General features: G+C 44.8%; 1 protein-coding gene and 1 pseudogene across 1 annotated transcript; one reads left to right on the top strand and one right to left on the bottom strand.

Annotated features, from left to right (window-relative positions):
- Positions 1-12,986: 12,986 nt before the first annotated feature.
- On the top strand, positions 12,987-75,414 carry LOC141116888 (NACHT, LRR and PYD domains-containing protein 3-like). Its single transcript, XM_073609368.1, has 10 exons — positions 12,987-13,063; positions 14,537-14,712; positions 19,996-20,167; positions 23,398-23,463; positions 35,061-36,771; positions 46,913-47,077; positions 49,861-50,025; positions 61,024-61,188; positions 68,419-68,583; positions 74,762-75,414. Exons 1-10 carry the CDS (start codon positions 13,039-13,041, stop codon positions 74,853-74,855), a joined length of 2,904 nt encoding a protein of 967 aa, XP_073465469.1. The 5' UTR covers positions 12,987-13,038; the 3' UTR covers positions 74,856-75,414.
- LOC141120750 (U2 spliceosomal RNA) lies at positions 67,240-67,324 on the bottom strand (annotated as a pseudogene).
- Positions 75,415-118,346: the final 42,932 nt, after the last annotated feature.

Below are 118,346 nucleotides of genomic sequence, written 5' to 3'. Positions count from 1 at the left end.
GATATGGACGGGGGGTGGTCTGTGCAGCTAAAATTAAAGGTCGTTGACAATGTCGTCCAGCATCCGCCATCCTTAGCTTTCCTGGGAGGGACAGGCTGACCATCTTCCATCCAGGCCAGCCAAAGCTCTGCAATAAGTATGGTGATAAAGGACATCTTGCATCCTCCTGTCCAGTGATGAAGTGCTCTGTGTCAGGGTATAGGACATTTGGCAAAGGACTGTAATATTATCAGGTGCAATCTGTGCAATGCGGTGGGACATCCTTACAGGTAGTGTCCTGAGGCAATGCACAACAATCCTGAGCTCATGAGAGAGTTCTTCCGCCTGGACATGGAGGATGCTCAGAGCTCAGCAGCTGGGGTGCCTGTGAGTCCATCTGAGTCTGTGCCAACACCCAATGTGTCTGTGTCTCCCCAGACTGTGGTGCCCCGTCTGTACCAACACCCAATATGTCTGTGTCTTCCCAGTCTGTGCATTTACCTAGTGTGCCCATGTCTTCTGTAAGTAAGGTATCAGTTGCCGAAAATGTGTCCAATCCTTCTGTGTCTATGTCTTCTAAAATTGCAGAGGCAGCAAGAGGTGCTGAGGCAGGTGCGTCAGGTGTGGTGCCAACCCCCCTCCCCCGACGCTGCAAGGGTTTCTATTGAGGATCGTGGGGTGCAGAGGAGTGGAGAAAATGGTGGAAAGGCTGGCCTGGTGGTAGATAAGGGAAGGGGGAGTGGGGGGTCAGGGGTGAAGGGGAGGATAGGTGTGGGGAGGCTGTTGAGTCTGGATTGTCTAAGGATGATATGGAGTGGTTGGAAGATAGGAGGAGGAGGGGCAAAAGAAGGAAAAAAAGGGGTTCAGTTACCTTAAATCCTAAAGTTCTGCCTTTGGGAAATAAATTTAAGGTCCTGTCTGATGATGATGAGTGGGACTCGTTCAGTTCAGCGTCCTCTATGGATGATGAGTGCCAGGGTGCAACGAAGCGCACTGGTTCTGCAGGAAGAAGGAGTAGTCAGGCTAAGAAACGGTTGCCTCAACTACCCTAATGGCAGTTCCCACTCCGTTAAAAGTGGCAACCATTAATGTTGCCAGCTTAAGATCAGTAAGTGCTCGTCATATGGCCTTATTTTTGCTCAGCGAGTTTGATGCTGATATTTTGTTTTTGCAAGAGACCCATCTGAGTAGTGTGGCCGATAAACATCTGGCAAAGAAGGAGTGGAGACATGGTCCCTCATTTTGGTCTCTTGCGGCCGAGCCTTACAGCGTGGTTGCAGTCCTTTTTTTCTGGTATGGTAACATGCCGGCGGGTAATTGAGGTAGAGATAGGGAGATGCATGGTCTTAGACGTCTCTGTGAAGGGGCAGGACTTGCGCCTGATTAACATCTATGGTCCCCAGACGAAGTGGGACAGGAAATGCCTCTTTACAAAGATTAAGCCTTTTCTTTTTACAGCCCAGCAGGTTATCTTTGGAGGTGATTTCAACACCATTACTAGGTCTAAAGACAGGAGAGGTTTCAGAGATAAGCTGGGCTAGGACACCCTTTTTCTTAATGTGATAGTTAGGGAAGCAGGTCTGGTAGATGCGCGCATTAAGCGCTGCCCAGACAGCACTGGGTTCACTTTTCAGCGAGGTAAAAGTCAGAGTAGGATAGATATGTTTTTTTAAAGGGAGACTCTGCTTTTTCGGCACCTGTGTGTCGGGCAGTAGAGTTTTCTGATCACTGTATTCTATCTGTAACTCTGAATGCCCCAGACATGCCACCTAGGGGAAGGGGTATCTGGAGATTGATTTTGGCCCTCCTGGAAGACGAAAGAGTAAGACAATCCTTTGAGGATTTTTTTCAAGCACAGTTAACGATCCTAGACTTTTGCAACAGCAAGTCAGAATGGTGGGAGCTTGTTAAACAGCGGACTGTTGGGCTTTTCAAGGCCATAGGAAGAAAGAAGCAGCAAGATAAGTATATCACCTACCAGCGTTTGCGGAGGAAACTTGACCGCCTTGTTTCGAATGGAGGAGATTCTGGGGCGATCTCTGAGGTGAAGCTCCTCCTTAGGAGACATCAATATGACCGGCACGCCTCTTTGGTTCAGGAGAGGGATTACGGGAAATACTATTCGCCTGACCCTTACCAGAATTGTAAACAGAGTGTAGCAGTTAAGACGGTCAATGGCCTGAGGGACAGTACGGGCTTTCTGACGAAGTCTAGGTCAGGGATCCTGGAGGTTGTCAGGTCATACTATGCCAATCTCCTGGAAGGAAGGAACCTTGATCGGACAAGGATGTTGGGTTTTTTGGACTCTACACCAGGACTGGAAAGTAATCTTCCTTTGATGAATTTGACAGATGAAATCACTGCAGATGAGGTAATCCAGGCTGTTGATAAACTAGCCATCAAGAAAACACCAGGGCCAGATGGTTTGACAGACAAATTTTATAAATGTTTTAAGATGATCCTGGCTCCCTACCTTGCGGTGATTTTTAATGGCTGTTTGAATGAGGGTTTTCTCCCTCCCTCCATGAGGCAATCTGCAGTGATCCTTCTGTCAAAGGGTAAAGATCCTTCGATGATTGGGAATTGGCGCCCCATTAGCCTTCTTAATGTCGATAGAAAGATACTGGCAAAGATTTTTTTCTGGCAATTATCACCAGTTGCAGGCAGTTTATCCCGCCACCAGCACTGTTTGGTCCAAGGCAGAAGCACTTTCTCAGCGGTGTTAGCTGTCCGGGAGGCCTTGGAGCATTGCAGGGCTGCTGGTTGGGGTAAATATTTGCTGACATTGGATCAGACTTAGGCCTTTGATCGGGTTAATCATGAGTACTTGTGGCTCCTTCTTGACAAATATGGCCTGGAGGGGGGTTTCATTGATTGGCTCAAGATTTTGTAGTGAAGTGAAGAAAATCCTGGATAGCCGCACTCTGGAATGAGGACATCTTTATTGAAGTAAAAAATCCAAAATACAGTCAAATGCAAGGGAAACACAGGGTTATGGATACGCTAACGCGTTTCACATCATCGGATGCTTATTCGTAGCTCAAGATTTTGTACAAAAGGGCTGAAAGCTTTCCTCTGGTTAATGATTGGGTCGGGCAGCCCTTTGCGGTCGGCTTGGGTGTGCGTCAGGGGTGTCCATTGAGTCCTCTGCTATATGTGTTTGCAATCGACCCCTTCATTAGAAGACTAGAGAGTGGACCATTTTGTGGGGTACCTTTGGGCATCGCTGGTGAGCCTCCTTTGAAGGTTGTGGCCTATGCTAATGATGTTTCTGTTTTTGTCTCTGGGACTGCGGAGGCGCAGGAGGTGGTCTCAGTGATGCAGAGGCATCAGGTTCAAAGGTCAACCAGGACAAGTGTGAAGCTTTCTGGATTGGCGTGGAAGGTGAGAGCTTTGTTGTCCTGGATGCAGGCCCGGATTTACTCCCTTTGCCGCCCCAAGGCCGGGTCCTTCATTGCCCCCCCCCTACACACACGCCACCATTCTCATCCTTTATCGATGACTGCTACAATAGATCAGTTAAAAACATATCTCCACACATGAGAACACTGAAAATAACTGGCTTTAATTGTACAGACTGAAAATACTTCAGGGTAAGCGCGCGAGGGGTAAGGATTTTCGGCAGGCAATTTTTCAGGGCAATGGCTGGTGTTAGTGCTTCAATCATCCCCGGCACCATGGTTGGTATGGTGTCAGGATGATTGAAACACATTACTTCTATCATTACATTGTAATGTAAAATGAAATAGTTCAACTCACCATAATGCAGAATCATTGGGAGCCCTGAGCGTGTCACTTGCCACCATCGCTTGTCACTTGCCACGCTGCCTGCCACCAGATGGGGATGTCACTTGCCACGCTGCCACCAGATGGGGATGTCACTTGCCACGCTGCCACCAGATGGGGATGTCACTTGCCACGTTGCCACCAGATGGAGATGTCACTTGCCACGCTGCCACCAGATGGAGATGTCACTTGCCACGCTGCCACCAGATGGAGATGTCACTTGCCACGCTGCCTGCCACCAGATGGAGATGTCACTTGCCACGCTGCCTGCCACCAGATGGAGATGTCACTAGCCACGCTGCCTGCCACCAGATGGAGAGGTCACTTGCCACACTGCCTGCCACCAGATGGAGATGTCACTAGCCATGCTGCCTGCCACCAGATGGAGATGTCACTAGCCACGCTGCCACCAGATGGAGATGTCACTTGCCACACTGCCACCAGATGGAGATGTCACTTGCCATGCTGCCACCAGATGGAGATGTCACTTGCCACGCTGCCACCAGATGTTGATGTCACTTGCTACGCTGCCTGGCTGCCACCAGATGAAGGAGGGCGAATCACGCTACTGCGCATGCGCCGCCCGGCCGAGCGCATACGAGCTTTCCGATGTCAAGGTGGCAAGCTGGAAAGGTTGGCGGCTTTCCTTGAGGGAAAAGGTTGATCTGATCAAGACATACCTGATTCCGATTTTTCTGTATGTCAGTTTTTTGTTTGCGTTTTGCCAGTTTCTTTCTATACCAGGGTCTATAGTTGTTTCTTCCAGCTGTTATGGGGGAACAGAATAAACCTTGTCAAAAGGAATGTGACTTACCTTCCTAGGCGGGAGGGTGGTCTAGGGATGATCAACCCGTTAGTCTTTTTCTCTCTGATATTGTGAAGTACAATTTTGGTAACATGTTGGCAGAGAGACCGCCTGGGTGGGTTGGTATTTTCCAGTCCTGGTTTAGGCCCATTCTGCCTAAAAGGGCCTAATTTGGAGAGAATCCCAATGAAGTTTGGGGATCAGGCTTGGCTGAAGTTTCTTTTCATGAGTGATCGGGGCTGTCCAAGAGTGGAGTGTGGAGGAGTGGTGGAGTCCATGGATCACTTTTTACTTCAGTGCCCTTTTAATATAGAGGTGTACAAGAGAGTGGGGAGGGCTCTGAGTATACCCTTCCTCCCCCAAATGAGTTATGTAGAATGGGTGTATGGGTCATTCCAGACTCGTCGGGATTATGATTTGGAAACACTTTTTTTAGTTAGTCTAGTAGTCCGTTATTTCACGTGGAGTGCACGGTGTCAGGTATCCTTACGGTGTAAAATCCTCCCTGTCGAAGTGGTGATGCAGGACATTCTGGGTGAGGTTGGGAAGATTCATGGTCTTGAGAAAGGCAGGTGGCAGCAGGAGGCCTGGATAAGGGCGTGGAGGAATATCAGGACTCTGTAGCTGCTGCCTGTTGATCTCGGGGTGTGCGGCTTTTCTTTGTATTCTTGATTCACTCCCCTAGATTTTCAAGATCAAATATATTTTTGATAAAAGGCTACATGCATGGTGACGGTGATGTTCCTTAGTCTGGCTCTCCCGTAGGGATTGTGTTGTGCGCAATTTGGTTTGCACCATTTATTATGTTCTTGTTTTGTATAATCATATTCAATTATTTTGTAAATATGTTTTATTTATTTATTATGGTTTTATTGTATATAAGATGTTGTAAGGGATAGTGATAACCTTATAATGGATACAAAACATATGTAGGTCTAGAAGGATGAGAACCCATCATCATAAGCACATCAGGTGTGCAAAGGTAGGGAGATGGCAGAAGCTGTTAGGGGGTGTATCTCTCACACATCTACTATAACTCTATAAATGTACTTAGTTTTGGTTTTGGTTGGAGTAATCCTTTAATCAAAACAGCTTTTACAAGTGGTGAGCTTAACATTTTAGTCTTATTGAAGATATTACTGTATAGTGTGCAAATGAAATTTTCGTGAGACAAAGAAAAATGATTTAGAGTTTCTTTCCAGTTAGTTCATTTTATTAGTGTAGATCTACTTCCATGTTGATTGATATTCTGAAAAATTACAGTGTAGCATCTTAGTATTCTAAAGGTGACATTTTATCCATCAAAAGAGAAAAATTACCGCGCTAACACAAAAACATGTAACACAAGAAAATAGCTGCAGTTCTAAAATTGTGGGAAATTGCACAATCAATAAGATAATAGATAAACATGAACCGCGCTGCAGACAGGTGTAATATAATATAAATATATCCCTAAAGGACCCACATAAATGTCAGAAATAAACACTGAAAACAACCTAAGTGATATAGAAAAGAAATAAAACAATTCCCAACAGTGAAATAAAGTCCAAATATAAAATCCCAATGATGTCCAATAAGGGTGCAATAAAGCTAACAAATCCTTCAGATGACACCATGTGAAAAAATCCACCACCAGGTAAAATAAACGCTTACCAGAGGCAAGCTGTAAAACATCTTGTAAATAGACCAGGTGCACGGTCAGTGATACCATCCTAATACGACTTCACAGTATGGAGAAAGACTGACCAGGATGACCAGGCAGACCAGGATAGCTCCGTCAAGACTCCAGATCGTCCCCTTTGGCTCGGATTAAATCCCAGATCGCACGCTGATTGGACGCTGCCCCTTTCATATAACATTTTAATCACTGTTTAAGCTGGGCGGCTGGAATAAAATATAAAAACAAAAAGTCTGTAGGCGATTGGTTAAGTTCAGCTCTAACTGCGCACTCCCCAGAAGCCCGTCTACTCAGTGGCGTCACTAGGGTTGGTGTCACCCGGTGCCAAAAAAATTGGTGTCACCCCCCTCCACCAACTACCTCAGTACAGACCCCCCCTCCACTAACTACAGACCCCACTCCATCAATATAGCCCCCCTCCCTCAGTACAGACCCCCTTCCATCAATATAGACCCTCCACTAAGTACAGACTCCCCTCCCTCAGTACAGACCCCCTCCATCAGTACAGACCCCCGCTCAGTGCAGACCCCCTTTCCTCAGTATAGACCCCCCACTAAGTACTGACCCCCTCCCTCAGTACAGACCTCCCATCAGTACAGAAACCCTCCCTCAGTACAGAGTCTGCAGACCCCCCTCCATCAGTATCAACCTCCCACCTCAGTGCAGACCGCCCCATCAGTACATACACCCCCCCAGTGCTGACCCCCATCAGTATAGAATCCCCCGTCAGTGCAGACTCCCCCATCAGTATAAAATCCCCCCCTCAGTGCAGAGCCCCCCATTAGTATAGAATCCCCCCTCAGTGCAGACCCCCCATTAGTATAGATTCCCCCCTCAGTGCAGAGCCCCCCATTTGTATAGAATCCCCCTCAGTGCAGAGCCCCCATTAGTATAGACATCCCCCTCAGTGCAGAGCCCCCCATTAGTATAGAATCCCCCTCAGTGCAGAGCCCCCCATTAGTATAGAATCCCCCTCAGTGCAGAGCCCCCCATTTGTATAGAATCCCCCTCAGTGCAGAGCCCCCCATTAGTATAGAATCCCCCAGTGCAGCGCCCCCCATTAGTATAGAATCCCCCTCAGTGCAGCGCCCCCCATTAGTATAGAATCCCCCTCAGTGCAGCGCCCCCCATTAGTATAGAATCCCCCCCAGTGCAGAGCCCCCATTAGTATAGAATCCCCCTCAGTGCAGCGCCCCCCATTAGTATAGAATCCCCCTCAGTGCAGCGCCCCCCATTAGTATAGAATCCCCCTCAGTGCAGAGCCCCCCATTAGTATAGAATCCCCCTCAGTGCAGAGCCCCCATTAGTATAGAATCCCCCTCAGTGCAGAGCCCCCCATTAGTATAGAATCCCCCCAGTGCAGAGCCCCCATTAGTATAGAATCCCCCCAGTGCAGAGCCTCCCATTAGTATAGAATCCCCCCAGTGCAGCGCCCCCCATTAGTATAGAATCCCCCCAGTGCAGCGCCCCCCATTAGTATAGAATCCCCCTCAGTGCAGCGCCCCCCATTAGTATAGAATCCCCCTCAGTGCAGCGCCCCCCATTAGTATAGAATCCCCCTCAGTGCAGCGCCCCCCATTAGTATAGAATCCCCCTCAGTGCAGCGCCCCCCATTAGTATACAATCCCCCTCAGTGCAGAGCCCCCCATTAGTATAGAATCCTCCTCAGTGCAGGGCCCCCCATTTGTATAGAATCCCCCTCTGTGCAGAGCCCCCCATTAGTATAGAATCCCCCCAGTGCAGCGCCCCCCATTAGTATAGAATCCAATCCCCCAGTGCAGCGCCCCCCATTAGTATAGAATCCCCCTGCACATGTCCACCCACATACTGTATGTAATGCATAAAGTTTACAGACCTCAGAACAGCGCGGACAGATGCACACAGCCGTGTGTGTCCCTCGGGCTCCTCCTCCTCCTGTGTGAAGTAAACAGAGAGGAGGGGGAAGCGGCTTCAGTCCGCTGTGCTGAGGGACACAGCACAAGCCGCAGCGGGCAGTGTAGCGGTGTGTGCTGCTACCTACGGGTGTCACCCCTCTGGCGGGTGTCACCCGGTGCGGCCCGCACCCCCCGCACCCACCTAACAACGCCACTGCGTCTACTGTCTGCCTGTGTCATATAAGACTCGAACATCGTGTGTTCGTCCGTTCGCCGAATTACGAACGATATGGGCCGTTCACGCCAAATTCGAGTCACGGCCCATAATTCACTGCGGCATTGCAGTGCATTGCTGGCTGATGATTGGCCAAGCATGCACTATGACCCACATGCTTGGCCAATAACAGCGCCGTCTGTACAGAGAGCCGTAGTTGGCCAAAGCCAGGGTGGCTTTGGCCAATTATGGCTCAGGGAGTTTAGTGCATGCCCCACACTATATAAGGCCTCCTGCACGGCGGCCCTGTGTAGTGTGTTCCGGCGTTGAGAGAGAGATAGACAGAGAGACAGTGTCATTTGATTTAAGTTAGAGTAGGCAGGCGAGTCAGTTAGCTGCACTTACAGTGTATTGTGTATATATAAACAATCTAGGTGTTGTGTGTGTATATATATATATATATATATATATATATATATATATATACACTGTATTCAGTTTAGCTAGATCTGTTCCTGTTATTCTCTTCCTACTACTGACAGGCAGGCAGGTGTTTTTACAGTATTTACAGCTACCTGAAGAAAATTGCTGGTGTTCTTCTGATCCTATTAGTCCTATTAGCTACAGTATTTACAGTTAGTGTAGTGCATCCTCTGCACAGTGTGCACCTAAAGCTACCTGAAGAAAATTTGTGGAGTTCTTCTGATCCTATTAGTACAGTACCGCAGGCAGCTGTAGTATTTAAAAGCTAGTGTAGTGCGTCCTCTGCACAGTGTGTACCTAAAGCTACCTGAAGAAAATTAGTGGTGCTCTTCTGATTTTATTAGTACACTACCGCAGGCAGCTGCAGTATTTACAAGTTAGTGTAGTGCGTCCTCTGCACAGTGTGCACCTAAAGCTACCTGAAGAAAATTAGTGGTGTTCTTCTGATCCTATTAGTACAGTACCTCAGGCAGCTGCAGTATTTACAAGTTAGTGTAGTGCGTCCTCTGCACAGCGTGCACCTAAAGCTACCTGAAGAAAATTGGTGATGTTCTTCTGATCCCATATTAATACCACAGGCAGGCAGCTACAGTATTTACAGTTAGTGTACTGTGTCCTCTGCACAGTGTGCACCTAAAGCTACCTGAATAAAATTGGTGGTGTTCTTCTGATCCTATATTAATACCACAGGCAGGCAGCTACAGTATTTACAGTTGGTGTACTGTGTCCTCTGCACAGTGTGCACCTAAAGCTACCTGAAGACAATTGCTGGTGTTCTCATTCTAATAATACTACAGGCAGGCAGTTGATTCTGCTAGCTGCAGTATTAGTATATACAGTATATATACATCCCAGCTTTGTGCAGCTACATCTCACTGCAGGCCATTAGTATGTCTGGAAGGCCAACAAAGAGAGGCAGACAGTCACAAGCCAATAAAAGAGGGCAAGCAGGCTCTGTGTCTAGAGGCAACAGTGCTGGTCGTGGAGATGGTGCATCCTCATCAGCACGTGGCCGTGGGACACGCTTGTCCTTTTTTTCGGCAGCTGGCCGTGTTGAGCCGCAACATTCGGAAGACTTTGTAGAGTGGATGACCAAGCCGTCCTCATCCTCCTCATCCTCTCTCACCCAGGGTACTTTGCCTGGCAAAGCAGCTGCCAACGCGGCCTCTTCCCTCGGCTCAATGGCATCAGTCACTCCTTCCCTAGCTCCACCATGTCCTCCTGAGGAGTCCCCTGAACTGTTTGACCACAGTGTTGGGTACATGCTCTAGGAGGATGCCCAGCGCTTTGAAGGCTCCGATGATGGTACCCAGCTAGAGTGGGGCAGTAACGTGAGCCCAGAGAGAGGGGGTGCCCAAGAAGGACAGCAATCTGGCAGTCATGTTCCCCCAGCTGCAGCATACTGTCAGCTTTGCTCCAGTGATGAGGAGTGAGGGGATGATGAGGTCACTGACTCCACGTGGGTACGTGGGTGCCTGATAGGAGAGAGGAGGAGGAGGCACATCACCAACGGGGCAGAATGCCCTCCAGGGGCCATGCAGTTCATTGGCAAGCGTACCTAAAAGACCCACACCAAAGAACAAAGAGGACCTCTCCTTGCTCCTCATCAGCTGGGATCTCCAACCCCACTATACCTTCAGTCCTCTCTGAGACCTGCACTGAGAGGAATGAAGGTGTAGAATTAGGTGTGTCACAGTCAAGTACTTGCGGGCAATCTGCTATCGGTACACCGACGTCACATTGTACCAGGCAATTTTCCCTGCCCCAGCTGCTGCACCGCCGAAAGAAGTTCGCTCCCAGCCATCCACATGCCCAGCGGTTGAATGCTAGCTTGGCTAAATTGCTAGCACTTCAACTGCTGCCTTTTCAGTTGGTAGACTCTGCCCCCTTCCGTGAGTTTGTGGAATGTGCGGATCCTCAGTGGCAGGTTCCCAAACGCCACTTTTTCTCACGGAAGGCGATTCCGGCTCCCTACCGGCATGTGGAAGGCAATGTCTTGGCCTCGCTGGACAGGGCGGTCAGCGGCAAGGTGCATATTACCGCTGACTCATGGTCCAGCAGGTATGGACAGGGAAGTTACCTATCTTTCACCGCGCACTGGGTGACTCTTGTGGCAGCTGGGAAGGATGCAGGACAGGGTGCAGTAGTGTTGGAGGTTGTTCCGCCACCACGCCTCCAAAATACTACTAGTGGTGATTCTGCCACACTTCTCTCCTCCACCCCCTCCACTTCTTCTTCCTCCATGGCCTCTTCCTGTGCTGATTTGTCTTCGGAACCAGCGGTGCTCCGTAGGCGTTCAAGGGGCTACGCAAGCACGCAGGCCAAAAGATGCCATGCGGTGCTTGAGCTGGTGTGCTTGGGGGACAGGGGCCACACTGGGGCAGATATTCTGTCAGCTCTGCAGGGGCAGGTTCAGAGGTGGTTGACGCCACACCAGCTTAAGGCAGGTATGGTGGTTTGCGACAATGGCACCAACCTCCTCTCCGCCCTCCGACAGGGACAACTGACCCATGGGCCCTGTTTGGCTCACGCCCTTAACTTGGTGGTGCAGCGGTTCTTGGGCATGTACCCGGGCTTACAGTGCTGGGCTGGCTGACCTCCAAAAGGAATTTAACTTGCCCAAGAACCACCTAATCTGTGACATGCCCACCAGGTGGAACTCAACGTTGGCCATGCTGCAGTGGCTGCACACGCAGTAGAGGGCCATCAATGAGTACCTGTGCAACTATGGCACCAGGACAGGGTCAGAGGAACTTGGTTTTTTTTCCCCATGCCAGTGGGCCATGATCAGGGATGCATGCACTGTCCTGTCACAATTTGAGGAGGCCACGAGGATGGTGAGCAGTGACAGTGCATGCATCAGTGACACTGTCCCCGTTGTCCACCCGTTGGAGCACACGCTGCGTGGAATAATGGACAGGGCACTTGAGGCAGGAAGAGGAGGACTTCCTTAGCTATCAAGGCCCCCTTTATCCAGACAGTGTTTCTGCGTGCCCACCGATCACACAGGAAGAGGAGGAGGAAGAAGAGGAGGATTGTGTCAGCATGGAGGTGGAGCCTGGCACTGCATCAGCAGCAGTCTTTAAGGGATCATTTACTTGTTCATATTATTTTTTTTTTTTTACATTGTCCCTTTAAAAAAAAAAATTCTGATCACTTTTTTGCTGTCACAAGGAATCTAAATATCCCTTGTGACAGTAATAGGTGGTAACAGGTACTCTTTATGAAGGGATCGGGGGTCTAAAAGACCCCAAATCCCTCCTTTGCACCTAAAAATATTCAGAATGCCAAAATCTGCGATTCTGAATACTCTCACTTTTTTTTTAAATCGGTGCCATTGGCAGCTGAGTAAACCAGAAGTGATGTCGCTTCTGGGATTTTACATCAGAGACCCGATCAGAGCCGAATCTGGCTTTTTTTCGGGTCTCAGCCTAGGCGACGGACACGCCGAATGTCCTGGGTCTCCCAGTGGGATAGGAGGCCCAGGAAGAGCGGCGGAAGGTTGTGATGGGGGGGACGTTCCCTCCCACTCCTTTAGGATAACAGCCGAGCGGCTTGTAGCTGCATCAGTTGTTATCACTAAAGAGCTAACCGCCCACTCTAAAAAATGGTACTGGGGTGATGCCTGCAGCTGCAGATAACCCCTTCAAGACATGAACGTAAATTTGCATACGGTCGGCGCGAAGGGGTTAGAACCCTATTTTTGCCAAGTATGATAGGTGTTGGCAGTTATTATATCTGACTAACACACATTTGCTAACTCCACTTTCTAATCTTTACTTGTACTTTGTAACCTTACCTTCTACATAAGTTTCAAAACCATTACTGTGGGCAGAGGTTGTTGTTTGCCTTTAATAAATAAAAGATTTTAAAGAGTTTGGGGGGGCACTTTTGTAGTTGGATTGGGATGATACTACAACATGATCTCTTGCTATTGATGATGTGTATATATAGAGTTTATAAAGTTGTTTCATATATTTTGACTACATCCATGTTCCTACAGAACCCTCTGACTGCTAAGAATATGTAATGTATATTATGATGAAGTAACAGGAGATCCAAAAAAAAATAAATCACAAATTTAATAATATAATATAATAGGCTAATAAATAAAGATTTGTTATATTGTAAAGTCCTATTAATGATGGCGTCGGTGTGTCTAGGTGTGTGGGGCAATGGCCGGATTTCTGCTGTAATATCATTCACAACAACTGACAAGATGAAGTCCCGTCACAGGAAAAGAGGTAGGCAGGAGTCGCCTCTACTGATAATCAGAGATCAATCACTGTTTATTAATTTACTGTATGTGCTCATTTTAGGCAAATATAACTAAGTATATAAAGCACCTAATAATGAATGGATGAATTAATGTCCAATTAAATAATGACAGTTTGTAAAATTAAAAGATAAATTATGGAGTCTGTTTATCAGGGTTTTTACCCAAGGTGCACATATTTACTCAAATTTCACCAATTTTTTTAACAAAATTTTAAGGGAAAGTTGAGGGAGCTTTTATTGTCCTATATTATTATTATTATTATTATTATTATTATTATTATTTATTTTACATATTTTAGATATAGATGTGAATGTGATCAGCATAATGCTAACCTGATTTTCTTAACCTTTCAAGCATTGGAGGAACAGTTGAAATAATTTTAAAGCCTCTGCGTCTCCCTAATAATAATACTGTATCTATAGCTCATGTTACATTAGTGTTATCACTAAGTTGCAGTATAAGAAAAAATATCAGTAAAAGGAATGAGGCATACTTGGCATATTTAACACATAGGGCTGCTCTATACAACGTGTAGCGCTACCCCCGCATGGTCCATCATGATGACTTGGCTGGTAGAGGTAGTCATCACTCTGTGACAGGGACCAGAAGGTATCCCAGACGAGCCCCCACGTGTAGCGCTACCCCCGCAAGGGCCGCTGTAATATATGGGTCTTCTGTCTGTCTATTGGTCAGATGACTCACCCTCACCTGGATCCAAGTAACACCAATACACCATTTAAACTTTTAGCTGGGCTTTATTAGAACTAGCAATAAGCCCTGAAAAGAGATAAACTGATTAACAGAATACCAATATTAAATTCAATGATATAGTGCAACCGCTCAGCAAATTAAAACAGGATTGGTGTTCATTCACTTTAACCGCCAGTGGGAGGCCTTGCCTGAAATGTACTGAACGAGTGGTGAACGAAACTGTCAGTTGCACAATACAAAAATAATGTTTAACAATTACCCAAAAGTGATATTACTGACTATAAAAGCCAATCTAGATCTTGTAGGTTCTAGCTAACCACTGGCCAGTGGGAAGAATTCTATTCACACACACACACAGTCTGCCAACGTTAGGGCCCTTTAAATCCTGTGTTTGAGTACTCAGACTTTTGTGAAGTAATATTTGTAATCCACAGAATGGAAAGGGGTATCTTCGCAAAGTGTCAGAAAGATTAACCCCCCCCCCCTCAAAAAAATTACATGCCAAATGTGGCATGTCAGGGGTCGAGGAGTGCTTAAAGCGGAAGTTCCACTTTTGGGTGGAACTCCACTTGTGTTGGCACATTTTTCTTTGAAAACCTTAACAAAAATAAATATCATTTTAATATTTTGCCTCACCTCTTGTGTTCAGCACTCCCACATGTCAGTTTATTTTGAGTATTAGAAGAGAAAAATTTGAAAGTAATATTTATAAGAGATCTTCTTATAGAAACTTTGGATCCTAAAAAAATCGAGAGGTTCCTCCATCAGCTGGCTGAGTATGAGGACCCATCACTGAGGAGGATATACGAGTATTACAGAGATGATCTGATCTACATCCTGGAGAACTTGGATCCTCATTCTGTCCTGGTAGAACTAAAATCTCGCAAAGTGTTAAACACAGAGGTAAGAAAAATATATTTTTAAATTACCTACAGCAAAATACAGTATACAGTGGAAGCTTGGATTACGAGCATAATCCATTCCAGGAGAATGCTTGTAATCCAAAGCACTCGCATATCAAAATGAGTTTCCCCATAGAAGTCAATGGAAATGAAGATAATTAGTTCCGCATTGACTTTTATTACATGCAATACCGCATGTGGCAGAGGTGGGGGGGCACCGGAGAGTCTCGGAAATACTTGGGGACAGCTCAGCTGAACTCGGAAAGCCTCGGAAACACTTGGGAACGGAGTATTTCCGAGTGTTTACGAGAATTTCCGAGTCATTTCAAGTATTCCCAAACGGCTCCGAACCGTTCCGAGCGTCCCGGTGCCCCCCGCACCTCTGGCCAAATGCAGTACTGCACCCCCAATATGCTTGAATCCTGCTTGTTTTGCGAGACAACACTCGCAAACCGAGTCAGAATTTAAAAAAAAAGTTGCTCGTCTTTCAAAACGCTCGTTAACCGCGTTACTCTTAAACCAAGGTTCCACTGTATATAGATAAGGGCTCATGCACACAGATGTTTGTATTCTCCAGAGTAAACCTCCCAGCATTTTTCTCCTCCCAAGGATCTGTAGGAGGCACATACAGTCAGTCACAGAGGTGTACACAGCCGTACTTGGATAAACACTGATGCTTTTGTTCAGTGGCATTTACCCGTGTATGCTTCTATGATGTGTTTTCTGAACACAAAACGTCCTCATTTGGGGAATATGGCCTACACATGTGTGGGTAAATGGCAATGCAAGTAATCATCTACATTTACCTGAGTGCGGCCACGTAAGCCCTTTACTTCTATGGCTGGCTAAATGACCCACATGTGGCTCCCCGGACACAGTAAAAAAAATATTTTTTTAACATTGGAGGAGATTTACACTTGCAAACCTTTATGTGCATGAGCCCTAAAGGGGAACTCTTCATAAAACTAGTTAGAGTTGAGGCAATCACACTGATCCCCATGTTCCTGATTCTCCAAACTCTGAAAGTTCTCGCCTAAGTGACTCTGGGACCAGTAGCAGTAGATCAAAGGGTATTTCCAGATTGGAGCCCCTGTTTAGTTTTTTTAGTGCAATCCCAAGTTAGAGAGATTTCCCATCCTGGTGACTAGATTTACCAGATAGGAAATAAGGGCAAACCTGTAAGTGGCCTGGTGACAGAATTTCCTTTACTTTCTGTCTGGTGACAGTAAAATCTCTCTAAAGGAGCCCCTGATCATAATAAAAACCTCACAGGAGTTCTAATCCTTCCAAATGTTATCTAACATTTAATATAATGTTTTAGCTGGACATGCAGTTTAGGATGGGCACGGGCGCCGCCCCCTTTCTCCAGCCACCCCCCTCTATGTAGAATGGATTGCATGAATCTATCCATGGCCGCTGCCGACACTGGGCGCGTGAATTCCAGCGGCGGGGGTGTTTTTTTAACCACTTGCTGCCCGCGCTATAGCCGAATGACAGCCACAGCGCGGACCTGAATTTCCGGGAGGCCATCATATGACGGCCTCCCCTTTGTACGCTCCCTGCGCGTGCCCTGCAGGTCGCATGCGGCGCGCGCTGTGATCACCGAGTCACTGAGACTCGGGTGATCACAGATCCGAGTAAGGGGTTGATCCCGGACCCTTATCTCGTGATCAGCTGTCAGCCAAAAAATAAAAACCGCAGAGGTGATCAAATACCACCAAAAGAAAGCTCGATTTGTGGGAACAAAATGATAAAAATGTCATTTGGGTACAAGGTAGCATGACCGCACAATTGTCATTCAAAGTGCATCAGCGCTGAAAGCTGAAAATTGGTCTGGACAGGAGGGGGTTTAAGTGCCCAGTAAGCAAGTGGTTAAGCACCTGACTAGAGCCATAGGCTCTAATAGGCTTCAAAATAGCATTACGCTCGGAGTCCACCCAGATGTTAGAAAAGCAAATGAATACACTGAACCGCCTCTCCGCCAATCAGGTAGCGCGGGTCTGATGCCCGTCACCTGATTGGCTGAAAGGACAGGTGCTATTATTGGTCGCCTAGCAGGAAGCAGGAAGAGATACACGGAGGACACAGCTCGCCGCTGCCTGACCCGCCACCAAGATGGGGTAAGTGCCGGTCAGACAGCGGGCGGGCGGGGGTTACAGTGGCTGCATTTGATGGGGCACAATGGCGGCATTTGATGGGTACAATGGCGGCATTTCATGGGTCACAGTGGCTGCATTTGATGGAGCACAATGCCGGCATTTAATGGGCACAGTGGCTGCATTTGATGGGCACAATGGCGGCATTTGATGGCACAGTGGGGGCATTTGATGGGCACAATGGCGGCATTTTATGGGTCACAGTGGCTGCATTTGATGGGGCACAATGGCAGCATTTGATGGGTACAATGCCGGCATTTCATGGGTCACAGTGGCTGCATTTGATGGGGCCCAATGGCAGCATTTCATGGCCACAGTGGCTGCATTTCATGGGCACAGTGGTGGCATTTCATGGGCACAGTGGCTGCATTTGATGGGCACAGTGGCTGCATTTGATGGGGCACAATGGCTGCATTTGATGGGCACAGTGGCTGCAATTTATGGGGCATAATGGCTGCATTTGATGGGGCACAATGGCTGCATTTGATGGGCACAGTGGCAGCAATTTATGGGGGAATAATGGCTGCATTTGATGGGCACATCGGCAGCATTTGATGGGGCACAATGGCTGCAATTGATGGGCACAGTGGCGGCATTTGATGGGGCACAATGGTTGCATTTGATGGGCACAGTGGCGGCATTTGATGGGGCACAGTGGCGGCATTTGATGGGGCACAATGGCTGCATTTGATGGGCACAGTGGCTGCAATTGATGACACAGTGGCTGCATTTGATGGGCACAGTGGCGGCATTTGATGGGCACATTGGCAGCATTTGATGGGGCACAATGGCTGCAATTGATGGGCACAGTGGCGGCATTTGATGGGGTACAATGGTTGCATTTGATGGGCACAGTGGCGGCATTTGATGGGGCACAATGGCTGCATTTGATGGGCACAGTGGCTGCAATTGATGACACAGTGGCTGCATTTGATGGGCACAGTGAGGCTGAAATTGATGGGGTTTTTTCAGTATTTTTCAGAATTTTTCGGTTTGTTTGCGCCCCCAAAAAATTTGGAGCACCAGCCACCACTGTCTAGTAGTATTCAAAGAATTCACTAAATTATTCAAGAGTTCTGCTAAAAGATTCTCCACAGCTGATGGGAAAGCTGCTGGTGACCAGTGAGGTGACACTTACCCAGCATTCTCTGTGCTCAACCTGTGATGTCACATCACACAAAATTTTAAATCTGTTATGTGTGATCAGCATTACACCCCCTTCATATTAAAGGCTAAAGGTTTTTTTACCTTCATGCATTCTATGCTTGAAGGTAAAAAACCTTATGTGTGCAGCACCCCCCCCCCCCCCTTATACCTACCCGAGCCCCATCTCGATCCAGTATTGTGCACAAGAGCTCCCGGGTCTCTCCCTCCTCATTGGCTGAGACACAGCAGCAGGAGGCTAAGGCTCCCACTGTTGTCAATCACGGTGAGCGGGACTGAACCACGCTCTGTGTGTCTTATGGACACACAGAGGCAGATCAGGAGTGAGCACGCATGATGCCCCCATAGCAGGTGACTTGCTATGGGGCACTCGGCAAGGGGGAGGGGCTAGGATTCCTGCCGGGGGACCCCGAGAAAATGAGGATTGGGGCTGCTCTGTGCAAAACCACTACAGAGCAGGTAAGTAGAACATGTTTGTTATTAAAAAAAACCAAGGGCCTTTAATACCACTTTAACCACTTCAACCCCGGAAGGTTTTACCCCCTTCATGACCAGGCCATTTTTTGCAATACGGCATTGCGTTACTGTAACTGACAACTGCGCGGTCGAGTGACGCTGTACCCAAACAAAACTGATGTGCTTTTTTTCTCACAAATATAATTTTCTTTTGTTGGTATTTGATCACCTCTGCGATTTTTATTTTTTTGCGTTATAAACAAAAAAAGAGCGACAATTTTTCTGCTATAAAACATACCCAATAAAGAAAAAGGGAAAAAAATCAAATATTTTCATCAATTTAGGCCAATATGTATTCTGCTACATATTTTTGGTAAAAAAAAATCCCAATACGTGTATATTGATTGGTTTGCTCAAAAGTTATAGCGTCTTTAAACTATGGGATATTTTTATGGCATTTTTTTTTATTTATTTTTTTTACGAGTAATGACGGCGATCAGCGACTTATAGCGGGACTACGGCATTGCGGCGGACAAATTGGACAATAAGTGACACTTTTTGGGAACCAGTGACACTAATGCCACGTACACACGACCGTTTCTTCCGTTGGAATGAACTCTGACGTTTTTTTCGATGGAGTTCCGACACAGTTCCGCTGAAACGGACTTGCCTACACACGATCACACCAAAGTCCGATCGTTTAGAACGCGATGACGTACGACGGAACTAGAAAAAGGAAGTTCAATAGCCAGTAGCCAATAGCTGCCCTTGCGTCGTTTTTGGTCCGTCGGAATAGCATACAGACAAACGGTTTTCCCGATAGGAATTGATTCCTTCGGAAAGATTTAAAACTTGTTCTATTTCTAGGTCCGTCAGGATTTTCGAAAGAGAAAGTCCGATGAAGCCCACACACGATCGAAATGTCCGATGGAATTATTCTGTTTGACCTTTTCTGCCGGAAAGTCCGGTTGTGTGTACGTGGTAAAATGCAGTGATCAGTGCTAAAAGAAATGCACTGTCACCAGGGGCGATCAAAGGGTTAACTGTGTTCCTAGGGAGTGATTTCTGTGTCGGGGTGGACTGCCTGGAGGAAGACAGACATCTGTGTTCCTGATTATGAGGAACACAAGATCTCTCTCTTCCTGTCTGACAGAACGACGGTCTGCCTTGTTTACATAGGCAGTCCGCCATTCTGCCTCTCTAGCAAAAGTTTAGCGGGTCCCGACAGGCCATCGCGCCCGCCGGACCCGCTTTGTCTAATCACAGCAGGAGTGGGTTGCCAGCGGTGCGCGCCCCAGACCCACAGCTCTGGTAGTGTCTTATTACATCCACAGAATTTGGGTGAGGATGGTGTGTAGAAGCATAGCACTCAGGAACAACTGGCTTAGGACAGGTTTTCCTTTTCTGACTAGAGGATCCAGACCAAGCAGGATCGTTTTTTACTTTGTATGAAGAAACATAAATATCAAAAATAAGATAATTTACCAATAATAAGATCTATTTTCCAGAAATACGAATCAATGGGAAAAGACCCGTCTTCCTTCTCTCACACCTTGTTACAAGATATTCGGGATCAGGGAAGAAAAGCTGTGATTGGACTCTGGGAATGTCTCTGTGAGTTACAGAAATATCATCCTCATCCTAATTTTTTGGCGGTTCTGGATGAGATCACACAAAGAGGTGAGAAGACTTAGTGTTTTCCATCAAAATTGTGATAAAATATTCATTGACATTGTCACAGAGCAGAGGGGGGGGGGCGTGGTCATCAGGTTACGTCAGCGGGTGGCCCCACCCTTGCCTATATAACAGCTGTCGCAGCAAAAAGACAGCAGTAGACAGGAGCCCTCCCATGGAGGCGGAGTTTTTTCGTTTTTTTTTTCTATTTTTCAGGTCTGTCGGGCAGGGTGATTGACAATGGGTGTACATCGCGGGACATTTTTTTTTTTTTAGTAAAGGAATTGTCAAAAACTGTCTTTTGTGGTTTTTACTTTTTGATGCTTTTTATTGGTGAATGGGTAGGGGGAACAGTGTACCCGATACCCATTCACATAGGGGGTAGCCAGGATCTGGACCAGGACCTTAGAGATTCAGATAAACCCCCCACCCGCAGACCCCCCACAACCACCAGGCAAGGGTTGTGGGGATGAGGCCCTTGCCCCCATCAACATGGAGACAAGGTGCTTTGGGGGGGGAACCCAAAGCACCCTCCCCATGTTGAGGGCATGTGGCCTGGTACGGTTCAGGATGAACGAGCCCCCCCCCCCATCCAGTCCTCCAGGCTGCATGCTCGGATAAGGGTCTGGTATGGATTTTGGGGGGGACCCCACGCCAATTTTTAAAAAATGTTGCTGTGGAGTTCCCCTTAAAATCCATACCAGACGTCGCCTATGGAGATTTTTAAGGGTAAAAGTTTGTCGCAAATCCACGAGTGGGCGCAATTTTGAAGCGTGACGTGTTGGGTATCAACTTTCTTGGCGTAACATTATCTTTCACAATATAAAAAAAATTGGGCTAACTTTACTGTGTTCTTATTTTTTAATTCAAAAAAGTGTATTTTTTCCCAAAAAAGTGCACTTGTAAGACCGCTGCGCAAATATGGTGTGACAGAAAGTATTGCAACGACCGCCATTTTATTCTCTAGGGCGTTAGAAAAAAAATGTATAATGTTTGGGGGTTCTGAGTCATTTTCTAGCAACAAATTTCAGAAAGAGGCTTGGTCCTTAAGTGGTTAAAAACTTTTTTTTTTTGCATTGATCCATGTCCCCTGGGGCAGGACCCAGGTCCCCAAACACTTTTTATGGCAATACCATGAATATAAGCCTTTAAAGTGAGGACTTTAGATTTTTTATGTTCGTGTCCCATAGATTTTAATAGGCTTCGCGTGTTCGTACAAATTTTTTGCCTGTTCGCATGTTCTGGTGCGAACCGAACCGGGGGGTGTTCGGCTCATCCCTATCTGTCGCAGATGGCTGGAGGGAGAGCAGGCTTGTACTGTAGGATATACTCCAGACCTTTCTACAGTAACAATTTTATAGTAAATGTCCTTCTCTGTTAATCATGAGACTACATGGAAGAGCAATGTGTTCTGTGATCATCAGCTGAGTGTGAATAAATATGGATTATTAGGTTGGAATCTCACTTGTCAGACACCAAATATTCCAATTGTACTTTCATATTTGAGTTCTGTTTTTAGAGAAGTATAAATGGAAACCATTCCTCTCCACTGTCATTCATTTCCTTCCTCTGTCCTGTCTAGTAGATTCCTCTCCTTCTCTTTTACCAAAAAATCACTATACTGAAATCTGTATTGATTATTGAATAACTCATACTGTATTTCTAATGTCTTCTTTTCTGTGGCATTTAAACCATTTCATCACATTACTTTCCCTAGACCAGTGGCAATTTAATCGGGTAAATGGCTGGAGTCGGCGCTTCAATCATCCCAGGCACCAAGGTTGTTATGGTGTCAGGATGATTGAAGCACATTATTTCTATTATTACATTGTTATATAAAATGAAATTGTTCAACTCACCATAATGTAGAATCAGTGGGAGCCCTGAGTGTGTCATTTGCCACGTCGCCTGCCACCAGATGCGGATTGTCACTTGCCACGTCACCTGCCACATGTTGCGGATTGTCACTTGCCATGTCGTCTGTCACCAGGTGCGGATTGTTACGTCACCTGCCACACATTGCGGATTGACACTTTCCACGTCACCTGCCACATGTTGTGGATTGTCACTTGCCACGTCGCCTGTCACCAGATACAGATTGTCACTTGCTACATCACCTGTCACTTGTTGCGGATTGTCACTTGCCATGTTGCCTGCGCCCAGATGCGGATTGTCACTTGCCACTTCACCTGCGCCCAGATGTGGATTGTCACCTGCCACGTCACCTGCCACATGTTGCGGATTGTCACTTGCCACGTCACCTGCCACATGTTGTGGATTGTCACTTGCCACGTCGCCTGTCACCAGATACAGATTGTCACTTGCTACATCACCTGTCACTTGTTGCAGATTGTCACTTGCCATGTTGCCTGCGCCCAGATGCGGATTGTCACTTGCCACTTCACCTGCGCCCAGATGTGGATTGTCACCTGCCACGTCACCTGCCACATGTTGCGGATTGTCACTTGCCACGTCGCCTGTCACCAGATGCGGATTGTCACAGCACCTGCCACACATTGCGGATTGTCACTTGCTGTGTCACTTTCCTGCTAAGGTGGTCGCTTGCTGTGTCCCAGAGTCAGGCAGCAGATTACCAGTCAGGCAGTAGAGAGATGATGTAATTTCTCTGCTGCCCGCGGCTGCCTGCACAGTGAGGGTGGAACTGCAGGGATGCAGAGCGGGCGGTGAGTCCCTGATTGGCCAGCAGTCCGCTCACACACCGAGCCGCACAGCTGCTCACCCACTCTCTCACCCACCCACTCACCGACCGAGCCGCCCTGCCCACCCACTCACTCTCCCGCATTCTCGGAGGGGGCAATTGCCCCATTGCCCCCCCCCCCCGTATCCGCGCCTGCCCTAGAGCAGCATGCTCTGTCTTCTGAATGTCACCTACTGTATACGCACACATACCAGTTATTGCTGCATTAGGAATTTAGTGTTAGATTACACAGAAGCAACCCTTATGTTTATTTTTGATCAGATATAGAAAACCATGTCTGGCTGCAAACTGAAGTGAAGATGTTATATTTAATAGCATTCAATTTCAAAAGGGCTCATATGGTAATTACACTATATGTCAGCACATCCAGATCGCAGGTCATATGTCTCCAACATAATAAATGTAACATAGATATCAATTTATATTCTGCTATTTAGACATAATTCTAATGTGTAGTTTGGTGGAGGGTAGTTTGTACATGACTCACATCTACATCATCTTATATTCCTCTCTATAGGTGGGGTTCTGATGGATCAGATTCTGCTAGATGAATTTGGACCCTCACTGACTCCGGAGCTAGGAGGTAAATAAAACACACAGTATATCTGATCAAACACAGGACTTTGTGTAAAGCACAGAGATGATGTTGAAATATTTTCACTTTATTTGTACCATCCACCCCTTTGAACACCTAAGTGCCGCTGGCACCTGTTACCACCCCCGACCGAGGAGGAAAGAGTGGAGTTTAGAGCAGCACTCTACAGAGTGAATATCTCTTAAGAAATACCTGAACTATGGACTTTTATCAACCCAACACAATAAAACATGATTTATTATATGCAAAAAGTATATACAGGACATTTCTGAAAAAGACTGGAACATGATCCCCTTTGAAATACTTTTTTATTTATATAAAACTCTAAAAGCATGTGCCATGGCAGGGGCATTGCTAGGTCTACAAAAGATCTGGGGCTAGTGCCCATAGCAGCGTATAAAAGAAAGTCATACGCTTGGGCGGGCATATACATGTGTATATATAGTAATATACGTGTGTGTGTATATATATCCCCAGAGAGCCCCCCCCCTTAAATCAGGGTCCCTAGAGAGCCTCCCTCTTAAATCAGGGTCCTCAGAGAGCCTCTCCCTTAAAATCAGGGTCCCCAGAGAGCCTCCCCTCCCCTTGGGGACCCCTGCAGAGACTCAGGGGTATGTGCCCCAGATTCGGGGCTATAGCCCCAAAAGCCACCCCCTAGCGACGCCACTGTACCATGGTAAAATCAAATGTTCCAGTTGAGTGGGTGCCTTACTTTGAAAAATATAATGTCTATACCATTCAATATTGTATACAAAAATATGTCCACCAAAGCACCAAATTCCACAATATTGCTGTACATAACACTCTATCCTCTAAATAGGACACTTGTTGTAATAATCAATTTCCTAATTCTTCTAATTCGTTATCGATAAAAGAACCATTGTGGATTTAACTCTGCCCATACAAAACCAACAATTCTAAATTAAAATTGACAACATGGATTTAGGGCCCATTCACACTAGTAATTACATGGGAATCGCACAGGAGTGCTGTTCCGTGCAGTGCAATTTCAGCTCATTCATTTTGAATGGGCTGAAATCAGCCCATGCATTCACTACTTTTTCTGTTTCAATTCATTTTTTTATTAATATGTTTGAAGAGAACAAGAAGTAAGTGATCACTTAACAGAGTGGTGAACAGTCCTCGTGTGCTCTGTACATGTAACAAAAGTGGTACATAAATGGGGCGGGGGAGAAACAAAAGAAGAACTTGGCAATCGGAGTTGGCCTTCCACACAGCCCCAAATGGGAACCTGGGCATAAGCACATATAAACACAGAGAGCTCGTATTGAGCTATAGACTTATGCCGCGTACACACATGGTCGGAATTTACGACAACAAATGTTCGATGGGAGCTTGTTGTCGGAAATTCCGACCGTGTGTAGGCTCCATCGGACATTTGCTGTCGGAATTTGAGTTGAAGGAGTTGGAAGCTCTAGATTCCTGGATGATGGTACAAGTCTTCAGTATGTTTACCTTAGTTACCTTAGTTACTTTACCTTAGTTACTTACCATAGAGGCCACTTCTTTCCTAACAAAAATTTGAGGGCTGGTTCTCAAATTTTCCGACAACCAAACTTGTTGTCAGAAATTCCGATTGTGTGTACACAATTCCATTGCCCAAAATTCCATGCATGCTCGGAATCAAGCAGAAGAGCCGCACTGACTATCGAACTTAATTTTTCTTGGCTCGTCGTATGCGTTGTGACGTCACCGTGTTCTTGACGTTTGGAATTTCCGACAACGTTTGTGTGACCGTGTGTATGGAAGATAAGTTTCAGCCAACATCCGTCGGAAATAAATCCATGGATTTTGTTGTCGGAATCTCCGAGCGTGTGTACGCGGCATAAGTATGAGACATCAATAACGCCTTAAACATTGGGAGGTAGCCGTTCAGACAATTATCCAGATAATCAGAATATGAAAACAAGATACATAAGGATCCTGAGATCAGGATCTCACTAAAGCGTTGTCACTGTAAATAGGCCTAAAAATCTAAAAAGCCTTTCCCAAGTGACTACCGCTTTCAGAAAACCTTCCATTACCCAACAACATGACGGTCCCACATTAGGGACTTCTAACCCCCGAATGCAAACATGAGCAACTAAAATAAGAAAAAGGAAAGTCATTGGAGCATGGTGCCAAGGCTAGCATGAATCAGAAGAGCCATAGAAGAAATGAGAAGAGGAGAAAGAAAGAAAAGGTAAGTCCATCGGGGATCCTCCATCAATTATCCATAAAGTCAGTGTCATTCATTTGGGATCTGTAAAACAGGCAAGCCAAGGGGACCATATTTTGTCAAAAATAGATTGTTTATCCCATAAGACACTCAGCATGCACTACTTTTTGAAATGCACAGCAAACGCATCGCATGGTACTTTAGTACCATGCGATCCAGTGCAATCCAGTGCAGGCAAATGTACTGTCTTTGCGACCTGCTTTTGGGGTGTCATTAACTTTGTACTGAACCCTGCAGCTGATCGCAAAGGCAATGTGATTTGAATGCGGTGCAGGAAGCCTCACTGGAATGCGGCTTTCCCACACTGGATTCTAGAGTGAACGGGCCCCTTGGGGCAAAATGTAAATATCAATACCTGTACCACCCAGTATACTACTAAATCCACCCAAACATAATGGTCATAGTGCCCTAAAGGAATAGCTACCTCAAAGATGTCCTACAAAATAAACATAGTATGTGAGATACGCACTCCCAATATTCACAGCACTCCTTGGTACAAATCAAAGTACTCCTCCATATATAATATCAAACAGATTGATCCTCCTTTAACATAGAACTGAACAATAAGGCGGATTGTACAACATCTTTAGTGTCTCCTCTGCTGGGACTTTAACCACTTCAGCCCCGGAAGTTTTTACCCCCTTTCTTGACCAGAGCATTTTTTGCAATTCGGCACTGCGTCGATTTAGCTGACAATTGCGCGGTCGTGCGACGCTGTATACAAACAAAATTGACGTCCTTTTTTTCCCACAAATAGAGCTTTTGATGATATTTGATCACCTCTGCGGTTTTTATTTTTTGCGCTATAAACATAAAATGCCGTCAATTTTGAAAAAAAAGCAATATTTTTTACTTTTTTGCTATAATAAATATCCCCCCAAAAAATATATATAAAAAAAAATTTCTTCCACAGTTTAGGCCGATATGTATTCTTCTACGTTATTTTGCTAAAAAAAAATCACAATAAGTCTATATTGATTGGTTTGCGCAAAAGTTAGAGCGTCTACAAAACAGGGGATAGATTTATGGCATTTTTATTATTGTTTTTTTTCTACTAGTAATGGTGGCGATCTGCAATTTTTATCAGGACTGCGACATTATGGCGGACACATCGGACACTTTTGAAACTATTTTGGGACCATTATCATTTATACGGCGATCAGAGCTACAAATAGCCACTGATTACTGTATAAATGACACTGGCAGGGAAAGGGTTAAAGACTAGGGGGCGATCAAGGGGTTAAGTGTGTCCTAGGGAGGTTTTCTAACTCTAGGGGGATGGGCTCACTACAACATGACAGAGAACACTGCTCCTGATGACAAGGAGCAGTAGATACCTGTCATGTTACTAGGCAGAACAGGGAAATGCCTTGTTTACATAGGCATCTCCCCGTTCTGCCTCTCCTCACCGCAATCGCGGGCCGCCGGCGAACATCAAGTTTGCGGGACCCAGCGGGCACGCTCCCACGGTGGGTACGCTCCCGCGGTGGGCACGCACGGCCCATAAGGTGGCAAATTCAAAGGAACGTACTGGTACGCCCATTTGCCTGCATGTGCCATTCTGCCGACGTACATCTGTGTGCGGCGGTCGGCAAGTGGTTAATGCAAATATTAGAGTGTCAATCTAGAATTCTTGTAAGAAATACTGAATGCAGGTATCCAGCGGTAACAAGAATGATCAGATTGGTGGACTACATTTAAGGAACATGGAATCAGACTGAGTGGTTTAATAATGCACACATCACCCATCCATTACCAACAGACCATAAACAGAGTGGAAAAAAGTAGAATAAAAGTGAAGCCCTAATTTTAATACACTATATACAATTGGAGGGAAGCTGACATAAACAGGGCATGATCAGGACTAGAAATTGGAACCAGGAGAGCAGAGAGGGGGTAACGGGATACAGGGTACTGGATGCAAGGTACAGGATACAGGCTCAGGCAGGAATGTGGCTCACAGGCAGAATGTCAAGGCACAGATGAAAGTTAAAGTGGTTTTAAGCCACTATCTCATTTTTATATCATCCCCTCTGTCTGTAAAAAGCTGCATCCTAGTTCCTGTGCTTTATAAAAAAAAAAAAAGATTTCTACCTGTTTTAACAGCGTCTTTCAGCGATAAGATGACTCCAGGCTGTCTGCTCTCCCTGTCTGATATCTCCAGTGGGCGGGGCCGAGATTCCCCTGCTGACATCAGACAGGGAGGAGTGGAGCAGAGAGCCAGAAGTCATGTGATCGCTGCAAGACACTGTTGAAACAGGTAGAAATCATTTTTTGTTTTTTTTTAAAGCACAGGCAATAGGATGCAGCTTTTATCTGACAGAGGGAATGATATACAGATCAGTTAGTTTTGAAGCAGTGGGGGGAGGGGAGCAGATCAGCGATAGTGAGAGCTGAGAGGCAGAGATGGGAGGGGGGAGCAGGGTTGCCAACCTCCCGCAGCATTTTTTACTGACAGAACATGGAAAATTTACTGGCGGAGCACATTTTTTTACTGGCAACCTAAGAAATTACAGAACTCCTATTGTAAACTAACACAGTGAATATTTGAACAGTATAAACATGATATGGAAACACTGACAATACCTATAACTAAGTCATTTGCTTGATTTACACTTAAAAGTCAACACAGCATGAAATTATCAGCCCCTGATATTTACTGGCAGTTGTAAAAAAAAATCACTGATTTTTACAAACTGTCAGTAAATTTACTGGCGGTTGGCAACCCTGGGGGGGAGGAAGATAGAGGAGACACAGGGAGAGCTGCAGATAGCAGCGGTTGAAGCAGGCATGTACTCTGACCACGGTGTCAGGGCTCAGCAACCATGATAAACCGTGGTCAGTTTGCAGAGGGGAGGGTAGAAACTGGCAGGATCAGCCAGGTATTTCAGGTGTTACAGGGGGCCAAATTACACAACACAAGCACTGTGCTGTATAACATGCTTTAAAGGAACAGGATCTTTATTTATTATTTTTTTGGGGTTAACAAATGCTTTAAGGGAATGGTTATATACCTTTCCAGCAGCCAGCATCAGGTGAAGCCTAATTACTGGGATCTGCTGGCTGGGAGACACCCACTTGTGAAACTGGAATTGGATCCTTTGGCTCTGGGAACCACAGTGCCACCAGCAGGTGATCCAAGTCCTGACAATTCCATAATGGCAAATAGCTCATGAACGGTATAATGCGGGCAGTGCATATGCCTCCCTTTTCCAAGTCATAAACTAGGGTTGTACAACCTCTTAAGTTGCCATATCTAGATGAAAAGGGCATAACCACAATGCCCTAAGTTATTCAACATGGGTATAACATAGCAAATATTCACCTTGTGTGCACTGTGGTTCCTAATGTACAATTGTCATTCGGGCCCTCAATTATGTACAAACCTGCAATCAAACTCAGTCACAATAACTTGCTGGGCAGTTCCATCATTTATCCACAGAAATATATCCTACTTGTCAGAACCAAGACAAGAAATCATTACAAAGGTGGGTTCAGTGTGTCAAGCAGTGGCGTCGCTAGGGGGTGGCTTTTGGGGCTATAGCCACGAATCTGGGGCCCATAGCCCCGAGTCTCTGCAGGGGTCCTCAAGGGGAGGGGACATTCTCTGGGGACCCTGATGTAAATAGGGGGCTCTCTGGGGACCCTGATGCAAAGGGGAAGGTCTCTGTGGACCCTGATTTTAAGGGGGAGGGTCTCTGGGGACGCTGATTTTAAGGGGGAGGCTCTCTGGCAACCCTGATTTAAGGGGGAAGCTCTCTGGGGACCCTAATGTAAGGGGGGGCTCTCTGAGAAACATGATGTAAGTGGGGGGCTCTCTGGGGACCCTGTGGCAAGGGGGAGGCTCTCTGGGGACTCTGATGTAAGGAGGAGGCTCTCTGGGGACACTAATGTAAGGGGGGGCTCTCTGGGGACCCTGATGTAAGGGGGGGCTCTCTGGGGACCCTGATGTAAGGGGGGGCTCTCTGGGGACCCTGATGTAAGGGGGGCTCTCTGGGGACCCTGATGTAAGTGGGGGGCTCTCTGGGGACCCTGATGTAAGTGGGGGGCTCTCTGGGTATATATACACACACGTATATTACTGTATATACATGTGTATGACTTTCTTTACTACGCTGCTATGGGCTCTAGCCCCAGATCTTTTGTAGACTTAGCAACGCCCCTGGTGTCAAGGGTATTAAATCTTTAGCATATGCCTAAACAAACAGCAATCTCTATTGAATATTGTAGCTCTTACCCCTGAAGGGGCTGCTGAGAATGTACCAAGGTCTCCCAATATAGTGCAGAGGTTGCCAGGTACACACGCAGATCCATGAAAGCCGACAATTCAGGCTCAGTCTAGTAGGGGATGTCTTTTTAGCATTTATTGCTGAAGCTTTAAAAGGAGAGGGATTTAGGGTCACAGAATATTTCAAAATGATCAATAGCAATAATGGAAGGATAAAATTCTCACTAATCTTCAAATAGCAACTTTTCTAGGGGTAGCAGGGAATGGCCAGTATATCTATGACCCCACCACTGGCACTCGCACAACTAACAGTCCATAGCAAGGTCTTTACTCACAGTGTCCCAGGAGCTCTCTGCCACCCAGCATCCACAGGTAGATCTTCAATGAGGGAGAAAACAAGCACCTTCTCCAGGCCCAGAACTTCAGCACAGTGCCCTTGAGCAAATGATGCCCCCATAAGTATTCCTGCCCCCACTATGAAACAAAGAATGTAGCATATAATGAGTTTTACTGCTGATTCTATCTCATACAATCCTTGGACTTTCTATTTCACCAGTACACATTTCCATGCTCCTGTGCAGTAAATACTTCTTCTTTATAATGCTGTAGCAATCTTCCATAGGCCCTCAGCCCAGATCCTGCTGAGGCCCAGACTGCATTCTATTATCTCAGTAGTGCTTTTTCCCAGAGGCAGAAACCCCTCCCAGGAGACAAACTCTCCCCGGAGAGGAAAGAACCATCTGCTCAGACCTCCTGCACATTTATCACTTTCTCAGCCACCTTTTCGATGCACCTTCCAAGGGATTGGCTGGGGGATGATAAATATTCAATTGATTATTTGAATCTAACTTCCTATGCTCTGGAAGCTTCTTCCAGGGGCAGGGGGAAGCAATCAAACTCTCAGCTCACAAATCCTGGACAGACCACAACAAACAATCACTGTTCCCTTGACTACAAAGGGAGCTGTTGGAAGGCACAACATGGTTAATATCAGACATTTATGAATTTTACACTCTGGTTATCACAGAGCCATATGGCCTGCTGGAGGTCATTTGGAAGCACCAGGTGAATATTACACAGCAGGGTGTTTGTAACAAGGGGTCGCAAATGGGAATTCATCTCCTGAAGGATGTTCTCACATAGGCCTCCTGATGTGATGAATGGGGGGTAGAGGAGCATCAGCTCAGGCCTCCTGGTGAGGTGACAATTAAAATGACTGATTTCCTGACTTGCAACGACATCAAAAGGAACCAGACATGGACAGGAATGTTGACCTGGGTCAAGGCAGGTGTTCAAAGAGTAATGCTGCCCCCTTGTTCAAGACGGTAACATGTTTCCTGGAGGATGTTCATGGTAATAACATGCTTTCTGGTGATTAGGAAGAACAGCCCCTTATAGCTTCTCATTGGACAGAAGTCTACAAAGGTGGGCAGAGGGTGGTTGTGTGGGTTGTGGCTGTGAGTGCTTTAAAATGTGAGGGCCCATTATGACATCCTCTTCTCTTTGTCCTGGAGCCCAGCCAACATACAGAACCAAACCCAGAGGAAGGACTTGCGTGATGTATCATACCTGTTCTTTTATCTTATATGCTCTGTATTATTCTTTTAGTGTTCTATGCATTGTGTTTATTTCTATAGCTAACTTTGTTATTGTATCATCACCATTAATATCATCAGAGCTTTGATAGACTAGCTAATAACAGGAACAGACAAGATAATACATATTTATAATTTATATAGGGGAATAAAAAAAAAACACCCCCTATTTATTTCAGATATGTCAGTTTATACTCCTTGGCAGGGTGGTTCTCGTTTCCCAAAACAAAGTACTTATCTGTTTTTTTAGGATTCAATTCTTGCTGCAAGTGGACAGGTTGTACCAGTCTATCCTTAGACTTGTGCAGTCATTACACGGGTATCAGAAATACCGAGCACAAAGTGGGGTCATCTATTCTGGGGCATCTTTGAGGTACAGTGCCTTGAAACAAGTATTCATACCCCTTGAAATTTTCCACATTTTGTCATGTTACAACCAAAAACGTAAATGTATTTTATTGGGATTTTATGTGATAGACCAACACAAAGTGCCACATAATTGTGAAATGAAGAAGTGGAAGAAAAATGATAAATGGTGTTCAACATTTTTTACAAATGTTATTGACTCAGCCCCCCTGAGTCAATACTTTGTAGAACCACCTTTCACTGCAATTACAGCTGAAAGTCTTTTTGGGGATGTCTCTACCAGCTTTGCACATCTAGAGAGTGACAATTTTGCTCATTCTTCTTTGCAAAATATCTCAAGCTCTGTCAGATTGGATGGAGAGCGTCTGTGAACAGCAATTTTCAAGTCTTGCCACAGATTCTCAATTGGATTTAGGTCTGGACTTTGACTGAATATGATTTGATCTAAACCATTCCATTGTAGCTCTGGCTGTATGTTTAGGCTCGTTGTCCTGAAACCCCGCCCCAGTCTCAAGTCTTTTGCAGACTCTAACAGGTCTTCTTCTAATATTGCCCTGTATTTGGCTCCATTCATGTTCCCATCAACTCTGACCAGCTTCCCTGCCTGTGCTGAAGAAAAGCATCCCCACAACATGATGCTGCCACCACCATGTTTCACAGTGGGGATGGTGTGTTCAGGGTGATGTGCGGTGTTAGTTTTCCACCACACATACATTTTGCTTTTAGGCCAAAAAGTAAAATTTGGGTCTCATCTGACCAGACCACCTTTTTCCACATGTTTGCTGTGTCCCCCACATGGCTTCTCGCAAACTGAAAATGGGACTTCATTGGCTTTCTTTCACCAATGGCTTTTTTCTTGTCACTCTTCCATAAAGGGCAGATTTGTGGAGTGCACGACTAATAGTTGTCCTGTGGACAGATTCTCCCACCTGAGCTGTGGATCTCTGCAGCTTCTCCAGAGTTACCATGGGCCTCTTGGCTGCTTCTCTGATGAATGCTTTCCTTGCCTGGCCTGTCAGTTTAGGTGGACGGCCATGTCTTGGTAGGTTTGCAGTTGTGCCATACTCTTTCCATTTTCAGATGATGGATTGAACAGTGCTCCGGGAGATGTTCAAAGCTTGGGATATTTTTTTATAGCCTAACCCTGCTTTAAACTTCTCCACAACTTTATCCTCGACCTGTCTGGTGTGTTCCTTGGCCTTCATGATGCTGTTTGTTCACTAAGGTTCTCTAACAAACCTCAGAGGGCTTCACAGAACAGCTATATTTATACTGAGTTTAACTTACACACAGGTTGACTCTATTTACTAATTGGGTGACTTCTGAAGGCAATTGGTTTCACTAGATTTTAGTTAGGGGTATCAGAGTAAAGGGGGCTGAATACAAATGCAGGCCACACTTTTCACATATTTATTTGTAAAAAATGTTGAAAAACATTTATCATTTTCCTTCCACTTCACAATTATGTGCCACTTTGTGTTGGTCTATAAAATAAAATCCCAATAAACTAAATTTACGTTTTTGGTTGTAACATGACAAAATGTGGAAAATTTCAAGGGGTATGAATACTTTTTCAAGGCACTGTATCTATTCCTTTAGGGCACTATGACCATTATTCTCAGGTGGATTTAGTAGTATACATATTGCCCCAAATCCATTTGGTCACTTTTAATTTTATATTGTTGGTTTTATATAGGCGGTGTTTATTCCTCCATTAATGATGGTACAATTGGTTCTTTTATATATGGTGAAGCAGAAAAATTAAGAAATTGATTATTATAACAATTGACCTATTTACAGATTGGAGCTTATGTACAGCAATATTATGGAATTCCATGCTTTGGTATACATATTGGTATATCCAGTATTGAATGGTATAGACATTATATCTTAGAAACTAAGGTGCCCACTCACTTGGGACATTTGAATTTACCATGGTACATGCTTTTTAAGTTTTGTATGAATAAAACAGTATTTCAAAAGAGAAAAAGCTCTGGTCTTTTTTCAAATATGTATCTGCTTTTTGTGTATAAATGATTTTGTTTTATTCTGTTGGGTTTGTAGAAGTCTATAAATCAGGGATTCCTTATGCCCTGTTCACACCCATACATAGCAGAAACATGTGAAAAGTGCGCTAAAACATTCGATGTGCTTGTGGTAACATTATTTCCTAATAGCACCCAAACACGGGTAGCAGTCGTATGTTTTGCTAAAGAACGCGTAATGCAAAACGCAATTAACTCATGTCCAAAGTTTTCTGCATGAGCTTCTTTAGCACATTTTTGAAGCAGAGGGTGTCCCATGCAAATTAATGGTGCCACTCCAAAAACGCACTATAAAAAAGTGAAAAAAAAGTGCTAGAAACGTGACACGGTAGTGTGTGAACAGGGCCTTAAGATTTAACAATTGTACTTGCACTGGTGACTTCGTACTGATAAATGAGTTTGAGTTGATTTTAGGCAGAATGAGTAATAGTGGTAAATGACTGCATCAGTTCACCTTTTTCCTGAACTATATACAAGTTTACCCAAAGCTCTTCCCTACTTATGAGTTATTCGATTGTTCAGATCTGTAGTCTAATGCCGTGTGCACACGGGCGGACTTTTCGGCATCAAAGGTCTGACGGTTTTTCCGACGGACTTTCGACAGAGTCTAACAAATGAACTTGCCTACACACGATCACACCAAAGTCCGACGGATTCGTACGTAATGAAGTACGACTGGACTAAAATAAGGAAGTTCATAGCCAGTAGACAATAGCTGCCCTAGCGTCATTTTTCGTCTGTCGGACTATCATACAGACAAGCGGATTTCTCGATAGGAACTGGGTCCAGCGGAGTTCCGGCGGAAAGATTTGAAACATGTTTCAAATCTAAAGTCTGTCTGATTTTCGACAGAAAAAGTCCGCTGAAGGTCCAATGAAGCCCACACTTGTTCGGATTGTCCGACAGAGTCGTTCCGTCGGACCAGTCCGGTCAAAAAATGCATTAAGGTGAAAAAACCTAAGAGTTTACTTTAAGATGTGTATGGGAATTAGTGATATATAATTTAGACTTTATACATTTATGGCTGGACCATAAAAAATATTAATATCAAACATCACATCTCAGTGTTTGTTTTAGCCTGAGTTATAAAAATATTTCCATTATATTTCCAGATATTCAGGAAAAGCACAAACGATATCTAATGGAGAAGACTGAGACTCTAGTGGAGCATAGACCTCCAGGAACTACCCTGGAACCACAAAGATTCCTCATCAATGAGCGTTATGTGAAGCTGATTGTGGTCTCTACTGATCAGTTCAGGCAGTGTACCCAGAATGAGCTAATACAGACTGGGGTAAAACATGAGGAATGCTTGAAGAAAACACAAACTAGACTGGAACACATTTCCCCCAACAAGCTGTTCTGTTGGAACCACCAGTCACGTCGTGTACCACATGCAGTAATGGTGAGCGGAGTGCCAGGAATAGGGAAGACCACAATGATGCAGAAGTTTGTCTATGACTGGGTGACCGGAAAACACTACCAGAGATTTGCCTTTGTCTTCTTCTTCAGAGTCCGGGACCTTAATAAACTGGAAGAGGTCAGCTTGGAGGAGATGGTTCTTCATCAATATCCATATATAGAGAGTCAAATTGAAAATATTTTACAAGATCCAGACAGACTTCTGTTTATATTTGATGGCTTAGATGAAAGTATTCACCAAATGGATTTCAGATCATGTAAACTGTTCAATACAAAACAGAGAACACATTTTCATGAGATTGTGGTCAGCTTGGTGAGGCAGAGTCTTCTTATGGGTTGCTCTGTACTGATAACCAGCCGTCCAACCAGACTGGCATCAGTTGTTATCGATTTTTTCCAGAGAATAGCAGAGATCATGGGATTTCTCCATGGAGACAGACTAATCTTCTTTAATAATTTTTTTGGAAATAAGGAATTGTCAGGAAAGGCTTTTCATTATGTGGAGGAGAATGACATGCTGTACACTTTCTGTTATATCCCATCATACTGCTGGATCATCTGTACAGTGTTATCAATGTGTTTCAGATCCCAACCAACAATCACTGATCAGCTGATGGCATCATTACCCAAAACCGTGACACAACTCTTTGTGACGTTTGTCTCCAACATTCTGACCAATCACAACCAGAATAAAGATGATGGTCACACTGCCCAGGAACTGCTGACATCTATTGGGTGGATGGCAGAACATGGAGTCATGAATCACATGATTGTCTTTGATGGGCATCATCTGGAGTCATTCAGTGTGAGAAATGATAAACATCTCTTTTCATCTTTCATAATGGAATCTGGTCAGCCTCCTGATGTGGATTACACCTTCTTACATCTTACTCTTCAGGAGTTTTTTGCTGCTTTAGTCCATTTTATTAACTATATTCCTAAAAGACTACAGGAAACACTTGATGATGCTAAATCTTACGAAGACGGCCGTGCTGAAATATTCCTCCGTTTCCTCTGTGGTCTCTCAGACTCTTCTACTAGATCCATGTTGAAGTCTCATGTGGGAGAATCATCTACTCAGGCTGCCAGACATGTCATCACCTGGATGCAGAAGAAAATACTAAAACAAAGACCTGACAAATCTACAGAAAACAAGAGAGAGCTTCTTAATCTATTCTACTATTTCTATGAGAGCAGGAATAAGGCTCTGGTGTCACAAAGTATTATATCAAACAAAGTTGACTTTTCTAATGTCCCACTCAGCCCTCTGGACTGCTCTGTGCTGTCTTTTATCCTTCAATCCTGCAGAGAGATAGAAGAAGTAAATCTAAGTTCATGTAATATTCCGAGTGAAGGCGTGAGGAAACTTATACCTGCTCTACACAACATCAAGAGTTTAATGTAAATATTGAATATGGATAATCACATTTCTGGTGTAATTGGAATTATCAAAAGTGTATTTAACTGCTTCTGGACCGCCTACCACACATATGCCCCGTACACACGGTCGGATTTTCCGATGGAAAATGTCCGATCGGAGCGTGTTGTCGGAAATTCCGACCGTGTGTGGGCTCCATCGGACATTTTCCATCGGATTTTCAGACACACAAAGTTGGACAGCAGGAGATAAAATTTTCCGACAACAAAATCCGATCGCGTCAATTCCGACCGTGTGTGGCCTGTTCCGACGCACAAAGTGCCACGCATGCTCAGAAGAAATTCCGACACGGGACAGCTCGTTCTGGTAAACTTAGCGTTCGTAATGGATAAAGCACTTTCGTCACGCTGCAATGTTCAAAATGGTTTAATACAGCGCACTCTCTTCTTCTTTATAATGTGACAAGAATTAAGTCGTTTTGATGCTCATATTCACACACACTTCTCACAAACTTTTTTCGTTACTATTTATCGGGATTCCCTCAATATATTTTGATTTCTCACATCTGACAACATATTTTTTTTTTTTTTTTTTTTACTTTAATGTAGAATCTTTTTTTGTGTTTCTCTTTTTATTTTTATTTTTTTTGGTGATTTTGATTTGTACTCCCGAAAATGTTTGTGTGTTTTTTGTGACAAGTTCCCACAACACCATTGATATGTTGTTCTATTTAATCTGTAGGAGGAGATTGCTTGGTGTTGTTGTCCCTTGTTAATTTCACATTGTACTTTAGAAATGTACCTGAATACTCACCAACAAACTGTCCTTTTTGGATGAAAACACACACAGGAGAGTAGAATTTACCTAAAAATATTTTATTAAGGGGTCACAACTATAAAAAAACAAAGAGGGAGGCAACGCTGGAGAAACTGCAGAAGTGGGCGAAGCCTTGGACTCCCAGGGCAGACATCAATTATTTAAAAGCAAAATTGGTGGCCTGAGGAGTCCATATCTAAGGGAGGGCAGTCTGGTCCAGAAGTCCCAGAGATCCGGAAAGCAGCAGATGACATCTGTGTCCCCAGGCTGTGGTCATACGAGAGACTGCATCTTCTGTCAGACCAGACTGAACCCAGGGCAATCACTCTCAGGTCTTCCTTCCACGCTTTCTTCCAGGCTTTGGCTGTGGTGGTGGAGTTGTGGCAGCAGGAGGAGGAGGAGGAGGAGGATGGTCCATCTCAATGACATCCGTCTTGGGTGTCAGTTCCCCACTCTCCCCCTTACGAAGGACTTTATAAATCAGGTCCTCAGAAATCTTGCGTTGGCCCTCCTGCATGCCCTGCAATTTGGTGGCAGCCATGCAGGCAAAGGCCTCTTCAGGACTGGGGAAGGCTCTGAGGGACGCCGAAGCCTCCTGGATCAGCCTGTACGCTGAATCCTGCACAGGACTGGGAGTGGCCTTCCTGGCCCTTTTATATGGCAGGCGGAGGGGAGGGACCTGAGACTCAGTCAGGCTGCGACTTGTCCCAGGCTTCTCTTGGCTGACACTTAGCCCCGCCTCCTCCTGGCTGCCACTAATCCCCGTCTCCTCCTGGCTGATACATTCCACAGCCTCCTCCTGGCTGAGGTCTTCCTGTGTATCAAAAAGGGACATAGTTTTAGTATTGTTTTCATCAATCACACACAATTTTCACCTCCTGACTGCTGCAAATTGAATGTTAACAAATATAACAGACTATCCTTCTGAGCCCAGCATTTTGCATTCTTGTCCCAATTTTGGGTGCCCACTACTGTCTATTGATATGTAAAGCACTTTTTTTAATCAGCAATTAGTGATCAATAATAACATCTAGTAAACATCATTTCTTTATTGCCCAGAAATCTGTAGAACGAATGCTATACCTGACTCCAGCTGGGCTCCTCCACTTCTTCCTGGCTGGAAGGCCCAGGTTGGACATCGGAAGCCTCAGCTGGGATGGAAGGAAGCGTGGAAGGAAGAGTGGAGAGAGATTTCCTGACTTCAGTGTGGTCTGACAGAAATCGCAGTCTCTCATAGTACCAGAGCCTGGGGACATAAACGTCATCTGCTGCAGCTCCGGACCTCTGGAAATCTGTGACCTTCTTGCGCTCCCTAAGATAAGTGCTCCTCAGGCCACCAATTTTAGCTTTTAAATAAGGGATGGTTGCTGTGGGGACCACCGGCGTCACCAACTCCAGCAGTTTCTCCAGCGCTGCCTGCCTCTTCTGTTTATGGTTATAGTGGGGGTGTCTCACCTGCCACAGACAGGGCAGCTCTCTGTACTTGTCAATAAACAGGGGCAGGAAATTGTGGTCGTTGAACCCATCCATTTTCTCTGCAAGACACAACACAAGACAAACCCTAATGTCAGGCCAAACTCCCCTAATCTTGTTACAATATAGGCTTCAATTTCGAAGCAGTATAGGCCCAAGTTTAGATCCTACCTTCGTTAGCACGATCGGCGTCTCCGATGCTCCTTCCTCCGCTCACAGATCGTACGTAAGACGCGCGCGTTACAATTTATACACACTGCGCATGCGTATAACTCCGCCCGCCCCTGACGTTCTTTCTGTTCTATTCCCCGCCCCTTTTTGTTCGGCGCAGTGGAGGAAGAGCACATGGCGGATAGACAGCAGGATCGTGCTAATTACAGCAACGAGGAGGAGGAGGAGGAGGAAAGGCCGGAGCCTGAAACGTCCCGATCCAGAAGGAGAGTAAAGGACTCAAATATGTCCTTTGGGGAGATGTTGGAAATGGTGGACATCCTGAAGAAGGCCGACTATGATGGAAAGTATGGGCCTTACCCCAACCACAATGTCCGAAAGGCCAAGATCATGGCGAAAGTGGTCAGGAGTCTGCACCGGAAATTCGGGGTACGACGATCGAAAGATCAGCTCAGGAAGCGGTGGTCGGACCTGAAATTACGAGAACATGAGCAGTACAGAAAGATAAAGAGAGTGCTGCAAAAAAGTAAGTAGTTGTGCTGTGTTCCTATTGTTCTTGTGTTTATTACGTTCGTGCTGCTCCATGTGCTTTTAGGAACTGTTGTACAGTTTAAAATGGCAACTTTCATGTTCATGGGCACATTATTCGTTCGGATCACACATTTTTTTTTCGGACTATAAAATACCATTGTTTAGCCCATATGCATTTGGCCACCATTTTGAGGCCCTATACTTGTCTTCAAAGAATTGGGTTGTGTAGATGGCTTTGTTACTAGAATGAAATGCAAACTAGATTGTGTATAAGGAGAGGACACTGAGCAGCTGTTTTCACATCTGGACACTGGAGCACTAGTGTGGGACCCCAGAACACCCTTTTTATTAGGGGGGCCACACAGGTGCTCCAGTGTATACTATAGGGGGGTCTCCATCTGTGAAGCTTGTACAAAACAGGTAAAGTATTGCAGCTTGACAAAGGACACTAAAAAAGCTACATCTTGGAACTCTGCTAAAATAGACAATTGTACCCCACTTCCAAGCAATGTTTCATCTTTAGAGTTCTGCCATCAAATATCTGTGTGCTGATTATACCATTTTTGTTTTACATAGGGGAGAAAAGACTCGGAGGACACCCCTCATCCGAGGAGACCAGAGCCCCCCCCCCTCTGGAAGAAGGGAAAATCCCCCCAACACAAGATGAGCAGGAGGAAGAAGACGTGGTGGAAGTAGTCACCACAACAGGTGAGTGTCTGCGACCACAGGCTCAGATAAGAGATGGATGGCGGCATTTTTTTTAGACCTAATTTATTTTGGGTTTCCTTTCTTTTTAGGTGATCGTGAGGTTGTGGATGAAGATCCTTTCACATCCGAAAGTGCCCAGATCCTGATCGGGGAGATCATGGGGTGTAATTTACAATTGGAAAACATCAAGCAAAACATCAATGATGTTATTCCAAAATATAAAAACATCATTGATGTTTTGGGGCGAGTTTAAAGCCCCTCAAAATCACTTTCTTCTTTTGTGTGCTACAATGTGCGAAATGTTTTTGTGATTTTTCCCAAAGCCAAATTTGGAGGATGCACACAGTGTGCCAACATGTGCTATCTGCCATCACAGGAGATCAATGGACGCGTTTTGGGGGTGCAACCCCTTCCTCAATAATAAAGTAACGGTGAGGAAGGGCTTTCTCCCCAAAAACACGTCCCTTCATCCCCCGTGATGGCAGATAGCACATGTTGACATTGTGAAATTTGTGTGCATCTTCCAAATTTGGCTTTTCCAGGGGTGATTTCCCCCCATCTGAACGCAATATCAAACACAGTTCCTAAATACTCATGTCTGATATTGCCTTCAAGTTCTACCAAATGTGAACTTTGTAAGATCAAGATTTGTGTCTTTCTTGTGGGTTTTACACAGGCCTGTTTTCTATAAAATGCACATTTTGATTTTGGATAATGACACCACAAAAATTGTTATACAACAAACATGTCGGTTTGTCAGAAAAACCTTTGGTAAATGCACATGTGATTGTGCTGGTATTAAAAAGATTGTTCATCAAGAATGTGTGGATTATTGTCTCAACGCTACAACACTTTTGGGGTGATGTAATTGTTGTTTGATGAGAAAATGGGGGTTATTTCCTAAGGGCAAATCCACTTTGCACTACAAGTGCAGTTTCAGTGCAGTTGCAAGTGCACTTGTAGTGAAAAGTGTCTTTGCATTTAGTAAATAACAGCCAACGGTGCTTTGTATAAGGTTACACAATCACGACATTTTCTGCACTCCACACATTTCTGTCAGGGTCAGCTAAAACAAACACAAGCAGTAAATGTCCACAAAGAAGAGCCTGGGGGGAGATGCCTGTCGAGAACTTGAGGTCCTGCAGGCTTCTCCCTGTCGCCAAATACCGCAAGGTAGCGACCAACCTCTGCTCCGGAGTGATGGCTTGCCTCATGCAGGTATCCTGCCTGCTGATATAGGGGGTCAGCGAAGCCAACAAACGGTGAAATACGGGGTCCGTCATCCTGAGAAAATTCCTGAAATCACCAGGATTATTCTCACGGATCTCACGGAGCAAAGGCATATGACAGAACTGGTCACGCTGAAGCAACCAATTCTTGGTCCATGAACTCCTCCTCGCCCTGTTCATGGACTGGACTTGTGTCAAGGTCAGGACCCCAACACCAAGCCCCCGCACAGCACGAACTGTACGAGGAGTACGCATACGAAACATGGCTAGAAAACGGTCGGCTGCTCAGAACTAAGTAACAGAACGCACTGAAGAACAGCAAGGCCTGTGAAGAGCGACCTGAAAAACAGCAACGAGCGGACAAGATCGCACAGAAAACTCCGATACGAACTGACTGCACGCACTGAAGAGCAAATACAAACCCACAAGCACAAACTGAACGGCAGAAAACGATCTGAAAGCCACGAGTCTGAAAAAGCGCGAATCGTCTCTCACCAAACTTTTACTAACACGAGATTAGCAAAAGGAGCCCAAAGGGTGCCTCGCTTGGTTCTGAACTGGCCTTTTCTAGTCTCATCGTACGTGCTTGACGTCACCGCGTTCTTGGCGATCGGAAATTCCGACAACTTTGTGTGACCGTGTGTAGGCAAAACAAGTTTGAGCCAACATCCGTCGGAAAAAATCCGAGGATTTTGTTGTCGGAATGTCCGAACAAAGTCCGACCGTGTGTACGGGGCAATATACTGCGGCAGTGCTGCACGAAACAATGTACCTGTACATTCTTTGCTTCTTCCGGGTCTGGGGTGCGTGCTGCCAGAGTCCCATTTCCACTGTGATTGGACACAGTGGGAGCCAATCAGCGGGACCTGCCGATCGTTCCAAGGAGAGGCAGAACGGTGGTCCGTCTATGTAAACAAGGCAGACCGCTGTTCTGCTAGAGAGGAAAATGTAGATCTTATGTTTCTGCTATGCAGAAACATGGATCTCTGTTTTCCTCCAGTGTCAGCATTCCCCCCACAGTTAGAAAGCACTCCATAGGAGCACACTTAACCCTTTGATCGCCCCTGATGTTGACCCCTTCCCTGTCGGTGTCAGTTATAAATTAAGATGAAAATACCTTCTGACTTTACAACCACTTTAACTCTATCTTTTCCGTACCTGTGTACAGGCTGAGGACCTCAGCAGTGCAGATCTGCTCCCATTGCTATGGGAGATGGATCGCTGCTGAAGGAGTAGGGTGACCACATGTCCTGGACTGCCCGGGACAATACCACAATCGACAGGTCTGTCCTAGGTCCCGGGCACCTTCATTCCGGGACAATACAGTGTCCCGGAATGAAGCTGACAGAGAAGCAAACCCCGCCATAGCGCTGGCGCTTGCTCCGCCTCCACAATCATCTGTGAGACTCTTCTAATGTCCAGGCAACTGGTTGCTATAGCCGCCTAGCGTCTAACAACCAGTGACGTCACGGCCGGGAATCCCTGCCCTGCATTCAAAGCGGAGGAGGAGTTAACTTCCTCCTCCTCTGCGCCTAGTGCTCTCCGCACGGCCGGCTCCACCTCCACCACGGATGCCCACTCCACCCACCTCCTCTATCATCTCTGGGTCGGCTCCGCCTCCACCACAAACGTCTGGCACCCACCCATCTCCTTTATCTTCTCCGGGCTTGTGCAGGCTCCGCCTCCACCATGGATGTCAACTCCACCCACCTCCTCTATCTTCTCCGGCCTGGCTCCGCCTTCACCATGGACGTCCGCCGGCACAAACCTCCTCTATCATCTCCTGGCTCCAGGCTCCAGCATGCTTTAAAGCAGGGGACTCCCCAACCCCTGTGCCACACTGCCACTGGGAAGAGCCACAGCGGGGGGGTGTTCACCTTCCCTGGGAGGCCGGGGCACTGGTGTGTTAGACTGGTGGCAGGCTGCAGTGGCAAGCGACACTCCAAGGTGGGCAGGCTGCAGTGGCAAGTGACACTCTAAGGTGGGCAGGCTGCAGTGGCACGCGACACTCCAAGGTGGGCAGGCTGCAGTGGCAAGTGACACTGTAAGGTGGGCAGGCAGCAGTGGCAAGCGACACTCCAAGGTGGGCAGGCTGCAGTGGCAAGTGACACTCCAAGGTGGGTAGGCTCCGGTGGCAAGCGACACTGCACAGTGGGCATTTTGGAGGTTCAAGTGACACTGCACAGTTGGCAGGCTGCGGGTGGCATCCGACGGTGACAAGTGACACACTGCATCTGGTAGCAGGCGACAGTGGCAAGTGGCAAGTGACGGTGGCAAGTGGCAAGCTGCATCTGGTGGCAAGTGACAAGCTTAAGATTCCCACTGATTCTGCATTATGGTGAGTTGAACTATTTCATTATATATTATAATGTAGTAATAGAAAAAATGTGCTTCAATCATCCTGACATCATATCAAGCATGGTGTTGGGATGATTTAAGTACTAACACCAGCCATTCGCCCGACAAATCGCCCGCCGACAAATCGCCCGCCAACAAATTTCCCGTCAACCTACATTCTCCCATCCCTCAACCTAACCCCCCAGGGGGTGTCCCTGAATGGCAGTTTGGAATGTGGTCTCCCTATGAAGGAGTGCCAACAACCTCTCCCTCACTGCAAAAGGCTATTTCACCCACCACATGTACATACTTAACGACAGACTGCTTTGTTACCCTTGGTAACCTCTGTGTTTTTACACTGTATTAGCTTTGTACCACTGAAGTCTGCATACTCCAATGTGTCTTAATGACTATATAGACTATATATGCTGGTTACTTATGTAGCACCCTCTTGGGTAGGTGCTAGGATAGTTAGAGAGAATTGGTGTGTGTATTCATAGGTAAATTTAGTTGCCACTCTGTAGTCAGAGTGGCTGTAGTTGTTAGGTAAAAGCATAGTTTACTCACTGTACTCAGTGTAGCTGTGATAAATTAGTTAGGTCTGCTCAGTGTGCTCAGCTGCTGCCAAGTCTGTCTGATAGCTTGCTCTGTATCCAAGGAACTTGAGAAGTTTCTGGATGATAGGTAGCAGATGGCAGCATGAATATTGATAAGGCCCTGGCAAATCCAAGAGAGGCAGGCCAGATGGCATGCTAGGAGACTGTATATATTCTTTGAGCACACTGAGCTCTGGGGTTTTTACTGGAGAGGAATGGTCAAACCTGAAGGGGCTCGCTGCCCTCCAGGGCTTTGTTGCCACATATCTGCTTTTGTGAGGCCTCAGGTGGGTGACCTGAGAGCCTTGATGCTGAGACACTGAAGCTAGAGAGAGATAGCTTAAGAGGGGGGCTGTCTGCTAAAGATCTGGTATCGCTGTAGGGTATCGATTGGAAGTTGGGAGGAGGCTACCAACTGTCCTTGGGCCCTGTCAGTACAGATGCTCCATAGAGATCTTGGGGACCTTTATGCTGTTGCCACCCCTCTGGTGCTAAATAGTCAGCTGTGGGTCTAATTAAAGGGGACACGGCTGATGTTCTGAAGAGCTTTGTCCTGCTAATCTTCTACTTAAAGGGACTCTACTCATGTGGCTCTAAGAAAGAGGTTTACAGTTAACTACTACTAACTTAAAGCTGATGTCTACTGCTTTCTGCAAGCATGAACTTTGTTACAGCTTTTCCAGAGAGAATACCTACTGTCCTTAATTTGTACATAGTTCCTGTTTTTTGAGTATCCCGTTCAATTCCCTCAACCCTATCCAAGTTCTCCAAAAATAAAAACTACAAAAACAACACCCCTAGACTGATTATTGAAGAAGTGTGTGAATGAGCCTGTGTGCCTAGCTGTGGGGCAAATCTTTTGGGGAGGACCTGGGCAACATTCCTGTTGCTTCTACGGGAGTAGCACTACACTTATATTGCACCCAGTTAGTAACTTCAGACCAGGCAAAGGCAAAGTTTCAAACATTTTACTTGAAGAATAAATTAACATGATGACAACGACAAATGACAGTCTAGGATAAAGTGCAAACATTCCTTAACAGCCCTAGTCCCTAACTATAGGCTGGTGGCTGCCCCAGCATACATGTTCAAGCAAAAGTCCATTGTTGGCGGAATCCATATCCGTAGTTTAGCTCTGGCTTCGACAGGATATGGGCCATCCAGACTCTGGCAACGGAACCAAGTAGAGCATCCTTCCCCCGAATGTGGGGGAGGGTCTCCTATCTTCCTCACCACCAACAAAAATCGCAATAAGCGTATATTGATTGGTATATTGAAAGTTATAGTGTCTACAACTATGGGAAAGATTTATGGCATTTTTTTTACTAGTAATGTGGGTGATTTGATTTTTAGCGGTATTGCGACGGACAGATCGGAGACTTTTGACACTTTTTTGGGTATATTGGCATTTTTACAGCGATCAGTGCTATAAAAATGCACTGATTACTATGTAAATGTCACTGGCAGGGAAGGGGTTAACACTAGGGGGCAATCAAGAGTTAATTTGTGTGTTCCCTCAGTGTGTTCCAACTGTGGGGGGATAAGATTGACTAGGAGAGGAGACATATCATTTTTCCTACTTAGTAGGAACAAACGATATGGCTCCTCTTCCCTGACAGCACATGGATTTGTGTGTTTACGTACACAAATTCCCGTGGTGGCGCTCATGCATGTGATCACGCATTGCCATCGGCAATCGTGCCCGTCCACACGCGTATCAGGTCCCCCCCGTCGTGCAGCGGGCGCGTGTGCCCTTAGGTGGCAGGTTAGGGAATGGAGGTACCCATACAGAATTTAGCCCAGAGAAGCCATTCTGCCACAGTATATCTGCGTGAGCCAGTCGGGAACAGGTTAATACGCATCAACCAATCAGTATCAGGGGGTCTCCCCATTAGTTCCCATGAGTACAGAGCTCTTATCAGCAGAGATAATTAGAATATCAGATAAAAATCATCCCGTCCAATCACTAGCACTGCTGATTCCAGCCTCACACTGTCTTCTGATACCATTCATGCTCCATACACAAGGAAATTATAGCTCAATGTGAGTCATGTCAGTGGTAGTCTGTGCTCATCCTGTGTATGGAGATATCACTGTCTCTACACATGGATGACAATATTGGGGGGTTTACTTCATTATAAAAATGTTCTTATAAAATATTGTTTCCTGGAGTTTTATAAAGTGGTCTAATATAAATGATTTCAATAAAGAGAAATGTGTTCCATTCATGTAGAGAATAGTTACATTCATTCCTGGGGGAGAAATTCATTTTCTTCTAGTGACATTCTTCTCTTCTTCTACAGATTGGATAAGAATCACCTGACAGACAGTTCCTGCCCCCACCTGGCATCTGTAATAAGAAATAACCAGACACTGAGGACACTGGACCTGTCTGGGAGCAATCTGGAGGGTCCTCATTTCAGGGATTTGATGGAAGCTCTGACAAGCAGCCGGATAGAGGAATTACAGTGAGTATAACAGGACTGACTGAGACAATAATATTCTGGGATAGTTTGACATTCAAATCACATGAACGGCTAAGCTGACTTTAGGGTCTCCACTCCGGCAAAAATATCAGCCACCACACACCATACAAGCCATGGGTGTGATAGGTGATCGCGAAAAATAGATACAATATGGTAAGAATTACTCCTTGTGAGAGCGTTTGTTGTGTAAAAGGTAGTATTGTAGATGGTAAAAGGTATGAAAGAGATGGTAATGCGTTTCCCGCTGCCTCAGCTGACCAGGGGTGGTCTGGAGAAGACTTTGTGGAAAGAGGTGGATGGAGGGCGCGTGATCAACTGCTTACATCAAAAAATATTTGGTTTAATCATGTATAATGGAATACAAACAAACAAATAGATAAAACCATCTGAATAATACAAATAATACTTTCATATAAACAGGTAACAAAATATACACTGAAGGGTTTAAAATGGGGATATGCCCATGTAGAGGCAGATGTTTACAAAATGCTGACGCGTTTCGAGGATGACCTCTTCATCAGAGCCTGAGTGAACGGGAACACAGTCTGTGTGAGCCAGTAAGCCGACATGTGTACATGGGGAGGAGTGCTTAGTAGGAGGGTATATCCTGTGATGTATAGTCACTTATTCTGAGCTCCATAATAGTCCACGTCCAAAACGTTTTGCAATGGTATAGTTGAAAAGTCATATGTATTTCTTTTGCAGCGATGCAGGACTGTTGGATATGCCTGTTTCCAAAGGTGTACAGGGGAGAGCTGTAGCCTGCACACGTCCCTGGGGGCAGGGGACCGTGTGATCTGTAGAGTAGGAAGATATAGGAAGTGTCTTTGGATAGTATCAGAGCCGCAGATGCCTGAGGCATAGGTGTAATAGGTGTGATAGGTGATCGCAGCCTTAGCCTAACTCCATCCAGACCATGCCCCTGACATATTTTGTCCCACGCATGGGGCTTAGTCATGGAGGAGCTTTCATGACTAAGCTCTGTGGGTGGGACAAAACATGTCAGGGGCGTGGCCTGGATGTAGTTAGTGTCATGTACCTGGGTGTATTCGAACCGGGATGTTCCTGGTCCCACAGCTGCAGTGCTGCAAAGCAGCCCATAAATAGCAGCACTTCCTATCTCTCAGTGCCTGTTTGTGTGGACTAGCTCCCTGGGTGTTGTGACTGCTTTGTGACTCTGAATACCGTATATGAACTTCTGCCTGAATTCCTGACTACTCTCTAGCCTGCTGATTTTGTACTTCACCGCCAGCTCGTGTATGACCTTTGCCTGCCTGGCCACTCTCCGAATTTCGATTGTGTACCGCTTTGCCTGATCTGTTGCCAACCTGATCTGCCTGACTAAGTTTTCGCCTGAATCCTCAGTACACAAGCTCCACTTCGGACACTACCTATCACAGGTACCTTACAGTTAGGCTGAGGCTGCGATCACCTATAACACCCGGGGCTTGTATGGTGTGTGGTGACTGAGGGTTTTTTCTCCTTGTTCTGCGGATTACATAAAATGAAAAGTTGATAATATAATATAAAATAAATCTCCTTTAAATAACCATTCCCAAACTCACTCTTTCTTGGATCATATCACACTGTTATCAGCCATAAAATTGTGTTTTTCTTAAAACCTTTCTAATATATGATTGTTAAAGTGATACTAAAGTCTCCTTTTCTTTCTTTAAAAATAACAAACATGTTATACTTACCTGCTCTGTGCAGTGGTTTTGCACAGAGCAGTCCAAATTCTCCTCTTCTTGGGTCCCTCACTGGTTTTCCTGTCCCCTCCCTCCTGTTGAGTGCCCCCACTGCAAGCAGCTTGTTATGGGGGCACCCAAGCCAAGCTGCAGCTCTGTGTATCCATTCAGACATGGTGCTGCTGTTCGTCTGTGTCCCTTCTCTCTCCTGACTGGCTAACTGACTTTGATTGAGAACAGTGGGAGCCAATGGCGCCACTGCTGTGTCTCAGCCAATCAGGAGGGAGAGTCCCCGATGATAAAGGCACTGGTGCACATCGCTGGATAGAAATGGGTCTCAGGTAAGTATTAGGTGGGCTGAGGGGGACTGCTACACACAGAAGGCTTTTTAGCTTAATGCATAGAATGCATTAAGATAAAAAAAATTCTGACTTTAAAACCACTTTAATGTCTTCTCTTAACTAATATAAAGCTGAAACTAAAGGAGATGATACTGTAGATTGGGGCTATCTGATTTAACTGCAGTGACCAATCAGAGCATCATATGATCTTCATGTCACTTGACATGACCATCCGCTATTCAGTGTCTGGGGATCTCATTATTGATACACATCAACCAATCAGTATCAGTGTAGATCCTATATTTAGTGTCAGGGGATCTCCCTATTAGTTCCTATGAGTACAGAGCTATTATCAGCAGAGATAAATAGAATATCAGATAAAATCATCCTGTCCAATCACTAGCAATGCTGATTCTGGCCTCACACTGTCTGCTGATATCATTCATACTCCATACAGAAGGAGATTATAGCACAATGCGAGTCATGTCAGTGGCATTCTGTGCTCATCCTGTGTATGGAGATATCACCGTCTCTACACATGGTGAACTATAATGGTGGGTCTACTCCATTATAACATTTTTCTTAAAAAATATTATTTCCTGGAAATTTATAAAGTGATCTCATATAAATGATTCCAATAATGAGAAATGAGTTCCATTCATGTAGAGAATAGGTACATTCATTCCTGGGGGAGAAATTCATTTTCTTCTGGTAACATTCTTCTCTTATTCTACAGATTGTATAATAATCACCTGCCAGACAGTTCCTGCCCCCACCTGGCATCTGGAATAAGAAATAACCAGACACTGAGGAGACTGATCTTGTCTAATAACAATCTGGAGGGTCCTCATTTCAGGGATCTGATGGAAGCTCTGACAACAAGCCGGATAGAGGAATTAGAGTGAGTATAACAGGACTGACTGAGACAATAATATTCTGGAATAGTTTTATGATCACATTACATAATAAAAATCAATGTACAATAACCACTTAAGGACCAGCCCTGTTCTGACACTTTTCGTTTACAGGTAAAAACCAGTATTTTTTGCTAGAAAATTACTTAGAACCCCCAAACATTATATATTTTGTTTAGTGGAGGCCCTAGAAAATAAAATGGTGGTTGTTGCATTTTTTTATGTCATACTGTATTTGCGCAGCAGTTTTTCAAATGCAATTTTTTGGAAAAAATACACATTAATGAATTGTAAAAAAATAATACATAACCCAATTTTTTGTAAAATATGAACGATGATGTTATGCTGAATAAATAGATACCTAACATGTCATGATTTAAAATCGCACATGCTTGTGGAATGGCGCTGAACTACTGTACTTAAAAACCTCCATAGGCAACGCTTTAAATGTTTTACAGGTTACAAGTTTAGAGTTACAGAAGAGGTCTAGTGCTAAAATTATTACTCTTGTTCTGACGTTCCTGGCGATACCATACATTTACATATGTGGGTGTGGAGGTAGGATGGGGGGGCGGGACCGGAAGCAGATGGAGGAGAAAGTCTGTGAGGAGTGAGAGCGTGTGATCACCTCGCTCCATGTACACTTCATGTATGCGGTGCCCCAGGAGTAATATAACTTGTTAGGAACGGATTCCTCTATGCTCACTGCCTGCTGCCTCTTCTTCCCCCGCTGCCCCCCCTGAACGTCTGCCGGGAGAAACTGTCAAAATATCTCGAGGGTCTGCTAATCACTGTGTAATTCCTGTGAGAACACGAAGGGGAGGAGGGACGGTTGCTGTAGAAACCAAGCCTAGGTGTCAGCAGTGGAGGCTTCCGTGTGTGCGCTCTGTGCATTGTGAAACCCGAGCAGAGGGATGGAGGGACGGAGGTAATCGGAGCTATCCTGAGGTGAAGCAGGGGAACGCTCTGGTCTTCTGAGCACTGATAGAAGGGAAAAGGAAAAAACAATCTGCTTAAACATATGTGGGTGTGACCCCATATGCGTTCACCATTGCGTGCTAGCATGGGGGGAAGGGGCACATAAAACATTTTTTATTATTTATTTTTAAATACTTTTTAATATTTTAACACTGCCCCTTTACCTTTTTATCACTTTTATTCCTTTTGCAAGTAATGTAAACATCCCTTGCGATAATATTAAAGCATGACAGGTCCTCTTTATGGAGAAATTTGGGGTCTATAAGACCCCACATCTCTCCTATACAATGGAAAGCATAAGTTAAAAAAAAATAACGATCTTTCCCCCCAAAAAAATGGCAGTGTTTACATCGGGGCGGAAGCCAGAAGTGACGTCATGACATCGCTCTGGTCCTCCTAGACCTTAGAGATTAGCAGCATCTTTCCTCAGCTAACCTCTGTGGTCAGCTGCCACAACCACCAGTTACATTCCCAGGCTTCCCAGTGAGTCAGCTAACCCTGAGAACCAACCCTCACCTGGCATCTCTTATAAGAAATAATGCAAAAAAATGCAGTGCAACCTCCTATATGATTACTATATATGTGCTACATCAAATAATGTGTGACCTGTTAATCTGGAAAAAAACATACAAAAAATGTATCCATGTGTCCGTGTATATATCTTGGGTTCACTATGTTGTTTCTGGCCAACGATATATAAAAAGAAACAATCTTCCAGCATAAATAAACTTGAGTAAAAATCTATTTCATATAATTACACTACCAATTTCTAAATTGTCCATGTGTACCAAATGTGATCATATGAATATATATATAAACGACTGATAAGATGAATAAAGCAATAAATCCATAACTAAAATATAATAAATCTCATGCAATAATAGTCCAGCACTCCAATCGTCCACTCCTACAAATCAGTGTATATTATTTGGTCTGTGTAAAGGTTATAGAGTCTACAAGCTATGGTATCAACCACTGAAAATAGATGTACTGACGGCCGCATTCTCATTCTTGAGGCCCTAACAAGCCAAGACAGTACAAATACTCCCCAAATTACCCCTTTTTGGAATGTAGACAGTCCAAGGTATTTAGTAAGAGGCATGGTAAGTTTTTTTAAAGTTGTAATTTTTTCCCACAATTCTCTGAAAAATGAAGAAATATATTTTTTTTCACAAAAAAAGTCATATCAAGTTATTTCTCACACACGGCATAGGCATACTTGCAACTACACCCCAAAATACATTCTGCTACTCCTCCTGAGTATGGAGATACCACATGTGTGAGACTTTTACACAGACTAGCCACATAGAGAGGCCCAACATCCAAGGACTACTTCAGGCATAATCCACTTTAAGACCTGCCCTCTTTGGATACTTTTTGTAAAAGTAACAGTAAAAGTAAACGTCAGTATTTTTGCTGGAAAATAATTAGAACCCCTAACATTCTATATTTATGTAGCAGAGCCCCTACAGAATAAAATGATGGGTTTTGCAAATTTTTATGTCACAGGGTATTTGCACAGCAGTTTTTCAAACACAAATTTACACACTAACACTAACGATAACAATACATAAATATATATTTATAATACATTTCTTTCAATTTTATTATCAAGTTTTTATTAAAGAGTAGAGAAAGTACAGTTACACAATGATGATCAAAGTATATTTTTTAGAGGAACACACAGGAACCTCTATAACAAAACAAGAAAGGAAACAACACAAATAAACTTTATAGACCTTAGTAAATCAGTAAAACCACGTAAACCAGTAAAGGCTTGGTATTCTATTTCTGATCTTTTGAATATAGAATCCCAGTAGTTCCACTATGACACGCTATGTGAATGTCGGCGGCGATCGCCGCCAATAGCTCACAATTAGCGGGGATCAGCGTATAACATGCACCCATGATTTTCCCCTGATTTTAAGGGGAAAAAAGTGTGTGTTATACACTGATAAATATGGTATTTTGGAAGGTTTTCAGACCCTAGTTGTTAACAGCAATGAATTTCTCATAGAGATAGTGGGAATTGACCCTTCGGATGACTTCTGAAATGTTTATTGCATTAGAAGACTTCCAGGCAGAGGTGATTGCTAGCCTTGCTGCTATGAGGATAGGGGAAACTATCGTTCTATACTGCGCTGGGAAGGAATCTATTGTAAGACATAACCGGGCTAAATATGGTGATGGGGTGGTCAGTATACCAGTACCTTGTGATATAAGGAAAAAAATTGAGTTCCAGAAACTCCTACAGGGTTTATATGTCCATAGGATATGCAGTAAGTTTCCAATGATGCCCCAACATAGGGGAGAAGCATCAGAATGCAGTTTAGACAGTGGCGGCCCATCCAATAGGGGAGCATGGGCACCGCCCCCCGTCCATGTGTCTGGCCCCCTAATCTACATGAAGGGCACCGGATGCATGGATTCCAATGGGGAAGGGGGGTTGGGTATGTGATTAGAGCCAGAGGCTCTAAAAGACTTCAAAAAAGGGTGGTCTCGGGGCGCAGAGCACTGCGCTCTGAGCCCACCAAATTTTGTGACAATAGCGAATGAATATTTGCTATTTTCAAGGTGAATCTCCTCCCCACCAATCAGGAAGCGGGTGGCTGAAAGGACAAGCCATCCTATTGGCTGCTGAGGAGGAGACATATGGAGCTGGGACACAGAGGATACAAGCAACCGCCGCCATCTCCACCTGTCAGCACATGGTATGTGAGCTGTCGACGGGTGGGGTTATGGTGCGTGGTCTGGGGGGGGGTCCATGGTCAGGTCCGTCTGCTGCCCCTCCGACCAATGGAGCACCACCTGCCACTGAGTTTAGAGAGTTTTAATGGCGTTAAATAGCTTCTATATTGGATTTTGAATGCATTGTCCCAGTGATTTACACAATGGGATACACTCATATTGTTAGTTAAAGCATGTTGCCAATCCTCGGCTGAGAAGGATTTAGAGCAATCTTTCTCAACTGACCATCTTTGCGGAGTTTATAAAAGGACCTGGGTGATGGAGATAATCATAGAACCAAACAATTCCTCCTCTACTAGGGTTCTGCTGATTAAAGTATTGCCACAATGTGGAGTACATTTCAATGCCTAGAAAAGGGTGTATGCGATGAAAGTATTCTAGTCGTAAGTAGGAGTTGGCATGGATGCCTACTGTTTGTTCTGTAAGGTCTCCATAGGTAGCGAGGCCCTCTTTTAGCTAATGGGAGACATTTAACGAAGGTAAGAGATGCTCATAGACTCTCAAAGGGATATCTAAAGTTACGCTAGGGTGTTTAGGATTGGGGTGTTTTAGTTAGAATTCCCAGGCTTCTGAGGAAGCCAGAATGGAGGGGAGTGCAATATTAGAGTGGGGAGATAAGATAGCCCTAGCCAATAATAGAGATTGTAAGTCATGATTAGGAATCATAGCTCAATCTATTTCAGTGTTTATCTGAAGGCTGAAACTAGGCTATATGGAAGAAATCTTTAATGATAACCTTTAGCAAAGCCTCATAGTTAGCCTCATAGGCCTGTGTGGTAGGGGAAGTGAGAGTGACACCTAGATAAGAAAGTTTGCTGGAGACTATCTGATTACTCAGATGTCAAAAGAAAGCATCTGCCAAATCTTTAACTTGATACATTTTAACTAAGCTTCCTTCTTAGATCAAAGGGAAAGAACTTCTGTGTAAATAAATAAGCCTCAGTCTGCCAAGTTTTAAACAATGTGTAAATGCAGGAAGTTTAACCACTTAAAGTCTAAATCTTTTTCTGAAACTTCTTTCTTAAGTTAAAATCAATATTTTTTGCTAGAAAATTACTTGGAACCTCCAAACATTAAATATATTTTAGCAGAGACCCTAGGGAATAAAATGGAAATTGCTGCAATATTTTATGTCACACTGTATTTGCCCAGAGGTCTTTCAAATGCAATTTTTTGGGAAAAAATGCACTTCAATGAATAAAAAAAAAAACAAGGAAACGGTAAAGTTAGCCCAATTTTGTTTTAATGTGAAAGATGTTGTTACGCCGTGAGAATTGTGAGAGAATCGTGATCTATCTTCTAAGCAAAAAAATCGTGATTTTAGCCAGAATCGTGCAGCTCTAAGAGGATTTAGAAATGTTGAGTTTGTAGTAAGGTACTCTGCTGTATTTATCTAAGACAGATTCTACTGCTTTCAAAGAAGACAACAGGTCAGTGAGGGTTATGCCGCGTACACACGAGCGGACATTACGGCAGACTTTACGACGGACTTTCCTAATGAACGGACTTGCCTACACACAATCCACCAAAGTCCGTCGAATTCGTACGTGATGACGTACGACCGGACTAAAACAAGGTCGTTCATAGCCAGTAGCCAATAGCTGCCCTAGAGTGGCTTTTTGGCCTTCGAACTAGCATACAGACGAGCGGACTTTTCGACCGGACTTGAGTTCGACGGATAGATTTAAAACATGTTTCAAATCTAAGTCCGTCCAACTTTTGAGAAAACAATTTTTCGCTGGAGCCCACACATGATCGAATTCTCCAACAAAATCCCGTCCGCCGGGCAAAGTCTGCCGTAAAGTCCGCTCGTGTGTACGCGGCATTAGAATCCCATCCTCTGCAAACTGACCTATTTTGTGTGCCTGGCCGCTTACCTTGATACCCTTTATCTGAGGATGAGTTCTAATTAGGGCAGCTAGAGGTTCCATAAGCGATGGGAAAATTAGGGGAGAAAGGAGGCACCTCTGACACACCCCAGTGGTGATGGATAATGCACTAGATGTAAAAACTTGGTCAGATTGGCAGGTGTAAAGTGCAGAGATATTATGTTTGATAAGTCCCAGTGCACCCTATCAATCGCCTTTTCAGCATCCAATGCCAGAAAAACTGATGGGGATTTGTGGATTTCCGCTATTCCCAATAGATTGAACATTCACTTAGTGCCATCTTCTGATTGCCTACCCTTCATTAAACCCATTTGATCAGCCTGGATTAGAGAGGGGGAGATATCTAGTAACCTATTAGCTATAATTTTGGCATAGAGCTTTAAGTCCAAATTAAGCAAAGATATTGGGCGATAATTTTGAGGGCGGTCAGACGCCTTTCCTGGCTTAGGTAAAGTTACTATAATTTCCCTAAACATTTCTGGTGGAAAAGAAGCTAAGGTCGTGGCCAGTGGCAGATGGTGCTCAACATTTTTGGGGGGGCGCAAACAAACTGAAATATTCCAAAAAAAAAACCCCATCAACTGCAGCCTCACTGTGCCCATCAAACGCAGCCACTGTACCATCAAACACAGCCACTGTACCATCAAATGCAGCCACTGTACCATCAAATGCAGCCACTGTACCATCAAACGCAGCCACTGTGCCCATCAAACGCAGCTACTGTGCCCATCAATCGCAGCCACTGTGCCCATCAATCGCAGCCACTGTGCCCATCAATCGCAGCCACTGTGCCATCAAACGCAGCCACTGTGCCATCAAACGCAGCCACTGTGCCATCAAACGCAGCCACTGTGCCCATCAATTGTCGCCACTGTGCCCATCAATTGCCGCCACTGTGCCCATCAAATGCTGCCACTGTGCCATCAAATGCTGCCACTGTGCCCCCCCCGCCCTGCCCGGCATTTACCCTGTCTCGGTGGGGCAGTGGGTGATGGCGGCGGGCGGCGAGCGATGTCCTCCATGCTCCTCCATGTCCTTGATGTCTTCTCCCATCCTCTCCAATGATTGGACGCCTGATAGACGTCCAATCACAGTGCCTTTCGTTTCAGCCAATCAGGTGATGGGTAACAGACCCGAGCACTTGATTGCCGGAGAGGTGGTTCAGTGTTAGGAAAGCGAATATTCATTCGCTTCTCTAACACAGCTGGGTGAACTGCGAGTGCCAAACATGAATATGACCTGTGGGAAATCACCTGATTCTTCGCCTCCGGAACCACGGTTACTGACACAGGCATTCGGATGGTACCAAAGGGTGAGATCGCTTTGTATATCTCTCAGAGCTCCGCAGCTATGGGGATTGTCTGCCTGCGGTGTTCCAGGTTTGCCCTACTTATGCTCCCTTGGAGTTGATGTTGTCAATGTAGGGAGATGTTGCTGATAGCTGCCAGACCGTCGTTACCATCGCGGATGATGCAGCTGGATTGGGCACGTGGATGCACCACCATAGAGGAGCCTACCTCTAGTACCGAAGCTGGTAATTCTGGCAATCCTGCCCAAGCCCGGGTGGACTTTTCCTCTAGGGAACTAGAGGTGTTAGACGAGCCTGCGGATACTGCAGTGGAAGTGTCAGTTCCCACTGCCAGCATTTCTTCAGAGGCATCTACAGTGACCGCTAGTCCAGAACAGGTGGTACCAGAAACCCACCTTCGTACTTAGGAGATTCAAGAGTCTACCTCGGCTATTACCGCGGATGTTACTACTGCAGAAGATAGTGGGCCTACGGTCATTACTCGTTTAGCTCAATACATCCACTCATCACGAGCAAAGAAATCGCTGTATGGTCTTGGCTAGGGATGAGCTTCGCGTTCGAGTCGAACCTATGTTCGACTTGAACATCGTCTGTTCGACCATTCATCGAATTGCGAACGACATGGGCCGTTTGAGCCAAATTCACGGCCCATAATTCACTGCGGCATCGCAGTGCATTGCTGGCTGATGATTGGCCAAGCATGCACTATGACCAGCATGCTTGGCCAATCACAGCGCCATCAGTAGAGAGAGCTGTAATTGGCCAAAGCCAGGGTGGCTTTGGCCAATTATGGCTCAGGGGGTTTAGAACACGCCTCACACTGTATAAGGCCACCTGCACGGCGGCCCTGTGTAGTGTGTTCCGGCATGCTGAGAGATAGAGAGAGAGAGACAGTGTCATTTCATTTGAGTTAGATAGAATAGGCAGGACAGTCAGTCAGTTAGCTGCACTTACAGTGTATTGTGTATATATATATATGCATCCCAGGTGTTGTGTATATATATATATATATATATATATATATATATATATATATATATATATACACACTGTATTCAGTTTAGCGAGATCCGTTCCTGTTATCTTCCTACTGACAGGCAGGCTTGTCTTGTTACAGTATTTACAGCTACCTGAAGAAAATTGCTGGTGTGCTTTTGATCCTATTAGTACCACAGTCAGGCAGCTAGACTATTTACAGTTAGTGTAGTGCGTCCTCCTCACAGTGTTCAGCTAAAGCTACAAGTTAGTTTAGTGTGACCTCTGCACAGTGTTCAGTTAAAGCTACAAGTTAGTGTAGTGCGTCCTCCTCACAGTGTTCAGCTAAAGCTACAGGTTAGTTTAGTGTAACCTCTGCACAGTGTTCAGCTAAAGCTACAAGTTAGTGTAGTGCGTCCTCCTCACAGTGTTCAGCTAAAGCTACAAGTTAGTGTAGTGCATCCTCCCCACAGTGTTCAGCTAAAACTACAAGTTAGTGTAGTGCGTGCTCTGAACAGTGTTCAGCTAAAACTACAAGTCAGTGTAGTGCGACCTCTGCACAGTGTTCACCTAAAGCTACAAGTTAGTGTAGTGCGTCATCCTCACAGTGTTCAGCTAAAGCTACAAGTTAGTGTAGTGCGTCCTCCTCACAGTGTTCAGCTAAAGCTACAGGTTAGTTTAGTGTGACCTCTGCACAGTGTTCAGCTAAAGCTACAAGTTAGTGTAGTGCATCCTCCCCACAGTGTTCAGCTAAAACTACAAGTTAGTGTAGTGCGTGCTCTGAACAGTGTTCAGCTAAAACTACAAGTCAGTGTAGTGCGACCTCTGCACAGTGTTCACCTAAAGCTACAAGTTAGTGTAGTGCGTCATCCTCACAGTGTTCAGCTAAAGCTACAAGTTAGTGTAGTGCGTCCTCCTCACAGTGTTCAGCTAAAGCTACAGGTTAGTTTAGTGTGACCTCTGCACAGTGTTCAGCTAAAGCTACAAGTTAGTGTAGTGCGTCCTCCTCACAGTGTTCAGCTAAAGCTACAAGTTACTGTAGTGCATTCTCCCCACAGTGTTCAGCTAAAACTACAAGTTAGTGTAGTGCAACCTCTGCACAGTGTTCAGTTAAAGCTACAAGTTATTTTAGTGCGACCTCTGCACAGTGTTCAGCTAAAGCTACAAGTTAGTGTAGTGCGTGCTCTGAACAGTGTTCAGCTAAAACTACAAGTTAGTGTAGTGCGACCTCTGCAAAGTGTTTGGCTAAAGCTACAAGTTAGTGTAGTGCGTCCTTTGAACAGTGTTCATCTAAAGCTACAAGTTAGTGTAGTGCGTCCTCTGAACAGTGTTCATCTAAAGCTACAAGTTAGTGTAGTGCGTCCTCCTCACAGTGTTCAACTAAAGCTACAGGTTAGTTTAGTGTGACCTCTGCACAGTGTTCAGCTAAAGCTACAAGTTAGTGTAATGCGTCCTCCTCACAGTGTTCAGCTAAAACTACAAGTTAGTGTAGTGCGACCTCTGCACAGTGTTCAGCTAAAGCTACAAGTTAGTGTAGTGCGTCCTCTGAACAGCGTTCATCTAAAGCTACAAGTTAGTGTAGTGCATCCTTCTCACAGTGTTCAGCTAAAGTTACAAGTTAGTGTAATGCCACCTCCGTACAGTGTTCAGCTAAAGCTACAAGTTAGTGTAGTGCGTCCTCTGAACAGTGTTAACTTAAAGCTACAAGTTAGTGTAGTGCGTCCTCTGAACAGTGTTCAGCTAAAGCTACAAGTTAGTGTAGAATTTTTGGTCCGTTCGCAGGTTCTAGTGCGAACCGAACCGGTGGGTGTTCGGCTCATCCCTAGTCTTGGCCACCGTTCTGCAGCTCGGTTTCAGGGTCTTGGCAATCTTCTTAAAGCCTAGGCGATCTTTATGTAGAGAACCAATTCTTTTTTCAGATCCTCAGAGAGTTCTTTGCCATGAGGTGCCATGTTGAACTACCAGTGACCAGTATGAGAGAGTGAGAGTGATAACACCAAATTTAACACACCTGCTCCCCATTCACACCTAAGACCTTGTAACACTAATGAGTCACATGACACCGGGGAGGGAAAATGGCTAATTGGGCCCAATTTGAACATTTTCACAATTTTGTTGCCAGCGGTTGAGACATTAATGGTTGTGTGTTGAGTTATTTTGAGGGGACAGCAAATTTACACTGTTATACAAGCTGTACACACTACTTTGTAGCAAAGTGTTATTTCTTCAGTGTTGTCACATAAAAAGATATAATAAAATATTTACAAAAAATGTGAGGGGTGTACTCACTTTTGTGAGATACTGTATGGCTTGCCTACAGTCAAGCATGGTGGTGGGAGTGTCATGGTCTGAAGCTGCCTGAGTGCTGCCGGCACTGTCATTGAGGGAACCATGAATGCCAACATGTACTGTGAGTTACTGAAGCAGAGCATGATCCCCTCACTTCAGAGACTGGGCCGCAGGGCAGTATTCCAACATGATAACGACCCCAAACACACCACCAAGACGACCACTGCCTTGCTAAAGAAGCTGAGGGTAAAGGTGATGGACATTTGTGGGGCATCCTCAAACAGAAGGTGGAGGAGCGCAAGGTCTCTAACATCCACCAGCTCCGTGATGTCGTCATGGAGGAGTGGAAGAGGACTCCAGTGACAACCTGCAAAGCTCTGGTGAACTCCATACCCAAGAGGGTTAAGGCAGTGCTGGAAAATAATGGTGGCCACACAAAATATTGAAACTTTGGGCCCAATTTGAACATTTTCACTTAGGGGTGTACTCACTTTTGTTGCCAGCGGTTTAGACATTAATGGCTGTGTGTTGAGTTATTTTGAGGGGACAGCAAATTTACACTGTTATACAAGCTGTACACTCACTACTTTACATTGTAGCAAAAGTGTAATTTCTTCAGTGTTGTCACATGAAAAGATACAAAAAATTTTTACAAAAATGTGAGGGGTGTATTCACTTTTGTGAGATACTGTAAATATTTCCAAAAAAAAGAAATGAGTTCAATTCATGTAGAGAATAGTTGCATTAATTTCTGGAGGAGAAATTAATTTTAGTAACATTCTTCTTTTCTTCTACAGATTGTCCTATACTCGCCTGACAGACAGTTCCTGCCCCCACCTGGCATCTGGAATAAGAAATAACCAGACATTGAGGAGACTGGACCTGTCTGAGAACAAGCTGGTGGGTCCTAATTTCAGGGATTTGATGGAAGCTCTGACAACAAGCCCAATAGAGAAATTACAGTGAGTATAACAGGACTGACTGAGACAATAATATTCTGATACAGTTTACCATTCTAACCATGAAAAAATCTAGATAATGTAGCTAAAGTAACATAGATCTAATTTTCAAACTCCCTTACTAGCCAATCCCAGACTGTTGTCTAAATCTTAGAATCCTATCACACTCTCATAAACCATGAAATAGTTTTTCCTAAAACTTGTTATAATCTGATCAGTGGCAGCCGCTCCATAGATGCACAGGGGCACCGCCCCCCTAATCAATGCGCCTGACCCCTAATCTACATGCAGGGCACCGGATGCATGGATTTCAATTTTTTTTTAAGTACATGAGTAGAACCTGAGGCTCTAATTGGCTTCAAAAAAGGGTGGGCTTGGGTGCTCTATTCTACTATTTAATCATGCTCTCCATCACACTATATCCATGCACATTTTCTTTTCATTTCTTCACCTTGGTTTATATGCTCCACATCATTTCTATTCTGTGGTTTATGGGTTATATTATTATAAACCTACCTACTTATATTTTTATGGGTATACACCATTTATTCTATTTTATTTATCTCATATAACATAGAAATCCCATCAATAATCACATGAAGAGTGTTTACACAATATATCCCATGGGGGACTGCTCCTGTGTTCCTGGTTTTCGCTTTGGCCCCCTCCTCAGCTCCCGTGTCAGACATATATTTCTGGCCAACCCCCGGCATGTGGTATTGCATGGTCTTGATATCAGGGCTTGTGTGAATATTTCAGCTATGGCTAGCCATTTTTTAAATTACTTCTATTCTCCCAGTTTGTAGTTACATTAGATCACTTTGGTGATTTTTATCTCCCTTAGAACAGCGATGCACTTTCTCCTGATGAGTGGATTGGAGTCCACGAAACACGTCCAGCCTATTCTGATGCATCTACTTGTTATCCACCATTTATTATGGTTCTAATCAATTTTTATTATACCTGATCAAATGACAATGTTTTTCTCCCTGCGGGATCATGAAGTACAATTTCTATTGTTTTTGTGCCATGTTGGTTATAAATTCATATATTGATACTCTTTATGCTTATATGCATGTTATTTTGTTCTATCTATGCCACATCTGGTCTATTAATAAACAATTAGTAATAAAAGTATATACAGAAATTCATATATCTGTGGATCTGTACGGCTCCATTGCACACACCTCATTTAAAGTCCCAACCTTCCCCCTTATTTATGCATACAGACAGGGATGGAGACGCACACTTTCCTTTAAAGTCCCAATTTTTCCCCCTCTTTTTTCATTGTCTAAATCTTAGAATCTTATCACACTCTCATTCATCAACCATGAAATAGTTTTTCCTAAAACCTTGTTATAATCTGATCAATGGCAGCCGCTCCATAGGGGCGCAGGGGCACCACCCCCTAATCAATGCACCTGACCCCTAATCTACATGCAGGGCACCGGACGCATGGATTTAAATTTTTTTTGTTTTTTTTAAGCACATGAGTAGAACCTGAGGCTCTAATTGGCTTAAAAAAAAGGGTGGGCTTGGGGTGCAGAATGCTGCGCCCTGAGCTCACCCAGCTGAGTGATAGTAGGACTTGTCAGGGCGGGAGCAGTCCTCATCGTTCCCTGATACAGTACACCCCTCCCTGTACATTGCATCTTCTGGTGGGCATATCCCTGCTACCAACAGGTGATTATCCTGCACAGGCCTGGGTGATAACGGGTAAGTGGCTTCTCACCTTCCTTCCTGCCTGTTCTGTGTCATCGTCCCCTGTGTATTGGGTTTGGGTGTGTGTATGCTTATCTGTCCACATCAACTCCCAGCTCTTCTGCTCTCTCTCCATGGGTGAGTCAGGGAGGGTCGCAGCTTTCCTGGAGTCCCCCTACCCATCCAAAGCTCAGCAAGTCCTGCAAGCCAGCTTTAGTTGCTGCTTTCTCGTTTGTCGCAATGACCCCAGACTCAATTCATGTTCCTAGGAGGAGGGGGGTGTGACAATACAAGGGGGTCCTGCTTCACAGATCAGCCAAGTATTCTGGAGATCCACCCTTCACCCTTAGCTAAGCTAAACTATTTTTCTTTTTTTTAATTAGGCTTGGTATTAGAGAAGGCTTTGCTACTTCTGGGTGTATTGTCAGCATGTGGACTTGGGCTCTATTTCTCTTTTTCTTTCTGTCTCTCTTCCTTGGCTTTTAGTGCCTAAGTTTCAAATAGACCTCTTCTCAGTCTCTTCCCAGATCTCCAGCACTTCTCCGCTACTTCAGAAAACTTTTATTTAAAGGCAGGAGAGCTGGGCTTGAATAGTCTCTAGGTTCTCCTGCAGCTTCAATTATTTATGACCATCTTCTGTTATCTTAACCCTTCTCAGGCCAGTCTGTTCTTTAAGCAGTTGCTTAAAACTTTAACATGTTCAGGTTTTGCTGTAAATCTGTGTTACATTGGTTTGGTTACATACTGTGCTGGTGGGGGTGCTGAGTTAGGGACAACAGGAATAGGGGGGGGGCATATTAGTAAAAGAGAAGGTGGGAATTGGTGGGAGAGCTGCGGGGAGACATTAGTAACAGAGGAGGGGGGGATTGGTGGGAGAGCTACGGGGGCATTAGTAACAGAGGAGGGGGGAATTGGTGGGAGAGCTGGGGGGATTAATAACAGAGGAAGAAGGACTTGGTGGGAGAGCTGGGGGGCATTAGTAACAGAGGAGGGGGAATTGGTGGAAGAGCTCAGGGGGGCATTAGTAATAGAGGAGGGTGGAATTGGTGGGAGAGCTGGGGGGGGCATTAGTAACAGAGGAGGAGGAATTGGTGGGAGAGCTGAGGGCATTAGTAACAGAGGAGGGGGGAATTGGTGTGAGAGCTGGGGGGATTAGTAACAGAGGAAGGGGGACTTGGTGGGAGAGCTGGGGGGGCATTAGTAACAGAGGAGGGGAGAATTGGTGGGAGAGCTCAGGGGAGCATTAGTAACAGAGGAGGGTGGAATTGGTGGGAGAGCTGGGGGGCATTAGTAACAGAGGAGGGGGGAATTGGTGGGAGACCTGGGGGTGGGGCATTAGTAACAGAGGAGGGGGGATTTGTAAGCGAGCCATGAGGAATTGCTGAGAAAGCTACGGTGGGGAATTGGTGAGAGAGCTGGGGGGGCATTTGTGAGAGGGATGTTTTTATTAACCTTCACCCATTAAGACCCTTCATTCATTAAGATTTAGGCCACACCCACAATTTGCCGTTACACGTGCCACAGCTCACTTATTCCCTCATTCTGAAGTTAAAAAGTTGAGAGGTATGGTATCCCCTTTGTAGTCCGAGAGGATCTTCTGATTTCAGGCGGTTCAGCATGATCTGGTGGGGAACATGATTTAGGCATTGTGAGTTCCACCTCTAGTTCTGACTCCAGCACAGGTTTGCTTTGTTCGACCTTTTCTTCTGATTTGCTTGGCATATTCACTTCACAGCTTTCAGGGATCGGTTTCTCTGGTGATGGGCGTTCATTAAAATAAACACTACGGCTTATTGTCACTTTGTCAGTCTTTGGGTGTTGGATTCTGAAAACCTTAGTTTGCTCCCTGTAGCCTACTAGAATGCCCTCTATGGCTCTGTTATCCACTTTGGATCGCTTTTCACTTGGAATATAGGCATATGCTTTACATCCAAACACTGTGCTAGGCTTTGATCCATGCCACACTTCGAATGGAGTAATTTTAATGGCTCTTGAGGGTAGTCTGTTCTATAGGTAGGTAGCGGTCATGACTTCTTCTTCCCAGTACTTGTGAGAAAGGTTTGCATCTGACAACATGCACCTGGCCATTTCTATAGGAGTGCAATTTTTTTCCTTTCTGTTACACTGTTTTGTTCAGGAGTGTATGGTGTGGTTGTCTGGTGTACTATTCCTTGTCTCTTCAGGTATGAGGCCACTTCTTTGCTTATGTATTCTCCCCCATTGTCGGTACGTATTATTCCTGGTTTCCGTTGGAATTTGTTGCTAGACATGGAAACAAACTCTTGAAGTTTCTCTGATGTTTCATTCTTGTGTTTCATCAGATAAGTAGTTGTGTACCTGGGAATAATCATTAATGAAGGTCAGTAGATATCTGTTCCTGCCTGAAGTGGGAGTTTTCATTGGACCACATATGTCACATATGTATGAGCTGCAGGGGGTGGGTAGTTTTTCTTTAGGAAGCCTGTGGAAGGGGAGCACATGTGGCTTTTGCTTCTACATAGCACTTGCATTTCATGTGCACTTTGCAAGGCACTATTGTCAAATCTTCTGATAAACCTCTCTTTATACTATCCTGTATAGCTTCTGGACCTCTGTGCCCCAACCACCTGTGCCATAAGTAAATACATTTGCTGTGTAGGTCATTAGAGACTATATTGGCTTGTTGGTCTGTGGTGATGAGCCTGTATAGGTGATCATCCAGTTTTCCTTTTGCGAGGAATTGCTTATTATTGTGAGTTGTGCATGAATCATCACAAAACGTAACTGTGAGGCCATTATTTGCAAGACTTTTCACCGATACAAGGCTGCCTTCTAGTTCTGGAACATATAGCACTTTCTTTACAAGGATACTCTGCTCTATATGCAGAGTCTGGGACACATCAGGGATGTTTCGGAATTTGATGATTTTGGCGTGACCTATCTTCTATGTCAGCAAGTTTAAACCTCAGCTCCTTTATGTGGCTGTCATGGTCACTGTGAGCATCTATGAGCTCATTATATGAGAAGCATTCATCCATCTTTGATTCTATGTGAGCAACACACTGCTCATGGTCCTGGACTGCCTGGGAGAGTGTGGAGACTGCAGATAATGGGAATGCCTGAGAGAAATGAGCATGTTTTTCATGGTTTGTTCTGATATAGGTTTATCTGAGGCAGGGAATAGCTCTGTCTGGTTGCTGTTGGTCTGAGAAGATAGGGAGACTAGAGAGCGCCATAATAGAGGCTCCCGGAGCTGGCTGTTCTCTTCTGGGTCTGCTTTTAGCAGGACTAGCTTTTTTTTTTTTTTTTGCCTATGGCGTGCAAAACACACCCCAAAAACTTCACCCGGTGCATAAAAAATGTGCACACACATAAAGAGTGCTCACAAAAAAGTGCCACGGGTACACAGACGTGCCAATTCCCTGATCCCCCGGGGCGTTATGCTCCTGCGGGGACAAAGGTACTTACAATGGTCTATCTGGCCGAAACCAGACAGACCCCATTCTCTGGAGGGCCTGCCGAAACAGGACCCACCCAAGTACTAGGTGGGGCTCCCCCGAAGGGAGACCCCATGAGAGAGGGCGAACTAAGCCAAAAGGCCATGTCCACCCCTTCCCAAGACTTTCAGGGCTGGCCCGAGGACCCGCATCCTTACTCATCACACAGTGAGACAAACGTGACATAAACAAGACGTGACTACATAGGTTTAAAATAAATAAAAAGTGGGGGAAAGGGATAGTGGAGGAGAGTGAGAAGTGGCCATTGTGTAACACAATGACCAGGCCCTCCGGCCAGGAATAAAAAATTCCTCTGGTCCTAGCCAAAAGGCCCGGCCCAAGAGGCAGGTGCTTAAAAAGCGTGTTATGGTGCAGTGACCTTGGTGCCCAAAATCAAAGTGTCTGCCACACACAGTGATTCTATGGCACCCCTGGCCTGCCACTCCAGGGGCACTACTCCATAGGCTTTCAAGTTCAACCCCAGCCCACAGCCCACAGCAGCCCCCACCACAGGCAGAAAGGCGTGGAGATCCAGAAGCTTGGTGAGAGCCCTTTACCATCAGGCTCCACCGTCGCTCCCATCACTCCTACCTAATTACATTCGGGAAATACTAGCCACTCCCCCCCCCCTCAAAGGGGTAGTAAGCGTTCTCTCCCGAATAACTGTCCGTAGCTAGAGCTACCACAATCCAGGCCAGAAGGCCAGGGACCCGACCCTCCGGCCAGACCCATGTGCAGCACCCATCCTCACCAGGAGGTCCTTTCTAGACTGGTTGGGTAGGCCCACTGAAGCCCCCATGGGCAACAGGTGATGACTTTCCCTCAACCGTCTGTCCAGGTCCAATTACACCATCGGATTTGCATGCGCCCTTCCCACTATTGGTCGGGCCAACATCGCCTCCTCTGGAAACTGATAAGAACAGATACTACACTTGATCTTAGCCAAAAGGCCGAGAAGCGACTTTTAGCAGGACTAGCTGTGGTAGGTGAGCAAGGGGGAGAAGACTCACCATTCCTTGCCAACAGGGGAAAGGAGAGATGCTGCTGTGCAGATCCTATTGTGGAAGATGTGGGAGAGCGCCATAAGGAGGCTCTGTATGTCCCTCTGGCACCATCTTGGCTGATGCAGGGTCCTGCTGCAGAGAAGAAGTGGATCAGTTTGTGAGGCATCCTGGTCGCCTTCCTCCTCTTGGATATACCGACGAGGGTTAGTGGATGATCGAACTTAATATACCTATGAACACGCAAACAATTTACATATTAATGCACCAATCATTTAATAAATCAATGCCACCTGCAGCCCAATAATTTACATATCAATGTTGTCTGCTGTCCACCATTTACATATCAATGCCACCCACAATTTACATATTAATGCCGCTTGCTGCCCAAGATTTACATATCAATCATGTGTACACACACAGAGCAGGGCTCAGCAGCATTAGTGACTCACTGGGCTGGGCCTATCTTAAGGTAGGGGCCTGTAGCTACAGCTTCACTAGCCCCTATGTTAATCTGGGTCTGTCTATGTCCAGTGAATCTCAGAACACCTCCCTTCCCTCTCTACACAAACTCAGATCACAGCTGCAGCTTAAACAGAGAAGGAAAGCTGAACAGCACTTTACACACTTCTTTTTGTTAATTTTGTTAGGACACTGTGGGTCCCAACACCCTGGAGCCTGTGTGCACTGCACACATTGCACATGTGAAGGCTACACCACTGTGTCTACTTCATTATAACATTTTTCTTATAAAATTATATTTACTGTAGTTTTATAAAGTGATCTATCATAAATGATTGCAATAATGGGAAATGCGTTCCATTCATGTAGAGTAGGGGTCTTCAAACTGCGTCCCTCCAGGTGTTCAGGAACTACAATTCCCATCATGCCTAGTCATGTCTGTGAATGTCAGAGTTTTACAATGCCTCATGGGATGTGTAGTTCTGCAACAGCTGGAGGGCCGTAGTTTGAGGATCCCTGATGTAGAGAATAGGTACATTTATTCCTGGGGGGGATACATTTTCTTCTGGTAACATTCTTCTCTTCTTCTACAGATTGTCCTATGATCATCTGACAGACCGTTCCTGCCCCCTCCTGGAATCTCTAATAAGAAATACCCAAACACTGAGGAGACTGAACCTGTCTAAGAACAATCTGGAGGGTCCTCATTTCAGTAATCTGATAAATGCTCTGACAACAAGCCGGATAGAGGAATTACAGTGAGTATAACAGGACTGACTGAGACAATAATATTCTAAGACAGTTTTATATATAAACCACATAAATGATATAGAAATATGATAGCATCATCAAAATTCATCTTTGGACTTCATGAATAGCCAATCCTGGAATGTTTTCTATGTAGCACACCCTCATAGGGACTGCTGATGAACTTGGATTCCCCACTCCTGCACAGCCAGACACACCACATTTTCACAAGCACCCAGAGAACAGTCCGTGATTTTGTTTTTGTTATTTATTGAGGGTTAACAACTTGGATAGGGATGTGAGGTTATGGGATGCACCAATTGACTTAAGCAAAACTCTCAGCAAAACTTCAGGGACATCTTCTTATATACAGTCTCATTCACTTTCCTTCTGCACAGCACTTGCTTTCTCCAGCTGATTTACTTTGATTTATCTGACAGGCTCCCAATCAGATTAGCAATGGCCCTTTACAGGCAGGAACTCGTAGCCCCTTTTTGTGTTGCACAGTGTAGTGAAACAGCTTGTAACTCTTCCTCTGTGGCCACTGATCCCAGCACCACCTCTTCAGGCACTGCCAACTCACCTGGCCGCAGCTGCCTCTTTCACTAGCCCCCCAGGCTAACTCTCCACACAAGTCCACCTGACTGACTCTTCACCAGCCCACCTGGCTGACTCTTCACTAGCCCACCTGGCCGACTCTCATGAGATCTCTCATGGAAGGATGAAGACTTAAGCACACCACTGTCTTTAGGGAGACTGGCTACATGTGGCAGTCTCCCCCCTTGTTAGTCCCCAACAGTATTGACTACTCACTCTGTCCTCTCTCTTGCTCCTGTGCCTCCAGGAAAGTCTCTAATTCTTGGATCGTATCACACTCTGTTAACAGCCATGAAATAATCTGATATTCTGTGTTGTCTGATAATGAGGTCATACACGGGGGAATCTGATCTTACTGCAATGACCAATCAGAGCCTCATATGAGTTTCCTGTCACCTGACATGACCAGCTGCTATTCAGTGTCAGGGGAACTCCCCATTAGTTCCTATGAGTACAGAGCTCTTATCAGCAGAGATAAATAGAATATCAGATAAAAATCATCCCGTCCAATCACTAGCAATGCTGATTCGGGCCTCACACGGTCTGCTGATACCATTAATGCTCCATACACAAGGAGATTATAGCACAATACGAGTCGTGTCAGTGGTATTCTGTGCTCATCCTGTATATGGAGATATCATCATCTCTACACATGGATGATAATATTGGGGGGTCTACTCCATTATAATATTTTTCTTTAGAAATTATTTTCTCTGTCATTTGAAGGATTGTATAAGATAATAAGCTTAGAGGTGGAGGGCCCCTTTATTGTTTGCTATGTAGTCTTATCACACATGGTTACACCGCTGCTCCTGCACCCAATACTGACTAATATTTACCACAAACAATTTCTGCCTCTAATCAGGTAAATTCCCAGCTCTTCCCCATACTGGTGAGGTGATAATTGTCCAGCAATGATCGGAGACTTCTTTCTTCCTTGGTCACTTCTGGCTGCTCTATTCCTCATGACTTTTTATGGAGACAAGTGAACAATTGAGTGTGTTCCATGATACTTTTTTAGTTGCACTAACATACAATTTTTCAGGACAAGCTTTCAGGGTGTGCAGAATGTTAAAGTGGTTTTAAACTAACCTATACCCAGTGAATTGACTGGCCTCAGATGATACACAGAGATTAAACAAATACTCCCACATAAGTTGTACCTGTTTATCTGCAGTCTTCTCTTTTTTACATCCATTCAAAGTCCGGAATTTATCAACCTCTCTGAGCATTCAGAAAAAAAGAGGACGGAGAACTGAAGTCATACTCTGCAGAGCTCAGTGAGGAGAGCTCTGAGAGCTGATTGGAGGGAAGAGACACACCTCCTCCACACAGCACACAGGAGCAAAGCTGAGGCTGTCACTCTGTTGGAGGTCCTCATTATCATTTTTCTCTTGGTGTCAGGAAAATGTGTCAGAAGTGACTCATGCTTATAGAAGAGGAAGGGGGCAGCAGAGAGAAATGACAATTAGTGCTCTGGATAGAGATAAGGAAATTCTATATGCTTTGTTCATATTTCATGTTTGAGATTTACAACCACTTTAACCGTCATTTGTCAGTAGGCCAGGCGGAAGCTCTCTCGTTCTGGGTGGAAGTCATATGGAGTCCTCTCAAGAATGTGCCTAGCGCAGGCCCCACAGACAGAGATGTGGTGCAATCTGTATCCTCCATACACAGCCAATGACAGATCAGTGTATCTGCGACTGTGTCGCTTTAACTGACAATTGCGCGGTCATGCGGCGCTGTACCCAAACAAAATTAAAGTTTAGGCCAATATGTATTCTTCTACATATTTTTGATTGGTTTGCACAAAAGTTATAGTGTCTACAAAATAGGGGATATATTTATTCCATTTTTATTATTTTTAATTTTTTTACTGGTAATGGCGGTGATCTGCGATTTTTAGCGGGAGTGCGACATTGCGGCGGACAGATCGGACACTTTTGACTTTTTTTTGGGACCATTAACATTTATACAGCGATCAGAGCTAAAAGTAGCCACTGATTACTGTATAAATGTCACTGGCAGGGAAGGGGTTAACACTAGGGGGCGATCAAGGGGTTAAATGTGTTCCCTGGGAGGTGTTTCTAACTGTATGGAGCCTGGGGCTGGGTTGACTGGAGGAGGAGAGAGATTGCTGTTCCTAATCACTAGGAACAGCAGATCTCTCTCTAACTTCCCTGTCAGAACAGGAATCTGTCTATTTACATTGGAGGGTATTGGAACTTTACAGAGTTCCAGAAAGGGGTCAACCAATGCCATCTACTCCAGAATATGGAATAGGTTCATGAGCTTTGCAGCTGGACATCAGTTTGACCCTAGTGTCCCAAATGTATCACAAATCTTGTCTTTCCTGCTATCTGGATTGGATTTGGGGCTCAGTTCGCTTAAGGTGCAAATTTCAGCCATCTTGGCCTTTACCCAAAAGAAATGGGCAGTAAACCTGTTGGTGGAGCACTTCATGAGAGCGGTACGTAGACTACGCCCTCCCAAGAGAAATTGGTTTCCTCAATAGGACCTGGCAGTAGTCCTCAACTATCTAGCAAACCCTCCTCGTACTCTGACAGAAGACTGTTCATTATGGAATATCACCTTAAAAATGGCTTTCCTATTAGCCATAACTTCAGGGGGAAGGGTGTCGGAACTCCAAGAATTGGGAAGAAAACTCCAGAGGTGGTTAGTGCTCACTCAACCAGGGCAATGTCGTCTTCTTGGATGGCACGGGCAGGATTGTCTCTGGAGACAGTCTGCAAAGAGGCTAGCTGGTCATCACATCATACGTTCTTAAAACACTACAGGGTGGATCCAGCAGCTCTTACTACAGTAGAGTTTGGGAGGAACACAACCCAAGCTTTTATGTCTATTGTCAAATAAGGACTAAGTTTGTAGCATTAAGCCCGCCATGTTTGGCGTCAGGAAAATGAAAAATTGTATCAAATACTTACTTCCTAATTTCCTTTCCTGACGCCAATACATGGCAGCATACGAACCCTCCCTCTGATCTTTGTGCTTTATACAGAGAATGGGGGAGGTACAGTAGCTCTCACTCAGACTTTTATAGAGCTAAACAGGTCCTGTGGGTGGATATAGGGGCGGAGCTATATCATATGTATGCTGCCATGTATTGGCATCAGGAAAGGAAAATTACGGTAAGTATTTGATACAATTTTTCATTATCACATCCAGGGATGGGGGAGAGTCTCTTCACAATCCTCCTAAAAATGTGGTGTAAGAAAACAATGAGTTTGAACAAAAGGATTTCTATTATCAGTGGTAGCTTGGATTTTGCCAGATTGCATTCTTTCTACTGCTAAACCAAGTGCCTTATCTATGACATCACCGGGATATCCACAATCCATACATTTTTGTTGCATTCTGTCAGTTTGTACTACACAATCTTTTTCTTATCCCCTTCAACTCCAGAAGGTTTTACCCACTTCCTGACCAGGCCAATTTTTGCAAAATGGCACTCACTGCATTGCTCTGACAATTGCGCGGTCGTGCGACGATATACCCAAATAAAATTGATGTCCTTTTTTTCCCACAATTAGAGCTTTCTTTTGGTGGTATTTGATCATCTCTGTGGTTTTTATTTTTTTCGCTATAAATAAAAAAAGAGCGACAATTTTGGAAAAAAAAACAATATTTTTTACTTTCTGCTATAAAACGTTCTCGATAAATAAAATGTAAAAATCTAATTTCTTCATCAATTTAAGCCAATTTGTATTCTACTACATATTTTTGGTAAAAAAAAATCCCAAAAAGTGTATATTGCTTGGTTTGTGCAAATGTGATTGTGTCAACAAACTATGGGATTGATTTAGGAACTTTTTAAAAAATTTTTTTATGTTTTTACTAGTAATGGCGGCAATCAGAGATTTTTTTAGTGGGACTGCGACATTGTGGTGGACACATCTGACACTAAGTGACACTTTTTGCGGACCAGTGACACAATACAGTGATCAGTGCTAAAAAAAAAAATACACTGACACTGTATAAAAGGACACTGGCAGGGAAGGGATTAACATCAGGGGCGATCAAAGGGTTAACTGTGTTCTCTGGGTGTGTTTTCCTACTGTGTGGGGGATGGGTGCACTGGAGGAAGAGAGACATCTGTGTTGCTGATTAGCAGGAATCACAGATGTCTTTCTTCCTGTCTGACAGAAGGATGATCTGCCTTGTTTATATAGGCAGACAGTCCTTCTGTCTCTCCAGCGAGCGACTGCCGGCGGCCATTGCGGCCACAGGACCCGTTGATTGGCTTCCGCTGTGTCCAATCACATCGGGAGCGCGGCTCAGAGTCATGCACGAGAATCACGTACAGGTACGTGATTTTGCACTTAAGGACCGCCCTGCCACAGTAAATGTACGTGAGGCGGCCCTTAAGTGGTTAAAGCGTAGTTCCGCCATTTTTTGGGGGTTTTTTACAAATACTGCAGCTGCCGACTTTTAAAATATGGACACTTACCTGTCCAGGGCGCCTGCAATATCGGCACCCAAAGCTGAGATGTCCATCAGCTCTTGGGTGCTGCTACCGCCATCTTCGGTAAGAGAATCAGGAAGTGAAGCCTTGCGGCTTCACTTCCTCGTTCCCTACTGCACATGCGCAACTCACGCTGGGCATTCCCACTGGTCCCTGGTGTCTCCTAGGACCCATGTGTCTCCCAGAAGACAGCGGGGGGGACAGGAAGTGGCGTAGATACCCGCGGGTAGCGGGTATCTATGGCCCGGAAGTGGGAGCAAGATACCTGTATTAGACAGGTATCTGCTCCCGCCTGAAAGGTGCCAAATGTGATACCGGAGGGGGGGAGGGTTCCGAAGAGCGGAAGTTCCATTTTTGTGTGGAACTCCCCTTTAAGAGGAAATGTGGAATTTCTGCATGAACTGGGATATTTGGAGGTTTTCCACCAGATATCTCAGATGTGCATATGAATAATGAAGCAACATGTCACCATCTGTGGGTTTAGAAAATAAACTTGTTATAAATTTTCCATTTTCCTGGAAGGACATCACTATATCCAAACATGATGTGAGAAAGAGAACATTCTGGATTACATTTTATTGTAGGGAAAACTGAATTGAGAAAGCAAATTCATTCACATTCACTACACACCACAAAAATATCATCTGTAGCACTGCCCCCTTGGGGGTTGCTTAGAATTGCATGTTCTTCTGTGTAGCCTTGACCCTGTGAACTTTCCAGCCCTCCTGACACTCTAGGTTCAGACATGTTGCATATATCTTTAAATAACACGCTGACACAATGCAGATAGTTTTAGCTCTCTCAGATTTACTTAATCACAAGAAGAGTATTAAAGAGGGTATTAGTCAGCCAAGCCCTGGATAATCAGCCAAGACTCGGTTGAAATAGCCCCAAATGCAATTAAATGACAATTAGAAATGACAGATAAATTATACCAATGTACACAGTAACAGACAATAAGTAAGTGGATTTCTCAAGAAGGATATTAGGTGCTACAAATACTACTAAGGACTGCTAAGTTTATGTAATAGATGTCCCGGAGGATGCTGGGAAATAGAGTGAGAATGTTTTGCCTGAGATCTGATGACTGTTTATATCCTCTCTTCTAGGATTAGAGGAAACTCCTTGTCAGAGGAATCAAGAAGAAAACTAGGAAAGCTGAAAGATCTCCGACCAGAACTGAAGGTTTTCTATGATGACTGAAGGTAGAGGCTCTGCTACATCTGAGAATAGAGCCGGGACATCGCTCTGAATGATGAGAATGAGTTTTCGAAATCCCAATCTGACCCAAAGGAGGAGAATTAATCACCACAGATGAACTAATATACCCAGGACAGGATGGGGAGGAATTTTGTTTTGTAATGAAGGGGTTAAAAGCATACTCCACTCAAAATTAAAATTTCATACATAGAGTGACTCAGGGAACAATCCATTCCCACCGATAGGGTGACCATTAGAACCAAGCACCCATCTTACACAGTTGTCACTAAACCCCCATGGCTGCCAGAATTCTGAATGGAGTCTTGTGCCAAAGCTTTGCCAGCAACCCTGGCTTTCTCAAGTGATGAGAACGCAAAATTATAACAAAATTCTATTCTGGTTATGACCCTAGTGATAGCGCCTGCATGATCCTAAGTGCATTGTGGACAAACAAGCCTTCCCGCATGGACTCAGTGTTGGACATGTGGATTGATCCCCGAAGAAGAGCTCAGAACTATTTTTGTATGAAGCTGTGTGCTGGAGGAGTACAACACAGGAGGGATGTAAAGTACAAGTACGCGATGACATCACAAGGCACAGGTGGAGCCCATGCCTGTGACGTCATTGCGTACTTGTATCCAGGAAGTGTCCTGCACGTTCCTTGGGATTGAGTGTCTGCACAGCTACGTTTACTGCATACATTCTGTGAGTGTTCTAGCACTTAATCTTTTAAATAAACTTTACACAACGGTTTGACACTATGGAGTTTTGTCCCATGTCCTTTGCCATATGCGGATTTTATGGGACATTGGCGGCTGATTACCCCGGTTACCTATGGAGAAATTACTTGGAGGGAGTCCTCTCCAGGTGTGAACATTATGTCAAGTGGTAGTCTGCCATTACACAAGCATATTTGACTCTTTAATGTACTGTATAAGAGTCAACGGTTTCCGGTAAGCGCAAACCATGTATAGGAGGTGGTGGAACACCGAGTGTTCCACCACCTCCTATACATGGTATGCACTAATTACGGATTATTTTCTGGCTGGTGTGAGGTTGGGTGATCTCTGGATTGAGATTTGCCAACTCAATTTTTACACCTTGAACTCTATTTACTTCACCTTTATCAACTTTATTATTTACTGTTTTCCCCATAACAGTATTATATTGTATATTGTTTTATTATTGTTGTTTTATCACTTCAGTTCTGTTTGCTAATATTATATAATGCTGCACATATTTTTTTATATTGGTTCTTTAACAACATTTGTCAGTTGGCGTGTCAGCAGCTACACTTGTCCTCCAAGTGCAATACATCTTTTTGTATAACACAGGAAGGAGGCACCAGAAGCTGTTTCAGCTCAGAAGCTACACAATCAGTAGACAGAGGACCCCCTTGAAGAGTGTCAGATGGTCCTCCAACATGGATGGGACCACATAGAAGCTGGTGCTACTCTTACTGGATACTGTGACGGAGGTGTGGGTGGAACAGAACACACATGGAGAGCAAGAGGGATTTTAGGGCCCATGGCCAGGGGGTTATTTTGGGGGTTTAAAAAAATCAGGGAGTCAGATAAGGGAAGGCCACAGGGCAATAATTCCAACATCGTGAGGGACATGCAAAAATAGAACAGGCTGGCAATAGGGCACATAAAGGGATAAGTCCAGAGGCACAGGGCAGCAATTTAGTACAGCAGAGACTTGGCCCAGAATCACAGGGCACAACCCTGGCACAGTGAGTAGTGGGCCACAATTACAGTTCAGGGTCACATGGCAAAAATTTTGGTACAGTGAGTAAGCAGACAAAATCTCTCCTGCACTCAGGTGTCTAGTTCCTCAGTATGTGGTGACCAACTTCATACAGTAGTATCTGCCGTCTTGCAGCCCTACTCAGAATAATGGGTATTCACAGGCTGAAGAAAAGAAGAAAAAAAGAAAAAAGGAAGGCGCACCGACCTAGTGCATTACCACTGGTAAAGCTTTATTGAAGCATAAAACAGCAAAGTGTATACTCACAAACGAGCATGGATAACAGGCATTGGCAATATTACAGGTTCGCAGTTCTGAACACCAACAAATCAGGACCTGACATCAAGTAGGTAGAGCGATGGCTGACGCGTTTCGGGGGGAGATCCCCTTTCCTCAGAGCCTAAGCGGACAATTTTTGCGATTATCCATTATGATGAAGTTAAAAACCCCAGGAAGTCAGCACAGCACAGGGATGGTGGGAGTCCCTCATAATGGGCACAGCGGGTGTACAGACCCAGGAACTCAGCACAGGGATGTTGGGAACCCCTCATAATGGGCACAGCGGGTATACAGACCTGGGAACTCAGCACAGGGATGGTGGGAACCCCTCATAATGGGCACATCAGGTGTACAGACCCGGGAACTCAGCACAGGGATGGTGGGAACCCCTCATAATGGGCACAGCGGGTGTACAGACCCGGGAACTCAGCACAGGGATGGTGGGAACCCCTCATAATGGGCACAGCGGGTGTACAGACCCGGGAACTCAGCACAGGGATGGTGGGAACCGCTCATAATGGACACAGCAGGTTTACAGACCCGGGAACTCAGCACAGGGATGGTGGGAGCACCTCATAATGGGCACAGCGGGTGTACAGGCCTGGGAACTCAGCACAGGGATGGTGGGAACTCCTCAAAATGGGCACAGCGGGTGTACAGACCCAGGACCTCAGCACAGGGATTGTGGGAGCCCCTCATAATGGGCACAGCGGGTGTACAGGCCTGGGAACTCAGCACAGGGATGGTGGGAACCCCTCATAATGGACACAGCGGGTGTACAGACCCAGGAACTCAGCACAGGGTTGGTGGGAGCCTCTCATAATGATAAATTCATCATAACAAACATTTGTAATTGTTACGAAAAGTTAACGAACCTAACGAAAATTCGTATTTCGTACAAATCCAAATTGAATTTCGGACACGAATTACGAAATACAAATTAATTTTAATACGAAACGGAACGAAACGAAACAAATTTATTGACGGTGCACATGTCTAATGACCAGGCCATTTTTTGCGATGCGGCACTGCGATGCTTTAACTGACAATTCGTGGTCGTGCGGCGTTGTACCCAAACAAAATTGCTGGCTTTTTTTTTGCCACAAATAGAACTTTCTTTTGGTGGTATTTGATCTTCTCTGCGGTTTTTATTCTTTGCACTATAAACAAAAAAGCGACACTTTTGAAAAAAATAACTTTTTTACTTTTTGCTATAATAAATATCTAAAAAGAAATGTAAAAAAAAAATGACTTCATCAGTTTAAGCCAATATGTATTCTTCTACATATTTTTGGAACTTTTGAAAAAAAAAAAAAAAATAAATAAATAAAATCGCAAAAAGCGTATATTGATTGGTTTGCACAAAAGTTATAGCGTCTACAAAATAGGGGATAGGTTTATGGTATTTTAACTATTATTATTATTTTTTTTTTACTAGTAATGGCGGCGATCTGCACTTTTTAGTGGGACTGCGACATTGCGGTGGACAGATTGGACACTTTTTGGGACCGTTGACATTTATACAGCGATCAGAGCTAACGCGTTTCTCAGGATTCCCCCGCTTCTTCAGGACCATGCATGTATTGTGATTATTATATCTAAGGCTCTTACTGTAATAGGAAAAAAGGGAAAGAGAAAAAGAGCAAAATATCAATCTGGATTATCCAATATTCAGCCAAATCGTACAGATTCTGAAAGCAAAAACATTTACACAAAATTGAACTACCTCCAGTGACCATAGAAAGGGGGGAGAAGGGAAAGAGGGGAAAAGTAATAATGTGAACTAACATATAATTGTCTGCTAACATCTATATTAATTGTAGAACCACTTTAATATGATCCCTGATTGCTATTATACTACATGGATCTTTTAGGTTTGGATATCATCCCATAGGCTGGTAGGCAAAGAATCTTCAGACAATATTTCCACTTCCTTTTCTCTCTCTATATGAGAGACGAATATATTGTACATTCAACCCCTTTGGATTATAGGTAAACCACTGTTACAAATTTTGATATTGCTATATTTTACGTAGCTTTATTATTTTTGAGGTACCTTTTAGGAATTATATGGGGTTCATCATCGTCATTTTTTAGGTCTGCTGAGGCTCAGGGGTGGGTTTGTGGGTTGTTTTGTTTTAATTTTTTCCCCTCTTTCACTTCTCTTCCCTTTCTATGGTCACTGGAGGTGGTTCAATTTTGTGTAAATGAACTAGTAAGAGCCTTAGATATAATAATCACAATGCATGTGTGGTCCTGAAGAAGCGGGGAATCCCGTGAAACGCGTAGACAGTCCATCTGTGCATGTATACATGATACTTATGTAGTTCGGAATTACCAAGAGTTTTATCTATGTATGGTTGTTTTTAACATAAAAAGCATTGTCTATATTTTAGAATTTTGTACAACAATAAAATTATATATTTTCTTTTTAATCCATTCGTGTTCTCATTTGGCATATCCAAAGTCCTAACCAGTGGCGGCCCGTCCATAGGGGGCGCATGGGCGCCGCCCCCCCCCCCCCCCCCAAAGCCAATCAAAAAAAAAAAATGTCCCTTTAAAAAAAAAAAAAAGTTTCTTTAAGAAGTGCACTGTGTTCCGGGCGGGAGCCGGACACGGTGCACTGTTGAAGCGTCATGCCAATGCAATCCCGTGATTGCAGGCAAAATGCTTCATTTGCTGTTTTTTTTGTTGCCCTGTGGCGCTGTGCAGTGTGCCTCTAGATGCTGATTGGGCCATTCTCCTTCATGTCTTCATTTCTGGGCGGTGCTGTCACCGGGCGGCGTGTCACTTCCTGTTTCGGCTGGTGTGAATGGAGAAGCAAGGTAAGTTAATGTGTTACTAACAGCCTTTGTCTGTCCACCGTGTTGTGCTTCACCTCTGCCCTGCCTGGAATCAACCTCCGCTCCAGCCCTTCACCCGACAAATGTGCTGGAGCCTTCATTACACATCTCCTGTATGTGTAAATCACGGGGGCTCCCAGCACTGCGTCCTACAGTCATGCTGTACATTCTATCATCTCATCTCTCTCTCTCTCTCTGTATATCTATATAACTGTATATCTATATAACTGTATATCTATCTATCTATCTATCTCTCTACCTCTCTATCTATCTATCCATCTCTGCATATCTCTATCTATCTATATAACTGTATATCTATCTATCTGTATAACTGTATAACTATCTATCTATCTATCTATCTATCTATCTATCTATCTATCTATCTATCTATCTATCTATCTATCTATCTATCTATCTATCTATCTATCTATCGGCCCCATCACGGGCGAGTGACGTGGGGGGGGGTGTTGGTTGAGATTTTGTTTGCGCCCCCCTAAAAAAAATGGAGCACCAGCCGCCACTGGTCCTAACGTTCTATTTTCTCTCAAAGTTAACAATATATTCATGAGATGATGCCAAAGTGAACTTGTCACATATTTAAAATTACCAGTAGATGGTCAACTCTCCAACACTTCCAGTCCTTGAGAGATGTAGGTTCGTGATGAACGGACAGTAGAAAGAAGAATGGAAATGAATTATTCAGGACTGAGAAGTCACATGTACCTGTAATGACAGATTCACTTTAAGCACATATCTCAATGAATGACATTAGCACACTACGCAGTTTTCTGAGGTGCAGAAGTGAACTTACATTAAATGAGGTCAGTTTAACCACTTCAGCCCCGGAAGATTTGGCTGCTCAATGACCAGAGCATTTTTTGCGATTCGGCACTGCGTCGCTTTAACTGACAATTTTGCGGTCCAGCGACGTTGTACCCAAACAAAATCGACGTCTTTTTTTCCCCACAAATAGAGCTTTCTTTTGGTGCTATTTGATCGCCTCTGCGGTTTTTATTTTTTGTGCTATAACCAAAAAAAGAGCGACAGTTTTAAAAAAACACACAGTATTTTGTACTTTTTGCTATAATATCCCCATTTTTTTTTTTTTTTAAAAAAGCAAATTTTTTTCTCAGTTTAGGCCGATATATATTCTTCTACATATTTTTGGAAATAAAAATCACAATAAGCGTATATTGATTGGTTTGCGCAAAAGTTATAGCGTCTATAAAATAGGGGATAGATTTATGTCATTTTTATTATTATTATTTTTTTTTACTAGTAATGGCGGCGATCTGCGATTTTTATCGTGACTGCAACATTATGGCAGACACTAGACATGTGCACTGCCAAAAAATGTGTTAGTTTTCGTTTCATTCATTTATTTTTTTTGTTTTTCGGGTCATTTGTTATGATCACAATTCGGAAATTTGCACATTCATACTGACACATAATCACACACATAGGTTGGACTTGATGGACTTGTGTCTTTTTTCAACCTCACCTACTATGTAACTATGTAACTATGTAACTATGTAACATACATTCGTACATTCGTACAGTCGTATATTCGTAAATTCATAAATTCATACATTCGTAAATTCATACATTCGTAAATTCATACATTCGTAAATTTGTAAATTAGAAAATTCGTATATTCGGAAATTCGTAAATTAGAAAATTCGTATATTCGGAAATTCGTAAATTAGAAAATTCGTATATTCGGAAATTCGTTCATTTGTAAATTAGAAAATTCGGAAATTTGTAAATTCGAAATTCGAAAATCCAAAAACCCGAAAATTCGAAAATCGGAAATAGTAACTAACTATTACATTATAGGTATTGTAATTTTCTTTCAAATTTGGCTGTTAGTGAACATAACAAATACGAATTTATCCGAAGTTACGAATTATCCAAAATAACGAATGCTGCATCTAAACAAATGGAACGGAACAAATTAATAATAAATAATAATAATAAAAAGTTTTTATTATTATTATTGTTATTTATTATTATTAATTAGTTGAGTTCCATTCGTTTAGATATGGCATTCGTTATTTCGGATAATTCGTAACTTCGGATAAATTTGTATGTGTTACGTTCACTAACAGCCAAATTTGAAAGGAAATTACAATACCTATAATGTAATTGTTAGTAATAGTTCAGTTATTATTAGTTATTATTATTTCAGATTTCCGAATTTACAAATTTATGAATTCACTAATTTACGAATTTATGAATTTACAAATTTATGAAATTCTGAATGTACGAATGCACGAATTTATGACTGTACGAACGTATGAATTTTCGCATATTCGAATTTACGAATATTCGGAAAAATTAATTAAACGGGTTTTCGTTAATTCGGATATTTCCAAATGAACGAATTTGTTGAAATTCGTTAAAAAACGAATTTGGAACGAAATGAATTGCACATGTCTAGCGGACACATTGGACACTTTTGACACATTTTTGGGACGATTGACAATTATACAGCGATCAGTGCTATAAAAATGCACTGATTACTGTATAAATGTCACTGGCAGGGAAGGGGTTAACACTAGGGGGCGATCAAGGGGTTAAATGTGTTCCCTAGCATGTGTTCTAACTGTAGGGGGAGGGGACTGACTATAGGAGATGACAGATCGTGGTTCCCAGCTATTACGATCTCTCTCTCCTTACAGAACAGGTATGTGTGTGTGTATACACACACACATTCCTGTTCTGCCTCTCGTGCCTGCGATCACTCATGGCCAGCGATTATCGCGACTGTCGGCCACGAGCATCGGCACCTGCTATCCCGCTTAAAGGAGCCGACGTACAGCTATGACGGCTCGCGGGAAACGCACTGACCTGCCGCAGTATAATGACGACGGCTGGTCGGCAAGCGGTTAAAGACTAAACCTTTTTCTGACACTTGTTGCTTACAAAGTTAAAATCAGTATTTTTGGTAGAAAATTATTTAGAACCCCCAAACATTATATATATATTTTTTAGCAGAGACCCTAGGGAATAAAATGGCGGTTGTTGCAATATTTTATGTCACGCTGTATTTGCGCAGCGGTCTTTCAAACTGAATTTTTTGGAAAAAATACACTTGAGTGAATTAAAATAAAACTAAACAGTAAAGTTAGCCCAATTTTTTTTGTATAATGTGAAAGATGATGTTACGCTGAAAGAATCGTGAGAGAATCCTGATCTTTCTTCTAAGCAAAAAAAATGTGATTATAATTTTTGCCAGAATCGTGCAGCTCCAATGTCTTATATAAAATAGAAGTTTCCTTTATTTACAGTCTACAAAACTGCTCCAGCATTGGACAAGATGGAAGTAAAGAAAACAGGGGATGCTGGGTAATGGGAGGACTGGGAAGGATACAGGATAAGGAAAAGGGAGGGCTGAGAATTAGGGGACAAGCGGGGTGAAGGGTTCAGGAAAGTCAGAGGGTGATGTCATTCCGCTCACCACACTACACAAGAGGAAAGAATCCGGTCACAAGTCCGGTCTGGTCAGTCAGAGGCCTGGAAGATGGACATCTGTGGTCGGGGGAGGTCACGTATCAAACACTAAGATCACACAGCTCCCCTTTTTTATTTTTTTTGGGGCCTACTGACAACACACCCAAGATGGCAGCATCCAGCAGCAGTCTCATACATTACATGCAAATATAATCTTAATGGGAAGATTTTTCTTAAAAATGTTTGGTGACAGGCTCTCTTTTCAAAACAAGCCCTCACTGACCTTTCTAGCTGCTTGCACTGTGGAGTAATTCATTCTTCAAGATCACAACAAAGTCAGTTACATTCAGTATTTCCCAGCTTAGAAATCCTGGCTGTGTTTACAGTGGACTACCAATTTACAAAAAGTGTGGGAGCCAGGGCCTTAAAGTGCTTGTAAAGGCACAAGCTTTTACCTTCATGTATTCCATGCATAAAAACCTTCTGTGTGTAGCAGGCCCTCCTAACACTTACCTGAGCCTCCTCCCAATTCAGCGCCTTCAGAGCCTTACCTCTCTGGGACTCACACTCCTGATTGGCTTTTGGCAGCAGCCGGGTCCATTACAGCCAATCAGGAGACAGAGTGGGTCGGACCGAGCCACGGCTTTTTGTGTGAATGGACATACAGAGCCGCAGGTCCGGAGCACATCTGCTTGGGTGCCCCCACAGCAAGCTGCTTGCTGTAAGGACAGGAGGGAGGAGCCAGGAGCGCCGGTGTGGAGGAGGATCCAGAGTGCTCTGTGCAAATCCACCACACAGGGCAGGTAAGTATGACGTGTTTGTTATTTAAAAAAAAAAAAAGGCTTTAATATCACTTTACGTGGGCTCTGCCTGACCCAAGATGGCTGCTGGAGTCACATGGGGCATCAGCATCCAACTGAGTGCTTCCCCAGCAACCCAAGAAACTGTACAGCAGGGGTCTCAAACTGGTAGCTCTCCAGCTGTTGCGAAACTACAAGTCCCCTAAGGCATTGCAAGGCTGACTCCTATAAGCATGACTCCCCACAGGCAGAGGCATGATGGGACTTGTAGTTTTGCAACAGCTGGAGGGACGCCAGTTTGAGACCCTTGTTGTAGAGGAACTGTGTTCCCCTTGACTTCCTCTCCAGCTGCAGAAGAGCGCCACCTGCAGCGCACATACAGTATTGGTACTGCCTACATAGTGAGTGTGTCCTGGGTCAGTCAGAGGTTCTATTCTCAGGTGATCCGTCATCAGGAGGAGAGGATCCTGTATACCAGGGATAATAGGATTTTTAAAAACAGTTTACCTGTAAAATCCTTTTCTTTTCATGTACATCACGGGACACAGAGCCTCAGTAATAACTGATGGGTTATATAGGTATCACTGGTGATTGGACACTGGTCACACCCTAACCAGGAAGTTCAACCCCCTATATAATCCCTCCCCTTGCAGGGATGCCTCAGTTTTGTAGCCAAGCAATATAAGTGTATTAGAAGAGGGGCGGGACCTCTGTGTCCCGTGATGTCCATCGAAAGAAAAGGATTTTACAGGTAAGCTGTTTTAAAAAATCCTATTTTCTTTCTCGAACATCACGGGACACAGAGCCACAGTAATTACTGATGGGATGTCCCAGAGCAATGCTATCTGAGGGGGGAACCACAACCAAGTAGGGTGCAATCAGACCTGAGGACCCTGTACCACTGCCTGCAGCACACTACGCCCAAAGGCGATATCCTCATGCCTTCTCACATCCACCTGATAGAATCTGGTGAATGTATGAACTGAAGACCAGGTTGCGGCCTTGCAGATCTGAGCCATCGAGGCCCGGTGATGCACTGCCCAAGAAGCACCAATAGCCCTTGTGGAATGTGCCCTGATCTGAAACGGAGGAATCTTCTGTTTCAAACCGTAAGCTTAAATGATCAATTGTCGAATCCATTTGGAAATGGTAGCTTTTGATGCTGCCTGTCCTCTATTGGGACCATCTGACAGCACAAACAAAACATCTGTTTTGCGAATCTGAGCAGTTGCTTCCAGATAGACCTTAACTGCTCTTACTACATCCAAGGAATGTAGTGATCTTTCTTCCGGAGAACAGGGATCTGGAAAAAAGGAAGGTAGAACAATGTCTTGGTTTAGATGAAAATCTGAAACCACCTTCGGCAAAAAACTAGGATGAGGGCGCAGTACCACTCTATCCTTGTGTACAATCAAATAAGGCTCTTTACAGGAAAGAGCTGCTAATTCTGATACTCTTCTAGCAGAAGAGATGGCTACCAGAAAAATTAACTTCCTTGTCAGCAAGACCAAAGGAATCTGACATATTGGTTCAAAAGGCTGTTTCTGTAACACAGACAGAACCAAGTTCAAGTCCCAGGGGTTTAAGGGTGCCTTAACGGAGGATTAAGACGCATCACCCCCTGCATAAAGTTTCGGACCAAAGAATGAGAAGCAATTGGCCGTTGAAAAAATACTGATAAGGCCGAGACCTGGCCCTTGATGGTACTCAAGGCCAGCTTCATCTCTAACCCCAATTGTAGAAAATCAAGAATTCTACCGATCACATACTTTCTGGGATGCCAACCCCTGGATTCACACCAGGATATATAAGCTCTCCAGACTCTATGATAAATCATTCTGGAAGCTGGCTTCCTTGCATTGATCAAGGTAGATCTCACAGGACCTGAAAGCCCACGACTTTTCAGAACGTGGGTTTCAATAGCCAAACTGTCAAATTTAGCGTTTGTAAAGCAGGATGGAACACTGGACCTTGAGATAACAGTTCTGGTCGTACTGGTAGTGTCAACGGGGAACCAACCGTCATCCTTACTATTTCTGCATACCATGTCCTTCTGGGCCAAGCGGGAGCCACCAGAAGAACTGACTTCCCTTCCTGCCTGATCCTGCCAAGGAGTCGTGGCAGTAGCAGAATAGGCGGGAATGCATAAATCAGTGAGAACCGATGCCACGGAATCACCAACGCATCCGTCCCGCGTGCAAGAGGATCTTTTGTCCTTGCCACAAATCTGTCTATCTTTTTGTTGAACCGGGATGCAAAGAGATCTACATGTGGGACCCACATGATGCCAGAAATTCTCCTCCCTGCAGGGTGGAGACTACTGTCCGAATTGATTCCATGCGGAAGGATTGAATCCTTAGGAATCGGTTCAGATCCCTTAAATCCAGAATGGGCCTGACATCCCCATTTGGTTTTTGGACCATAAAAAGGTTGGAATAGAAGCCCAATCCTTGATCCTTCGCGGGAACTACCACAATGACCTCCTGCGACAAAAGTCGCTCTAACGCTAGAAGGAGCGACTGCTTCTTCTCTGGATCTCTGGGGACACTTGACCTGAGGAAACGAGAAGGAAATTCCTGAAACTCCAGATGTACCCTAAGGTTACCGTGGAGATTACCCATCTGTCCTGGAAATCCTCCTGCCAGAGCCCTGAGAACTGTCGCAGTCTTCCCCCCACTCGAGTGAGCGGGGGCGCCCCCTCATGCAGAGGTCTAAGTGTTTTGCCTAGTAGGCTTCTTCCCCCAGGACTTCTTTGTCCCTGGGGTTGACTCTTGTCTGAAGCCCCCGGCGCTGGGGAAAGAGTCAGTTTGAAAGAGGGATGCTTACTCTTCTTCTTAACAGGTAAGAGAGTGCTTTTCCCACAAGAGATTCTCTTGATATAGTTATCCAAGTCTTCTCCAAACAACCTTTCACCACGAAATGGAAACCCAGCCAGGAGCTTCTTACATGGTGCTTCGGCTGACCAATTTTTCAACCATAGGATTCTACGTATATGCACCAACCCCAGTGAAAGACAAGAGGTTTGCACGATAGAATCTCTAATGGCGTCAACAACAAAGCATAAGGCCGCTGGAAGGTTAGCCAACCCCTGGGCCTGCTGCTCAGGTAAAACTTTGATGACCTGTTTAACATGGTCTCTTAAGTATTGACAGACTTCAGTCGCTGCTACTGCAGGTTGAGCCACTGAACCTGCTAAGGAGAAAGCATCCTTCAATAGGGATTCCATCTTTTTATCTACAGGATCCCTGAGCATCTGAGCATTGTCTACAGGACAAGTCAGACTATTATTTACAGAGGAAATGGCAGCATCAACGGCCGGTATTCCCCACATTTTAATAAACTTTTCTTCCATAGGATAAAGTCTAGAAAACTTTTTCGGCGGAAAAAAACGTTTATCTGGGTGATCCCACTCAGCATAAAGGAGCTTTTCAAGTGAATTATGAACAGGAAAAGCCTGTGCTGTTTGAGGAGGTTTCAGTGACCCTAAAGAAGAAGAGGGTTCTTTAACTGATTCAGATAAGGGCAACTTAAATGTGGAGCGGACCAATCCAGTAAGGATCTGCACTAAGACTTTCTCCTCTTGGGAAGCTGCAGAGGGTCCCTCTCCACCTGATTCCTCTGAAGAGGAATCATCCCTTCCATCCCGATCCTCTGAAAGGGATTCCTCTCCTTTATCCCAGGGCTCCTCTTCCTGAGGGTCTTGGGGAACAGAGGAAGGCCTAGTGCGTTTTCTTCCACCAAGTGAAGACATAATCACGGCCATTAATCTTTCCTCTAAACCATTAACGGTTAAGGAAAAAACCTCCTGTGTAATATATACAGGGGCTGAAGTGCCAGAAGCAGGTGTAGCCCCTGACCCCGACTGCTCTCCCTGGCTAGCCGTCCCTGGCCCCTCAGGGGGGGAGAATGCTGCAGACAGGGGGCCCTCAGAACCTGAACGAGATCTCCTAGAGTCTCTGGTTCTTGGGGTGCTTGAACCTCTTCTACCCATAGTGCAAAGCAACAAGGTGGAGGTATCAAAAAATTAACACTGACTGCTGAGCGATGTAGTCTGGCTAAAAGCCTTGCTACCCAATTCTCAGTCTGGTGTTACTTTAGTAAATGCTGCCTAGGAGAATGCCTGTGTCCCACCTTACATGCAACCGTCAGCTCTGTGTCCCCCCAGAAGGCTTAGTGCACCTGTAATTAGTGCCTTTAATAGCCTGCAGCCGGTCCTGTGGGCGTCTGAGCACACTGTGCTGACGCCCCTCCCCCCCTCAACCCCCCCCTCGTTTTTTGAAAAAACGAGCGCTTCCCGCGCTAGCTGACCCTTCTAAATCAAACATGGAGGAGGCTGGGGGAGGGGGAGGAGGAATAGAGGCTGGTAATGATGGGCCTGCCTGTGTAATGGCGGCGGCGGCCACGACGGCGGTGAAAATGCGGTGTCTAACCGCCTTACAGATCACCTGCGGCCTCCCCCTAGTCTCCCCCTGCCCCATTGGTTCCCACGTCTTTCCTTCCCTTTCTTCCCCCTTCTCCCCACCCCCCTTCTCCCCCTTTCTCTTCCCCCTCCTTCCCCTTCCCCCCCCCCCCCCTTCCCTTTCCCTTCCCCTCTCCTTTTCCCTTTTTCCCCCCTTTCCTTCCCTTTTTCCACCTCCCCCCCCCCTCCTCCCCTCCCCCCTTTTTTCCCATCTTTTTTCCCATCTCCTTTCTGATAGTTCAGGAACACTTATGACTACCTATGTATTATTTCACTGTATGCACATCTTTCGAAGTGCAGTGTATATGCAATTTTGTTCCCCTTCATTGTTTCTTTTTCTGTTTTAGAATGTGTCCTCTATCCTATGTTACCTCCATATACCTTGATATGTGAATTTGCCCTGTATATATGGATGTCTCATATGAAAATCATTTCTGCCAAGATTGTATGTATCGATATAGGATAATACGTTTACATTTATATTTACTTTCTTTGTATGTTATTATTTTTGTACAATTATGCAAATGTTGTCCCTTCGATTGGCCTGCTCCCCTATCCCCCTTAGCAATGGCCATCGTGGCTGCCTGCGCCGCCCCCGTACCGGGGTTGGCTCCCTGGGATGTGCCTTCACGGCAAGGTAAGGCTGGGAGGCGGGACCCTTTCATTTGGTTCCCCCTCCCGCCGTTCCCCATTGGACACCCGGGATGCACCCGGGTGCCAGATCGGGGATTCCCCCTTGCCGGCGGCGTTCAAGGCCATCCCCGGACGTCTCCGCTCACTGCGCATGCGCGGGGCCCCGCGCGCGCCACGTGATGCGGATACGTCACGCACTTGCGACGGCAATGACGTCAGTAGACGGGGCGTTTGCTCGCCCTGAACGCCGAGGAGGCCACACGAGGCCGCCCAGCGGCCGCCATGCCCCCATGCTGGGTCCCCCCGGAGCGGTCCCATTGGGGGAACACTGACACCTGCCATCAATTTACCCATACTGGAGCTCCGCCCTAACATTTAAGGGCTTATATACATTCCCTCATCCCCTCTTCATCACTCTGCACACTTCCTGTCCAGCTGATGGTCCTTGCTACGACTTCACACCGTGAGTACACTCTTTGGTCACATCTTTGCACTCTTGCTGCCCTATAATTTAATCCTTGGTCTATCACAACGACCATATACATATATACTTCTAATACTCAAATGTATACAATATTTTTTATTTATTCTACAATTTCAGACTTGCCAAATGGTAACCTGGACAGGCGCTTTCAGCCAGTCCTAGGCAGTGACCTATCCCGGGTCAGGTCACACCTAAGAGCAAGTAATATTGGGCAACACAGTGTGATCTTTGCACTAATTTTTACCTTGTTTATAAGGTAATCCACTTGCCTTACTTGACACATATTTCTTCCCTCACTAGTGGGCACTGTTCACTTGGTTGTCACTTTCACTTTTTGCAATGGTTTTTGTTGTCCACTTTTCCTTTGTGTGCGTTCACCTCTTACACTCTTGTTCACACCAGTGGATCTTTGTCCCAGGTCTTCACACTCTTTTCACTTTCCTCCTTCACCTGCCATCAATTATAGCCTTTCAGGGTTGAGGTATTAACCTTACTGTTTCACCACCTTCTTCTTGATTTAGATATATACAACTTTTTTTTTTTTTTTTTCTATTTTTGTATGCACTCCGCCATATTTCTCTTATCCAAATAGGTATATTTAAACTACCTTTACATATATGCATGTGTGCACATACGCACATACATGTCTGTGCGGATTTTTGCACGCACAGACACATACACCCAGTACGCACGGGCCTTGGCCCACGTAGTGGGAGGCTGCAGGCAGTCTTGGATTTTACAACCAAGCTGATAACAATATACATATATTCCCCGTACCTATTGGACTTTATGTTGGAGTGCACACCAATATATATAAGCACACTGTTTTCACTCTCATTAACTCCTTTGTCCCTGGGTTGTTATTGCAGGTGCCTCCCCCATCTGACCGACCGGGTGACCTGCGTATTCAAGGGGTGATTCACAGTGTGACCTCTTGTAAGTCACATCCCTTTGGGATTTCCTCCCCTGGTGGCGGGGGCTGTGGCGGGTGATGCCACGAGGCCTTTGGGGGAAGGCGAGCAGACAATCTTCTGATTTTAAAGGGATCTACCCAACAAGAAGCTCCTGGGCCTAGAACACTCATTACTGGGTAAATATGCTGTATTGATATGTTACGTATTTGCTTCCAATGATCACTGACTTCTTCTGACACATGCATTTTTTGATACAATTTTAGCAAATTGACCTTTGAAGAAGACCTTGAACAGGTCGAAACGCGTCAGGTCCACTCTATTATTGCCTAGTCAACGCACATGTCATGTTGTCATAAACGTTATAGACAGTGTATTGTGTTGAGTGTTATGCATTTTTATATACCCCATGGGAGCTCATTTTTTTAACCAGTGTGTTAAGTTTTTTGTACAATAAAGATACATTTTTATAAATTGGCTTTTTACCTTCTCATTTCGCTGCCTAAAAACCCCAAGTGGGGAATTTGTCTTTTTCTTTTTTGGCTTCAATCATCAGGGGTGAGCAGCATTTTTCCTTCTTCCCTGTGTCCCCCCTCTTTCTTCTAGTCTGGGGGAGATATCCCTGAAGAAAGCCCCCCATCCCATCTTACCTGGAGCTGGCCGGAGGAGCTTGTACAGCGTTGAACACTTGAGACAGACATCAGCATGAAAAGGTATGTGCTCTTGGCAGCCCCCGGTGGTCACAATAGGCAGAGCATGCATTTACCTTAAAGGAGAAACCTACTAGAATTAAAAAAATCTGTGGAATCTCCTCTTACCTTATCCAGCCGCAGGGTTCTGTTGTACAGACCCAATCTTCACCTCTCATGGTGGGCTCCTTTTGAAAAAACCTTCAGAGACTGGGGCCCCTTACGGATAGGGGGATCCACAGTTCTGGGCCTGTAAAGCACCTGGCCAGAAATAAGGATAGAAAACCATTTTCTGATATGCGCGGTCCAGCTCTCTAAAAAGAGAAGCGTTACAGGTAAAACCTTGTTTCTTCGGACACGAGGCCCGGGTACCATCCAATTCGGCCTAGAAAAGACACTTTAGAATGGATCCAGTTCGCCTGGCCTGCCCCAGTATAGGATATAGGATATTCCCTTTGGAGCTCAGCACAGGACATCATTACATCTCCATCACCTAAGTTACTGGCGTAAAAACTGAGGTATCCCTGTAAGAGGAGGGATTAAATAGGGGGTTGAACTTCCTGGTTAGGGTGTGCCAGTGTCCAATCACCAGTGATACCTATATAACCCATCAGTAATTACTGTGGCTCTGTGTCCCGTGATGTTCGAGAAAGAAATAGAATTAGCGAACCTCCAGCTGTTGCAGAACTACAACTCCCATGAGACATAGCAAGACTCTGACAGCCACAAGCATGACACCCAGAGGCAGAGGCATGATGGGACTTGTAGTTTTGCAACAGCTGGAGGTCTGCTAATTGCATATCCCTGCTGTATAGTGATAGACAGTGGCGGCTGGTGTTTTTTTGGGGGGGGGGGCGGCAAACAACCACTCATCCCCCTCCCCCCCAAGCGGCTCCCCTGCTGTTTTCCGGTCGGTCCGGCACTTACCCCATTGTGGCGGGTGGCAGGCAGCGTGGTGCAGCGGCTCGGCTCCGAGTACTCTCCTCCATGGCGGCTTATAGCTCCTCCCCCTAGGCATCCAATAGGATTGCCTGTTCTTTCAGCCAATCGGGTGTCAAAAATCCGCTTCCCGGGGGATTGGAGCGCAGTGCTCTGCGACCCAAGCCCACACTATATTGAAGCCTATTGGAGCCTCTGGCTCTAATCGTGCTTCAAAAAAAAAACAAAAAAACAAAAAGCCCCCCTGCATTAGAATCCATGCTCCCGGTGTCCTGAAAGGGGCCGGACGCATGGATAGGGGAGGCGGCGCCTGTACACCCCTAATGGACAGGCCGACACTGGTGATGGAGGATCTTCTTCCATGATTTGGAAACATCCCCAGTATAGCCCACAGGATCCCGGTGTCATCTTCTCCTGGGGGCCACACATGGAAGGTGGTGGAAAGTAAGTAGATCTCATTATTGTTCTTCACTGATTTTTCTACCTAAAGCGATATAAAACCCCACACCAGAAATGTCACATATTGCAGATTACCAATCATTAGATGTAGCGTCTGCATTCCTTTTCTTTGGCTTTTTCTCCCTCTGTTTTCACCTGGAGATCTGGCCTGTAACCCCCCCTCCTGTATTAGAATCCCTCACTCTGGAAGAAGGAGCATAGAAGGCACAGCAAACAGCAGCATTGTCAGTCTGGGGGGAGGGGAGTGTTAGATGGATTAGCAGATTTGGATACACTAACAAATTGAAGCCAAACCTCACCTCGCACTTTATAATCAGTTACAGAAAGCTTTTTTTTTCCTTTTGGCATAAAGATTTTACAGGAATAAATAAAAGCTGGTCACTGAAAGCACCCCTGTCAGTGATAAATGGTTTGTATCATCCCTGTAAACTGATACATTCTGCTGGAAAGCTTGTGCTGTGAAAACAACAGACTTGCTGGCTGGATCAGCAGATAAAAATAGAAGGAAGAAAACTCTTGCAGCCGTCACATGTAATGATCGGTGATGTGTAATATAAGAAATGTTGCTGGATGGAGAACTCAGCATTGTCCCATAGAGGACGCTCACTATGGATGAGGCACACCTACCTGATCTTTCCCATCACTGACTTCCCATGTCTTCTTCTACTGGTGTCCCCGTGTCATGTGACCCCCCCTCCCTTGAACAACCAATCAGCTCCTCTGTGCAGTGTGCTGGGTGTCATGTGAGTGCTGCCAGCATTGCTGCAGAGGTTGTAGGGGTGGGGGGTCAGCCTGTCAGTGGTCAGACCATACGCCGCACACTGCATCAAATTGGTCTGTATGGCTGTTGTCCCCGAAGGAAGCCTCTTCTAAAGATGATGCACAAGAAAGACCGCAAACAGTTTGCTGAAGACAAGCAGACTAAGGACATGGATTACTGGATCCATGTCCTGTGGTCTGATGAGACCAAGATAAACTTATTTGGTTCAGATGGTGACAAGCGTGTGTGGCGGCAACCAGGTGAGGAGGACAAAGACAAGTGTGTCTTGTCTACAGTCAAGCATGGTGGCGGGAGTGTCATGGTCTGGGGCTGCATGAGTTCTGCCGGCACTGTGAAGCTACAGTTCACTGAGGGAACCATGAATGCCAACATGTACTGTGACATACTGAGCAGAGCATGATCCCCTTCCTCCGGAGACTGGGCCGTAGGGCAGTATTCCAACATGATAACGACCCCAAACACACCTCCAAGACGACCACTGCCTTGCTAAAGAAGCTGAGGGTAAAGGTGATGGACTGGCCAAGCATGTCTCCAGACCTAAACCCTGTTGATCATCTGTGGGGCATCCTCAAACAGAAGGTGGAGGAGCGCAAGGTCTCTAACATCCACCAGCTCCGTGATGTTGTCATGGAGGAGTGGAAGAGGACTCCAGTGGCCACCTGTGACGTTCTGGTGAACTCCATGCCCAAGAGGGTTAAGGCAGTGCTGGAAAATAATAGTGGCCACACAATATATTGACAATTTGGGCCCAATTTGGACATTTTCACTTAGGGGTGTACTCACTTTTGTTGCCAGCGGTTTAGACATTAATGGCTGTGTGTTGAGTTATTTTGAGGGGACAGCAAATTTACACTCTTATACAAGCTGTACACTCACTACTTTACATTGTAGAAAAGTGTCATTTCTTCAGTGTTGTCGCATGAAAAGATAAAAGAAAATATTTACAAAAATGTGAGGGGTGTACTAACTTTTGTGAGATACTGTATGTATGCTACGGCTGAGACATTGTCTGACTGGACCCCTACAGGGAGACCCCACAGCTGTAGTGAGCAATGCAGGAGAGCCAAGCAAATTGCCCACAGTTCCAAAATGTTGATGGGCAAGGACCTTCGTACATGTAGGGTAGGTGCCCCCCTCTGGGCGCTCCACACAAAGTTATGCAGTTGATCCCACTAGCACAGGAAACTGCATACATTTGGAAGACTACCAGGACCTATATGTCCATCCTGTCAACCAGCTGTGCAGTTAATTGAAAGCAAAAATCTATGGAAAGGAACAAAAAAAAATCTAAACACAGGAGAACATTTTTCAAGGTTCTTAAACCTAAGTGCTAAGCAAAAAAAACTAATGTGTGCTGCAGATGGTAGGTTTGGCCAACAGCAGGGCCCCCCCCCCCCCCGGGTTGTGCCTTAATCTTTTGTTTGTACCCAACATCCTACTCCTGCTGGTGGTGCAATACCCAATGGTCTTTTCTGATCCAGCTGTGTCCCTCAATGAATGAAAGAAAATATAATTTTTGTTGAGATACTTTTAAAGAGTTAATGTAAAAGAAAAGTTCCTTAAAAAAAAACGGAAGTACACAAGAAATTGCAGCATAAAAGGATGGAAAAAGCCCAAACCAACTGCCAACCAGACAGATGAAAGTTTTTCCCTGAAGAAGACCCTCATTTCACATGTCGAAACGTGTTGGTTTTCTGGTTGGCAGTTGGTTTGGGCTTCTTCCATCCACTTAAGCTGCAATTTCATGTGTACTTCAACGTCATTATGTGTTTTAGCTTCTTCGACATGATGTTTAGTAAAAAATACAGTTTTTATTTATTAACATTTGTTTTTGAGCGTTCATGGTCCTTTAACCACTTAAGGACCGGACCATTATGCTGCTTAAGGACCAGAGGTCTTTTTCCAATTTGGCACTGCATCGCTTTAACTGCTAATTGCGCGGTCATGCAATTCTGTACCCAAACGAAATTTGCGTCCTTTTCTTCCTACAAATAGAGCTTTCTTTTGATGGTATTTGATCACCTCTGCCGTTTTTATTTTTTGCGATATAAACGGAAAAAAGGCCGAAAATTTTGAAAAAAAATGATATTTTCTACTGTTTGTTATAAAAAAAATCCAATAAACTCAATTTTAGTCATACATTTAGGCCAAAATCTATTCGGCCACATGCCTTTGGTAAAAAAAATGTCAATAAGCGTATATTTATTGGTTTGCGCAAAAGTTATAGCATCTACAAACTAGGGTACATTTTCTGGAATTTACACAGCTTTTAGTTTATGACTGCCTATGTCATTTCTTGAGGTGCTAAAATGGCAGGGCAGTGCAAAACACCCCCAAATGACCCCATTTTGGAAAGTAGACACCCCAAGGAAATTGCTGAGAGGCATGTTGAACCCATTGAATATTTATTTTTTTGTCCCAAGTGATTAAATAATGACAAAAAAAAAATTTACAAAAAGTTGTCACTAAATGATATATTGCTCACATAGGCCATGGGCATATGTGGAATTGCACCCCAAAATACATTTAGCTGCTTCTACTGAGTATTGGGATACCACATGTGTGGGACTTTTTGGGACCCTAGCCGTGTACGGGGCCCCGAAAACCAAGCACCGCCTTCACGATTTCTAAGGGCGTAAATTTTTGATTTCACTCCTCACTACCTATCACAGTTTTGAAGGCCATAAAATGCCAAGATGGCACAAACCCCCCCAAATGACCCCATTTTGTAAAGTAGACACCCCAAGCTATTTGCTGAGAGGCATGTTGAGTACATGGAATATTTTATATTTTGACACAAGTTGCGGGAAAGTAACACATTTTTTTTTTTTGCACAAAGTTGTCACTAAATGATATATTGCTCAAACATGCCATGGGCATATGTGGAATTGCACCCCAAAATACATTCTGCTGATTCTCCTGAGTACGGGGATACCACATGTGTGGGACTTTTTGGGAGCCTAGCCGCGTACGGGGCCCCGAAAACCAAGCACCGCCTTCAGGATTTCTAAGGGCGTAAAGTTGTGATTTCACTCCTCACTACCTATCACAGTTTTGAAGGACATAAAATGCCCAGATGGCACAAAACCCCCCCAAAATGACCCCATTTTGGAAAGTAGACAACCCAAGCTATTTGCTGAGAGGCATGTTGAGTCCATGGAATATTTTATATTTTGACACAAGTTGCGGGAAAGTGACAATTTTTTTTTTTTTTTTTGCACAAAGTTGTCACTAAATAATATATTGCTCAAACATGCCATGGGCATATGTGGAATTACACCCCAAAATACATTCTGCTGCTTCTCCTGAGTATGGGGATACCACATGTGTGGCACTTTTTGAGAGCCTAGCTTCATACGGGGCCCCGAAATCCAATCACCGCCTTCAGGATTTCTAAGGGCGTAAGTTTTTGATTTCACTCCTCACTACCTATCACAGTTTCGAAGGCCATAAAATGCCAAGATAGCACAAAACCCCCCAAAATGACCCCATTTTGGAAAGTAGACACCCCAAGCTATTTGCTAAGAGGCATGGTGAGTATTTTGCAGCTCTCATTTGTTTTTTTCTTTTTTCAATTTTCAAAAGTTTGTGACAAAAAGTGAGGTCTTCAAAATACTCACTATACCTCTCAGCAAATAGCTTTGGGTGTCTATTTTCCAAAATGGGGTCATTTGGGGGGGGGGGGGGGGGGGGGTTGTGCCATCTGGGCATTCCATGGCCTCCGAAACTGTGATAGGCAGTGAAGAGTGAAATCAAAAATTTACACCCTTAGAAAGCCTGAAGGCAGTGCTTGGTTTTGCGGCTAGGCTCCCAAAAAGTCTCACATATGTGGTATCCCCATACTCAGGAGAAGCAACAGAATTTATTTTGGGGTGTAATTTCACATATTCCCATGGCATGTTTGAGCAATATATCATTTAGTGACAACTTTTGTGCAAAAAAAAAAAAAAAATTGTCTTTTTCCCACAACTTGTGTCACAATATAAAATATTCCATGGACTCGACATGCCTCTCAGCAAATAGCTTGGGGTGTCTACTTTACAAAATGGGGTCATTTGGGGGGGTTTTGAACTGTCCTGGCATTTTATGCACAACATTTAGAAGCTTATGGCACATATCATCCACTCTTCTAACCACTTGAAGACAAAGCCCTTTCTGACACTCTTTGTTTACATGAAAAAAATTTTTTTTTTGCAAGAAAATTACTTTGAACCCCCAAACATTATATATTTTTTTTAAAGCAAATGCCCTACAGATTAAAATGGTGAGTGTTTCATTTTTTTTTTTCACATAGTATTTGCGCAGCGATTTTTCAAATGCATTTTTTGGGGAAAAAACACACTTTTTAAAATTTTAATGCACTAAAACACACTATATTGCCCAAATGTTTGATGCAATAAAAAAGATGATCTTAGGCCGAGTACATGGATACCAAACATGACATGCTTTAAAATTGCACTCAAACGTGCAGTGGCGACAAACTAAATACATTTTTAAAAGCCTTTAAAAGCCTTTACAGGTTACCACTTTAGATTTACAGAGGAGGTCTACTGCTAAAATTACTGCCCTCGATCTGACCTTCGCGGTGATACCTCACATGCATGGTGCAATTGCTGTTTACATTTGACGCCAGACCGACGTTTGAGTTCACCTATGCGCGAGAGCAGGGGGGGACAGGGGTGCTTTTTTTTTTTTTGATTTTTTTTTGCTTTTTTGTTTTATTTTTAAACTGTTCCTTTCATTTTTATTTTTTTTTAATCATTTTTATTGTTATCTCAGGGAATGTAAATATCCCCTATGATAGGTAGTGACAGGTACTCTTTTTTAAAAAAATTGGGGTCTATTAGACCCTAGATCTCTCCTCTGCCCTCAAAGCATCTGACCACACCAAGATCGGTGTGATAAAATGCTTTTCCAATTTCCCAATGGCGCTGTTTACATCTGGCAAAATCTAAGTCATGAAATGCTCGTAGCTTCCGGTTTCTTAGGCCATAGAGATGTTTGGAGCCATTCTGGTCTCTGATCAGCTCTATGGTCAGCTGGCTGAATCACCGGCTGCATTTTCAGGTTCCCTGTTGGGACAGGAGAGCCAGAGAAAAACATAGAAGACGGTGGGGGGGGGTTCCCTGGCGGGGTTCCCTCCCACTGCTTGTAAAAGCAGTCTAGAGGCTAATTAGCTGCTAGGATTGCTTTTATATGAAAGTCGACCGCTGGCTGAAAAGAATCATACCAAGATGATACCTAAACATGCAGGCATCATTCTGGTATAACCACTCAAAGTCTAGCAACATACCAGTACGTTGCTGGTCCTTGTTGGGCATATATTGTAAACTTTTTTTTCATGCAGCCTGTGGGCTGAACGAAAAAAAGATATTGATCGGTGGGTCCCTTCATCCACCCACTTCTAATGATGGGCATACATGCACCATTTATATATGCCGAAGCATGGGAGCATCCTCCCACAAAAGGCAGGAGCAAATCGCTCCTCCACCCACTGCTGCCCCCACACTTCGGCATATATGCTGAAGGTTTTTTTTTTTTTTTTTTTTTTACCTTTTTTTGTTTTTTTTTTTACACTTTTTTTGTAACTTTAACTTTTTTAACTGGTACCAGGTTTGGGTCTCTCAAAATGCGATGGCATCTTGGGAGACCCTGTGAAAGTGTGTCCTAGTCTGTGCAGTGCTGTACCCTACGCTAATACTCCACTAGTGTATGGTAGCATTCAAAACATTCACCAACGCAAAGACCAGGATTGTCAGGACAGGAGGGACAATAATACCGGGTGTCACGCCTAAATCCGCGCTTGCTGCAGACACGACATCTTTTTTGGAGGGTTCGTTGGGTAGGGGTACTCGGGAGGACATATTGAAAATGCCTCTCATGCAGCCGGCTTACTGCATTTGGTTGGGAAGGTGAGGTGGAGAACCGTCTGGAAACACAAGGGCTCTGACGATCTCTTCCTGGAATTTAAGGAAGGATCCAGTCTGTCCTGAAGCTCTGTATAGCACATGAGCGTTCAGCAAAGCCAATTGAAATAAGTATACAGACACTTTTTTGTACCAGCGTCTGGCCTTACGGGCAACTAGGTACGGCGCCAACAACTGGTCGTTGAGGTCCACCCCTCCCATATTTTGGTTATATTCGTGGACACAGAGGGGTTTCTCCACAACACCAGTCGCCGTAGTAATTTGGACCGTTGTGTCTGCATGAAGGGAGGTAAGAACGAAAACATTCTTATTATCCCTCCACTTCATAGCGAGCAAGTTATTACACTTCAAGCAGGCTCTCTCCCCCAGCCTAAGACGGGAATCTACAAGCCGCTGGGGAAAGCCCCGGTGATTAGATCGCACGGTGCCACATGCTCCAATCTGATGATCAAACAAGTGACTAAAAAGTGGCACGCTCGTGTAATAATTGTCCATGTACAAGTGGTACCCCTTTCCGAATAAGGGTGACACCAAGTCCCACACTATCTTGCCAGCACTTCCTATGTAGTCAGGGCAGTTTATCGGCTCTACGTGACTATCTTTGCCCTCGTAAACCATAAAACTACATGTTTAGCATGTGGCCCTGTCACAGAGCTTATACATCTTGACCCCGTATCTGGCACGCTTGCTGGGAAGGTACTGTTTGAATGACAAGCAGCCAGAAAACTTAATCAGGGACTCATGAACGCAGACAACTTGATGGGGAGTAAACAAGTCTGTAAAACGTTGGTTGAAGTGGTTTACGAGGGGCTGAATTTTGTAAAGCCGATCGTATTCAGGGTCTCCACGAGGATGACAGAGTTCATTGTCGTTGAAGTGCATGAATCTCAAGATCTGCTCATATCGTGCCCTGGCCATGGAGGCAGAGAACACGGGCGCATGGTAAATTGGGTCAGTGGACCAATATGACCGCAACTCACTCTTTTTATTTATGCCCATGTTGAGGGAAAGGCCCAGAAAGAGCTTAAATTCGGAGACCGTAATTGGTCTCCAATCTCTGGCAAGGGAGGACTGGGGAATAGTGGCGATGTGTTGACCAGCGTATAAATTGCTTTGGTCCACAATAGATCTATAGAGATCTTCGGTGAAAAACAGCGAATAAAAATCCAGTGGCGTAAAATCAACTGTTTCCATCTGAATTCCGGGTTGGCCAGTGAATGGGGGAAGTACGGGCGCTGCAGAAGTGGTGGGTTCCCAATTTGGATTGGCGAATGCAGCAGGAAGGGCACTATGGGCACGACGGGCCTGCCTTTGTCTTCTTGGTGGCAGCGGGACACTACTAGTGCTTGGCACCTCACCAGCTTGAACTGCACTTATGGGACTTGCCATGTCACCACTTGATACTGCAGTGCTGGATGTACGACCAGGGTGTACTAGGCCGCTGGTGCTTGCCAGTTCACCAGAAGGAATAGCGGCGCTAGTACTTCTCTGCTCCATACGAGGGACCTGAGGTTCTTGCACTTCAAGGACAGAAGAAGTTTGGGGTCTGGTACGCCTGACCTTGGCAGGGACCACAACTCCGTTGTCAGAGCTATCTGTCAGGGAGCCGCTGTCCTCTACAGGATCGTATTCTGAGCCTGAATCTGACAGATGAGTGACTTCCTCTTCACTATCTGTCATGCTCAGAAACGTGTAGGCCTCTTCACTAGTGTACCTTCGATTTGCCATTTTGGGCTCTAAATTTAGGGGTACACTAGTGAGACTCACAGGCAAAAAAGCTCCTGACTGTCAGCGACTGTATCAAAACGCTACCAAAAAACTGTTAGCGATCGCAGGGATTAGGCCTGACTCTGCGAACGCTGCAGTTATGTGTGCTTAGTGTTTTGTAAGTGTCAGTGATCGATCGATACTGCACTTGGGTGGGCTGGGCTGAGCCGAGGAGCAAAACGCAGGTGCTAGCAGGTATCTGGGCTGATCCCGCTAACACTGCGTTTTTGGGAACCCTAAACTGCTGGGGACGCTAGTATAGATCAGATATCGATCCGCTCAGATACCATAGCACTAAGGGAGGTGTACGGTGCGTGCGTGGGTGTTAGCGGTAATGGCGCTAACCTGACGCTGCCTGGGGCGAGGAAGACCTTATCTGACCCTAAAAACGTAACTTATTTCACCATCGGGCAATTAGGGGGTTAAACCTTTATTAGGTAATAAACGGTGGGTGCCCTAAAACTATAAAAAAACAACGAACTAACCAGCGTCACCCATAACACTTATACGGTGATCGCTGGTGAAAGGGTTAACTAGGGGGCAATCAGGGGGTTAAAACCTTTAGCAGGTAGTATATGGGGGTCCCTGTCGCTATAAAACACTGACAGCGAACCTATATACTTACCTCCCTAACTAGCGTCACCTGTGTCACTAATACAGCGATCAGAAAAACGATCGCTTAGTGACACTGGCGACGGGGGGTGATCAAGGGGTTAACCTTTATTAGGGGGGGTTGGGGGGGTACCCTGGACCTAAAGGGGGGTACCCTAGACCTAAAGGGGGCTAACCCTAACTACCCTAACACTTATAACTGTCACAAACTGACACCAATGCAAAAAAAAAAAAAACTGCTATTGGTGTCAGTGTGACAGGGGGTACAGGGGGGGGGATCGGGGGGTGAAGGGGGGTGAAAAGTGTGCCTGGCGTGTTCTGCTGGAAGTGTAGTGTTGTGCAGACTTACTTGGATGTCTTCTCTCCTCGGCACCGGATCGAAAAGACCGGCTCGAGGAGGGATGACATCACTTCCTCTCCCTCTGTTTACATTACAGAGGCAGAGGAAGGATTTTCATTCGCCGGGAGCGATCGGGAGGGGGTGGCCACGAATGGATGGCCTCCCCCTCCCCTCTGATCGCCCGGGAACAAATGGCGGCCGCCTCGGGCACTGGGGGGGGGTTCCGATCGGACCCCCCGCCCGCGGAAGGCAGATCACGTGTATGTATGTGATTCTGCCTGTCCGTGCCACCTTGCCGACGTACATCGGCGTGAGGCGGTTGTCAAGTGGTTAAACCTTCCGGGGCTGAAGTGGTTAAGTGGTTTGCATGAAATTTATAGCGTCTACAAACGATAGGATATAGGAATTTACACAGCTATACTGTAGTTGCTATACCGTAATGGCGGTGATCAGCGACATATACCGTGTTTCCCCGAAAATAAGCCCGGGTCTTATATTAATTTTGGCAACAAAAGACACAGTAGGGCTTATTTTCGGGGTAGGTCTTAACTATGTAATGTACTGTCTTCTCTCCCCTCTCTCTCCTTGCCTGGCAGCAATCCCCAGTGTGAACTGAGTTAAAATGCTTTTAAAATCCTATAATCCACTCTATTACAGAAGTATATAATGTACAATGTGTGTGTTTCTGTAATATATAATCTGCAAAACAACTTCATTATAGCGCTTCTGTGACCCGCCGGAGCTCTCTTCTCCGCAATTATATTACAGAAACATACACATTGTACATTATATAATACTGTAATAGTGTGGATTATAGGATTTTAAAAACATTCTAAACTAGGGCTTATTTTCGGGGTAGGGCTTATATTGCGGCCCTCCTGGAAAATAACGCTAGGGCTTATTTTCGGGGAAACACTGTAGTGGGACTGTGATAGGGTGGTGGGCAATATGGCGCTAAAAGACACCCCCCCGGGAGGGTCCCTAATTGAGACATAAATCGCTAATACAGTGATCAGTGATAATACTGTACACTGTCACTGTACTAATGACTCGGGCTGAGAAGGGGTTAACATCTAGGCGCAATCAAGGTGTTAACTGTGTGCCTAACTATGTGTAAAATGTGTAATGTGTGCTGCTTTTATTTTACTATCTGCATGTTTTTTTCTCCCTGCTTAGCAGGGAGAAGAAACGTCCGGACTGCTGTTCATAGTACACAGAGTTTGTGTGTGATTGGCTGCAGCCGATCAGAGGACTTCAGCAAAAATCATTGGTTAAAATGAGCTGCCAAACTCATGCTGTGTCCAATCACAGCACGCACCCCCCCCCCCCCCCGCTGGAAGGAGATCGTAGAGAAAACCGAGGGACAGATGGTCCCCAGCAATCTCTATGACTCTCGGAGGCACGTCACGTCCGGGCCGCCAGAAGTAAACAAAGCCAAGATCTCGGCTAGAAAGCATCAGATCGTTCCTCCTTTTTTTGTTTTGTTCTGATGCTTTCCAGCCTGGGGGAGAGGTGTGGGGTCATCTCTCCATGAAGAGGACCGATCACGCACTATTCCCATTACAAGGGATGTTTACATTCCTTGTAATAGGAATAAAAGTGATCAAAATTTATTTTTTTTTAAAAGGGAAAGAAAAAAATGTAAAATAAAATAAACAATAAAAAAAAATTAAAAAATGAATGCGCCCCCCCTCCCCCTGCGCGCGTGCTCCCACGCAGTAGCAAGCGCATACGTAAGTCACGCCCGTATATGTAAACGACATTCAAATCACACATGTGAGGTATCGCCGCGAACATTAGCGTGAGAGCGATAATTCTAGCCCAAGACCTCCTCTGTACCTCTAAACTGGTAGTCTGTAAAAAAAAAACATTTTAAAGCGTCGCCTGTGGAGGTTTTTAAGTACCGAAGTTTGGCGCCATACCACGAGTGTGCACAATTTTAAAGCGTGGCATGTGAGGTATCTATTTACTCAGCGTAACATCATCTTTTATTTTATACAAAAAAAAACGGGCTAACTTTAGTGTTTTTTTTTTTTACTTCATGTTTTTTTTTTCGCGTTTGAAAAATGACTGCGCAAATAATAAATAAAAGTTGCTAAAGATTATATATATAATATTTGGGGGGTTCTGAGTAGTTTTCTAGCAAAAAAAAAAAAAAAAGATGATTTTTACAGGTAGGAGAGGAGTGCCGGAATTCGCGCCGCATGGAAGTGGTGACAGGGGGGCGTGTCCTACGCCTACATACTTTTTCTAATAGGTGTCCCTCATTGCCATCTCTAAAAAGTGGTGAGGCGCACCTCAGTGATCTTTGATCTTTTCCATGTTGCTCAGTCGATCGCCATCCCTCATAGGCTGTTTTACCACTACAGTAATGAGTTTTATGACTTAATGACGCGTGATAGGAGGAGAGAAAAAAAAATCATCATCTTTCTGACCGCGCCCTATGAGAACAAAGTTCACCTTTCTTCTGCATTCCGGAGCTGACCTGTCAGGTAGGATTGATTATCACTCTTCTGTAACATGCATTATTATATGATGAAGGGGGGAATGTTCTCTATACAACTTCACATCATCCTATCACATAGCACAAAAATGTTTACCTTGTGTCTTCACTTATTGCATTTAGGTTTATTGGGGAGATTTATTTGTTTGAACCTTTTTTTTAATTCAGTTAATACCACCAGTATTACAACAGTGTGCAAGCCTTCATACCAACAGATAATACAAACTATCCTAGCCATCATATTCTAACCACTTCAGCCCCGGAAGGTTTTACCCCCCCCCTCCCCGTGCCCCCCCTTCATGATCGGGGAATTTTTTGTGAGACGGCACTGCGTTACTTTAATCACATGCCGACCAGCGCATGACGATGTACGTCGACACAATGGCACGGCTGCGCAGATGGGCGCACCTGTATGTCCCCTTTAAATCGCGCGCGCCCACAGGGTCCCGCGTTCCCGATGTCCGCCGGCGGCCCGCGACTGTGACGCGGAGAGGCAGAACGGGGAGATGTAAACAAGGCATTTCCCTGTTCTGCCTAGCGACATGACAGGGATCTACTGCCATCGGGAACAGTGATCTCTGTCATGTTCTAGTAAGCCCATCCCTCCTACAGTTAGAACACGCTGAGGGAACACACTTAACCCCTTGATCGCCCCCAGTGTTTAACCCCTTTCCCATCAGTGGCATTTTTATAGCACTGATCGCTGTATAAATGACAATGGTCCCAAAATAGTGTCAAAAGTGTCCGATGTGTCCGCTGCAATATCGCAGTCCCGATAAAAATCACAGATCGCCACCATTACTAGTAAAAAAAAATAATAAAAATGCCATAAATCTATCCCCTATTTTGTAGACGCTATAACTTTTGCGCAAACCAATCAATATACGCTTATTGCTATTTTTTTTTTACCAAAAATATGTAGAAGAATACTTATCGGCTTAAAATGAGGAAGAAATGTGTTTTTTATATTTTTTTGGGGATATTTATTATAGCAGAAAGTAAAAAAAATATTGCAGCACCCGGCTGTCTCCCAGGGGCACATTCACACACCTTATCCTCCATGAACAGCATGCTAGTCCAGGCTCTATGTTTGCCACTGGCATCACTCAGCCCCACTAAGGGTCTGTTCCCTTTGTGAATATTGGACTGCTGAATAATATTCTTGCATGCTTGAAGTGAAGGTCCACATCTGCCCCTGCTCTTGTATCTGAAATGTACTTACCATCCATATTTTTGAAAACTCTCCGCCTATTTGGGCTCTGTACATAAGACGTATTTCAATCCAAGATAGTGAGATTCGTTCACATGTCTCTTTTTTGTTACGGCTTTGAACCTTGGTTGTGTCCTGAAGAAGCCTAATGGCGAAACGCGTAGACGCACAAGGGCTCGCTGTACAAACTGTATCATATGCATGTATTTCGTGCTTTTTATCCTTTTTGAACATTATGCTTATATTTTGTACTTTTTTCAATAATTGTGATGAATATTAGTCTTGGTCATCTCTCCATTGTTTCCTTGCCTTTAAAGTCCGGATGTGGCAATTCAAGTGCTTCCCCTTTTTCTATTTCTAAAAAAATATTGTTTTTTTTTTTTTTCAAAATTGTCCCTTTTTTTTTATTTATAGCACAAAAAATAAAAAACCGCAGAGGTGATCAAATACCACCAAAAGAAAGCTCTATTTGTGAGAAAAAAAGGACATCCATTTTATTTGGGTACAACGTCACACAACCGCTCAATTATCAGTTAAAGCGACGCAGTGCCAAATCCCAAAAAGGGCTCTGGTCAGGAAGGGGGTAAATCCTTCCCGGGGGCTGAAGTGGTTAACTGACAATTGCGCGGTCGTGCGACGCTGCACACAAAAAAAATTGATGTCCTTTTTTTTTCTCCCCCACAAACAGAGCTTTCTTTTGGTGGTATTTGATCACCTCTGCGTTTTTTTTATTTTTTGCGCTATAAACAAAAAAAGAGCGACAATTTTGAAAAAAAAATATATATTTTTTTTTACTTTCTGCTATAAAACATCCAATAAAAAAAATGTAAAAAATCTAATTTCTTCATCACTTTTTGCGATACGGCACTGCGCTACTTTAACTGACAATTGCGCGGTCGTGCAATGCTTTACACACAAAAAAAATTGATGCCCCCCCCCACAAATAGAGCTTTCTTTTGGTGGTATTTGATCACCTCTGCGTTTTTTTGTTGTTTTTTTTTTGTGCTATAAACAAAAATATATATATATATATTTTTTACTTTCTGCTATAAAACACAACCAATAAAAAAAAAAATCTAATTTCTTCATCAGTTTAGACCAATTTGTATTCTGCTACATATTTTTGGTAAAAAACAAAAAAAAACAAAAAAAAACCCATTAAGCGTATATTGATTGGTTTGCGCAAAAGTTATAGTGTCTACAAATAGGGGATAGATTTATTTATTTTTGACAGTTTTTGGGAACCAGTGACATTATTACAGTGACCAGTGCTAAAAATAGGCCCTGGTATTGTACTAATGACACTGGCAGGGAAGGGGTTAACATCAGGGGGGCGATCAGATGGTTAAGCGTGTTCCCTGGGTGTGTGTGCTAACTATATGGGGGGGTTTGTGTGATTTGGGGAAACACACAGATCCATCTTCCTGCATAACAGAAAGACATGATCTCTGTGTGATCTCCCCTGACAGAACGGAGGTCTGCCTTGTTTACACAGGCAGATCCCTGTTCTGTCTCTGTGGGAAACGATTGTAGTTGGCCGGCGGACATTGAGTGTGCCGGACCTGCTGATCGGCTCCCCCCGCTGGCCAATGGGTGTGTAGGCACGCCCACAGATCGCCGTGTATGAGCCAAAAGTACACGTACGGCGATTCGCACAGCTGAGCCAACCTGCCGCAGTGTAACTGCGGTGGCTGGTCGGTAAGCGGCTAAAGTATGTTATACAGTGCTTGTGCTGTGTAGTTTGGTCCCTTGTATATCCTGAAATACCTGGCCGATCCTGCCTGGCTATATCCTGCCCTCTGTAAACTGAACATGGTATATCATGGCTGCTGAGCCCTGACACCGTGGTCAGTTTACGTGCCTCCGTCATCCACAGCCTTGCTCTGTCCTCCTGTGTCCTCCTCTCTCCTCCTCCCCCCTTCCCTCCCTGTCTGTCAGCTCTGTCTGCTCCCCGATCCTCCCCACCTACTGCTTTCATAACAGTTTAATGAGTCTGTCTACTCTGCTAGGTAACACTATGTGCCCCACTGTATGTCCTTTATCAACCGCTTCCGGACCGCCCACCACACATTCACTGCTGCATTAAACAATGTACCTCTATGTTGTGTCCTTCTCTGGGTCTCGGGTGCGCTCACAGCAGGAGCCGATCAGCAGGTCCGATGGCCCCCGGGACCCATCGATCTTTCGCTGGAGAGGCAGAACTGCAGTCTGCCTATGTAAACAAGGCAGACCATGGTTCTGTCAGAGGGAGAGAGAGAGATCTTTTGTTTCTGCTAATCAGGAACATAGATGTCTCTCTCCCTCCAGTCAGTCTATCCCCCCCCACACAGTTATAAAGCACTCCCCAGGATCACACTTAATCCTCTGATCACCTCTCATGTTAACGCCTTCCCTGCCAGTGTCATTTATACAGTGACGGTGCTTTTTTTTTTTTTTTTTTTAGCACTGATCAATGTATTGGTGTCACTGGTCCCCAAAAAGTGTCACTTATGCCGTGTACACACGACTGGACTTTTCGACTAACGGAACTAATCCGTCGGACAATTTGATCGTGTGTGGGTTTCAATGGACCTTTTCTGTCAAAAAATCTGTCTGACTTTAGAAATAGGACATGTTTCAAATCTTTCCGACGCACTCGAGTCCGATCGAAAAATCTGTTCATCTGTATGCTAGTCCGACGGCCGAAAAAGGACGCAAGGGCAGCTATTGGCTACTGGCTATGAACTTCCTTATTCTAGTCCGGTCGTACGTCATCACGTTCGAAACGATTGTGTGTAGGCAAGTCCGTTTTGTTGGAACTCCGTCGAAAAGTCCTTCGGAGTTCAGTCCGGCGAAAAGTCCGGTCGTGTGTACACGGCATTGGTGTCCGATTTGTCCGCTGCAATGTCGCAGTCCCGCTAAAAATCGCTGATTGCCGCCATTACCAGTAAAAATGTTTTAAAAATATAAAAAATCCATAAAAATATGCCATAGTTTGTAGACGCGATAACTTTTGCGCAAACCAATCAATATGCTCTTATTGGGATTTTTTTTTACCAAAAACATGTAGCAGAATACATTTTGGCCTAAACTGATAAAGAAATATTTGATTTTTTACATATTTTTATTAGATATGTTTTATAGCAGAAAGTAAAAATTATTGTGTTTTTTTTTTCAAAATTGTCATAGTTACATAGTTATATAGTTATATAATTACATAGTTACATAGTTACATATAGTAACATAGTAGGTGAGGTTGAAAAAAGACACACGTCCATCAAGTCCAACCTATGTGTGTGATTATGTGTCAGTATTACATTGTATATCCCTGTATGTTGTGGTCATTCAGGTGCTTATCTAATAGTTTCTTGAAACTTTCAATGCTCCCCGCTTAGACCACCGCCTGTGGAAAGGAATTCCACATCCTTGCCGCTCTTACAGTAAAGAACCCTCTACGTAGTTTAAGGTTAAACCTCTTTTCTTCTAATTTTAATGAGTGGCCACGACTCTCTTCCACGGAAAAGTTTTATCCCTATTGTGGGGTCACCAGTACGGTATTTATATAATGAAATCATATCCCCTCTCAAACGTCTCTTCTCCAGAGAGAATAAGTTCAGTGCTCGCAACCTTTCCTCATAACTAATATCCTCCAGACCCTTTATTAGCTTTGTTGCCCTTCTTTGTACTCGCTCCATTTCCAGTACATCCTTCCTGAGGACTGGTGCCCAGAACTGGACAGCATACTCCAGGCTCTTTTTTGGTTTATAGCGCAAAAAATAAAATCCGCAGAGGTGATCAAATACCACCAAAAGAAAGCTCTATTTGTGGGGAAAAAAAGGACGTCAATGTGGTTTGGGTACAACGTCGCACGACCGCGCAATTGTCAGTTAAAGCAACGCAGTGCCGTATTGCTAAAAATGGCCCGGTCATTGAGCAGCCAAATCTTCCGGGGCTGAAGTGGTTAAAAAAGCTGCATAGTTTTACAGTCAATGAACTTAGTGTCACGCCTACCCCTAGCATTGGTAGTAAGGCACTATAGCTGGCTCTATGTTCTTAGCCTATAGCAGCCACCTTTCCTTTAAGGAAAGCAGGCCTACAGGCACTTGGTTGCCCCCAAGTCTCATACACAATGGATGAGTTCAGAGGGTAACCCAAAGTCCAATCCGAGGCCAATAACAGGGAAATCCAAACTAGCAGGCAGGGCAGGGATCAGTTGAAGGCAAAGGACAAGGAACGGGAACAAGGCAGAAAAACAGGGATCTTGAAATACCATAGTTGCCAACAGTCCCGATTTTCCCGGGACAATCCCGATTTTGGGACCCTCGTCCCGATTGGAGAGTGTCCCGAATCGGGATTTTCCATAAGGAAAATCGGGAATGTTGGTTTTTTTTTTTTTTTTTTTTTTTTTTTTTTTTGGAGCAGCGGGCTCCAGCAAAATGGCGGCCGGCGCTGCCGCTCTAGCTGCCTCTAGTGGAGAGGGGAAGGGGGCTCGATCCGTGCAGCCAATGAAGCGGCTTCTTTGGCTGCACGGCCCCTCCCCTCTCCACTGAAGCGAGCAGAAGACACGGCGCCGGCGCCGGCGCCGTGTCTTCCTGAAAGTTCCCCAGCCCCGTACTGCGCAAGCGCTGCGCCTGCGCAGTACAGGGGGTCCGCCATTGCCGAGGGGAACTTTCTCGGCAGAACACCGGCCGCTCCTCCACTGAGCGGGGGCCGGGCTGCATTGAGGGGGGGAGGCTGCACTAACTGAGGGGGGGGCTGCAATAACTGAGGGGGGGCTGCACTAACTGAGGGGGGGGCTGCAGTGAGGGGGGCTGCACTAACTGAGGGAGGGCTGCAGTGAGGGGGGCTGCAATAACTGAGGGGGGGCTGCACTAACTGAGGGGGGGGCTGCACTGAGGGGAGGCTGCACTGAGGGGGGCTGCACTAACTGAGGGGGGGGGGGCTGCACTGAGGGGGGAGGCTGTACTAACTGGGGGGGGGCTGCACTGAGGGGAGGCTGCACTAACTGGGGGGGCTGCACTGAGGGGGGGAGGCTGCACTAACTGAGTGGGGCTGCACTGAGGGTGGGCTGCACTAACTGAAGGGGGGCTGCACTGAGGGGGGGGCTGCATTAACTGAGGGGGGGGCTGCATTAACTGAGGGGGGGCTTCACTGAGGGGGGGCTGCACTAACTGAGGGGGGGCTGCACTGGCGGGGGCACCTGATGCAAGGACAGACTCTGGCGGGGGCACCTGATGCAAGGACAGACTCTGGCGGGGGCACCTGATGCAAGGACAGACTCTGCTGGTGGCAGGCGACGTGGCTAGTGACACGCTCAGGGATCCCACTGATTCTGCATTATGGTGAGTTGAATGATTTAATTTTATATTACAATGTAATAATAGAAATAATGCGCTTCAATCATCCTGACACCATAACAACCATGGTGCCGGGATGATTGAAGCGTTAACACCAGGTGTTTGGAGTATCTTTATCTGCTGATTGTTAAACTTTCTAGAATACACATATTTCTATTGTTGTGTAGGACCTGGGGCTGCTGTCCCGTCATTCCCCTCTCCCCCTTTCCCTCCCCCATTCATCTCAGACTCTAACCATACCCTCTTGAGCCACGCCCACTTTCCGCGTAAGCCACGCCCACTTTCCGCGTAAGCCACGCCCACTTTCCGCGTAAGCCACGCCCATTTTTCGCCACGGCGCGCTTCGCGCGCCGCAACTATTATTTTTTACTAGGTCACGCCTACAAACGAATGCCCCGCCTCCTAATTATTGATTGGCTCCGCCTACAGCAAAAAAAAGTGTCCCACATATTTTTTTTTCAATGTTGGCAACTATGAAATACGTGTTGCAAACACTATCAAAAGCATGACACCAAGGGCTTGGCAGGCTTAAAACAGGTTAGGTCTCCACCAAGAAGCTCTGTACACACACCAATCACCCTACAGGTGGACAGTCAGACAGGGATAGCAACTCAGTTAAAACCAAGATGTTGGAATGAGACCAGCAGCTGCCATGGAACAGGAGCGTTACACGGTCCTGAGTTTGGGGGCAGTGGTCATCCTTGATGGGTGCCTTTTGTACTTGGATTGGTTGTGAGGGTACACCACATGAGGGTCAATTCACTAATGCTTGTCATATGAGAGATTTGTTTGTTTTTTTTATCCATAATGTCATGTGATATGTAATATATCAATTCGCTAACTACTGCATCTATGGTAAACACCGCAAATGTGATAATTACGTGCAGCAAATATTGTAACAAATGTTATGTAGTGGTACCCCCGTGCGGCCGATGAGTGTGCTAGTTCCACCTGTCACCCTGCTCAGCCCAGCATTTACTTCCAGTCACTCTCCAGACCAGTAATGTCACTAGGGGGTGGCTTTTGGGGCTATAGCCCGAATCTGGGGCCCACAGCCCTGAGTCTCTGCAGGGGTCCCCAAGGGGAGGGGAGGCTCTCTGGGGACCCTGATGTAAGTGGGGGGCTCTCTGGGGACCCTGATGCAAGGGGGGAGGCTCTCTGGGGACCCTGATTTTAAGGGGGAGGCTCTCTGGGGACTCTAATGTAAGGGGAGCTCTCTGGGGACCCTGATTTTAAGGGGGAGGCTCTCTGGGGACCCTAATGTCCGAATGCCAACGGTAAAACGCCGCTAATAATAGCGGCGTTTTACCCCCGACGCCGCCCCCCGCCCCAGTGTGAAAGGGCTCTTAGTGAATCGACCATTCTGAGCTCTTGTTACTGATGATGCTCATATAGAGTTTATAATGTGGGTCGTATATATTTTTGACAGCATCCATATTCCTGCTATGCCTACAACACCCTTCCAATTCTAAGAATGTGGAAGAGTTGTTATACTAAAGTAACAGCAGAGCCAAGTGTTGTTTTCTTTAATAAAGGATCTCTTTAACTTTAACCACTTCAGGTTTTACCCCCTTCATGACCAGGCCATTTTTTTTGCAATGCGGCACTGCGTCGCTTTAACTTACAATCGGGCGGCCGTGCGACGTTGTACCCAAAGAATATTGATGTCCCTTTTTTTCCCACAAATAGAGCTTTCTTTTGGTGGTATTTGATCACCTCTGTGATTTTTTATTTTTTGTGCTATAAACAAAAAAAGGCCGGCAATTTTGAAAAAAAACAAAACAATATTTTTTACTTTCTGCTATAAAACATTCCCATTAAAAAAAATCGAATTTCTTCATCAATCTAGGCCAATATGTATTCTGCTACATATTTTTAGTAAAGAAAATCGCAATAGGCGTATATCGATTGGTTTGCGCAAAAGTTATAGCGTCTACAAACTATGGGATAGATTTATGGACTTTTTATTTTTTTAAGTGTTTTTACTAGTATTGGCAGTGACCATCGATTTTTTTTTTTTTTTTTTTTTTAGCAGGATTGCAGCGGACAAATCTGGCACTTTTGACACTTTTTTGAGACCAGTGACACCAATACTGTGTTCAGTGCTAAAAAAAAAGAAATTCACCGATTACTGTACAAATGAAACTTTTGTGCACTTAAAGAGGAAGTAAACCCTGATGGGTTTTACTTCCTCTTTATTTCCCTGCAAAGGTAAAGCATAATGGGCTATTATGCACCGTATAGTAGCCCATTATGTGTCACTTACCTGAAACCGAAGCCCGCGATGTCTCCGTTGTCCCCACTAGCAGTGAGCGTCCATCTTCACCCCTCTTCCTTCCGGGGCCGCTAACTCCAGCTCTGTGACTGAGTCGTGTGACGCCACTCCCGCTCATGCGCGTGGGAGCCGCCAGTCACGGCACGACCCCTTTAGAAAGGGCATGATCTGCCCCTTCTAAAGTGCGCATGCTCCGTAGACATTGGCAAATGTGCCGTAGTTATCGGCGTTTGGCTTTTTTGTAAATATCTCCTAAACTGTGGAGGTTTAGGAGATATTTCCAGGACCTACAGGTAAGCCTTAATAATGGCTTACCTGTAGGTAAAAGTGGTTGTACAGGGTGTATAGGGTGTACAACCACTTTAAGGGCCGCCCTGCCGCAGTATATGTATGTGGGGCGGTCCTTAAGTGGTTAAAATGGTTGTTCAACTCCGAAATGACCAAAGCAAATCCCTCTATAGCAGGGATATGCAATTAGCAGACCTCCAGCTGTTGCAGCACTACAAGTCTAATGAGGCATAGCAAGACTCTGACAGCCACAAGCATGACACCCAGAGGCAGAGGCATGATGGGACTTGTAGTTTTCCAAACAGCTGGAGCTCCACTAATTGCATATCTCTGCTCTATAGTGTGTGCTTGCCTCAATCCAAAACACCTAGTGTGATTTCTGTCTGCCCTGTCATACCTCGGCTATCTATTTGATACACCCAAGGGCAGACTGACAACTATGGGGCCCCGAGCAATAGGATAATATGGGGCCCCCGGGCAATAGGAGAAGATTATGGGGCCCCCGGGCAATAGCAGATTTTGGGGCCCCCAGGCAATAGATTATGGGGCCACACAGTATACACACACACATACAGTATACACACACAGACACACAATATACACACACAGTATACACACACACACACTGAAAAGACACTGGAGAGGCGGGGCAGCTATAATCTTAGGATTTTTAAAAAAACACAGAATTTTACTTACTGTCCCTGGTTTTATTAAAGCTGGCAACCCCGATGGGGCCCCTCAGTGGCATGGGGCCCTCAGGCAGTGCCCGAGTGCCCGAATGGTCAGTCCGCCCCTGGATACACCTCTGACAGTCCATGCTGACTCCAGGGAATCCTGGGAGATGGCTCTGCCCCTCTCCAGCACAAAGCAGGTGATTGAAAGACTGTTTCCCTATGAGACTGTGCAGCGGGGGTGTCGCTTCCCTCCTCCACTCATATCTTAGTTCATAGCTCCCAACTGTCCCTGATTTGGAGGGACTGTCCCTGATTGGAGCAATGTCCCTCTGTCCCTCATTCCTCCCCATTTGTCCCTCATTTTGGTCTGATCTATAGAGTTGTATATAAAATGCACTTTTTATTTATCAAAAAGTGTTTCCCAGCGCTAAACCTTTCATCTGATTTCTAAATTGCTGCATTTGTAAATTCCAAAAGCCAATATAAAAGAATAGTAGTGGTATAAAAAGCACTTGTGGGTTAAACCAATCTTTTATTTTTTGTACAATTCTCCTTTAAGGGGGCATGGCAAGGGGTGTGTCCTTTTCCTGCATACTTTTGCTGATAGGTGTCACTCATTCCCATCTCAAAAAGTTGGGCAGTGTGTCTTAGTTTATCCTCCACTCTCTGCTCTTTGCTGTGCAGTGTGTGTGACATCAGATTCCTGACCCCCTTGTCTCCTGAAGTTCAGATATGCTGTGTAAAATGTGTGCTTTAGCAGGCTGTAGAGAAGAGAGGGCTGCAGATATACAGGTACAACTTATGTAGGAGGATTTGGTAAATCTCTGTGTATGACCTGAGGCCTGTCCCTTCATTGGATATATGTGAGGGTTTAGATCCACTTTTAATAAAATTGCATATTTAATCATATTCCAGATCTGTCATGTTGTAAGTCCTAATATTGATGGTGTTGGTATGTCTAGGAGGATGGAGCATTGGCCGGTTTTCTGCTATAATTTTATTTACAACAACTGACAAGATGGATATCAACCATGAAAGAAGACGTGACAGACGGGCACAAGTCACCGCTCCTGGTAATCGGAGATGAATTCCTGTTTACTCGTTTTATATGATCATTTTAGGCAACTGCCGTGAAGTGGAAAAAGCTAATGATGAATGGATTAATGGCCTTTGAAATATTATTGGTTTACAAAATATAAAGTCTAAACTAAGGGGTCTGTTTATCGAGGTTTTCACCCGAGATTCACACATTTACCCAATATTCACCCAGTAGTCCAATTGACTCTTAAGCCTCGTACACCCGATCGGATTTTCCTGACGGGAAATGTTCGATGACAGGCTGTTGGCGGAAAATCCGACCGTTTGTACTCTCCATCGGACAATTGTTGTCAGATTTTCCGCAGACAAATGTTGGATGGCAGGTTTTTAAATTTTCCGCGGACAAATGTCTGTGGTTGGATTTTCCAGATCGTGTGTACACAAGTCCGTCGGACAAAAGTCCAAAGTACAAACACGCATGCTCGGAAGCAAGGACGAGCCGGAAGCGGTCAGTCTTGTAAACTAGTGTTGGTAATGGAGAATTAACATTCGTGACGCGGCAAATTATGAAATCTGGAAATGCAGCGCACAATTCTCTTCTTCTTTAACCACTTCAGCCCCGGAAGGATTTACCCCCTTCCTGACCAGAGCACTTTTTACAATTTGGCACTGCGTCACTTTAATTGCTAATTGCGCGGTCATGCAATGCTGTACCCAAACAAAATTTGTGTCCTTTTCTTCCCACAAATAGAGCTTTCTTTTGATGGTATTTGATCACCTCTGCCGTTTTTATTTTTTGCGCTATACACGGAAAAAGACCGAAAATTTTGAAAAAAATGATATTTTCTACTTTTTGTTCTAAAAAAATCCAATAAACTCAATTTTAGCTATACATTTAGGCCAAAATGTATTCGGACACATGTCTTTGGTAAAAAAATGTCAATAAGTGTATATTTATTGGTTTGCACAAAAGTTATAGCGCCTACAAACTAGGGTACATTTTCTGGATTTTACACAGCTTTTAGTTTATGACTGCCTATGTCGTTTCTTGAGGTGCTAAAATGGCAGGGCAGTACAAAACCCCCACAAATGACCCCATTTTGGAAAGTAGACACCCCAAGGAAATTGCTGAGAGGCATGTTGAACCCATTGAATATTTATTTTTTTTGCCCCAAATGATTGAATAATGACAAAAAAATTACAAAAGTTGTCACTAAATGATATATTGCTCACACAGGCCATGGGCATATGTGGAATTGCACCCCAAAATACATTTAGCTGCTTCTCCTGAGTACGGGGATATTGGACAAGTAAAAAAGGCGCAATGCAGGTATACCTCAGATAACTCTTCCTAAATAGTCCAATGGCAAGATGGGTATTCATATATATAAATATATGAGGAGAAGTCAGTCAGGGCTGCCACCATAAAAAAGACCAGAAGCAAGGTCCAATAAGCTAAAAAGAGATAAACAAGGAAAAAGGGGCGCCTCTGAGTATATATCAGCAATCATTTATTCAACAAACAATATCCACTCACATGAAAGACTGTAATGTTGCGTTCCAGTACGTCTCTGAGTAGAGGAGAAGATGAAGGACTACAAGTCTCAGCAGGTCCGTACAGTGCTGACCCCACATCGGATCCTGACAAGGATGGGGTGAGGTAACTGGGCACAGCCGGGACTCCCTCAGATCTTCAGATGGCGCTTCTGGATTAAAATAAGTTCGGGGTGACACAGACCATCTGTCTGCGGGTTCCAGGGATGAGGCTGTAAGGACGCCAAAGCCGATCACCGGGCGTGCTGCGGTGTGTAGTAAGGCTCGTACGGCTCCGTGAGATGGGATACAGCCGTGCAGGGAGCCAAAACGAGGCCTGGAGGGCAAGCACAGCGCGGCGCTGGGCTGTGACGTCACAGCTATGCGACGCTTTTCTGAGTCTGCACGCTATTGGTGGTGAGAATAGCGGCACTCCTTTCTCAAGAATGAGGGGCGGACACTAAGGCAGTCGTTTTTGTAGTCTTGGAGGGGGCGGGGTTGGAAAATGGCACATGCATATAGGAGAGAGAAGGAACAATACACTACAACTGGAGGCAATACTAGACACAATTCATATAGGAGTGGAATAAGAATTAATTAAAAATTGATTAAAAGTTAATGGTAAAAGTTTTTAAAAATAATACATATATAATATGAAGTATACATATATGCATATATACACCATAAAAAGCATGTATATATACAGATATATACCGATAATATAGATACATATCCATGGAAAAAATAAAAACTAGTACATGAGCATCTAATGTGAAACATGAATGTAAACATATACATAACTATTCATAACAAGATATCGCTTTAAAAACAATATGCAAAAACAAGATTAAAAACAAATTTAAAATTGATAGTTATGAAACGTGGATATTATGTGAAAGAACACCATTAGCAAAGTTAATGGCATACAAGGTCCACAGGGGGAATAATGGGAAGGGAGAGGGGAATGGGAGGGGGGGGTTAAGAAGGGGGGGGTAGAGGGGGGGGGGAGGAAGGAAAAAGGGGGGGGGAGGGAGAGGGGGGGGGGAGAAGACAAGATGGGGGAAGGGGGGGGTGAAAGGAAGAGGGGAGAGGGGGGTAGGGGGGGGAGAAAGGGGAGGGGGGGAGGGTTGGGGGGAGAAAGGGGAGGGGGAGGGGGCATGGGATGAGATATACTTACTGACGTATGGACCCGCCACCCCCATAAATATAGATATATTAGTGTATATATGAGTACAACCTGTGGTAAAAATGATAAGAATACAGGTTATGAATATAAACATGGAAAAGATGTGTATAAACAGATATAAGCAGTATATGTCTATAATACGGTAGCAATCTCGATACCCTCATTCAAGCCCCCAGGCGAGAGGACATCGAGATTGTAAATCCAAAAAGTTTCCCTTGCACAGAGTTTTTTAAAACGTTCAGCTGGAGTGAATGATTTGGGGATTTGTTCAATCACCCATACAGTAAGGCCCATGGTGGATTTGTTGTGGAGTCCAGCAAAATGCC

The sequence above is a fragment of the Aquarana catesbeiana genome, linkage group LG13 (genome assembly GCF_042186555.1).
Source record: "Aquarana catesbeiana isolate 2022-GZ linkage group LG13, ASM4218655v1, whole genome shotgun sequence".
NCBI lineage: Eukaryota > Metazoa > Chordata > Amphibia > Anura > Ranidae > Aquarana > Aquarana catesbeiana.
Note: the sequence above shows the minus strand (reverse complement) of the source record. Positions and strands in the feature narration are given on the sequence as shown.

Bases quoted from the DNA above. Each gene is read 5' to 3' on its own strand.
- LOC141116888 (XM_073609368.1), top strand. From the start codon at position 13,039: ATGAAGTCCCGTCACAGGAAAAGAG. The intron at 13,064-14,536 runs GTAGGCAGGAGT...ATCTTCTTATAG, and splicing joins GTCCCGTCACAGGAAAAGAG to AAACTTTGGATCCTAAAAAA. The intron at 68,584-74,761 runs GTGAGTATAACA...CCTCTCTTCTAG, and splicing joins AGCCGGATAGAGGAATTACA to GATTAGAGGAAACTCCTTGT.